Source organism: Saccostrea echinata, unplaced genomic scaffold (assembly GCF_033153115.1).
Source record: "Saccostrea echinata isolate AGI-Se365-2 ecotype Australia unplaced genomic scaffold, CSIRO_AGI_Sech_v1 ptg000057l, whole genome shotgun sequence".
In the NCBI taxonomy this organism is placed as follows: domain Eukaryota; kingdom Metazoa; phylum Mollusca; class Bivalvia; order Ostreida; family Ostreidae; genus Saccostrea; species Saccostrea echinata.
Genome location: NW_026889806.1, coordinates 4,768,752 through 4,912,930, shown reverse-complemented (window position 1 = coordinate 4,912,930; position 144,179 = coordinate 4,768,752). Strand labels below are relative to the sequence as shown.

Here is a 144,179-nt window from a genome sequence, read left to right as displayed (position 1 = left end):
GGTGATATATCAATAGCAGTCTTTGTACCCGTCACTGTAGAGATCATCACAAAGAACAATTATCCCTAATGGTGATATATCACCAGTAGTCATTGTATCCGTCACTGTAGAGATCATCACAAAGAACAATTATCCCTAATGGTGATATATCACCAGTAGTCATTGTACCCGCCACTGTAGAGTTCATCACAAAGAACAATTATCCCTAATGGTGATATATCACCAGCAGTCATTGTACCCGTCACTGTAGAGATCATCACAAAGAACAATTATCCCTAATGGCAGTCATTGTACCCGCCACTGTAGAGTTCATCACAAAGAACAATTATCCCTAATGGTGATATATCACCAGCAGTCATTGTATCCGTCACTGTAGAGATCATCACAAAGAACAATTATCCCTAATGGCAGTCATTGTACCCGCGACTGTAGAGTTCATCACAAAAAACAATTATCCCTAGTGGTGAAATATCACCAGCAGTCATTGTACCCGTCACTGTAGAGATCATCACTGAAAGTAATCGTCACCAATGACATAATATACCATCGGTCATCACATTATACACTTTACATCAAACCTGAATCTAGAATCGGAAAGAATTTGTTATTATTTACTTTATGTGTAAAGTTTGAAAGACAAAATCTTAGAAAGAGAAATTCATACAAGCAGTAAACTATTTTCAAAAAATCAAAAATTCTTTGCATTGTCTATGAAACACCAATTTCGTTATTTCATGAGTTTTACATAAACACTATGTTGTACGCTATGACATAATAGAGCAGTGAAAGAGAACGTTAATGTACCATCATAATACACGGAATAGGTCTCATACAACGCTAGGAACTGGAGAATGTACATACTTTAAGATCTAAAAGGGTTTATCACTGCCTTAACAGTAGTAAATATTACAGGACTTTGCATTGATGAAATACATGTACTGTATGATGAGTGTCACTCACTCTTACAACATTCTTACTTTTTCACTCCCTGTTAAACATACCGCTGATGTGCAGTATAAATAGTCACATCCAAGGAGTGTTTTTCTTCAATAATTATGGTAAAAATGGGGCCTCCTTTTGACCTTTATTTTGAAATTGCAGTTTTTTAATCAACAGGTTTATCTGATGTAAATATAAGGCCTTCATTGAATAATGTAGGTATGTGTGAGAACATATTAAGTTTTTTCCCATTCTTTACCAATTCCCATTCAATTCTCCTTGTCGCCTTTTTGAGTTCCTAAAACAAATAAGATATGTACGTAATTCTTGTGGTCTGTAAAAGTTTAGCTGGCAGCTGAAGAAATATTCCTACCAGTGAAAGTCGGCGCACTCTTAACGATGCAGCGACACAAAAGAGGCGGATTATATTTAAAAATTTCAACAATTGAGAGCAGTTCGATCAATTTGTAAACAGTACAAATGACAAAGAACCCATTGAATTTGTTTGCATTCGGTTCAATCATCAGAATTTTTATGAGCCCCCATTAGGGGGGATTAAAGGCTTCTATAGCTTCCGTGTCTCGTGACTATCATAGAATGTGAAAACCATGATAAATAAAGGTGTGAAATAAACTAGAAGACAAAAGACATATGTAGAGGTTTTGTTTACACGTGTTTATACATTCAGAATTGTAGCTAGCATCCGATGCACGGGTTGTCAAGAAAACCCAAAGGGTACTATCCTGTTAACGGGGTTTAAAGGCTATAAATCTTTTAAATTGATTGGATTTGAAATGAAAAAAGGAATTTATTACTGCTGACAAGTCCCCATTTATAATTCAGTATGAACAATGTTATTACGATGTATCATCTCCTTACAGATCTCTTCCGATAAGAATTCAACACTGATGATCGTCTGAAGAGAGACGCTAATGTCAGTGCCAATCACTAACAGTGGACTTTTACTTTGTACTAGTTAATTAGTGACGCTTGCCATGCTTGGTGAGGAATCTGGGGAACCGTGCGAGTTGGTAACAGGATGGCTAGAGGGATTCAACCTCTCACACGATTCTCTGTACGAACTGAAAGTTCAACTGGAGAAACGACAGCTTAATGATATATCAACTGCCATGTCAACGGAAGCCAAGTTAGTTATCAACCAGCTCAAGGAAGAAAGCAGATACCACACGGAGGAAGAACGACCAGTGGGGGAAGGGGTGGAGGATACAAAACAACAAAAGTCAAAGCATCGAAAATCAAGTCGAAAAACTACCAAGAGCGGGAAAACGAAAAAGTTTGCCGAAACCTTCACCAGAAATTTGTCCTTCCGCCTTGACGGTGATATCACCGGGCCTTCTAGATCTGAAGAGGACCTCTTAAAGAGATCCCTCACCGGGGACCACATTGAGGTCACCATGGAGACGGTAGAAATCGTGGATTCGCATGCTCCGCCCAAAGAGGATGATACGGATGAGATCGCAATAGAAGAAATGGCGAAGCTGAACTCCATAGACAAATGTGTCGTGTGGATGGAAGTCAATGAAAGTGAAGAAAAAGTGACGTCAAAAGAACAAGATATCACGTGACAGTGACTTTTGTTTTGCTCATATGAACATAGAGCAAACTTACCATTGACATCGAAAAATGGCAAATTTTAACTTAATGAATTTTGTTTGATATAAATATATATTTTATGCATTATTGATTAAGAACACTTTACACTGTTGATAAGTTCATTGCACAGTGGACTTTTGTTATATTTTCACCTATGAATAAAAAAATTACACGTATTATACTTCGGATTTTAATTTACAGATTTTGAAGATTTACATAGGGACTGGTACTACTTTCTGCTTTTTAAACGCAAACTCCAGAAGTTATAATGCTAGGTCATTAACTTACTTATTGAAATTCCTATTGTGCCTATTATTAGCAGACCCGTTTTTGTGTTCTTATGAAGTAGAATTTGTTCAAAAACTTCTAAGTAAAAAAGAAATTCTTAATTGCCATGGCCTTCAATTCGACATTTAGATATATCGATAACGTTTTATCAATCAACAATATTTTCATTCCTTCTCCCTTTAAGCTCGAAATAAAAGACACCACAGAGTCTGACACATCTGTTTCATATTTGGATATATTACTACAGAAAGACATTGATGGCCAACTAACAACTAACTTTATGATAAACGTGATGATTTCACTTTTCTATCGTCAACTTCCCTTATATCATTATCACCTGCATATGGGGTTGATGTCCCAGCTGATTCGATACGCAAGGGTACGTTCTTCGTACGAACAATTTCTAAATCGAGGAAGACGACTGACAAATAAGTTGATGATTCAAGGGTGTCTACAATCTCGTTTAAAGTCAAAATTTTGCAAAATCTATTGTCGATACAATGGCCTCGTTTGTAAAAACATTCTGTCGTTAGGTCGTATGTTGACTGACGTTTTTCATACAAATTGTTAGGCCATTATTGCGACCCCGCTTGAATAGTGTGTGTGTGTGTGTGTGTGAGGGTGTGTGTGTGTGTGTGGAAGGGGGTGGGTGGGTTATTGAGTGATGGAGATGACCTTCTGTCCTTAACACTTAGGGGTAACCATCCCATATCTGCAATTCCTCCTACTCCACTGAAATGAAATATAATGATACTTTCATCCAGATCTTTATTACATACTACCATTGTGCACCTCTTATTTTACGTTTCGATCGGAGAGATGTTTAGGGTTTCCCGTAGCAAAACCACAGGCACCTGAAGCGTGGATCCCCCCCCCCCCAAACTAACTAATAAAATATAAGGAGTCTTTATTTTCTCGGAAATATGTGATTTCTATTTGTATGTCATTCTGTGCAATTGGATTGTACTTTTGTTGAGGTTTAAAAATTACATGTACGGTATAATAAAAATTTATTAAACCGTATATGGCCCATTTTTATTTCTATGAATTTTTTGAAAACTATATAGTCATATTATGACAAAATAGATAATGGAAAGACGTTTACTTGTTGCGTTACTCCACATTTTCTCAATCAGAATATTAATAGTGACCAGAGTAAAAAATTTTGCATACATACATTTTAGGACATCGTGTACTTTTCACTGATAATTGCACTGTCTTTTGAAATTCAAGATATAAATTTCTTTTTATAATATTAGATATTTATTTTTACATTTAAACACTGTTCTGTTTATATAATTTGGTACGTGATCAAATCTACCATAAGATCTTGGGATTTGATCACATCCCGATAAATGTTTTATAATGATACCTTATGTCTTAACTAACTTAATTCATTAATTATCAATTTAAAATAATTAATTAAAAATGTAAAGTATTCAGGATCCACTTCGACAAGTTCAAATAAAACTTTTCTAAGAATAGATATTTTAAAACGGATCCAGTACTTTACTAGGAATTTACCATATCTAGGCCGTGTCCCATATTTATGAAAATGTTTGGAGGGTGTCGATTTACGTATTTATGGTTTGATTAAGCAGTAATTTATAAAAGCAAAATCATTTTGAAATCTTATTTAACATTCATCTAAAATGACCACTGAGTGAAATTTACTTGCCACTTGTTCGTTTGGGAAGCTTTAAAGACTAATTTTGAAAAATTACATGTAGTTTCAGAATAGGTGAAGGAATTCAGTTTTTCCAGTTCGTTTCAACATATGGTACCTGCCATATTTCTGCAGGAAATACAAAGTCGAAGTATTAGTGAACAGACATCGCTGTTGAATTCTTACATTTGAGAAAATACATGCAAATAATGATTTTATTTCCACTTGGGCTGATATATTGTTAAGAACGCTTCGATCTATTTCAAAATTTGTCATTTACTTTAGATTATCGTTATTCCATTTTATATCAAACGGAAGGTCACTAACTTTCATAAAATTGCCATGGAATTGGTATCTTCAGTAAGCAGTGTTGAGGCTATTGGGCGTTTTCGTCATTATTTATGAGTGTTGCAAATGATTTTAAAATATAGAACAAAATTAGTCCTTTGGCATCAATTTTATCTATATAAAAGCATTTTACAAAGTTATATACACATGTATTCATATACGAAATGTACAAATAAAAAATCATGATCTGTATATAAAATGTTTTGTCATACATACTTTTACACACACACACAATAGCAAATATATCTTGATTTGTGAAAAAATAAATATTGTATATATTTATAATCTTAATAAGTTAGCACCTGACTTAGATTTTTAAGCCCTCCTTGAATCAGGTTTATACTGAAAATCTCTCACCACCGTCTCTAGAAGTCAAACTCTTTAAACATGGCCGACTCCTCCTTCTCTTTCTTTTTCCAGCAGCACCTGTCTTTGTGATGGGTGTGATGACCCCAGCGCCAAAATCGGCGGTTCCTCTCAAAAGATGCCTTCTCGTCTGACCAGAACTCTGTGGCGGGTTTACCCATTTCCTGGAATTTTTCCCAGCGGTTCTGCATTTCTTGCACGTACCCTTTACCGAAAATCAGTGTCGTCTGCTCCACTGCGGCGTTCATGTCGGGAGAAAAGGACTCCTTCCCGCGCTCGGTTTTAACGTCAAACTTCCTAGTAAAGTCTTGGTTTATTTTGTTCACTTCCTCATATCGAGACTCCCAGATTTCTTTCGGAGAGGAACCCTTTTCGATCATTTTTTCCCATTCATCCGTGAACACTGTTTTATTTTTCCAATTTTTCCTGTGTCCGAACAAGGAATTGTTTGTTGTTTGAGAACCAAATGAAGAAAATCCCCACATGGTTTATTATCTGCACTGGAACACAGTTGAAAATATAAAAAGTACAAAATGGCTTTCTTCACTCACTATGATAAACTTAACTGAATGCTTTTCTTGTTACAGCTTTTAGCTAATCTGGTCTAGAGAGACTATCGATTCCTTTTTATAAAGGCCGATATATACGAACATATCTGTCCGTTATTGCGTCAGCTTTCTGATGTAAGATTGCCTAGTATTTTATCAATGTTTACATTGTGTATTATCTCGTTTTGCAGGATTATAAAGAGCAAATGTTTGCAAATTCAGACAAAACTCTTCAGATTCTCAATCTAACACGTCCCGAATGAAAACAGGAATTAATCGAATCATAATAACCTACTTAGAGATAAGCACAATCACGAATAAAGCGAGTTAACTCTTATTTTCCCTAAGATCAAAATAATTTGATATACTTTGAAATTAAAAATAATAAATAATAATAATAAATTAATAAACATTTTCCATCCTGAAAAGCCATACATCGGTCAGCAAGTGTTTTGGGCCAAGGAATTCTTAAAGTTTTATTTATGAATGGAAAACATTGTTGTATCGTGGGGAATTTAATTGGTCAAATCTCCCTTCAACCATGTGTATCCAGTTATAGGCGTGATATGTATGTATGTATGTATATATATATATATATATATATATATATATATATATATATATATATATATATATATATATATAATCGTTGAGTATTGTGAACTGATTAGTATGTGTACCTTCTATCCCTTGCAGTTACCTTTCTAATTATATTACTCAACAAACATTGTACATGGCCGTAAGAGCGGGGGGGGGGGGGGGGCACGGGGGGGGCAATAATTTTGCAGATATATAGTTTACTATAAAAAACATAGCTATTATATGCTTGTGCCTCCCTCAATAAAAACGTCTGATGACCTTTTTTTTTTTTGCTTGTCAATGAATTTTTGGTAGTTTGATAGTGCCCCCTCAACTGAAAATGTATAGCTGTGCCCCCCCCCCCCCCAAACTGAAATTGCTTCATACGGGCCTGTTGTAAATTAAGCGATACTTCAGACTTAGTTTTGATTATGGTTTACAATGCAGAATGGACTTGCGTGACAACTGATTGATATTTCAGGCATGTTTCGTAGCTTACTTATTTTTTTTTTTTACCTTTTAAAATTGAAATAAAATATAAACAGTATACACATATAAACATAATATTACTACATGTGACATAATACTAGTCTAGTTTATTTGAGTAGAACTTACAATGACGAAATGGAAATGTGTAGAGAAATTTGACGGTATTTTTAATATTTATAATAATGTATATTAATTAAAATAAAAATAAAAATGATGACATGTACCGCTCCATTTTTCCTGAGTACATAAGTATGTGTAAAAACATTGCATAACATCAAATATATGTAAAATCATATAATGAAAAGATAAAAAAAAAGTTATACATCAGATATAACATGCATAAAATATTTTCACAATATCAATTCTTGTTTTAAATTTTGTAAAATGGTAGTCAACAAGTTGTCTAATAAAAATGAGAAAACAGAATTGTTTCATTCCAAAAGTTAATTCCATTTTATTAAAAAGAAGGAAAAAAAAATCACTTTATTAACAGAAAAACAAGAAAGAAATCAATTTACATCAATATAGGAAGGATATCCATGATTAACACAAAACCAAAACTCCATTTTTAAATATTTCTTATCAGTTAAATACAGTGTATTGATAAAGAAGAAAGAAAAGACCACAGAATGCAAGATCAGATATGTTCATGATCATTAAGTAAATAGACTGATCAAATATAATTATAAAATATCACTTAAAACTGAATAATATTGCGTATGCACATTATCAAGTTCTAACATAGCTGTACATTCACTAAATGATGCCTACATTAGAACTAATCTTTGAGTATTTCCTCGTCGAACTCGCTAGATTTTGAGATTCCGTCTTTCTCTTTTTTATGTCCCTCGGTTTTTGAGGATTTCTTTCCCCAGCGCCAGAACCAGTGTTTTCTCTCGAACTTTGACCTCTCCTCCTCCCAGAAGTCCGTGGGACTGCGTCCCACTTCCTGTGATTTCTCCCACCTACCCTGCATCTCTTGAACATAACTTTTTCCAAAAATCAGCAGCAACTGCTCAATGGCTGTTGCTAAGCTGGCTGACATTGAATCTTTAGATCCACCCTCACACTTCCACTCAAACTTCTGAAGAAAGTCCGAGTTAATTCTGTTGACTACCTCATAACGAGTTTCCCATACCTCCCTCGGAGAGATTCCCTGCTGGATCAGTTTGTCCCATTCGTTGGTAAAATAGAGTCCTTTCTTTCCACCACAACAGGATTTACTCTCAGCCAAGGATTTGCTCTTCTTGTCATTACAGAATGCAGAAAATCTCCACATGTTAAATTTATCAGTCTTGAATGCTTAGAACTTTAAAGGTTGTTTAATATACTGAAATCAGTATCCGTGCAGAAATGGGACCAAAATGCATTTATATAGATATTTAAAAAATTCGAAACAGACGTGTCCATCCGGTTAATGATGAAACGTTCTTCTTCCCTTACGAAGTCTATTGATGGAATACAAACTAACTCATGACTGCGATATGGGAAATCCTTTAAGTCGGTCAACCATCAGCACAAATATGTATTGAGAAATACTTTTAGGTATTCATTTGAAGCGAGATAACTCTATTGACCTACTTTACAAGTAACTAGGGAACTTTAAAACATTTGATCATTGTTATTTATAGCCGTTGGATTTTACGATAAATATTTCATCATTTTTCACTGACTACACAGTGAAAAGTAAATATACTCATTATCAGACAGAAATTAATCATGGAAACCGAGCATGACATGACCTGGGAATGTCCCGGTGAGGAGGGTCGGGAAGATACCCCTGAGGATAGGTGTGAGGCCTGTGGCGGCGAGGAACCTCCCTCCCAATTTTTACGATTTGTTTGTTCCTACGTATCCCGCAAGGAAAACATTCACGCAGGAAAGTTAGTCTCAACTTTAAACAAATGTGGCCAAAAATTACCGACCCCGAAAGTTTGGGAATACGCCAGGAAAAGTGCCGAGACGAACTGGGAACGGATCCTTTCACAAACTTCTTTGGCGGATCAACTCGACAGAGGCTTCAACCGCATGTGGGATCGAAAAAGTGAATATGATACCCTAATACTGGCTTCTACCATGTTTCTTTATGCTCAACATTTACACAGCAGCTTGCCTTATGAGGAGCCGTATGTTCCCCGCCAGAGGAAATCCAGTGCCACCTCTTGGGGATTATTAGCCGGACTTCGGCGTCGGATGAGAGGTGGTGCCCCGTATCTTCATTACCTACAGAGCACACGGCGCGGCCTTGTATTGGCTGTGTAGTACAGGACTTCTGTTTTATGAGTAGTACGTGACATATATTAATGGAGACAGTATGGTGGCTTCCCCCTTATTTCGTTTGTTAATTCACGGGCTGTAAACTTGTTTGAGTTTGTTGTTGTTTTATACATTAACTTTTAATTGTTACGGATACATGTGCCATAAAAATAAATGTGTGCATTGAAAATGCTGCATGACTCCTTATTCCTTGACATTTCACATCATAACTTCTTATAACTTAAAAAGACCCCTTGTGAATTTTAGGTAAAAACCAAAGGTCAAGGTCACAAATTCAAAAACTACATAAAAGGTGTTTCGTATGATAAGTTTAATTCTCTTTGAGCTTTTGAAATAGGTTATGACTTTTTAAAAATTGTTGAGGCAAATATAGCAAGAAAACGATGAATTTAGGTTGAGGGTATATTTTGCGATTGAAAGTTAAGTGTTTGCGTTTAATGTTAACGAGGTTCGCTCCTGAGCTTTTGAGCAGATTCTTATCTTAACCTATATTTCAAAAATTCTGCATAATGTTTTAATTCTTACAATAAATTTGGATTCTACAATGCCAATTTAACTATATTCAGTTAAAACTCCATGATTAAATTCCATACCAAAGGCATTAAGTGAGGAACTATATTTTGTGGCGGAAGGTTTTTTAGAAGAAAATGATCATTTTTTCTCTTTCGAAGAATTAAAAGTATGTTAAGTTTGGATTCCTATTTTTACATGTAGTCTGCACACATAGTTCTTTTGTGCAGTGAACTGTTTTATACTGGTCCTAAATTATCTATTTAAAAAACTGTCATGAATTCTATCATCATATTTGATAAATATAGCAAATATATTGTGGAAATGAAGAAAAAAATAGCCCTAATTTAAGCTTAAAATTAGCACTATTTTAGTAATATCTAAAAATTAACATCACAGACCCCCACTTTTAATTTTCTTTTCTGAATATATACGATACTTTTAATCATTCTTCTTTAATTCAGTAAAATGTCATTACTTTCAAATGATTTTTTTTGCTTGTTAAATTTTAATACCAGAAAAATGAAAATGTTTGAGTGCAAAAAGGTCAAATAATTGAACATGCGGAGTAATTCAAAAATTTCTTCGTTGTTACAAATTTTAATGTGTCTATTTAAGATGAAATAAGACTGTGTTTGTTCACCATAATTTATTTGAACAAAAAATATTGAAGGAAAAACTTTAAAAATTGATTTATGTGTAAGACGTATTTACAGTGCAAAAAGGTCAAACTAAATGCTCTGTAGCGCCAAAAGAAGCGCATTGACCCCCATTTTTTGTTTTGATTTTTAATAAAGCTATGTGTATAAATTCTAAAAATATACTTGATAAAAAATTCTCATTACTTTTGATGGCAGGATCCAACCTCCTTAAAATACTTTCCAATTATCAAAAGAATTTTGATGCAAAAAAATATTTTTTGAAAGAATGTGTTTATCCCTACATTTTCAAGACATAAATTTCCCTTTTACTATTTATATTGTCAATTTTAATATGTATCCCTCTTTTGGAGGTTAACATGTCAAGGTCAGAAATTCATACATAGTATAAAAAGGTTTCCAGATTCATTTAAACATTTTACGAGTATATGACGAAAAAATGACCCCAGTTGAATTGAGATGAAAGTGTCAAAGGTCAAGGCCCAAACTTCTGTATTGTTGCAAATTGTTCCTGACAAGTATGTCAAAATTCTGTCCTGAAGCGGGGAACATTAATTCCTTTAATAACCTTGTAATAATTAATTTAAATGTCTTTTGAAATGTCCGACATGAATAAGAAGTTATTACGGAAGATACTGTGGACGATGGGGCTCGTGGACTGCTTAAGATTTACAGGTTTTTAAGGACGTAATTTCACAATTAAAAATATAAGCTGCAGCTATACTATTCGGGTTGTAAAATTCGTGGGTAACGGGTCAAAACTAGGAAAATTGACCCAAAGAAACATTAATGTGTACGTCCAAGTGCTATCTACGTACATCATGACATTTACATATACCCTAGATAGAACGCTCTTTCGATAAGAAAATGATATTCTCCTTAACGATTGAAATCCTTGTGTTGGCATTAAAAAACAAAAAAAAAAAAAAAACCCAAAAAAACAAAACCAAACAAACAAACAAAAAAAAAAAAAAACAAAAAAAAAACAAAAAAAACAAACAAACAAACAAAACAGAAAACAAAACAACAAACAAACAAAAACAACAACAACACCAAAAACAGGGGTAGATAATTTTATACTGTGATCTATTTATAGAATTCAGGATGTCAACTTTGCGGAAAATTTTGAAGAGAGGTATTTTTGAAAAAATATGTTGATTTTTTTTCTCTGCTTGGAATACACATTTTGGGGAGGAGATACATACATGTAAAAGCTCAGAAAGGTTTGATATGATTAATTGGGGTGTATTTGTAATAACAGTGGGACGGACAACTTCGGAATGGACATTTTTCCGAACTTGCGCACCCTTTTCCTTTAAAGCTATTATCTTAGGATTTTTTTTAAATGGTGGGGTTTTTATATTTAAATTGATTTATGAAATAAAAAATCCAACATTTTTAGCTAGTTTTTGAGATATTAAGTGGCAAAGATAAAAATCCCATGGGGAAACATGTACTTAAAATTACCCCATAAAAAAACCCACAAAAACCCCATGGGGTTTAAAATTTTCCCCATGGGGAAAATTTACCCATACAATTCAGTGTGGGGTTTTTTAACCCATGTGTTGCTTATATTGTAATGTGGGGTTTTTTTCCCCACATTTCTTCATCAAGGGGTTAAAAAACCCATATATCAATATTTATTTTCTCTAAGATAATTCCTAAAGACTGTCTTTTTTAAATGCATCATTTTCTTCTTTGTCTTTCTGTAATAGTTAGTAGTTATTGCAAATATATATTTTCATTTATTTGTGTATCTATTCCTTAATTTCATGGGAACGTGTTTAAAAAAGTTTCATATGAATCAGTCAAGAAATTAGTTAACTCTTTTTAATCATTTCTAGCTGTTGGCAAATTTTCATCCCCACTCCCCTTACATCCACCACTCATAAGTTTGAATCATGGTCATCCATTTCTAGTAAGCTAAATGTTTTATATCTAAACCTATACAGTTATATATCCTGAAATAAAATATAAAAATCCTTTGATCCACCACATATATTTAAAATTTTTAATGTCCACTCCCCTTGGATCCACCATTCATAAGTTTGGATCTTGTTCACACATGACTTTGAAGTCAATTAGACATAATTATTAAAGAAAAAGAAATTATCCCAAGATCCACCTACCAATATTTTGGATCCCAGTCACTCATTAAAAATATTCATATTGATTTAAAGTCTTGATATTTGAGGTTACATTTAAAATAAATAATCAATAAATATCTTCAAAATCTTGAATCCCATTCCCTTTGGATCCACCATCAATTTCTGGATCTTGATCATCTATTAAACTTGCCTCGGGTAAGACAGAAACCTAATATAAATTACATCCCTCCCCTAATATTCACCTCATAAAATACTGATCAGAGTCAATCATGCAACTGTACAATAAACAAAGTGTTTTACAGTTTAATTTAAAATGCTCACAACCTAATGTACTATATCAATATCAACAAATTGTACATACATGTGTCAAAAATAAACCAAATATTTTTTGTCATGTTCCATTCAGGTATATACAGTCCTAAATAAAGTTATATAGGTCCCCATTCAACTTGCCAGGATTTATAGCATGCCAATAACTTACATCAGTTACATGTAAACAAAAGTTGCTTGTCTGTAATGACAGCAGAATGGACAGGTCAACTGGTGATGTTAGTGGAGTAATTCACACATGCTAAATCAAATAGATTGATTTAAAACTTGCATGAATTAATCCTTGTTACAATAGACTTCTACGAAAGGGATAGCCGACAGCCGGACAGGTGATGTTTCTATTCTGTTCATAAAGCGCTCTTCTGACTTGGACCAAGTGTTGACTAAAACATGAACAACACAGAGAAATCTTAAATCGGAATCCAAAGTTGTTTTTTTTTTCTGGTACCTTTTTTTTTTATTTAGAATAATGACAATTATTTAGTACGTTTTTTACTTATAATATGATACTTGCGAAATCGTTCTCTGTGTTGTTTTTTTTTTTTTTTTTTTTTTTTTTTTTTTGCCTGATCAGCTAAATAAAACGCAATGAAAGCTACATGCTGAAATGTTATATAAGTGGAAAACCTGGGCGGTCTTGCATGGCTATATAATTATCTGATTATTGAGTAGCTGCGTGGGCTATTAAGATGATGTTTTGGGTGACTTTGCTTATAACACGGAATAAAGTGCTACGGAATATAGAACTGAATTAACATGTTCATAACACAGTTTTATCGTAGCTCTGATTTTACTTCTTAGTTTTATTTGCAATTAATAAGTTTCGAGAAAACAATTATATCGTTTATAGTTAGATCGAAATATTTCCGTCCCTCCTTTTCCCTCTTTTCCCCCCTAAAATAAAAGTGATATGTTAATTGTTAATTTGACATAAATGATACATCCAATTTTTTCTATTCAAACATCATTTCCTATCAATTAATTACCTTGATTTATTCATGTTTACACGCACGTACCGCATACATGGCTATTTAGCCCAAAGAAGTTACCCCCCCCCCCCCAACCTTTTTTGATTATCTTTCTAAAATAGATTTTTGCTTTCAGAATCTTTTATTATACGGGGTTGAATCCTCGAGAGCTCCTAATTACATGTAGAACAATTAGCAATTAGCAAGAATAACAATATAGAAGGGGTTCGGATATTTTCTAACCTTTTCTTATTATCGTATAGACTGTGACTATATATATAACAGAAAAACTGGACCCTTTATAGTTCCGGTCTATATTTGCTTATTTTTATTCTTTCAGCAAACCAAAGTACACAAACAAAAACTTAATCAGTGAATTCTTTTGTAATCATTGTTTTTACAACACATTTGTTCAAGACATCTATACCTTTCGAAGAAACCTGAAGACTATGAAAAATGACGTCCGAAAATTAATGTGAAAATAAAGAAAAAATAATTAATTCAGCATGGCAAACGCATTAGATCGCATAAAGCAACCCTTTCCCTATAGCATGTATAGTCCTTTCCTATATGAACACATCCGCTACACATCGATGAACTTACAATGTGTATATATCTGCTATCGATGTTCCCCTCTGTTTACACCCGCTAATCAGCCATTGTCACAGTTCACGAAAGCGTGACTGTGATCCGCCACCCCTTCCCAATCGGATCATTAATTTTATTTGTAACTTTGAGACAAGGAAATCGGACTTCCAAAAGACTTTGGATTTAATCATTTAATTGTTTGTAAATGATAGAAATATCAAATTTCTAAACACATCAAACATTAAACAAAATTGTACATATTATAAAAAAAATAATCTAGCTATGTTTAAAATTCTTATTCGAGAAACTTTGAATGAAAAATTAAACTATTAATTTAATCAGTATTTTATTATGTAAAGTCAGTTTACATAATTGGATTGGACATCAGGCATGACCTATATAAGTCCTCTCCAAGAAGGTCGGGGTTACAAATGTTAAGAATTGACAATGATTTACAATCATGATTAAATAATTCATAATAAGTTACATTAATTTCTTTTGTTAACTAGAAAAATTAAACTATATGGCTAAACTGATTCATTAATACATAAAGCCATTGATCTCTTTTTTTTATTATTTTTTTTTTTTTGGGGGGGGGGGGAGGGGGCATCTGCCTTTAATAAATGTTGTGTTAAGAGGAACTTACGAAGTTATATAAATTTGTTTCCAATCCATTTAATGTATTCAAAACAAATCTTTTGTGGTACGGGATATGCAAACTATATGACATGGTATGTACACGTATACTGGCATTTCGGTAGATTAATTTGTATTTTATTCTTGAAACCGTTAAATACTATTTCATCCCATGCAAATGCACGGAAATCATGTAATAGGGGGTACAATTAATCAGTGATTAAAAATACTGCATGCTATCGATCTTTCAATTCACACCTTTGATTGAAAATCGATTGCAAAATTCACCCGCAGGGCTGAATTCACACTTTATAGAATTACCGGCTAATAGCGGCATATCGAAACCAAGACATATATTCAAGAATTTATTCAAGAATTCGGCTTTACACCAATCGATACCTGTCATAACATTATATTGACAGGGTTGTCCCTAAGACCCGGGAGCCGGGGAATAATGTCCCGCGCGGTTAATCTGGCATTCCCACTCAAATCCCTGTTATATACATGTAGAGGAGGAACCCGAGACCCCCTTCAGTGTTCCCTGCTATTTTAATTCTTGGGGACAACCCTGATATTGGTAGTCCTGTATTCATGCAAGTGCATGGTAGCATTGCAAAAATAACGAATGCTGTGTAATAAGAGAGTACATGTGAACTCAAAATTTATGTTGTATAATTTCAGACTTTGAAAATCACGGTCATACTACATAAAAATAACCAACGATTAAACTTACACATAATTTATAATTAGTAATGATTATCCAAGCTTATCAGTGGTTGGATTAAATTTTCTGAGTTCGAAGCATATATATATTTGTCATCGAAATGCTCTTTTTTCTGTAATGTTAATATTTGATTTTAGAACCTTTACGAACTCCTTAATATCAGAGACATATTAACCCGATTAAAAAATTTCACGGCTAGCAGACATGCCAGAAGTGAAAAAGAAGACAAGCCCTGAAGGGGCTTGGCAGGGTGGCCATTGTCCTTTTGTTCATGTCAAAACTTCTACTTCTTTAAAGGTAGTAAATATTCTTCGGATCCGTACTAATGTTTCTTTTTAAAAGGGGCGCCTCCCAAAAATACTTACCCCCCCCCCAAATCTAAATCCTATTGAGGGAAGGGGGGCTGGGCCTTCCTCTTACTTCTTGGTACCTTGTTTTTCAAATCCTGAAAAATTGTCATTGTTTGGGCTTACACAGCAAGAAGTGTGTGTGGGGGGGGGGGGGGGGCTAACCAGCATCTGAATGAAAATTTACCAAACCGAAAGACTAAAATAGTGGGGGGGGGGGGTCAACATCTAATTATAGGTTTCTCTTAATCATTTCATTAACATGATTAAAGCTTTAGCCAGTAGAATTAAAATAATTGCATGATATTTGTGGTTTTCTTTAATCCAATGATCACTTGCATGTCTTCAAAGCGAGAGTTTTTTTTTTTTTTTTTTTTTTGTAAAATTATTTTTTCTTCATTATAAGATAATTGGCAGTGACGTAACGTTTTTAAAATAACATAGTTGTAGTATCGTATTGTTTTCACAGTAAATAAGATAATTGGCATGCAGTGACGTAACGTTTTTAAAATAACATATCTATAGTAGTATCGTATTGTTTTTACAGTAAATGGTAGGCCCCCTTTGAGCAGTTAGGACCAGGTGAACTACAAATGGTTCAGTTAATGATAATGATTACAAACTTGTATCAGTGTTTTCACTGTCAGTCTTGAGGTCATCGGGTCATTGTACTGCACAAAGGCTAAACGTCAAATGTTAAAAAAAAAAAGTTAGGTGTTAGTCGCATACAGGCTGTTAAGCTAATATGTCCGCTAAGTAACAACGACAATTGTTAATTACACACATTTGTAAATAATATACACATAGCATAATTTTTATTCTATTGTGATGGAATATTATTTTATTAATTTGTTAGGAATTGTTTTCAGATGTGACACGGTGTAATGCTTGTGCTGTTCATGGTGATAAAAAGGTTGAAGTGGTAAAGTTAACAAAAAATTGCATTGAGTAACAATATGGTGACTATGGTGTTGTATCAGGGACTTATATACTAGTATATAGGTCCCTGGTTGTATTATAGTAATACAACTAATTCCAATTGCATTTTAAACAAGCACTGCACCTTTGCCCCCGTTAATTTATCAAAATTATCAGTCTCACTCAAATTTGCTCATATTTATATAAATATAGTAGTAGATACTACTTTATATCTGTATGCTTTTTCATCCGATTAAAACATGTGGAAGTGTCTGTTTGAAAGAAAGAATGAGAGATTCAGTTCATGATTGCCCTTTTCAGTGTTTCGGCCGTAATGAATTGGACCGTGTATACATCTTCAGACTACCCTCTATTGTTATCGATTGGAACTGTATACCGTGGTATATACATAGTACAAACACACAGGATTACTGTATCTAGCGGTTGCAGGTGCCCGAACAGAGGCGGATCCAGTACATATTTCCTGTCATTCGAAATACGTTTACAAGGGGGTGAATCCGAAAAAAAATCTTATGATCATGCACTCTCAAAATGCCCTTAATCAATTAATTGCAATTATGTTACCCACTTATTCAGTAATTAGATACCTGACAGGCATACATAACTCTCATTCACTCGAATTAAAATATAGCCCTCCGTTTTCTCCGTTTTAATTTTTGTTATGGCACAACAATAAAAAAAAACGTATTGGGCGGGCTAATTTTAATTAGACTGTGGCATAACAATTAAAATGTTAAATAATTAAAAAAAAAAAAAACAACGTAAGGGCTAATTTTAATTAGTCTAAGACTGAAATCTCATTTTACAAAAAAAGAAAACAATTGTGTGAGGAGGGGAGTTGACTTTAAAAAAAAAAAAAAACTTATTCCAGCACGTTCAATATTACCTGAAAACAACGTCAAGAACGTAAAATTTATAATAATATGATGAAGTTTGCCTTCGCAGATCTAAAGAGGGGGGGGGGGTTAAGGAAATGTTGAAACCCAGTCTAATTAAACTGTTGGAAACTCCCTCCTTATAGAAAACACAGACCCCTTGTGAAATAGTAAGGAAAGTTGTTTGCTTGACAAAATAATTTCTCAGTTCGGTATTGTATCTGTGCCTGCGAATATTTCCTGGATCCGCGCATATATTCATGCCCGAAGGAAGCAATTTTAATTTGGAAAAGAGGGGGGAATCCAAACATTTTCAGGGCACTACCGACCAAAAATACCTTTTCGAGAAGCAAAATGAATAAATATATAATAAATAAATAATATATGTAATATTATTGTCATATAATGAGGGGCATATCCCTAAAGTAGCTTTGTTTTCTAGTATACAATAAATTCTATAGACCTGGTCAGTATTTTAGGAACTGTCATCAAATAGTATGAAGTCTACAGTAACATATATTCATAAATCGTTCATTCAAAATGTAATCTTACAATTGCATTAAATCAAACGCACCCGGGAATCGGACAATTAAAAGCACGTGCACCGACTACCAAGATCGGCGACTAAGCATGCAAAATTTAGACTGCTTAGTGTTTTCTCAGTGGATTAAATATGAAGCTGTAACTTGTGATTTATGTGATTTATGTGATTAAGAACTTTTTATTGGTTGGTATACTAGGGAACTAAGTCCTAACTTCGACGCCGTCATAGGCGACTGTTCAGTGATCAGCTGTTCCATTCCAAGATATATTTCGCGTGCGCATTCACCAGGTGTCCACGATGTAAGTATCAGTGAGTATATACACATAAACAAACTTTATCTGTTACATGTAGAACCGTACACGCGGTCCTCAGTCACAGATATACATACATGTACATGATCATTACATGTAGTACATTGTCACGCACAACCTATTAAATGTAAATATTTATAAAATACAAAATATCTACATGTATACTATAAAATTAGTTTATTCATGGACCAATTTAACATGCATGTTGCGTTAAACGAACGCAGGCGTGGGTTCCTCTACTTTTAAAGAAAGCCAAGGGCCCGTTTAAGAGAGAGAGAGAGAGAGGATGTACAAATCAGACATGATTTTAGACATATGGCCAATTGACTGCTCCAACTGACAGTACATGTAATGTAGGGGGCCTACCTATAAAAATATATTTCTAAAGGCAGTTATATAGTGCAGATTATTAAACATGATTAAATGGTCAATAATTAATATCATGGTGAAATTATACCAATACATGGGGCAAGACAATGTGATTTATGTGACATTCACTGTCATTTTCATTGGTAAGAGGCTTAGGGTTGTTGACGAAATAAAAGCAAATTTCATACTTATCAAATGATTTCATAGATATAAAAATGATTTCAAAGAAAAGTCCATTTATAACATGTATAAGGAAAGATTTGTGTGTCCTTTAGCTAACACATAATGTAGCACATGGATTAAGCCTTATAATTCTGTATCAAAAGTTAAGTTATTAAAAAAAAATATATTATTGACTGCTTAACTCAACAACTCTAATTAACCTGTTAGTAAAATAATTGATGAGTAAGAAGAAAAATAGGTGAAAGTAAATTGAAATAAGGAGAAGAAACAGGGTCTAGATGGCTAATTCAGTTGTCTTTGATATCTCGAACACCAATATCTTGAACACCAGGGATATGTCAGATCAAGTTGTCTGTCCCAACCATGTTCTTAATGTTTTTTACATTTAGTTATCTCAAATCTTTGGATACTTTTAGGTTTGATTTTAATTTGGTCCTATCAAGTTCGAGATAACATTTAGGTTTGACTGCAGGTATATCAAGTAACTCAACAGCTCACTCTGCTACATGCAAGACAATTTCCTTGATTGGATATTGCTATTATATACCTGGGTATCTACATTAACTAAGAACTGCATGTTGATCTAATTTTTTACCAAGATTTAATTGACAATTTTTAGTACAAATTAAATCCTATACCATTTCAATTAGAATTTTAGATTCAAAAAGTTGACAAATGGAGAAATATTGACATCTTGTACAAGTTGCAAGTTTCACCCCCCAATTTAGGCTCACTGAGAGTCTTAAATTTTGTAATGTATGTTATTAATATATGTTATTTTTGTAAACTGATGGGCTGTATTGCCCAAAGTTATATCCTGAATAAGCTTATATACATTCTACTGCAAAGTAAAGACTCTAAAAATAGATTGAAAGTTTATCCTAATTTTTAATATTCACATCTCAGTTTATAAATTAAGTATTACAATACAAAAATTTAGATTTCTGATGAATTACACAGTGCTTGTCAGTGAATTTTCATCTTGATTTTTGGGTAATTTTAAAAGGATTTGTTTGGGACTGGGTCCTAGCTGGCTTCTAATGGACCTACATGCATCAGATATATACACATGTATACATAGCAATAGATACATGCAATCTCTATAATACAATGAAATTAATGGTGTTTACTAGTTAGGTCAACTGTCATTAGGTATGTTGGGTTTCATGGGTTTTTTTTTATGTACATGTACAAAGATTGCTGTTGAGGTTTGGTCAGTTAAAAAAAATGTAATATACAAGGGATATTTTAAATTGATTAATACATACAATTTTTGGAATTAAAGATATGATTGTCATCTTCATTATCTCAAACCCTCAAAAGTTTCAGAAATCAAGCAACTGACATGCAGGTATACTTTTTAAGGAGGCTGGGGGGTCGACAAATTGACCATCAGATATATAACTTAATTTTTTTTAGATATGATATCTTAAGCTGTCAACTATCATTTGGCAAACAAAATTTCATACATTTTAGTTTTAAAATTTGATCATTTTTGTATATCTTTATATGGAGCTCTTATTCTAAAGGAGATCAATATAGTCTGAAAATGGCCACAACCACCCAGCCCTCTTAACTGCATTCAGTCAATATGCCTTAATTTCTTTGAAGTAGTATACTTATTATTTTGTGATATTTAGGGCCTTTCACGGAATGCGGGAAAACAATTAGAATCGCATTGTCCATTCATCAACACTTTGTTTTTACACGATAAGTCAAACAATTTTTAAATTTTGTACAGAAGTTAATTCTTTACAATGAAAGGAGAACCTATATCATACAATCAGATTATACTTGTGAACAGTCTGGGTAATTGGGAGTGATCCAGTCGTTGATAGCAGATTTAATATAATTAATTTTTTTTTTTAATAATATAAATTGTTTGAAAGTTAGCATTAATAAAATATTATCAGGTGGAGATGTAAATGGAAGGATTATTTGTAAGTTGTACATGTATGAACATCTCCACTGACAGAACCAGAAATTAATCTTTAGGTGCTGGTTCCAAGGAAACAACTGAATCAGTGCTGTTGGCTTAGATGTGATTTTTAAGTTAACCTAATTTTTTTTATACTGCTCTCAAATTTTATGTTATTGTCAGTGCATAACGAACAAGTGTAGATGCTGGAATTAATGAGAGTACATGATAATGAATTCTTTCATTTGCCTTTTTTAAATTTCTAATTTTATTTCCTTATAATATTTAAAATCAAAAGTACATTACATGTGTTTACAATTTAATAACAGGTATTAGGGATAAAAATCTTAAGTTGTGGATCCAAAGGAAGAGGAACTTTTTCTAATCACATACAATGTATGTATTGATTTAATTTGAAGAAAAAATATTCAAATATAGATCCAGAGAATTTTGTGGTGGATCCAAGGGTCTTATCTTTTTAGAGGGGGATCCAAGGGGAGTGGGAAATATATTATGAATTAAAAAGTTTGAGATATTAAAAGTATTTAATTTATATTTAAGAGGAAATGATTTTTGATATATATGTTAAACCTATGAATAATTGAGAACATCAGGCATGTCTAATGTTCATGACTCTTTATCGAAAGGGAGAGGAATGTAGCTTTATCTTATAATATGAAGTTTTGTTTTAAACATAATGTCAAAGTTACATAACTTTAAGCTCAATATAAGTGAGTTATATAGATCCAAAGAATTAAGTGATGGATCATAGGATCCAGGTTTTTGAATGAGGGATCCAAGGGGAGTGGGGAATAATTAATTTATCAATTTAAAAAAAAGAAAGAGATATTCATGAAAGAAAATTTGAAATATAGCTATGTAACTCTTCTGTATGGGAGATAAGAAAATTTATCCTTTATATGAATGAGTCATATATTATAAATAGGTTTGAATTATATATATAGATTCAAAGAATTTAGTGGTAGATCCAAGAGTCTATTCTTTTGACTGGGGGATCCAAGGGGAATGGGACATAATTTTTTAATTAATTTATAAACAGCATTTGCATATCCTTATATTTGAAAACAAAGATATTACATGTGCTTACAATTTGATAACAAATAATAGGGATCAATTAAATTTTAATTAAGTTGTGGATCCAAAGGAAGAAGAACTTTATCTAATCATATATGTATTGATTTAATTTGAAGAAAAAAATATTCAAACATAGATCCAGAGAATTTTGTGGTGGATCCAGGAATCTAATCTTTTGAGAGGGGGATCCAAGGGGAGTGGGGAATATTTTATGAATTAAAAAGTTTGAGATATTAAAAGTATATTTATTTTAAAGTAAATGATTTTAATATGTTAATCAGGTCTCAAGAATAAATGTTTTATGTTCAGGCTGTTGATTGAAAGTGAGAGGAACATACCTTTATCTGATAATATAAATTATTTTTTGATTTCAACAAAATGATATCAAGTACACGTACATAACTTAAGCTTAACATGAATGAGTTAAATAGCTCCATAGAATTAAGTGATGGATCCAAGGATCCAGTTTATTTGGGGATCCAAGGGGAAATATGAAGGAAAAAAAAGAAATATGAAATAAATATTGAAATATATATAGCAATGGTACTCTTCTGTATGGGAGATAAGAAAGTTTATTCTTTATATGAATAAGTCATATAGAAAATATATCTATGTAACATGAATCATACATAGATTCAAAGAATTTATTGGTGGATTCAATGGTCTCTTCTTATGAGTTGGGGATCCAAGGGAAGTGGGACATACCAAGATAATTTATGAATTAATTAATAAACAGAATTTGTTATCTCTAAGAACAAATGATTTTGCTATACTAACAAGGTTTCAAAAATATTGAAAAAAAATGAGGAGCAGACATGTCTGAAATTATTATATCTTGGAAATAAGTTTGAAAATAAGACAAGTCAATAATTAATGTCTCCATTCCAATTCTCATGAAATCAAAGATATATAATGAAGATTACATGGGTTTTTTTACCCTAAGTAACAAAAACGTGGGGGAAAAAAAACCCACATGTAATTTTTAGTCATATATGGGTTTAAAAACCCCACGAAAGATTATATGGGTTTATTTCCCCCATGGGGAAAATTTTAAACCCCATGGGGTTTTTGTGGGGTTTTTCATGGGGTAATTTTAAGTACATGTTTCCCCATGGGATTTTTATCTTTGCCACTTAATATCTCAAAAACTAGCTAAAAATGTTGGATTTTTTATTTCATAAATCAATTTAAATATAAAAACCCCACCATTTAAAAAAAATCCTAAGATAATAGCTTTAAAGGAAAAGGGTGCGCAAGTTCGGAAAAATGTCCATTCCGAAGTTGTCCGTCCCACTGTTTAATGCAAGTTCATTTGTATGCTTTATAAAGCCACTTATCTGCTCACCAGAATTTTTTTCCAAAGTTGTTTTAACATAAAAGCTTAATATGTTCTATGTCAGTTTGGAATATGTATGACATATCTTAATCGATGTACTGTAACTACATCTTGAGTATTTCCGAGTTTTGTCAGTGTATAGACTTGTTTTTCTGGAGTTATATTCTGATGAAAAGTGCATTAAAAAAAATCCAAAAAAACAACATTTGAGCCATTCCCGTAGTTTACCCAGTTTTTGTATCGAACAATAGCTGATAACTTTTAGCAAAGGGCTCGGGAAAAAAATTATACCTCATTTCTGTTTTGAGTAAGGTAAAAGAAGAGTAATTGCGATCCATTAATACATTAATTTCTGAAGTTTCCGGGAATATGAAAGGCATTGAGCACCAAAGTTCACAGACCGGAAGTGTTCACCAGGGAAACTGTGTTCCTTTTCCGCTTGTCGAGTGTGACGTGTAGGCAAAATGTAGGTGTAGTGGGAAGAGATCGATCGTGGAGTGTACACACCAGCCCATTGAATCAACTGATGAGAAAATCTATCGTGTTTTAATTAAGAATTACACAACATGCGCACACAATTTTAATTATCTAATTCCACGGGAAGCCCTTTACATATTGTTGCTTGTAATCTCCTTCGGTTAGAGTACAACTATATTTATATATTTTATCACTCATCTTCAGAATATGTTTTAAACTCGTTATAATTATTTTTAGAAATGAATGTTTATTTTTGGTGCTATCGAGATGGAGCACGTGATAATTCCTAAAAAAGTAAGAATTGTCATCTGTTCAGATGATTATATTCGATAGAGCATGATATCCTGGGCTTCATGTGGTAACCTGAGCATATATGTTAATATTTCCTTTTTTATCATGACAAAACAAAGTGCTTTATTTGCGTATGATTTTGTGTTTCTACGTGATTAAGGTTAGTGACAAGTAACCCAATCTGGAGTTTTCTTTCAAAATTGTCAACCAAATGGGTAAAACACAATTTCATAACCTTCTTCCTTTTAGATAGAAGAATCTTTTACTTTTTATTACGTTTATTATGTTTAAAGTAAAATGATTTCTATCATTTAGCAATATATTTCTTTAATAAATACATTTAACTTACTTCATTGACATGGTCATATATTTCGTATTATACATCAGAAACCTTTTTTCATGTACTGATGGAAGTAACTTTTTTTAATTGATAATACGTCGTCGATATATCTAAATGTAGAATTGAAGGCCACAGCAATTGTTTTCCTCTTCTCATGTAGAAGTTTTTGAATAAATTCTGCTTCATATGAATATAATGATAGGTCTGCTAATAAAGGGGCGCCATTGGTACCCATGGAAACTCCGACAGATTGTTGGAAGACTTGATCTCCAAAACCTGTCAATCAGAATCTCAAGCATCTTTTTAATATAAACTTAAGAGTACTCGTGTTTACAATCAGAATGTTTTTAACAAAATGATTTTGCAAATGACCAATGACGATCTCATGTGATGATGTGATCTGTGAGATGTGATCTCAAGGTAAAAAAATGAGTGTTAGGAAAATCTAAATGTACATTGTAAGTCTAAATCATATATATAGTCCAAACAATGTGTAAACATAACGCCAACACCCTTTTACAGAAATTCATTGGTGTATGAATAAAATTAAAAACAGGCCTCACAAGAGCGTGTTGGTCAAGTATAAGCTTTACTTATTCGATTGTGGGTTATTCCTAGTGTGTTGGTGATGAATATTCATGAAATTTTACAAGTTTATGTAATACATGTATTCTGTATCATTTTATGGATCCCTCTCTTCCCCCCACTCCCAATTAAGTGCTGCATAGGTACGTATATGTAGTGTCACCTGCTGCAGCATTGTTGCATGTTTGTTAGTGAAGTTCAAATTCAGTCTATTCACTCCAACCATTCATACATGTATTGGTATATGAGGTAAATGAGGGTTTCTGATATAATCTGGTAAATGGTGCGTTGAACCAATCTGAAAACCGACCCAGCAGAATGTACCCAAGTATCATGTTAATTAGTTTAAGAAAATTGACCCCGGTATCGTATAATTCTTATTGCACATTAAATTATTTTGCATAAAACAATAGTGTTTGATCAAACTGTTAGGCAGTATAGTGGATATTTTTAAGCAGGGCGCGGGTGTGTGACAAGGCCATTGCACTATTTTTGAGGAATTTTGACTTGTCAAACATCGTTGCTTGCTGAACTAAAACAGAAAGAAAGTACTTCTTTGTCTGAAGAAAAAAAGTACAGTTATTGCCTCAAGTACAGTCATTTCATATCTAATAATATATATTGAGTGATTTTCATTGACGTATTTATCATCATAAAGGTTATTAAGTGTTTGTTTCAAGGCTAAGTTCTGTCATAATTTACGATAACGGTGATAACATAGTTATCAAATGACGTCACATAAATTGTTTTACATTAATCTTTTCATAAAAACATAACAGAAAAAAAAGATAGAGCTTGTTTCCTAAATCCTCAGCGGAAGCACTTCAATGCCAGCGTAAAAAATTTAAACTGCTTACAAAATGAAGTCATAAGAACAATTTTACAAGGTTGACCAATGTCATCTGAATATCTATTTCTGCAAAATTAGTTTAATTTAAAAAAGATAAGAATTTTCTAATCATGTTCAGTGATGTCTAATTTATCAAATTTAACCCAATGTTCCATAAAATATTACTTAAATTTTTAGATGTACTAGTAAACGTTTGCTAGTTCGTTTTGTTTTGTTTTCCTTCCTTTGTTGTTGTTGTTAATTTTCATGGCGAAAACCTTAAATGAAGTCCTCAATTCCCTCCTTTGAAGAGAAACACAGAAGAGTCTCCTGAGATCTATAAGATGTGTAATCAAACCTCGGTCTTTCCTGTAATGGCTCTCAAGTGGACGATAAGCAGAAACTTTTTTGTGATCAGCTGCGGTCGTGATCACATGTAATGCTTAACGAGGTGGTAACAGCTGTATCAACGCTGAACTTCACTGATCGCTTGTCATTTCTAATCATTGATAAAGATCTTCATTATGAAAGTGCATATATGGCCATTTGATTTTTTTTATTTTGTAGAAAAACAGTACGCCTGAAGATAAATATGGTCGATACAATGACCTTGTTAGCAAATAAATATTGTTAAGGCGAATGTTGACTGACGTTTTTCATACAAATTATAAGGCCATTATTTTCACATTGAATTGTCTACGGATATTTTTCCGTTTGCCCGATCACGACAAGGAGCACACGGCGGATGTGACGGGTCGACAGGGGATGCTTACTCCTCCATTGCACCAGATCCCACCTCTGATGTTTTTAGAGGCCCGTCTTTGCTATGCTCCCAATTTGTATTGTTCCAATGGATTTCTGAGCTTGATTACTGTTCAATATCTTCATATTTCATGTACACTGTTTTACAGTCAAATATTCTGCTTAGCTTTTTTTCATTTATCAACTACCACAAAAACTATTTCTGAGCAAAAATGACATCACTCTGTAAACTGATATTTAAGGTGGCTCCCCATCACGAGGACGTAGAGGTGAGTGGTGACCAACATTTTTTTTTTAGGAAATAGGCATTCCTCCTGGCCAATGACGGATTTACAGGTTGGCACAGGGGGTCTACTATATCTTTTTTCCCGGAAACTCTGTTCAAGAGACACAGTGAGTCAAATTCATATATTTCTTTTATGATATCTGTATTATATAGAAAAAAATTAAATTGAGTATAGCGAAGGTTGAAAAATTCAGCTATATTGTAAAGCAGGCACGTAGTATCGTTTTTTAAAGGGAAACAGCCAGAAGAAATTGACAACTTACCTGAAAAAAAATTCCGAAAAAGGTAAATTGTCCAGACCAAAAACCTATTTCATGTGTGTGTGTGTGTGTGTGTTGGGGAGGGGGAGGGGGGGGGGGCTGTAGGTTCCTACTATTTTCACAATCAAATTTAATAAATATATAACCTCACAAGCTTATCTTTTAAGAAGATAGATGAGCTAGCGCTATGACCATCATAGAACACAGAAGTAGATATCTGAACCATGTATTCATTTTGCTGAATCGATTAATTATTAATAGGAGGACACAGTGGTGCACTGGGGTGGTGTTGGGGGGGGGGGGGGTTCTCAATTCAAAACAGTGAATCTAGAGTGGGCTTCACATCGGCAATGTCATACCTCATTAACTGTCACAGTGCTTTAAGCATTCTGTAGTTTTCCGTTATTTCAATTTTGAGGTGAAAATTTAAAATGAAAGATCAGTAGAACCAATGAGAACCTACTTCAAAATATTCCAGTGTGGTACTGTTTTGTACCAATCGCATCTTCTCGGGCCTTTCCGGCAAGTTCGGAAAACATATCCGAGGTTGTTTTTCCGAGCTTGCCAGAAAGATCCAGGAAGGTAGTTAAGAAAAGCTAGGTATTTATTATAAGTATTATTTAGAGAACGAGACGGGTTCTGTATCGTAGATACAAATTTTGAGGTGGACGAGTGTGACACGATCAATCAAAAAAAAAAAAAAAAAAAAAAGACACCGCCCACTTTATAGCTGTGCAGCATCCAAATTTCCGCCAGAGTTCGTTTGTTCTTTCGGTAGATGAGGCCTCGACGGGGAGTATACATCAGCAGCATATATATTTCCACGGACAACGTAAGATTTAGTCAGATTAGTTTTGACAACAGGGTAGACGTAACAGACTTGAAGTCAGTCTTAATTGATAAGGTGGACGATTTAATCTTGTTGTAGATGGAGATTGGTTCTAATTTATTTCAGGGGTCTTTAAATCTCAGTTTAACTAGATACACATACACGCGATACATACAGTTCTTCAATGGACTTTGATGTCACGGATTTTTATTAAGGTCTTCCGTTTCCAACGGAAGACCTTCTACTGATTGTAATGATTAAGATTATTAAGGTCTTCCGTTTCCAACGGAAGACCTTCTACTGATTGTAATGATTAAGATTATTCTTTTTTTTTTTTTTCCTAGACGCCAACTTTGAAGCTTCATATCTTCCTCATTTCTGAACGGATTTTGTTCAAATTTTCAGAGCTTTTAGACTTTACAAAACACTTTCAGAATACTGTAATACAATTCGGAAATTACCTTCTTTTCACGAGTTATTCCCCTTTGATTGAAATTTTTATGCCTCTGGTTTCCAGACAAAGGCTCGGAAACTGTAATAATTGGAGCACAATACCATTTGAAATTGAAAAGAAGAAGCATTGAAGTTGTGCACATCGGTTTTTCTTTCTTGATTTTTGCATTAAAAATGGCGCTAGAGAGGGGTCAAAAGTTAGAACGCGAAAAAGAGCAAAAATTTTGACATATTTTCCTTTATATCTTTAAAACTAAAAATAATTTGTTAAAATATGTATAATAAAAGTTGTGCATAATTCCAAGAGCTTTCATTTGATATCATTTAAAAGGGGCTGGCCCCTAAAATTAGGGATCTAGAGCCCTTGAAAGTTTTCGCTTTATAACTCAAAAACGGTAAATATTTCGATATGGATTTAGGAATTAAAGTTGCTCTTTAACACCTTATTGATCTCATAAAAATGTTGTTTTGTTCGAGTATTGCGTAATATGTCGTAATATGTAGGTAAAAAGCAGGTCCCGTAAACAGGTAAGCGTTTTCAATCGGCAAGTAAATCAGAACTCTTCATGTGTATAACTTAAACAAACTTGCTATAAATAATATACCCTACTGTATTTAATGTTGATTTTCTTCTAAATAAGGTTTTAAACGTGTTCTGTGGTTCACTCATAAATTATTTTTTACAACTTTCTTTTCTTTTTTAATTTAGTTTTAAAGGGAACAACGTCTTCAAATAAAGGAAGGAATTAAATGTATCTATATAACTATGTAAGTAATATTAAACTCTAAGCTTCGAATAATTAATGATCATTAACTGTACGCATTTTACGTTCTCCGTGTTCACCTAGATGTTTTTTGTTATGTAACACAATCCGCGATCCCACGTTGCCGAGGTCACCATCGACCAGCCACCTGCGGTCATAAACCATGTAAACAAAACAAATATCTGTGAAGACTGTGATCACGTTTTAAATCCATCGTGTAGAAACAACGACTAATGAAACATTGTGTTTTTCTTTTCTTTTTTTTTTTTTTTTGAATCTTTAACAGTTTAAGATAACTTAATCTTATCTTTGATTTAATCTTAAATTCAGACACTAGTGCATAAAATCATTTCGAATTTTAATCGCTTTTACCGGCCTGTTCACTGTCGACACAGCAATACGATTTTTTTTAAAGTAAAAACAAAACAAACAATTTATTTCTCTGTCCCGTGTAATTGCATCTTTGATTTAATCTTAATTTCAAACACTAGTGCATAAAATCATTTCGAATCTTAATCGCTTTTACCGGCCTGTTCACTGTCGACACAGCAATATGATTTAAAAAAACAAACAAACAAACAAACAATTTATTTCTCTGTCCCGTGTAATTGTATTCTATTTCAATTGTAATTGAAAAGGTGCTAAGGCAAATAATTGCAATTAGTGATGGAAGTATTAAGTATTAATACTTGTGTAAAGTATAATTTTTACTATCAGTCTCTTAATTGTTTCTTCATTTAATTTTTCATTAAATATTAAACTATATACATCAAATAATACTTTTAAACATACAATAATTCACGCCTTCTTACAGCACAGTTTACATTCTGCTCTGTCGCTTTGTAACCCAGTCTTCGTGCACACGTGGCCGCAGAGAGTCGGGGTCATATCGGTGTTAAAATACATTGTGTACTCATAGCGATTAATGGAAAATTGGGTTTAAAATCATTTCGAATCTTACATATTATTTTATTTTACTTTATCTCACGCTTATTTTTATCAATCCTTACCGCCCGTGCATTTATTCATTTCAAGTTTTACGCATTTTAATTGCCGACTTAACCATTAAGTTTGCAACAATTTATTTTTCTGTCTCGTGTTTTAAACTGCATGTACACATGCATGATAATTGTAAGTGGAGGTGACTTTTTCAATTCTCGGCATCCTCACAATGTCAAGGTATTGTGATTTCGGAACCTGAATGGACATTGTGAGGATGAATTCTCGGGAAAATCGAAAAGTTTTACGGATACATACATACATACATACATGCATGCAAGTACAGAACATGCTCTTTTTATAAGCACGATCATGAATTCGAATGTACAAGTGTACATGTATATGCAAGAGCGCCCCAAATGTACGCATATCGAGTGTTTAAAATACAGAGAAATACAAAATCCCCGGTCTCTGTTTTACATTATCTTTGCAACAAAATATTGGTTAATCTGAAATCAATTTTATTGATCTATAGCTTATTTTGAAGTAAATTATTGGTCCACTGAGTTGATAATGAGTTGTTTTTATAACGGGTACATTTATAGTATTCCGAATCACTTTTTACATTTTGACTGTAAACGATTTTATTAACAAGTTTATAAATGGTTGGTTGGTATTAAAGGAAAGCCAATTCAATGAAAAATCAAATCTACAGTACACGGCGAGTCTATCTACGATACAGCGGCCTTGACAGGTGTTATATTTACATCACCTTTTTAGTGTATTGCAGGTCACTTCCGGGTATTTCGAATCACCAGGTAAATGGCTAAAAACAGTCAGATAACAACATTATAATTAATGAATTAGTTGGTATTGTTTACCAAAAGAAAAAAATTATTTTCTTGTTGAATGTTGTTGTTTTTTATATTAAGTTATTAAAGCCCCCCCGCCCCCTCCCTTCTGTAGACACACTATAAACAGCGCTCTCAGAGGCGGATCGTGCAGAAAAGCAAATATCAACAGAATATTACTTTCTAAAATTACCTGATTGTAAATTGTTGTCCTGTAAATATAATCATGATAATTATGTAATTTTTTTTACCTATGTGATTTTTTTTAATGCAAATAATTAACATTGAACAGTCATAATTCTACGAGTAGGCTACCAAATAATGATATAATAATGATAAAAAATATTGTGAAAAGGAATTAAACCAACTCATGTTTAGATTTCATGATTATCAAGAATGACGTTTATCACTGCATACGTGTACTCGTACATATCACCATTGATCAACACTGATCAAGTGTATACCGGGACCCGGGATAGTCTTATTATAGCTCTTGCATTGTCAAATCATTACTTTCATACCCTTTGCATTTAAGAAAAACAATGTTATAAAAAAAATAATAATCTGACATATAACAAGTATACATGTAGCGTGTGCAATTTATTTGGCTAGGGGCATGTACACACGTGGTTCGCAACTGTAGGGGGCTACAAATGCGGCCATAACTAGTATATTTTTAAGGTGTTATTAAAAACAAATAATACTCACAAAGGCTTATAAAATTGCCGTTCTATCGATACCTTATATGCCATGTTTCATCCACCAACAACGCCACGACATCGATGAGAAATACCATGCAACGTTTCCACACGGGCATTTTCTTCGAAAAGGATAGGAAGTTAATGAATTAAAATAATTAATTCTTTTACTTAACGCATTATGTTTACCTCTTTATTTGTTGTATGCAATAAGTATAGACCTTACTAATAATGACTGTTTGGTTGTCACACCTGTGCATGTGTCGTGCGAGGTACAGCGGTAACTAAGGTAAATTACCGAGAGTCGCGATATGCGGGGTGATTCGGAATACCCTAAATAACTGTGGTCCATTGAATTTCTACTAGTAAATCAACCTGTCGAATATAACATGGGCCCACATAATACGACTAAATTCGTTTCATGAATGAACTGGTTCTTAACAAATATATGTACAGTATACAATATCTTTTCTTTAAATCTGTTTGTTTATTATTTTCAACCACAATCTGCAGTACATGTATAGTTACACGAAATGCATGCACAACGGCGCTACACCTGTCAATCAAAATCACTCGATATTGTGAACTCAGTCTGGTGCTACGGTAGCATTTCCGAAGTGATTCAAAATATTCTTTCGGCTAATTCTAATTTTTCGCGTTGAATAATAATATTTTGGAACAAAGTTGGAATTAAGGCTGGAGCTGCATGCTGTGACTTTATCACACCGGCAGTCTGAAGTCTTCTCTTCTTACATGTAAGTGAAGCATCTGTTGAGTAATGAATCAGAGAGCATAATATGCGGAACAAGTTTGATTGAGATTTTTACTTTTCCTTTAAGATAAAATGATTAATAACATAATTTATACATCTAATAGATACATATAAATGTACATGTATAGCTTTTTAAAAACAAGAATCTGTAATTGAAAATGTGAAAGTGAAGAGTTTAGGTAATAGTTCTTAACCAAAATTTAATGACAGTTCATTCCTTCCTAGTCTCTATATAACTTTTAATTACGGCCGTGCCCTCTCCCCTTCAATTGATGTCTTATACATGCTTTTAAATTCTGTTTATGTATCAAGAAATTTCCACAGGTACTTGTGGACAGGATCCCCCCCCCCCAAATTCAACCCCGATGTTTGTTGGACACTTTTTCCCCCACAAATTATATTTATTACACTTATTCATCATGTGTACCATAGGAAAAAATCGAGTACAAGTACCTGTGGAAATTTCTATTTGCCCCCCCCCCCCACCTCCCAAAAATAAACTGAAATTGCTTTCTACGGGATTGACAACAGGTACTTGTTGACAGACACCCCCCCCGCCCCCCGATATTCAACCCCGGGGCTTGGACATTTTTTTCCACAAATTATATTTATTGCACTTACTCATCATGTGTACCATATGAAAAAATCGTGAAAACCCCAAAATAATCGTTCCACACAAAAATGCCTCACTATGTATAGTTAAAACATTAAATTTTCATATTTCTTGATGAAATTAACATTAAAAAAAATCAACACAAAATTAATACCGAATTACATATCACTTGAATTTATCATAAAGCAGAAAATCTGTTCTGCGGGCTTCAAGGCCAGCTCAGGAACCTAAAGATATCCTCATTTTCCAAGTCCAGTACAGAACGTAAAATAAATGAAATAAATCACACGATCACTGGGATGAACTCAAAGAAAGAAGACTCTTGAGGAAAAGATATTTTGGTTCGAATTATAGACTGAAATAAACCGATATTCTCTTTTTGCCACTCTTTCCTGGTGCTCTGGGACTCTGAATGTAGGATCAGTATTTTTTTCACAGGTCCGTTGTACGGGGGGGGGGGGGGGCAGAACTTCTGAAAATAGTCTTTTGCTGTAGTTTTAATATGTAAATTTTGATTTAGTTGCTGCTTGCCCCCTCCCCACTCTTTGTTTCTCTACGGTCATACATAGGCGAATCCCAGCAAAAATGTAATGACCTCCCCCCCCTCCAACACACACTTTTTTTTAATGTGTATTGCGATAGGACTTAAAATTGGAAAACATTTTCTGTATATCTCTACATCGAAAAATATAAAACAAATATCTTTTTATATTTCCTTTTTAAAACAACATAGATAATTATGCATAGCTAATTAAATACTGAATTAAATATTTATCTTTGCAGACAATATGCTCTGGGTTATAGAACATGATGTGAAAGCGTATCATAATGCACCTTGTAATCCTTTGGATTTTCAGATTTAAGGCCAATGCGAAAACCCAAAGACGCCGACATTTTTTTATGCTACTGTAATCGAAGATCCGGGGGGCATACAGTTTTTGTCCTGTCCACCTGTCTATTTGTCTGTTAAATTGTGTTAGCCTCTTTGTCCGCAAAAACTTTAACTATGCCCATAAAATTAGATTGGTGGGAACTACTGCTTTCATATTTCTTATGTGTATTCCTAGTAACAAGGACTTCCTTCAGGTACCAACATATTTGACCTCTTGACCCTGAACTTGGAGTTTGAACATCTTTCGCAAAATTTTACCAAACTATTATAACCTTGGCCAAAACTTTTGAACAGTTGGTGCTAGGACTTTTATACTTCACATCTGTATCCCTTGTGTTAAGTCTCCTCCTTGGGTATAAATATGTTTGACCATTTGACCTTGACCTTGGAGTTTGACCAACTTTTAAACAACTTTAGCCTTGACAATAACTTTTGAATGACTAGTACTAGGGCTTTTATATTACATAGGTAATTTTCTTGTGACAAGGCCTGTCATTGTATACCTATAATTTTGACCATTTTACCTTGACCTTTGAGTATGTCCTACTTTTGAAAAACTTTAACCTTGGTTTTAACTTTTGAACAGTTGGTGCTAAGGCTTTTTTAATACCACATGTGTATTCCTTGTAACAATTAAGACCTTCCCTCAAGTACAAACAATTATGATCCCTTGACCTTGGAGTTTGACCTTTTAAAGAAATTAACCTTCGCCATAACTTTTAAACTGTTGCTGCTGTGGCTTTCATACTAGTATATATTTCACAGTATATTCTTTGTTCAAGACCTTTATTTGGGTAATAACATTTTTTTTTATCTTTTGATCTTGACCATGGAGTTTGACTTGCATTTGAGAAACTTTAACTTTTGCAATAAGATGCCATATGGGGGCATCAGTGTTTCAAAAATCACACGTTGTTCAGTATCCAAATCGGGCATAAAACATTTACAATGATCCTTTAAAGCAGTGAGTTGAACCTAATAAATTACGACTATAGAAATTATGATAATTTATTTCGATGTATGGTCTAAAAAAAAAGTTTATTATACCTCTGTGAAAACTGAAAACTAGCTTACAAGTGAAAAATCACTAGTAAAATAGAATTTGATTGGCCGAGAAAGTCACGTGTCCATCATGTTTGCTCTGCAACAAAACGTCGTGTTTAACGATTGTGACGTCACAATTAAACGAGTTAGGAATTAGATTGTTTATAGCGACGCTGCTAACTTCGTTCGCGCGGTAACAACAACTAAAAATTCACCCCAAAAAATCACCTTAATTAATGGAATTGCATACAGATAGTAGATTAAACGTTCTTTGTTAAAATGTTTGCACTTTTCAAAATCCGTTTATGGAAATACAGCTAACATACGTCATGAGACGTCACAGTCTAGACGTTTCAAATGTCTCGTGCTGTTTGAAGAGGCGGATCTTAAAATTAAGTGAACAATGCACTCGCCCCAACGGTCGCACCGTCAACATATTATTGTTGATTGATTGTGTCGATTTAAATGTGTAAAAATGTAATGGTGGTGTTTGAATGTTACTGGTGTGATCACACAAACTTGTCACCTAGGAATTTTTTATTAATGAAACGAGGCTATTGGTGTACCTGTAACTTACATATCTTTTATATCGTTCTCATCAAATGCATGTTTGCTTTATTCATTGGATCTCCTTTGTAATTCCTGCATTTTGGTTAATTCGGTATTATAAACAATTTATTGCATAATAGTGAGGGAGACATAAAGATTTCTTCGCAAATGAAAAATCATATTTCCCTCGGGCGTTGCCTTCGGGGAGTATGATTTTTCATGGGCGAAGAAATCTTCATGTTGCCCTCTGGGAATATGATTTTTTATGGGCGAAGAAATCTTCATGTCTCCCTCACTATCATGCAATAAATGCAAACTGTGAACTTGTCAAGTGCGAAACACACAAAAGGGTATCGCTGATATCATACAGAGTGTTATCATTGCCTTGATCAGGCCCATAGGAAGCAAATTCAGTTTTTTTTTTTTTGGGGGGGGGGGCACAGCCATACACTTTCAGTTGACAGTTACGGGAGCACTACTACCATAAATTTCCTGACAAGCAAAAAAAAAGGTCACCAACTACCAAAAATTCCTTGACAAGCAAAAAAATCAGACGTTTTTATTGAGGTGGCACAAGTATAGTATCTATGTCTACTATAGTAATCTATATATCGGCAAAATTATTGGGGGCACGCCCCCCCCCGTGCCCCCCCCCTCGGTTTACGGCCATGTTGATTAAATTTAGGGTCACTAAGGAAAGAATGTTTTGACTGGATGAATGGTCTGAAAGAACATGTGTTAACTTGTCGAGTCGGTAACACATAGATAGGGTTTGCTTATAACCAGAGTGTGTCATGGTTTGGTGCAAGGTCATTTGAACGAGTTCAAGGTCATCAACGGAGAAACAACATTCCTTAACTGTCTTTCTACTGGTGAGACATTGCAAGTTGATACCCCTTACAAGATTGCTTATAACCTTAGAATGTGGCATGACCTTGACTCAAAGTCACTTCTTCCTGTTCGCAGCTCCAACGGAAGACCTACTCGTTGCTTTGCAACGAGCTCTGCTCTAGTTCTTATTATTCTTTTTTTTTTTTTTCCTAGACGCCAACTTTGAAGCTTCATATCTTCCTCATTTCTGAACGGATTTTGTTCAAATTTTCAGAGCTTTTAGACTTTACAAAACACTTTCAGAATACTGTAATACAATTCGGAAATTACCTTCTGTTCACGAGTTATTCCCCTTTGATTGAAATTTTTATGCCTCTGGTTTCCAGACAAAGGCTCGGAAACTGTAATAATTGGAGCACAATACCATTTGAAATTGAAAAGAAGAAGCATTGAAGTTGTGCACATCGGTTTTTCTTTCTTGATTTTTGCATTAAAAATGGCGCTAGAGAGGGGTAAAAAGTTAGAACGCGAAAAAGAGCAAAAATTTTGACATATTTTCCTTTATATCTTTAAAACTAAAAATAATTTGCTAAAACATGTAGAATAAAAGTTGTGCATAATTCCAAGAGCTTTCATTTGATATCATTTAAAAGGGGCTGGCCCCTAAAATTAGGGATCTAGAGCCCTTGAAAGTTTTCGCTTTATAACTCAAAAACGGTAAATATTTCGATATGGATTTAGGAATTAAAGTTGCTCTTTAACACCTTGTTGATCTCATAAAAATGTTGTTTTGTTCGAGTATTGCGTAATATGTCGTAATATGTAGGTAAAAAGCAGGTCCCGTAAACAGGTAAGCGTTTTCAATCGGCAAGTAAATCAGAACTCTTCATGTGTATAACTTAAACAAACTTGCTATAAATAATATACCCTACTGTATTTAATGTTAATTTTCTTCTAAATAAGGTTTTAAACGTGTTCTGTGGTTCACTCATCAATCATTTTTTACAACTTTCTTTTCTTTTTTAATTTAGTTTTAAAGGGAACAACATCTTCAAATATAGGAAGGAATTAAATGTATCTATTTAAGTGTGTAAGTAATATTAATTTCTAAGCTTCGAATAATTAATGATCATTAACTGTACGCATTTTACGTTCTCCATGTTCACCTAGATGTTTTTTGTTATGTAACACAATCCGCGATCCCACGTTGCCGAGGTCACCATCGACCAGCCACCTGCGGTCATAAACCATGTAAACAAAACAAATATCTGTGAAGACTGTGATCACGTTTTAAATCCATCGTGTAGAAACAACGACTAATGAAACATTGTGTTTTTTTTTTTTTTTTTTTTTTTTTTTTTTTTTTGAATCTTTAACAGTTTAAGATAACTTAATCTCATCTTTGATTTAATCTTAAATTCAAACACTAGTGCATAAAATCATTTCGAATTTTAATCGCTTTTACCGGCCTGTTCACTGTCGACACAGCAATACGATTTTTTTTTAAAGTAAAAACAAAACAAACAATTTATTTCTCTGTCCCGTGTAATTGCATCTTTGATTTAATCTTAATTTCAAACACTAGTGCATAAAATCATTTCGAATCTTAATCGCTTTTACCGGCCTGTTCACTGTCGACACAGCAATACGATTTTTTAAAAAAAAAAAAAAACAAAACAAAACAAACAATTTATTTCTCTGTCCCGTGTAATTGTATTCTATTTTAATTGTAATTGAAAAGGTGCTAAGGCAAATAATTGCAATTAGTGATGGAAGTATTAAGTATTAATACTTGTGTAAAGTATAATTTTTACTATCAGTCTCTTAATTGTTTCTTCATTTAATTTTTCATTAAATATTAAACTATATACATCAAATAATACTTTTAAACATACAATAATTCACGCCTTCTTACAGCACAGTTTACATTCTGCTCTGTCGCTTTGTAACCCAGTCTTCGTGCACATGTGGCCGCAGAGAGTCGGGGTCATATCGGTGTTAAAATACATTGTGTACTCATAGCGATTAATGGAAAATTGGGTTTGAAATCATTTCGAATCTTACATATTATTTTATTTTACTCTATCTCACGCTTATTTTTATCAATCCTCACCGCCCGTGCATTTATTCATTTCAAGTTTTACGCATTTTAATTGCCGACTTAACCATTAAGTTTGCGACAATTTATTTTTCTGTCTCGTGTTTTAAACTGCATGTACACATGCATGATAATTGTAAGTGGAGGTGACTTTTTCAATTCTCGGCATCCTCACAATGTCAAGGTATTGTGATTTCGGAACCTGAATTGACATTGTGAGGATGAATTCTCGGGAAAATCGAAAAGTTTTACGGATACATATATACATACATACATACATACATGCACGCAAGTACAGAACATGCTCTTTTTATAAGCACGATCATGAATTCGAATGTACAGTCAAGTGTACATGTATATGCAAGAGCGCCCCAAATGTACGCATATCGAGTGTTTAAAATACAGAGAAATACAAAATCCCCGGTCTCTGTTTTACATTATCTTTGCAACAAAATGTTGGTTAATCTGAAATCAATTTTATTGATCTATAGCTTATTTTGAAGTAAATTATTGGTCCACTGAGTTGATAATGAGTTGTTTTTATAACGGGTACATTTAGAGTATTCCGAATCACTTTTTACATTTTGACTGTAAACGATTTTATTAACAAGTTTATAAATGGTTGGTTGGTATTAAAGGAAAGCCAATTCAATGAAAAATCAAATCTACAGTACACGGCGAGTCTATCTACGATACAGCGGCCTTGACAGGGGTTATATTTACATCACCTTTTTAGTGTATTGCAGGTAACTTCCGGGTATTTCGAATCACCAGGTAAATGGCTAAAAACAGTCAGATAACAACATTATAATTAATGAATTAGTTGGTATTGTTTACCAAAAGAAAAGAATTATTTTCTTGTTGAATGTTGTTGTTTTTTATATTAAGTTATTAAAGCCCCCCCCCCCCCTCCCTTCTGTAGACACACTATAAAACAGCGTTCTCAGAGGCGGATCATGCAGAAAAGCAAATACCAACAGAATATTACTTTCTGAAATTACCTGATTGTAAATTGTTGTCCTGTAAATATAATCATGATAATTATGTAATTTTTTTTTACCTATGTGATTTTTTTAATGCAAATAATTAACATTGAACAGTCATCATTCTACGAGTAGGCTACCTAATAATGATATAATGATGATAAAAAAAATTGTGAAAAGGAATTAAACCAACTCATGTTTAGATTTCATGATTATCAAGAATGACGTATATCACTGCATACGTGTACTCGTACATATCACCATTGATCAACACTGATCAAGTGTATATACCGGGACCCGGGAGAGTCTTATTATAGCTCTTGCATTGTCAAATCATTACTTTCATACCCTTTGCATTTAAGAAAAACAATGTTATAAAAAAAAATAATAATCTGACATATAACAAGTATACATGTAGCGTGTGCAATTTATTTGGCTAGGGGCATGTACACGCGTGGTTCGAAACTGTAGGGGGCTACAAATGCGGCCATAACTAGTATATTTTTGAGGTGTTATTAAAAACAAATAATACTCACAAAAGCTTATAAAATTGCCGTTCTATCGATACCTTATATGCCATGTTTCATCCACCAACAACGCCACGACATCGATGAGAAATACCATGCAACGTTTCCACACGGGCATTTTCTTCGAAAAGGATAGGAAGTTAATGAATTAAAATAATTAATTCTTTTACTTAACGCATTATGTTTACCTCTTTATTTGTTGTATGCAATAAGTATAGACCTTACTAATAATGACTGTTTGGTTGTTACACCTGTGCATGTGTCGTGCGAGGTACAGCGGTAACTAAGGTAAATTACCGAGAGTCGCGATATGCGGGGTGATTCGGAATACCCTAAATGACTGTGGTCCATTGAATTTCTACTAGTAAATCAACCTGTCAAATATAACATGGGCCCACATAATACGACTAAATTCGTTTCATGAATGAACTGGTTCTTAACAAATATATGTACAGTATACAATATCTTTTCTTTAAATCTGTTTGTTTATTATTTTCAACCACAATCTGCAGTACATGTATAGTTACACGAAATGCATGCACAACGGCGCTACACCTGTCAATCAAAATCACTCGATATTGTGAACTCAGTCTGGTGCTACGGTAGCATTTCCGAAGTGATTCAAAATATTCTTTCGGCTAATTCTAATTTTTCGCGTTGAATAATAATATTTTGGAACAAAGTTGGAATTAAGGCTGGAGCTGCATGCTGTGAATTCATCACACCTGCAGTCTGAAGTCTTCTCTTCTTACATGTATGTGAAGCATCTGTTGCGTAATGAATCAGAGAGCATAATATGCGGAACAAGTTTGATTGAGATTTTTACTTTTCCTTTAAGATAAAATGATTAATAACATAATTTATACATCTAATAGATACATATAAATGTACATGTATAGCTTTTTAAAAACAAGAATCTGTAATTGAAAATGTGAAAGTGAAGAGTTTAGGTAATAGTTCTTAACCAAAATTTAATGACAGTTCATTCCTTCCTAGTCTCTATATAACTTTTAATTACGGCCGTGCCCTCTCCCCTTCAATTGATGTCTTATACATGCTTTTAAATTCTGTTTATGTATGAAGAAATTTCCACAGGTACTTGTGGACAGGATCCTCCCCCCCCCCCCCCCCCAAATTCAACCCCGATGTTTGTTGGACATTTTTTTCCCCACAAATTATATTTATTACACTTATTCATCATGTGTACCATAGGAAAAAATCGAGTACAAGTACCTGTGGAAATTTCTATTTGCCCCCCCCCCCCCTCCCAAAAAAACTGAAATTGCTTTCTACGGGATTGACAACAGGTACTTGTTGACACCCCACCCCCACCCCCCACCCCCCCGATATTCAACCCCGGGGCTTGGACATTTTTTCCACAAATTATATTTATTGCACTTACTCATCATGTGTACCATATGAAAAAATCGTGAAAACCCCAAAATAATCGTTCCACACAAAAATGCCTCACTATGTATAGTTAAAACATTAAATTTTCATATTTCTTGATGAAATTAACATTAAAAAAATCAACACAAAATTAATACCGAATTACATATCACTTGAATTTATCATAAAGCAGAAAATCTGTTCTGCGGGCTTCAAGGCCAGCTCAGGAACCTAAAGATGTCCTCATTTTCCAAGTCCAGTACAGAACGTAAAATAAATGAAATAAATCACAAGATCACTGGGATGAACTCAAAGAAAGAAGACTCTTGAGGAAAAGATATTTTGGTTCGAATTTTAGACTGAAATAAACCGATATTCTCTTTTTGCCACTCTTTCCTGGTGCCCTGGGACTCTGAATGTAGGATCAGTATTTTTTTCACAGGTCCGTTGTACGGATTGTAAGGGGGGGGGGGCAGACCTTCTGAAAATAGTCTTTTGCTGTAGTTTTAATATGTAAATTTTGATTTAGTTGCTGCTTGCACCCTCCCCACTCTTTGTTTCTTTACGGTCATACATAGGCGAATCCCAGCAAAAATTGTAATGACCTCCCCCCCTCCCCCCTCCAACACACACAATTTTTTTTTAATGTGTATTGCGATAGGACTTAAAATTGGAAAACATTTTCTGTATATCTCTACATCGAAAAATATAAAACAAATATTTTTTTATATTTCCTTTTTAAAACAACATAGATAATTATGCATAGCTAATTAAATACTGAATTAAATATTTATCTTTGCAGACAATATGCTCTGGGTTATAGAACATGATGTGAAAGCGTATCGTAATGCACCTTGTAATCCTTTGGATTTTCAGATTTAAGGCCAATGCGAAAACCCAAAGACGCCGACATTTTTTTATGCTACTGTAATCGAAGATCCGGGGGGCATACAGTTTTTGTCCTGTCCACCTGTCTATTTGTCTGTTAGACTGTGTTAGCCTCTTTGTCCGCAAAAACTTTAAGTATGCCCATAAAATTTGATTGGTTGGAACTACTGCTTTCATATTTCTTATGTGTATTCCTAGTAACAAGGACTTCCTTCAGGTACCAACATATTTGACCTCTTGACCTTGAACTTGGAGTTTGATCCTCTTTCGCAAAATTTTACCAAACTATTATAACCTTGGCCAAAACTTTTGAACAGTTAGTGCTAGGACTTTTATACTTCACATCTGTATCCCTTGTGATAAGTCTCCTCCTTGGGTATAAATATGTTTGACCATTTGACCTTGACCTTGGAGTTTGACCAACTTTAAAACAACTTTAGCCTTGACAATAACTTTTGAATGACTAGTACTAGGGCTTTTATATTACATAGGTAATTTTCTTGTGACAAGGCCTGTCATTGTATACCTATAATTTTGACCATTTTACCTTGACCTTTGAGTATGTCCTACTTTTGAAAAACTTTAACCTTGGTTTTAACTTTTGAACAGTTGGTGCTAAGGCTTTTTTAATACCACATGTGTATTCCTTGTAACAATTAAGACCTTCCCTCAAGTACAAACAATTATGATCCCTTGACCTTGGAGTTTGACCTTTTAAAGAAATTAACCTTCGCCATAACTTTTAAACTGTTGCTGCTGTGGCTTTCATACTAGTATATATTTCACAGTATATTCTTTGTTCAAGACCTTTATTTGGGTAATAACATTTTTTTTTATCTTTTGATCTTGACCATGGAGTTTGACTTGCATTTGAGAAACTTTAACTTTTGCCATAAGATGCCATATGGGGGCATCAGTGTTTCAAAAATCACACGTTGTTCAGTATCCAAATCGGGCATAAAACATTTACAATGATCATTTAAAGCAGTGAGTTGAACCTAATAAATTACGACTATAGAAATTATGATAATTTATTTCGATGTATGGTCTAAAAAAAAAAGTTTATTATACCTCTGTGAAAACTGGCTTACAAGTGAAAAATCACTAGTAAAATAGAATTTGATTGGCCGAGAAAGTCACGTGTCCATCATGTTTGCTCTGCAACAAAACGTCGTGATTAACGATTGTGACTTCACAATTAAACGAGTTAGGAATTAGATTGTTTATAGCGACGCTGCTAACTTCGTTCGCGCGGTAACAACAACTAAAAATTCACCCCAAAAAATCACCTTAATTAATGGAATTGCATACAGATAGTAGATTAAACGTTCTTTGTTAAAATGTTAGCACTTTTCAAAATTCGTTTATGGAAATACAGCTAACATACGTCATGAGACGTCACAGTCTAGACGTTTCAAATGTCTCGTGCTGTTTGAAGAGGCGGATCTTAAAATTAAGTGAACAATGCACTCGCCCAAACGGTCGCACCGTCAACATATTATCGTTGATTGATTGTGTCGATTTAAATGTGTAAAAATGTAATGGTGGTGTTTGAATGTTACTGGTGTGATCACACAAACTTGTCACGTAGGAATTTTTTTTTTAATGAAACGAGGCTATTGGTGTACCTGTAACTTACATATCTTTCATATCGCTCTCATCAAATGCATGTTTGCTTTATTCATTGGATCTCCTTTGTAATTCCTGCATTTTGGTTAATTCGGTATTATAAACAATTTATTGCATAATAGTGAGGGAGACATAAAGATTTCTTCGCAAATGAAAAATCATATTTCCCTCGGGCGTTGCCTTCGGGGAGTATGATTTTTCATGGGCGAAGAAATCTTCATGTTGCCCTCTGGGAATATGATTTTTTATGGGCGAAGAAATCTTCACGACTCCCTCACTATCATGCAATAAATGCAAACTGTGAACTTGTCAAGTGCGAAACACACAAAAGGGTATCGCTGATATCATACAAAGTGTTATCATTGCCTTGATCAGGCCCATAGGAAGCAAATTCATTTTTTTTTGGGGGGGGGGGGGCACAGCCATACACTTTCAGTTGACAGTTACGGGAGCACTACTACCATAAATTTCCTGACAAGCAAAAAAAAAAAAGGTCACCAACTACCAAAAATTCCTTGACAAGCAAAAAAAATCAGACGTTTTTATTGAGGTGGCACAAGTATAGTATCTATGTCTACTATAGTAATCTATATATCGGAAAAATTATTGGGGGGGGGGCACGCCCCCCCCCCCTGTGCCCCCCCCCCCCTCGGTTTACGGCCATGTTGATTAAATTTAGGGTCACTAAGGAAAGAATGTTTTGACTGGATGAATGGTCTGAAAGAACATGTGTTAACTTGTCGAGTCGTTAACACATAGATAGGGTTTGCTTATAACCAGAGTGTGTCATGGTTTGATGCAAGGTCATTTGAACGAGTTCAAGGTCATCAACGGAGAAACAACATTCCTTAACTGTCTTTCTACTAGTGAGACATTGGAAGCTGATACCCCTTACAAGATTGCTTATAACCTTAGAATGTGGCATGACCTTGACTCAAAGTCACTTCTTCCTGTTCGCAGCCCCAACGGAAGACCTACTCGTTGCTTTGCAACGAGCTCTGCTCTAGTTTTCTTATTGAAATGCGACATTAAAAACGAAGTGAAAGAGATGTGCGGCAGTCGTCAGCGATAAGGATTTAAGATGAAATTAAAAAACCCTGAAAAATGGACTTGATTGAGTTTGCACGAGAAGAGTGGAAAATTGGGGGAGGGGGGGGGTGCGAATTTCACCTAATGTAATCTGCGTCCGTGAACCCATTGGCTTCACTATTTTGAAGGGGACACAAGAAGCAGGGAAAGCAAACAGGTTTTCAGGAATTTATCCAACATAGGATCTTTTCCATAATTGCGAATTTTCCTTTTCGTTTGGATCGAAATAACGTGTGGATTCTGTGTGGAATAATTTTTTAAAAGTGATTGAGAAATTTTGACATTTTACATTCCTAAGTAAATATTTCTCCAAAATTTATAATAGGAAAAAATCAGCATTTTCTATTTGTACGTGCTTTTGATATTGAATCAGATTTATTTTTAGACCGTGCTGTATTTTAGATACAGAACAGTTTGCTAAGGCCAAACAAAAAAATATGTGTGGTTCCGGTTACACTTCCCAAAAAATTAGGGTAGGTAGGTAGGGAATTTTTTTTTTTTTTTTTTTTAGCAAAATGATTTTCTTAATTTTTTTCTTTAAAAATAATACCTATCACTGCTTTGCAAATGGCATTTAGATGTGGTGTGATAATATACTAGTCAATATTGGTAGGGGACACCTACATGCTAGTTTGCTTTGGATTTAACACTATTAAACTATGTTTAGCAAGGAGGCCGTCATTGCTGAAACTAAAACTTAAACTGGAGTCATTGATGGAAATCGAGGAAAATTCCGGAAAAAATATGAAAATTGCCAAAAAAAAGTTTAGGGTCGGGGGTATAAAATAGGGAAGGTCGGGTAACCGGAACCACACATATTTTTTTATTTGGCCTAATACAAGACAATCTATAGGGCTAATACAGAACGGAAAGTAGCTCCGCCCACTGTAGTCTCGTTCTGTATTGCTAATACAGAACAGCAAACTTCAAAGAAAAACACCGCTATCGTGTCACAATTTCTAGATATAACTGATCTCTACAGTCTTGGCATTATAAGACGCAAGTTACTGTTATTTGTACATTTATGGACCTTACTGTTATTTGTACATTTATGGACAGGTTAGACAACAAAACATGAAACTTCAGATCATATGTATTTTCAGATGATAAAACGAAATTGACATGTTATAGTTTATCTATAGTAATATTCCCAAAATTTCCTACCGTGAAGCCGAGCATACGTATTCCAATAACAAAAAGCTAACATAGCACTAGCAAATACAAATACCATGATTACCTTTGCTCCTGATTTGAATTGTTTAAATAGACTTTTGAGCTAAATACCGTTCGTTATCTCCGTATTTAATGATTTAACTATTTAACTATATACCTCAAAAAGGGGGAGGGGACAACGTTTTGATGAACATATTCAACAGGAAGAAGCTATATTTGAGAAAAAAGTAAAGAAAAGTACCCCCCCCCCCCCGCCCCGCCAACTACGTACCTGAAATGCAAGCAAAACCAGTTTGTATAAACCCGCAATGTTGTTACCGTTTATGTCACCTGATTTCAATTTGATGAGTTAAAAAAATCGGAGCATGCAAAGGTAAAGCATATGTTCACATTATCTTTTTTTTCAAAATTTCGGTGAAAATTCTATGTCTACATTCCACTTCTTGGGACTTGAGGCAATGGCAACTTGTTTGTGTTTTCTGCGCACGCGTACAATCAATAGGGAAGCGCGAAGCAAAATTTTCGTTCTGTGCCAGAGAATATTAATTTTTTACGAAATAAAAGTAGATTTTTTAAGGTTCTGAAATCTGCACTTTTATAAAAACCTATAACTTTCAAAGATTGAACAAAATTTGCCCGAGCTATGCAAAAATTATAAAATTCTAATTCTTTTTTTTCTTTTTTTGTTGTTGATTTTTCCCATTTTTGCGTCACTGTCTCTTTAAAGGATCTATAGAACGTGGAGACAAATCCGTGTGAAAATATAATATTTGTTTGCATGCTTGACAGCTTACAGATGTATTGAGGAACTGTATGTGGTTCCAATTAATGTTCTGTTGCCTTTAAACACGACATTTTGGCGACTAACACAATTTTGTGATAGAGTACTTTGTGGATTCTATGATTCTGGTATATATATACTAGTCATGTTTTCTGAGTCACTGACCGTAAGAAATGAACAGATATAACAACTTTAAGTCCTGTCAACCAGAATTATTTTTAATTTGCCCCCAAAAGCGCAACATAATAAAGAAGGAACTTGTGATGTGTTCATTAGTAAGTTTGTAATGTCATGTTGTAAATTTTGAATTTAGCTTTGTCATGTTGTAAATTTTGAATTTGCCGTTGTCGTGTTTTAATTTTTTTTATTCACTGCCATCCGATAAATTCAAAACTTACAACATGACAGTAAACTTGCTGGGTCATTTCGAAATAAAAAAAATCAAATATCAGAAATAGTTTTTGTTCATTAAGGATCTAGTTTCTTTTAAAAAGTGCTGGTAGCAACTATGCTGATTTGAAACATGACACAAATGGGCATAAAGAGGATGGAATACTTTATCCTTTTTTGTGGGAACCTCTGTAATTTTAATTCAGAATCGTCACATTTCTTTACAATCCAACAAGAGGAGAAACCATATATCAGAATGCAGGAAGTCTCCATTAATCAGGTATTAATAAGCCAGTGGTTAACCTACGAAGGATACATTTTATTATACTTTACGACATGTCTATCGATTAGGCAGCTTTTATTAAAAAAACGGATGTGGAGCGTCGATGAGTTTAGCATGTTTATGAGAACCAGTTAGTTAGCGCTTCCGGTCAGAATTTAACAATTCTGTGAATGTCACATTTTAAAAAGATTAACGGGCCAGAAGTCAAATATAGAATATTCTGTCAATTTGATTGAGCAGTTTGAGTTTAAATGTTGATCTTTTTAGCAATATTAAAGCAATTCAAGTGATTCATCTTTTTTTCCAAAAAAAAATATACATAGAGTCCAATCAGAAAAATGTTATTTAATTAAACATGTAAATCAAATCAAAAAGTCTTGCTGGGAATAAAGCGTCGTCTACATGCAGATCTATTCTTATATACTATAGACGTACATTGTACATATTTTATTAATATGATTAATATATGGTATGTACATGAAACTTTGTCATAATGACCGGTCGGCAGGGGATGCTCACTCCTCCATGGCACCTGATCCCACCTCTGGTGTTTTTGGAGGTCTATGTTTGCTCTGCTCCCGATTCGTATTGTTTAATGGACTTTAAGCTTGAATACTGTTCGTTATATCTATATTTCATTAATAAAGTGCATTAAAGCGCACAATGGCAATCCATTTGTACTTCTACCCACAGCTCCCTTTCTAAGGAAGGAATTCTTCAAAATTATATATCAGTTTTAAATTTTTTTAACGGGCGCGGATCCAGGAATTTTTTAGGGGGTCCACTCCAGTCAAAAAATTCCAACTGAAAAATTTATTGACCAAAAAAAAAAAAAAAAAAAAAAAAAAAAAAAAAAAAAAAATGCCTTTTGACATCATATAGACATCTGTTTTTTTTTGTTTTTTTTTTTGTTTTTTGTTTTTTTTTTTGTTTTTTTTAAAATAAGAATGGAACTCGTAAATTTACTTATACCTTGTCACTGATCATTTACAGAATTATTTTGTCGAATAAATTCTGATTGTACGCACAAGTACTCTGAAGTTGATATTAAAAAAAGATCCCTGAGTTACTAATTGACAATATATATGTAGTTTTTGGAGATCAGGTCTTCCAACAATCTGTCGAAATACCCATGGGTACCAACAACACCCCGTTATTAGCAGACTTATTTTTATATTCATATGAAGCAGAATTTATTCAAAAACTTCTACATGAAAAGAAGAAAACACTTGCTGTGGCTTTCAACTCGGCATTTAGATATGTCGACGACGTATTATCAATCAACATAGTTAATTCCATTCATATGTCGACTCGATATATCCCAAAGAACTTGAAATAAAAGATACCACATAGTATGAAACATGCGTTTCATATTTGGATATTTTACTAGAAAAAGACGCTATATATATATATATATATATATATATATATATATATATATATATATATATATAACTGTGCGTGATGTTTATACGTTTATACACCATTATAGGTTACATGTAATACATGAGTTAGGGAAAGGTGCTTGTAAGTGGAAGAAATGAGAACTACGGTTATCATAATTCTTAGTTTTCATCAGTGAACTTTTTTATCTTTGACTGACTATTATTTATGTACCGGAGAAGTACAAAAAAAAAATTGTATCGGAGAAGCTACGTTTATTGATTTTAAAAAGATTGAAATCTTATCAGCGTGTAGCACAACACATGTCCAATGGAAACAGAGGAAAACTGAACGCCATGCTGTCTTCTCAAGTATCTCTCATCGATTACAGATTAATTTGCTCCATTGATAAAATCAATCTGGTCACAACATCTCATGTGTGTACACAAATCCTCTTAACTAATCAGTCTGATTCTTTACATTTTACCCGCTAATTCTCCTAGAATCGATACCTTGTCTTATTTATCGCTATTTCTTCGTTCTAGACGTCACACATATGGACCTTATGTCAAGAAATAGTTACTGGTTCCTCTAAGATTGCTCAATTTGTGTCTTCTTACCCCCCTTCTCAATAAGAGAGAGAGAGAGAGAGAGAGAGAGAGAGAGAGAGAGAGCAGTTACATGTACGACGACAAGAACAACAAAACAAAATGATTTGGGTTAAATAATTTTCATGTTAGACTCATCTTATTCGGTATGATATCGGTTTCATTCTGTCTAATAAGACAAGTACGTATATAAGTTTTAGTTGAATATTTAAAAATTATTGGATCCTAAATGTGATCCACTTAAAATCAGATTCCTCTTTTTTAGCTCACCTGAGCAAAACGCTCAAGTGGGTTTTCTGATCAAAGTATATTCGGGTTCCTTCTGTCCGTCGTTTGTCATTTTTTCCTATTTTCAACCTTTTCAACTTTTGGAAAATTTGAAATCACAAGATTTTACTAAAATCAATAGCATCAAAACGTACGATTTTTCAACACTTCATACAACCATTCCCCACGATAAATTGAAGTTCAGGCTTTTTGACATCATAGACAGCTGCTTTTCAATAGAAATGGAACTCGTAAATATACTTACCTTGTCATTGGTCATTTACAAAATTATTTTTTCCCAAAAGCACTCTGATTGTACACACAAGTACTCTGAAGTTGATATTAAAAAGATGCTTGAGTTTCTGATTGACAATATCTATGTAGGTTTTGGAGATCAGGTCTTCAAACAATCTATTGGAATTTCCATGGGAACCAATTACGCCCCCTTATTAGCAGACCTATTTTTGTATTCATATGAAGCAGAATTTATTCATAAACTTGTACATGAGAAGAAGAAAACACTTGTTGTGACCTTCAACTCGATATTTCGATATATCGACGATGTATTATCAATTTACAATAGTTACTTTCGTTCATAAGTCTACTCGATATATTCCAGTTAGCTTGAAATAAAAAATACCACAGATTCTGACACATCTGTTCCATATTTAAATATTTTACTAGAAAAAGACGTTCATGGTAACCTAACAACAAAGCTTTATGATAAACGTGATGACTTCAACTTTTCAATCGTCAACTTCCCTTACTTATGTAGCGATATACCCTTATCACTTGCATATTGGATTTATGTCTCTCAGTGACAATGACCTTGTCAGCACATACAACCTATCATTGAGTCAAATGCTGACTGACGTTTTTCATACTAATTGTTAGACCATTATTTTTACACTGAACTGTCTACGGATATCTCCGTTATTACCCGATCATGACAAGGAGCAAACGGCGGGTATGACCGGTCGGCAGGGGATGCTCACTCCTCCATGGCACCTGATTCCACCTCTAAATTTTGAGGTCCGTGTTTGCTCTGTTTCAAATTTGTATCGTTTCATTGGACTTTCGAGATTGAATACTGTTCGCTATCTTCATATTTCATTTCTACAGAACCATAGGACCAACATTCAACCAAATTTGCCAAACAGTATACTTGGTTGAAGGGGATTGAGGTTTGTACAAAGCCACGACCTCTTTAAAGGGGATATAAGTAAGAAATAGTAAACATTCTGTGATCATTTAAAGAACTACAATGTTCTGGCCTAGAAAAGACAAAACTTAAGTGAAAGCTTTCGGAAAGAGTGTAATACCAGCGGGAAATTTTAGCGGGATGTTAACTTTGGATTATTTTAGCGGTTTTGAAGTAGCCCGCTACAATTTTAATCGTGAATTTGCACCCTTGTACAAGTACTGAGTACAAGAAAAATAACACTGATCAGACTATTATTGAATACATTATTTCGTTTATCTAATATTGGTTTTTATCCAGTCTCTTGCGTAAATGGATATTCAAACAAATACTATAGATCCTGAGATTCATCTAAAAGTTGAACTTCTTCTCTTTTGCAACGCCATAATACTTTGTGTTCGCCAAAATTATTGGCATACTTTTGAGCAAGCAAAACGCAAAATTTTACACCCCGCTAAAAAACCCTATACGGTGGTCAAATTTGTTCTTATTATCCCCTGTAAGGTTAGGGTGGGGATACAGAAAGGTGCAAAATATCACAAAAAATCAAGAACACAGTACTGCAATTTAGTGATAAAAATATGCAAGTATCCTCAGGTATAGTGCATATTCAAGTTTGTTCAAATCACGGTACTTGGTGTTAGAGTGGGGCCACAACAAAGAATCATTAAAATTTAATATGGAAAATACATAGGAAAAATAAATTTAAAATGCATGTGTCTTCTGAAAAACAACGGAGTCATCATTTATAATATTAACATATCCTCAGATAATGTACATTCAATGTTTTTTAAAGCATTAACCCCATGCAGGGGTAGGATGGGGCCTAAATAAACGATCAATAATTGATTGTGAATATAAAAGAAATTAATTTTAGAAAGGTTATTGCAAGAGTAGAAGAACCATACTACATTGTTTCAATAATTAATATGCAAACATTCTCAAACTGTGTAGTTTCAAGTTTGTTTTTTCAAATGATAGACCTTTAATTGAGTTAGGATAAGGCTAAAATCGGGGATTAAACCTTTGGGTGTTTACAGGATATTTTTAAAAAGACCTCTCCAGAAAAGCAAGGCCTTGTTAGTCATATGGATATTGAAGCATCCCTAGGATATGTTATTTATTATCAATTAGATTTTTCCAATGACATGTGCTACTCTGTTAATTCCTCAAAGTTAAAATCTTTCATCAAGCAGAACTCATATAGTGTATACAGTTTTCACATTCATTAAGACAGAATTCATCTGTAGTGAAATTTAAATTATTTTCATTCTTTTCCTGTAAATCTCATAAAGCTTTATCAGTACACACTTGGATGCAATTTTCTATCGTCCTCAGAAAAAAAAAACCGGATTTCGCAGCTTTTTAACGATCTTATAAAACAGATATTGAGCGATGCAGAAGTAGTAGTGTCGAAGCCATATAATGGAAATAAGACATACCACAGGGCAGTCTAGATGGATATTTTTTTTTAAATTGGCGTCCTCTCTATCCAATTGCTAGGATTATTTAACTGAGATTTCCTTTGTATCGACATACAAGAGACGCCATTGAGAGCGCTCTACGGAGATGCTAAGAGATACAGGACTAGCGACCTTCCCAGAGGTCAGCCAGATGTCAAATAGGACAAAGGCTGTTTTCTCCCCCCAGAATAAGCTTTCCAATTGAAAGACACACACACATATATCGTCATTGTTTTATTTAATGATTTGAATTAATGTATTCTTTTTATTAAAAAATTCTAAGTTTGGATCCAATATGGGTCCTTGTTATTCGACAAGAAGGAGAAAAATTGATCTGAATTCGAAAAGTTTAAGGAATCCGTAGTTAGTTTATGGATTACGTCCATCCTAAAATTGTAAAAGAAATATGTAGGATTCTGGTTAATATGCACAATGGTCATTTTCATTTCGTTGAACAAAACGTTCACATCCTTTTTGAATGTTTAAAATTATATATATTCATTATTCTCTTTGTAAAATGTTGAGCATATGCGCATGCAAAGGATTTTTTTTTTGTTTTTAAATTTTGAACTAGAAATTGTAAGCATCTGAAAGCTCTTAAGGACATTGGCAAGGTTCCTGGTTATCGTATAGAATTTTTCAAGAACTCTTGAGTAGGCTTAAATGTACTAAACAGGCTATATTCTGGATCGTTTAACCTACCAATCCAACCTTCTTTTTTAGATTTTGTGAAATCAATGTTTTTACACTTCTCAATGCATTTCCTATGTAAAATGTTGATAAAAAGGACCTACATAATTTTTCACCATAATATTTTTCCAAAACCCACTTATTTCATACAGTTTTTGTATTATATACATTATTGTATCTTCATTTCCTATGACTTCTAGAAATTTTGGCTAAAAAATTATATATCGGAACAAAACATGGATATACCGGCACCGATCATTATTTCTGAGTTGCTTCCCTTAACAGCTAAAATTGATCAAGAGACTGGTTGATTGTTTTAATCATGTAGTTGACTTAATTGATTGAAACACATTGTAACAAAAATATTGGCATTGTTTTATTTTTATTTTTTATTCGTAGTTACTAAATGCTGCTTCCTTCACACGACCTAGCTAAGAACTGTTCTCAGTCGGCCTACCTTTCAGCATATGTCACATCTTTGCCCTTCCCAGCATACTGAGCACAACTATCGTAAATGACGACCTATTGGCTCTTTGTCCCTGAATAAAATGTACAACAAAGCCATTTCTACTTTTCTTTCTTGCTGTATAGATGATTTTACCCGTTGAAGGAAGTACACGTGCTTTTGTTTACCGCTGTAACATACGCTTTATTGGTTTCCACCGCTTAGAGAATTCTACACGGGAGATCACTCTCAATCACTATTTTATAAGTGAAAAAACCCATGTATTAAACCTTCTTTCTCCGGAAAACCTTGACTTGCCAATGTCCTTAACGCACTTCCTTTAGACGTTAATGAAAATGCCCAAGGATTTTTTCCCCATTATTTTCTTTCAAAAAAACATCAGATTTAATATTCTATCTCAGATAAAAAGTTATATTTCGTTTTCAACGTTTCCCAAAATGGTAAATTTAAGGCCGTGTTTTTTTTTAAATTTAAAATTCACTGATGAAAAAAAAAATACAGAATGAAATGTCAAATTTCCTTGCGACTCTTGTTTTTGTTTGTTTTTTTTTGGGGGGGGGTGGGTGGGTGGGGGGTTGTCCTTGGCATACTCTTGATCAAAAAGGAACTTTCATTTTTAGAGGGAACTTTCATTTTTAGACGGGGTCACGTAACCCCGTCTACTAGTTTACTGTCAGTCGAGGCTTCAAAACGGAAACCGTGCGTAGAACACATTAACTGAATCTACGCTAAATGAAAGAGTGCAGAAATTGTTTTGATCAAAATACAAACACGCTGGATCAAACTAAAATGAGTGAAATGAAGATTTTCTAACTCAAATTGAAGAAGCATTTTGATAATTATTAATGTGAAAAACATCATATTGAACCGCACTAGAAGACACACTTCTCGTCTGTGTAATATTTGAAAGTATACGCGTCATCGATTGTTTACTTCCGGAAATGTCTTTAATTCGGACCCTGTGAAATTCGGAAAATACAAAAAGGTTTCTTCACTAATGATTACTGATTAATCTATCACAGAGTAAATAAAAAAAAAACTGTGAAGATATTCTTTCACAGTTTTATTATTATTATTTTATCTTAATATCAAATGCATTAAAAATTTAATGTTGATATCAAAACCAACATGCATGCAGTGATGAAATTTGTAAAATCATGAAATTTATTACTTTGACCCTGCCTTTCAGTACTGTATCAGTACTTTGATTGTCATTTGGAATACTCTTGGTCAAGGAACTTTCATTCTTGTCATTTGATCCAATCTTTAATGATTTCCCCAGAGAATGGATAGTGATCAATTTAATATTCCTCCTTAAATCAGCCTTAGGGAGTGCTTTTTGTTGAAATCTCAAGGCACCATTCCAGCCCTTACTTCTTTAATCGTGTTTAGACTTCAGGTATAGCTCCAGTGCGTGTTTTTTTTTTTTTTTTGGTCTTTTTTTTTTAAAGACAAGACCCTTACTAATTAAAACAAAAATTGATTGAGAAAGATTTGGAACGCATTGATGAATGCGACTTTCACCCATAATGCCTCTATTATATGTCACCTCATCGAATTTGTGGATTTATGCCTATTAATAATTTTTACAAATTCTTAAATTTTGTAAGAAAATATTTCAGAAAAATAAAATATTGTACAATTATCATGCTTCATTCTTGGTGATTTCGAATCCTAAACAATTTTGGTATATTTACTTTGATGAAATATGATCACTTGTGGCCTTCTCTGATCTCGAACTTATGGTTATATGTTAAACTTAACCTTTGCTACGATTGCAATATGACATGTAAAGCCCAAGTAAAACCTGGTTATTCTTGCATTATTTTGTCCACGACCAGAGGTAATTAGGAATACAGTTACATTATACTTGGGAGAACACAATGGGCGAATTGTCGAGGAAAATCTAACTTTTTCTTCGTATAAACATTAAGCGGAAATGTCAATGGACGTTCAGTATAGATATGACTTTGAACCTCCTTTTTCTCTAGATGTTTGTGGGCCTATTTACATAAAAGCTAGTTTATGTATGTAGGAAAGTCTTTCTCCTTGGTTGCATACTTTCAGGGCATTAATGGTCTCATCTGTGACCTCATAACTTTCCGGTCAGATTCCGCTGTCATTCACTTATCTAGTATCATGGGTTAAAAAAAAATTAGAAGACAAAAACTAAATCTGAATTCTCATTTAAAGTCAATAAATCTTACAACCATAAGTAAGTAAAACACACAATGAGGAGCACCTGTCGTGCTGTATGGGTGACATTGTGTATATCCTTTGTTTTACAGATCACTGGTGAATTCCCTGATTCCATACAATATATATCTGATGCAAATGATACAGGGTGCTTAAGTACAAAGTGACAAAAAGACATCGATTCAGGCATTTAGAAGCATTGATTCTCCATTGTACTACAATGGTTTTCTGAATTATTTCGCTACTTGACGAAGCTTTCTGTATTTGATGGCATTGTATCGTTTTCAGGCATGATGATTTCGATTCTTTTATATTAAATGATCATTGATGAAATATTTGTAAGGCAGATTCAATGTGAATTTGTCAATTTATAAATAATATAAGCAGGGATCGTATAATTATCTGTTAAAGCAATTACGTTATCGTTATGTTCTGTGTGTGATGAATGGAAACATTGGTATCTCGGTTGATGATTCCCACAATTTTGACGAAATTATTTTTTTAAACATTGTAAGTTAAATGTGGTTTAGTAAATTTCTGATTAAAGATCAAATTATCTCAATTCTAAATATACCTTTTTGCTATTACTAGATTTTATGGAATATTTTTTATTCAAGTAAAAGTCACAATTAAGTGAAAGTCATAACAGTTCCCATAAAGCAGAAACATCAATGTTTTCTTATAATTTTTATTTATTTTATAAAAAAGAACAATAGAATCAGAAAGAGAACAAGGCGAGTTTCTATTTTTGTATTAATTTGCACTCATTATTTCTATTAATTTCCCATGGCCACGTCGATTCTTTCTCCAAAGCATTATTGTTCCAGAACACGGCAAATTATTCAAAAATAATTTTATAATACATTATTTTTCAATATCGTACGCAAAGACAAGTCCCGAAGAACGCAGGGGGGTGGGGTGGGGGCTTTTCCTGAGTATAATCTTTTGCTGTAGTTTTAATATGGATGCTGGTTGGCCCACCCACTTAATTTTCGTTGCTGTAAGGTCGAATACTGGCAAATTCTAGCATTTGATTAAAAAAAAATTATCAAAAAGATACTGTATGTGTACTTAAAAAAGCGGGCTTTATATTTTAGCGGCTTTTACGCAGACAACGATGCGCTAATTCATGAATACCGCTAAGAAATCATCTATAAATACAATATACGGCACGGACATGTATAGCGCTAATTCATGATTTCGCCAACAACTCCATACCCAGTGCTTGCGCTAAATTTTGAATACGCCAATTTATGTACACGTACAGCCTCTCCTCTCTTTCTCTCACCATCCCCCCCCCCCCAAACACACAAAATAGGATTAAAAAAAACTCATGCCAGTTTTTTTTTTCTTTGAAAAATTGTCCCCTTTTTAAAACAGTTGCTACGGGCCTGGACAAGATATATATCCGTGTACATGTAATGTTAGAAATGTGGAAGTGAGTATAGCTTGGAAAGTATTTACGTTTCCCTGGTGGAAAATGAAAAGACATTTCTCCGTCGAAAGTCGTTTAAAACAAGAACGGTTCCCCTTTAGATGTTTAGTTTCTAATTTCCGAGTTCGGTGCAACGTATGACTGACGTTTTCCTGTATTTTAAACTTGACGTTATTTATATTTTTTAATGACACGTGTTTTTCAACCTTGACTATATTGTCCAACAGTTAAATGCTGTTGAAAATTGGTGCATACATGTCAACTAGTATATTATAATTGTTGAAAACCCCCACTCCCTCCAAATTTCAGCTAGTATTTAAGGATTCTGATTCTGGTATCAGCTGTGATTTTAATGAAAATACCTTGCTTTCTCACTTCAATCAATGGATTTAGTGAGCGATTAACCACAATTGATAGGGTGTTGCTAAAACGCGCAATAGATGAAAGCTTCAAGACGCAAGCAGGAAAACCGCAAGTCATAGAAATATGAATCACCATCATAATAAACTAAAAATGTAGACTTATATACACTTTATCCATAGATACGCTAATTACACCAAGTTCAATCTCGGCATGTCTTTCCACCTGCGGAGGTTATGAATTTTATTCCGTTAACAAGGTTTGTAGGAGATGGAGCTGATTAAAATCTGTAGCTTGTGACGATGCTATCTTCTTCATCTTAAATAAAATCAATTTGAAGTCATAACTGATACATGTCTATACGATAAAGCTTTTGTCATCAAAGGAACTGACGATTGGGGACGTCCAGATAAACAGTCAAAGATACGAAATTACTTTGCAGAATTTCGTTAGCATGAATAAAAATATACCGTCCCATTGAGATCGTAAAACTATATTTAGCTGTTCTTTTGTTGTGTCACATGTCTTGATATTTAACGTCATTTATGTTGATCCTTATCTTCTTCAAATTTAGAATAAAGCTAAATTAAGTGATTCTAAAGAAGGATAAAGTGATCTAAAAATGCCGGTTTCTAAATCTGGCGTCTTGTCTGTTGTTTATTCAGATGATTCGATATGTCAACTGTAGACGTACTTGTAAACAACAGACATCACAGAACCTATCCCTTTGAAGATGCCTGTTATATCGATGTTTTGTGTAATTTGTTTTTCAAAGGACCATTTAGCTTTATAAGTACACTGATGTAATCCATTAAATTTTCAGTCCTGTGCTGTGCATGGGGAAAACCTGATTTTTAAAACAATGTGAACAAGCATTACTCTTACCCTGTTGACAGAGATAAGCCCCCACTGAAAATAATCTACAAAAAAATAATTGATTAAAATAAAAAGAAAGAAAATATAATAAGGAAAAATTCTAAAGAGCACCTAATCATCAAATTTGCACTGTACGTCATTTGTGATATAATCTGAGAATGAGCTTGCTGACTTCCTTCCGGGTCAGTTAAGGTCAGATCTAGCATCTGAAGCATCATACAAAAACATACAAATTGCTGTGTGCAGGTTTAGTTTGCATGTATCAAATGAGATAAGCTATATATTTATTTATGAACAAGAGTTACTCAAGCGTAAGGTCTTGTTTTATACAGATTATTCACCTGCATCATGCGTGCATATTTAGTTAGGATATCTGCTGTGATAAGATACAAATGCTGTTTTAACTGGCCAATCAACCGTAAAAATTATGTCAGACACAGAATTTGATCAAGCAACAAACTAAGCATCCATAGATAACTAACTTTTAAGATTTTAAGAAAAATCATATATTTATAAATGAATAAGCTTAACTGCTGACCCACAATGAGTCAATCGAATACAAATTGTGGGTCAAAGCAGCAACTGAAGCATACAGCATAACAGCTTTTATTATTTGAAACCACTTGCACTTATCTTGGAACAGACCTAAATGGTGATTTTCCTGAGTCAGTGGAGGAAAAGATGTGGGTCAAATGCAGCAGTCAATGGAGGATAAGATGTAGGTCAAATAGAGCAGTCAGTGGAGGATAAGATGTAGGTCAAATGCAGCAATCAGTGGAGGATAAGATGTAGGTCAAATACAGCAGTCAGTGGAGGATAAGATGTAGGTCAAATACAACAGTCATTGGAGGATAACATGTAGGTCAAATACAGCAATCAGTGGAGGATAAGATGTAGGTCAAATACAGCAATCAGTGGAGGATAAGATGTAGGTCAAATACAGCAGTCAATGGAGGATAAGATGTAGGTCAAATACAGCATCAAGAGAAGCATCATACTTGAGAATGCAAGATACTGCTTAAAGCTCGGATTGGTTACTCTTTAATTTAATTAAAATTAGATGTTCCGAATCCGCTACCGCTTCTCAAACATCTAACAACATCTAATTCGGGGTCACGTCAGAGCGACCTTTCGATTATGAATAAACATAAAAATTTTGGCCAATCAGATTCAAGCTTCTGTATACGATTAAAAAATTATTTCCACGACTACATCTTAACATTATTGATGCTCAGTAGACTGTCTTACTTTGAATTAAAGTAATTTTGGTATAAATTGAACGTATAGTCCGCCAATCTGGCATTCTTACCTGAATAACGCAAATGAAAATGCACAAACTATACGTCCATATATCCCGCACGTCACATGCATATATAGCACGGTCTTTACCATGCATATCTTGTTTACTACGAAACACCTCGGGCGTTTAGGTTTGGCAGTAAAAAAAAAGAAACGCATCCGAACTATAAGCCAAGATTTCGGAGACGGCGATTTCATTGGGTAATCGAAAGGTCGCTCTGACGTGACCCCGAATGGGATGTGGTTAGATGTTTGAGAAGCGGTAGCGGATTCGGAACATCTTCTTGAGAGTGTCCTAAACACCGACTATACCATATATATGCTTTCTTAATAGGGTTTACTGGAACAGAAAGAAAAGTTGAGATGTAACAAACAGTGCACGTATCACTCTAACTTATCGTATGGTTTGATATGTCAGTGGATAAAGATGGCTAGATATAACAATGGTTAGCAATGCTTTGCTATATCAATGGTTAGCAATGTTTTGATATATTAATTGTTAACAACTGTTTCATATATCATTGGTTGGCTTTGCTTTGATATATCAATGGTTAACAATGTTTTGATATATCAATGGTTAGCAATGCTTTGATATATTAATTGTTAACAACTGTTTGATATATCATCGGTTGGCTTTGCTTTGATATATCAATGGTTAGCAATGGTTTGATATATCAATATTTAATGATTTAGAATGGTTCAATATATCAATGGTTAGCAATGCATTGATTATAGAATCGTTCAATATTTCAATTTCAAAGCAATGCATTGATATATCAGCGGTTAACAATGCTTCGATAAATTAATAGTTAGCATGCTTTGATATATAAATTGTTAACATTGATTTGATATAGCAATGGTTAATAACGGTTCGTTATGTCAATGAATAGCGATAAATCAATGAGAAATAATAGTTTGATAAATAAATGATTTGCAATATTTTAATATATCAATGGCAAACAATGCCTTGATATATCAATGGTCAACAATGGTTTGATATATATATATATCAATGGTTAACAATGTTTTGATATACCAATGTTTAGCAATGATTTGGTATATCAATGGTACATGTATACAATGGTTCGATATATCAATGATTAGCAACGCTAATATCAAAGGTTAACAATGATTTTATATAATCATCAGTGATTATGTATGCTTGAGAAAACAATGAAAGTAATGATTTGATATATCAATGGTATGAGCAATGGTTTATCATTGATTTAATTCAAAAGATTATGATAATAAATGAGTATTAAGAATAAGAATCGTTTGGTTATAATGCACTGTATGAATATCATTAAAAAAAGAACAAAATTAATTGTAATACATCAGTTATAAGGTATAATTCATATAAATCAATGATGTGTTAGGAATCATGTGTATTTTACTCGACTTAAACTCCCGATTAATCGATTTAAGAACCTGCAAAATTTAATATATTGATATGCTTAGTTCAATCATATTCAAAAGATCTACTACATGCACATGTATAATAAACAAGTTTAATACATCAATACCCTATCTTCATTTAGGCAGAACCCCCCCCCCCTTTAAAAAAATTCATTGAATTCATTTTCTGCAAGTCATCCATAGGAATTCTTGCTGTAGAGATCTCCGGCGATTCCGGTCACGGCGCAGTACTTTAGCGTTAAGTACTATCTCTGACCGTTGTGATAATATGATTGCTTTTCATGATCAATTCTCGTAAGTTTTCTTCATTCTGTTCCGGTGCTAGTTTTATAATCGTTAAGTAACGGTCACATAAATCAAATCATCCTGTCTATATAATCAATGCATATAATATGTTAAGAGATGTAATACAAAGATTAATACCATAACTTTTCTGAAGTAAATCCCATAAAAGCTTGGTTTCGAGTTTTCTCTTTCGAAAATGTTCTTTTCCGGTACATGTTAATCACTGTGATTATGTTTGGAATGAAAATGATTAGCATCAGTAAATCAAAGCGACAAGGAAGGAGCGTGGATTCCGAACTTGGCCCTGGATCTGTGTCGTGTGACAGCTGTTATAATTCGCCTATTTTGTCATTCTTGTGTTTTCACCTAATCACTGCTTATTAGCGAGCTCCGTATTTATTACAGTGACATCGAGAAAAGCGTTCCGTCCACATTTCCAATACACCCGTAACTCGGCCATTATCAGTTGACGGGGGAAGATACGGGGGATGTTGATTGTAATAAAGAGAAGGTTGTAGTAGAGTTAGAGATTTCTCAGACAAAGGATTAGATTTATATCAAGGAGACTTGAAATACACGGATATAACGAGAAATATTGATTGTTTTATCACAGAAGTTTTTATAACGTGACATTCTGCAGGATACTGCTTGTTCTGGGCGTTTGAACGGAACTCGCCTGTATCATTATAATTACCAGGTAAATACGGGGTTTGGACCGAAATTCCAATAACGTTGCCATGGATTTTGATCAAGAGAGACGATGACTGCATCAGTCATATATATGTGTTGCTTGGTAACCATTATTAATTTTTATCTCACCTTTTGAACGCAGTCGTGAAACCTGTACGTACCCTTTAATACTAGAATCTAATGTCACGGCGAGTAGATAATTATGTCGTTTGATGAACTTTCATTTTACGGGACTGTTAATATCAGCAGGTAAGTAAGACAATTTGTTTTCTGTCATAATAAACTACTCATATTGATTTGCATAAATATTCGAAATATGTATTAAAGATGCTTATTGTTAAGAAATAATACTGTGATATAGTTCGCACATAATGTCACAGTAGAGATGGTACTGAGTTCTGCAAGTCTACAATCTTAGATCATTTCTTTTTATAGCTGTGTACAATACAGACATGTGCATATCTCTTGATCATTTCTCTTTTTTCGGGGGAGGGGGGGGGGACCAAGTTGCACTATGGGAAAACAGTCGTGTAATTAACGTATTTACAATTAAGAAACTTCATTAGACTGAGGAACATAATAATTGATTTAAGATTACCTACAATAAATGCCAACGAGATTTTGCAAAATAAGAAACTCAATAAGTCATTTGAATTAATATAATTTATTTTATGGATATAAACATGATTGTCCTCATGAACGTCAACTCAAAGTGTATAACATGTTGTTTACAAGCTTGAAGTTGGTAAATAAAAAGGGAAGTTATTCAATGACGAATTGAGATCAGGAATAAATCCCTCATTGATTGTCTATAGTTATGTTCAGAACCCAATCGATGTGACGTTTCCAATTTAATTTGATGTTCGTGTTACGCATTATGATAGTGTGTGCACAATATATAGGGCTACAGATTTAATATTATATATTAGACAACTATAAAAAGATAAATATTCATAAAAATGGAGATTTCAGTTTCTTCTCATGATGAACGTTGCAAATCACGTGGGACTTAAGCAATATAACAGGTTATGAAGATGAACTTTTTTCATCTTAAAATTAAAAGATAAAAAGTTGATTTAAACTTCCTAGAATTACATGTTTGTTGTCAGGGCAATTTAACTAAGTAATAGATCTAGATCAGTCAAAGTACACAAATATCATATTAACAATTATTGACAGGTACAGTATTTTTGTTTTCTAAGAAATATAAATCATTGCAACATTTGCACAACGTGCTGTTGCGATCCCCATGGCTATTTAGGAGTGTGGTTTTCCGAGAAGAGCAATGAATCATAACTTTATAAAAATGAAACTTGCAGGTTGTTCTTTTTTCCAATTTCCGCTGTTAGGTTTATAGGTTGTGTGGCTTGACATGATATGGCCGGCCTTAGTGTGTGCCCTCTCCGACAGACAATTAACTTCTCGTGCGTCATCGCCGGGACTTCTCTCGCCTGGAGGGGGCGCTACGGAGGCATTTGTTTCGTATCATCATTTTGCCGAATTATTGCGGATTATTATGAAGCGCCAAAGTGTTTATTGTTTTCTCTCCCTGGTACTTATGACAAACAAGGTCTATAAAGTAAAGTAACGTGTTTTAAGGTTTGTTTGCATCCTATGGTACACATCTTATCCATACAGCAGGTGTGTACTTTGAGGAACTGAACTTTTCCTCCTCTCCGCTGCACTCTGATACTTTCTGATTTAAGGGAGTGAAAGATACAAGTTCACTTTAAGTGTGTTCTTATGATGCAAAACAAGGGGGAAATACTTTAGGAAAGAGTCAACACTTTTTTGCTTCAGTTTTTAAAAACACTGCCAAAAAAATCCTATAAAATGTGATGAAGGAAAATAAAATAAGAGGAGAATCGAAGAGTTATACATGTATCACAATACATCCTCTGTCTTACTTCTGTGTGCTCTGGTAATAGAATTCCAAAAGTAAGGGAAATAAATTTAAGAAATGCATAACTACGACAGGTACAATCTCAGAAACTACAACATCGTCTGGTATACAGTGATCCTGAGTTGTATCTGTGAAGCTATTTCTCGGAGAGCTGCAGCGGCCTTCCTATAATCAGATAAATGACCAATTGCTTTTATTTACCCGCGCTTTCAAAAGATAGAGAGAAAATCATTTAAAATTACAATTTCTGTAACATTTACTATCTAAAAGTAATTTAGTCTGTGAGTATCGTATTAACTGTATCTATATTCAAAGTCATGTTCTGTAGTATCTGAGGATGGGCATTTAGAATAGTGATATACAAAATGAATATTCCTACATTCTGTGATTAATATTAACTCTCTATTGCTCTTAATGTTCAGCTACTGGTAGAAGCTCAGCAGTTGGTAATAAACCGTCATATTGCCCAATCACATAAGCCCCAGGTTACCTCTGCACTGCAAACACGCGCGATTGTTACAAGCATGATTTAAGACGGGGTAATGTCTTAGAAACCTCACTCACAGCTCATAATCTTGTGAGATCAGAAGGTCAATGGTAAGTGTTTTAAACTTACTTAAAATTTGATTTTATTAAGAAAACTTGCTCTCAATTCTTGAAAATAAGATACCTTGAATCTTTAAAAGTTTATAGGGATACATGAAATATTGAAACAGAATAATGAAAATTAAGAATGCTATTACTTAGAGACAGAAGTCAGTGTGATTGTGACGCACCAAAATGGAATAACAAAATAATTAACCCAAAAACGCCTTGTGGACCGTATATATCCGTAGTTAAAGACGCAAAGAACTGTGGTTTATTTTTTAAACCGAGAACGTAATTACAGTTTTTTTTTTGGCTTTTTGGACAATCGAACTAAAAATTAATTCCGTATCCAGAAGGATTTCGAGCGACACATGTGCAGCATTAGATGCACTTCTTAGCAGGTTGCTGATTTTTATTTGATAAAAGAGAATTTTTTACGATCATTTCTTTTTTTTCGGACTAAATATACGGCCACATTCAAAGAAAGCAGTTCAGTAGCGGGAAAAAACCCCTAGAAGGATTTGGTGTTTATATTGCAGTATGCTTGATGACATTCTATATGGGAAAATGACCGTGTGTGCAGCAACAAAAATAGAACTAAGGACATCAGATGCAGACAAAATGATCGACTTTTGATAACTGTATAAGAGTTTGGACTTAATAGATGCTTTAAGTCTTTTTGGATGATTGACCCTATTAGAGGATAGAAAAAAAAGTCTTGAAATAACTTCTTATTTATGGAAACAAAATCAATGACCGAGTCTTAGAAAAAAAAAAGAAGAAGATATTTTCCTTAAGTTTAATATTTATTTGATGATTAATGTGTGAAGTGATTAGAAAGTAAGGAGGAAATTGCTGTTGATTTGATTATCATGCGTTACAGATGTCTTTATTTATATGGTGGGCTTTTGTGATGTAATAGATGGTCCTTAGTAGACAAGAGACGGAGAGAGGGGTTAACAAATGTTTATATACACTCCTCTCTTGTTTGTGTTGATACATGCTCCAGTGTTTAATTACGAATTCTTTCCTTCTTATAATGCTTCTTTGGCGGGAAACTTCGTTTGCAGCTGACACCAGGGATACCTGTAAAACGTGGAAATTCACTCCAGTCTTAGCGAATTATTTCCACATTAGATAATCAATGTGTTTCAAATAGAGGTTTCAAATAAATTGGTCGTAATAACCAAAGTCTTTTGTATGATAAACTTGTTTAATATATTAGTCAACATCGTTTTATTTCATGCGATATACGATGTTAAAATTATTTTATGTACCATCCGGAAATCAAATCGAGCACGTGAATGTTCATTCTAGAACTCACTATTGCGCGTATATATCCAATCTCCTCTGAATTATCTTCTTTTTGCCGAGGGACAATCGATAAAACACCATTCAGTCTCAGTCCTGTGACGCATTATGAAGGTGAATGTTCTAATAAATTTACATCGTACTTGAAAGTTAAACCTCTTTTTTAATGATGCGATTAACGACGAAAGCGGTCTGCTTACGACACCCGCTTCCATGGATCTGTAAATATTGGGATTTCTCGATTGTAGTGTTTTATGTTTGGAAATAAACAATCAAGATGATTGTTTGTATCCATTACTAAAATATTTGAAAACATCAAATAAATATATGTCCGAGTACGAATTGATCAAGAGAGGAAAATCTTCCGTGATTTATGAAGTACGTTAATGAGTTTATGTATTAGAAGTCTTGTGGAGATTTCTACATTACGAAGTTAATCTAATTATTTGATGGTTATCCCTCGGCCTGATCTTATCGTAGTCTGAGTGATCCCTTATCTCCCCAGTACAGCCAGGGGTAAGCCTATTTGGGGTGGGGTGCTAGTCAGCAAAATTTCACCAGATAAAAACTCAGTACATCACAAACTCAACCTCGGAGGATAATCTGTGGAGATGCTTTTACATTATTCCACTAATCCTTTGGTTGGTCTGAACAGTATTGAGAACATGATGGTTATTTCTTTGATTCCTCCCTCCGCTGTATTGTATAATGTTTTGTGCGCAATGGCTACTTACCTATTGCTAATCTATTCAAAATACACTGGTATTTTCATATATGTTGTCTGTTTCACTAATCCCTCTCTGTACATGGAATTTGTTTGTATAATTTTACCTCAATGTGTTTCTGAACTTACGAATAAGCAGTATACATTGCAAAAAAAATTTAATTCAATACATATATACTAATTAAAGAGTCTTATTATTTGTCTAAATGTGGGCGACAAAAGTATCAAGAATTCCCTTGCTACCATGAAAAACTATATTTTTAGTATTAAAAAAATAAATTCAATATCTACGTAAACAATTCCAAATTTATTTTTTCAAACATAGGCTTGCTTTGAACATTTGAGTGCGTTGAGTTACGGCAACCACCAGTGCGTATAATATTGCCGCGTGAGAACAACATAGACATGCCTCTGACTGGAAATTACGTAACATGTTCTATTGGAGTACCATTCATGATCATTCATTGCCACTGCAGAAAATCAAATCACTTAAAATGATTAATCAACAACAACACGTGACTGCCGTGAAGGGAGTTTTTACTATAGCTTCCATGTAATGTAATGGGTTTAATTCAAATGATAAAGGATCGTCAAGCTGACCATATACTTTCAAATTAACATATTAACCGTATAACCGTAATTTTACTACGGACTCGTAGCATTTTTCGACAGTAGCTGCACCACAGAAGTAGTTCCTTATCACGTTATTTGCACGCAGTAGAATATGAACCTACAGGAAAAAAATTAAAACATAGGTGATCACATGATGTTAAACTCATAAGAGCTAGTATTCATTATTAATACAGAATTGTAATGTTTCATTTAAATTACCTGAGGAAAAAAAAAACACGAGTATTTGATTTCTTTTCATCAACAGCAATTTTCCACATTTAGTAATAAATGTAGTCTATTTGGTACTGGGGTCTGGTAATAGTCGAATTCAAGGACGAAAGAACTGAATTATTTATTATAGTGTGATGACATTTACAGTGTAATGTAAGAAAGTGACATAATTATATTACATTTCACTTAACATCTTTGTTTTCTGTAATTAAAAAAAATAACAATTAACTTTTAATAACTTTAATCATTTCTGTGCGGTGAAAATCCGTTAACTAATTCATGACTTGGCACGTTCTATACCACTTCTTCCGTTTTATTACGTATATTGCATTAACTTTTTTAGACACCAGGCACAGTTCACAGCTGGACGAGTAACGATTATCCTAGTGAACTCCTCTTACTTTAAAAACAATGTAGATCTGTCTCCATTTTTAACAGCAATTTTTTTTTCTAATTTAGGTTGTCAGCTACTAATTATGAAGACAGTAATGTGTAAAACAACATGTTTGAAATCTTGACTTGTAAGTTTAAAAACTGCTTCCTCATCCCAACAAATATATTTTTCATTTAAACAAAAAGCTCCTCTATGAAGAAAATTTCGCTTTTCTACCCCACATTTTTCACAGCGATTTTAATTCCAGTAAATCTTATAAAGTATTTTTTTTAAATCCCAATCTTTTGGAGACAAAATGTGACATTTCAGATGTTTGTTAAGTTTGGGATGTCATGTGATATTTCAGATGTTTGTTAAGTTTGAGATGTCATGTGAGATTTCAGACCTATGTGAGATGTAACGTGAGATTTCAGACCTTTGTGAGATGTAACGTGAGATTTCAGACCTATGTGAGATGTAACGTGAGATTTCAGACCCATGTGATATGTAACGTGAGATTTCAGACCTATGTGAGATGTAACGTGAGATTTCAGACCTTTGTGAGATGTAACGTGAGATTTCAGACCTATGTGAGATGTAACGTGAGATTCAGACCTTTGTGAGATGTCACGTGATATTTCAGACCTGTGTGAGATGTCACGTGAGATTTCAGTTTTCATCCATTCCTGTTGAAGATTACCTGTAGTTTTGAATTAAAGCTCTTTGTTGAAATTCTGTTCTTGTCGCAGACCTTAATTGAGATGCGAGAATTCTGTTCTTTGTGTATGGTGTAGAGATGTCACTTGACATCTCGGTTCTTTTTCTTGTATAAGTAATGTGATATATGAAAAAATAAGTTTTTATCACATTGAAGCCGTCAAATGAGATTTGAGATCTTTGTTACTCTGGAAATGTGAGATTCACATAGATTAATGTGAATTTTTATTTCTTTTGGTTAGATGTAATGCAAGATTTTTAGACCTTGTATTGTTGAAGATGTTATTATGCCATGTTGCTGATGTAATATGAGATTTTTGTATCCCTTTTGTTGGAGATTTAATGTTTCTGATTTCGTCATGTTGTGGATGCATTGTTTCAGTTTCTGTGATGTAAATATTAGGCGAGACTTCCTATCTGATGTGTTGATGTATAGTGAAATTTTAGTCCCACTAATGTTGAAGGTATCATTGAGATTCTGATGTGAGATTTGAGAGACCTACGTCTTGGAAACATTATATGATATTAATGATTTATTTAACGTTGAAAATATTTTGTGAGATTTTAAATCTTTAATGTTGCAGATTTTAGACCGTATTGAGGTTGCACATTTAATAAAGGTTTGTAATCTAGTGTTGCCTAAATGTTTTAGATCTTGTCAATTTGGAGATCCAGTGTGAGATTTCGGGGTTTTTTTGTGCAAGGCCATTCCAAGTTTTTTTTCTATGTTTAGCGTCCGCGTGCGCCTTGGTTTTTGACCCCCCCCCCCCATATCAGAAAAAAACAAACAAAATCAGGAGTCATGAAATTGATTATTCTGGTTGAAATCTTTGAATTCTGTCCATTTATCTACATATTTATCTACAATATGTCGTATTAGGTATATTTTAAGCAATTTATACTTTAATTTTGCAAAAAGAATAAATCTGTGTACAGGAAAACAATCTTAATGAAATTATATCCTTTGACAATGTAATTTGTATGACTTTAAAGTCTGTGTTTTTATTTTTTGACTTGTGTGTTTTTTTTCGAACAGGTAGGTAGGTTTTTGAAAGATGGGTGGACGCTAAACAGAGAAAAAACTTGGAATGGCCTATAAGATCTCAGCTCTTGTTCTCTTGAGGATTTCATGTTGTCATGTTGCAGATGTAATTTAAGGTTGATCACGTCATGTTCGAGTTGGATATGAGATTTCAGTGTTTAAGGTGCGAGTTTTGTTATTGTCATTTTGGAGGTATCATATGAGTTTTAAGATATACGTAATATCGCAATTGTTATGTGAAATTTTAGATCTTGTAATATTGCAGATGAGAATTGATATTGACAATCTCGTTATCCTTTATATACAGGTTGAAGACTTCAGTTTCTGTGTTCGAGATGTAAAGTAAAATTTTAGATGAATTGATGACATATTAGATTCAAGATAATTGTATTGTCATATTTCAAATCATATAATATGTTTGAAATGAGATTTTTAACTCACTGTCATTTTGGGGAGATAAAGTTAGACATCAGATTTCTACAATATTTGAGAAGTAAGATTTCAGGTTTTATCATGTAGGTTTAAACAGAATTTTGATATACTATTACGTTGAATGTGCAAGAGTTTTAGCTCACCTGGTCTGGTCACTCATTGTCCCGTTCTGATGAGAGTCCGTCTGTCTCTTCATGATTTCGCATTTTTTAACTTCTCATAAACCACGAAATAACCAACCTTGTCTTAAAGTTCTCTTAGACAAAGGAGATTGAAAATTGTAGAAATGAAGGGTTTCACCCCTTTCAAGAAGAAGATAATTAGAAAATAGCAACATTGATTGAGGTCTTTTACAAATCGTAATCGGAACCAGAGGGACAGAAATGATATTCTATTTAGCCTTTGTCATAAAGTGTAGATTCAAACATCATGGCACCATTGCTGTAATAAAAAATAAAAGAATATAAACAAGTATGATAAAAACAAAATCTTCTCCAAAGAAGGAAAACGTCCAATTAGAGTAAGAGCAGTTTTATGCAGTGTCAATTCAATTCTTTGAAAACATAGTCCCCGTATCAAAGAAGACATAGGACACAAAGGGGTTCCGAAATTTAAGATTAAGGAATATACTGTAGGATTACAAGTACCACTGAATATTCTGATAACTACCAGTAAAATGTTCCGATTTCCAGTAAAATAATTTTGCTGGATGTGATAGAAGAGTTAATTATTTATAAGCAAGTATAAATATTCTGGAGACAATTTTTGCCAGCAAAGACAACCACTGTTTGTTGACATTTATCAACTTATAAAGTATATCATTATATATATTGACTTTATAAGACTGTACATAAATGTATCTGGGAAAATTCCATAAGAGAACTATGAAGACATAATTGTCTTAAAATCAATATAAATTTATAAGGAGTTTGTACTTTCTATTATGGCTTCCACTCTGTGTAATGATAGGATAAAATACATACATGAACTATTAAATCTATAAAATGGGAATGTCTTTTTCATTTCTCTTTATAGATCCATGACGACATGCTAGAAGATGATATTACTACAGAAGCACGAGAAAGGCGATCCAACGCGACATTGATGTATGAGGTAATTGATGAGAACACTGTCAACCCAATCAAATACTCAACTGCTCAAATCACACCAAGTCAGGAAGAGGAGTACCGAACAGCGGAAGCTCTATTTTACAACTCTTACGATCCTACCCTAGGCTATAACACTGCGGCAATCCTCGGGGGTTTACTTCTGTTCATCCTTATGTATGTATTTTACAGGACAAAGATTCGGAAACCTTTGATTAAATTTGTAAAAGAAAAGATTAGATCTTGGAAAAATGACAGTTCTCTGACAGGCGACAAAGAAGAGAACGAGGAAGCACTCATTGCCGAAGCAGACGATAAACTCCAAAGTGTGGGAATTAAAAGTTTTTTAAGTGAAAGTGAAAATCGTGATTCTCTACATTCATACACACACAGGGATTACATGCTTGGTGATGTCACCCAGAATTCTGCAGACGATGCCTTTAAAGTTCCCCAGGTGACAATTACGGACGAGTCACAGGACGCTTTACCTATCGTGTTTATGGACACAGATGATTGCACTGCTGAGTGGGTACATAAACAACATGAGCTCCTTCAACCGGGAGGTATTATTGTTAAAGTCAAATCCGACACAATATGTCCTCCCACAACCGATCTGTTAGAGGAAGGTAAATGTCGGAAAGTCTGTTGTCCGAACCCGAACTGTATGTTTAATAGGCAAATATCAAACTGTGCTCACTCTCAAAATGCATTGAATCTTAATAGAAGTATTCCTATGTTTGATTCTGATGACTTGAATGTTCCTTACGAGAGACTTGCTAAAGCTAAAACTCGTCCCAAACGTCCTCTTTTGGTTAATACGAAACATCACAGTCTTTCATCAGAGCCAAGAAGTCCTGTAAAGAGAATACCGCCACTACGGGCAGCAAATCATCCAAGCGTGTCTTCCGAACCAAAAACTCCTGTCTCAAAAATCAACTCCAACAACTTCCCCATGCATATCACTCCTATCATCAAAATACAGAATACAGACAAAAGAGGTGGTCATTATGTAAAAGGCGAGCGGAGAGACTCTGACAGTAGCTCCTCTTCGGATGACCCTTTGATTTATCGTATAACTAGTGAGAAATGGACTCGTTCTCGTTCTCCTCTGCGGAAAAGCAAGACAGAGGATCCTGGGTATACTTGTTGTAACCACGCCCCCGTGATCCGCCCCACGAAGGTCAAGCAACTGAGTGTGGAGGAAGCGTGCCATTTGGGCCTTCTTATTCCACAAACCCAAAAGTGTGTTAGTAACTCACCCTCTTGCCAAAGCATCTCACAAATGGAGACACCATTATGACAAACACTTTCAAGTCAAATTTTTGTTATTCAGTGTTAATAAACCAACCCATAGGAATTTAAGCACATGTCTTTCATAATAAAACTATTGATTGATATTACATTTATCAAAATTTCTTGCACATATACTCTTAAAATAGATATTTATACAACAGGACCTACATGTTGCCCCATATATCATCATACGATTAGTGTCTTACAGAACAGGAAACTACTATAATTACTATGATCATTTTATGACACATATTCCTCTTCACAGATGAGATTCCATTTCTCTATCATTATATCTTTATCACGTTACATGTATTACATCGAAAAATACAACATATGAGTACTTTTACATGGCCAGCAAAACTATGCTCTTCTCTCAGTCACCGCTTCTGATTGTGTTATAAAAAGATGGCGACCTTGCTTTATTTTTCCAAAACTGACTTATCTTCTGTAGCTCACCAGATTGAAAAGACTAACATGGGTGATAGTAAACTCTGTTGTGACGTCACTCCTTTGTTCCTACAGTCTACACTCTTTTACCTGCAAGATGTTTTTCTGTAAGGTATTTATACAGTACTGATCAAAAAAGAGACTTATTAGCAAAAATCTCGACGTTATTGGCCTTGGAGTTTCTTGATGAAGTACAATGTAAATGTAATGCTGGCGATGCATTGCATTTTTACATCAAATTAAGTCATATGAATGGATAGACATAATAACTTGTGGTACTTTTCTTCCTTCTCTCCCTCTCACTTCTTACCCCCCTCCCCCTTACACTCTTTTGTGCCACCTCCTCCCCCTAAGATGACAGTGAAAGCTGTGTGTTGCAAAGGTCTTTGGTAGCATTGCTACCTTTATTATCGGAAACGTGACACTAATGATATAGTGAGGAGTGTGTAAGGTTGTTGACCAAGCCACGCCCTAACATTAATAAGTATCATCTCCAACATCAACATTACTATATATTTAAAAGAATATGTCATATCCTTTATTTGATTTTGTGACAGATAATGGTTATTAACAGATTATACCCAAAGTAACATTTGTCAATATTCAATATTGGAGTGGCAAATGATTCAATCAGAAAATGGCTTTCAGCATAGTTGCGAGAATTAGGTTAAGCGATAAGGTTTATGGGTCTAGAAAAGGCAATCATCATGCTTTTTTAAGAGTTGTGATTCATTTCAAATAAATGTTAAAATCACTAAACCATAATTCTACATTTCGCATAAAGGAAGGGAAAAAGGTGTAACTATGATCAGCTTATATTAAAAATGAAGTTTTTTTTTTCTTTCCTAGATTTAGTCCATGACAATCAGTCCCCTATTCAAATTATTTCTAACAATCAGTAAATTTATTTTGACAACTTAAAAATGTATCATCACACTGTTTATGCTAGTAACCTCGCGGAATTCAATTTGACAACATGAAAGTGTATCATCTTATATTTAACAAACAAGTTCAAACCTCGTGGAATTCTTCAAAAAGTAAACAGCTTTATAATTGTAGAGTATTGCATGTCCCTAATCTACTATAAGGAATCACATATCGACCGGCTTTTGTCTTCATACAGTCCGTGATAACTCATACATCTAATGAATAGACATCTCTGGAAGGAATAAAAATCCCTATATTTCAGCTCTTTGGTTGGATTTATCTGGTCCCAAGTCTACAATTCTAGCTTCGTGTACTACATTCCTCCCCTATAATTAGGTATGGAGACGACGACAATCTTCTGAGGATTCAGTAACTGTCACGAGATTTCTCCCACTGCTAACTTCAATACACCATACACAGAATACATTAATTGTTTGTACCTACTGATACCGATGGGGAACAGCATATCTGCTCAATTTTATGGATAAAATAGGCAAAAATTAAAAATTATGTAGACAGACATAATGATTTCTACTGCTCATTTTATCAATACATTTAACATCAGAAACAATAATGACTTATTTAGAAAAAAAGAAGAAGAAGAATTCCATTAAATAATGTCATTGTACAAAGCTAATACATGTACATGTGACATTAATGGTTCTTTGTAAAATCATTGCACGACCGTCTCATAGAATCATTAACGAACAGAAACAGCGATACCACACAAACAAGAACAAGTAAGATGGCTGTAAGATCAATCTAGGGTAAATCTTCAGATAGGTCTGGTACAATCCAATGTAGACAATTAAAAAAATCCAATAGAAAGATGTTAACCTTGAGTTGGTTTCAATTTTATCCCTTTCAGTCTGGACATTTTTATTGTAGAGTTATTGTCAGTTTATAGTTCAAATAATTATACTGTCGCGAGACGCCAAGTATGGAAAACCGATTTAATTTTCAAACACCCACGTCTTATATTGATAATTCAATTGTTAAAATCGTATATCAGAACTCATAAATTTAAAGACATCACTATTTTGGACAGTTGCTGCGGGACTTATGGTACATGCACGTCGTTTTCATGAAATGATAAAAAAGATGCTTTATAACTGAAATGAATTTCATTTGATTTCAAAGGAACTATCCAGTGAAGTGGATCTGATGAATAGTCTCTATTACTCACATTTTAGACTCCATTATTATATAATGAAAGGAGCATTAATGGCTGAGCACTGAATTATATCGCTATTACACCGAGTTTATGTCTGAAACGAAACCCGAGAAGATGGCTCCCCAGGGGATCAAGTCTGGCGATTCCAGAATACGGGATTAAATGTCAAAGGTTTAATTTTAATCAACGACTTAGATTAATTTATTGAAAAAAAAAACAATTTGTTTTTTAAAAAATCAATATCATGATATCTTTTTCTGCTGAATCTTACTTAAGTTAGTTGTATAAGAACCTTTTCTTTTAGATGTAACTGAAGTAAGATTCAGCAGAAAAGAATCCTATACATCTAACTGATGTAAGATTCAGAAAAGATTCCTATACATCTAACTGAAGTAAGATTCAGAAAAGATTCCTATACATCTAACTGAAGTAAGACTGCCGTTTGGTTAGAACACTAGAGGAATTATAATGATTGATTTGAATGACAGCAAATCTTGCTTCTTGAATCAAGAATATTCAGAATCATAGGGATATCATAATTACTAAGAAAGACGTTATATTAAGGAATATATATATAATGTATCTTGTATTAAAAGGTATTTTAATACTCAGTCATTGCGATGCAAAAATAATTAGAATATCTTTTTAAGTTAATTCAAAGGTTTTTGTATGAAAATCCTTTTGAAAATTTAGTCGCTGTATCTAATGAACTTGAAATTAATTGCCATCAAACCTAAGGGGGTATCTGCGCGAGTTAATGTCTAATAAATCCCTGTAATATCATATCCCGTAAATCGATTTCTTCTTGTGACTTAAGCTTTGGCTCTAATGACAATCCTTTTTTTAACAGAACTGTATTCCATGTAGGAATACCGATGCAGTATCTACATCATGTGGAAGTCTTTACCGTTATGTCCTCTGGATCCAAAATTGGAATAAACTTATTTGCAAAATGTACCATGGTGGTCTTTGTTTTTGACCCTATTTCACTACATCGTTTTGACACGGGCTTCAATTAATTGGCGATTTTATACCCGTTTCTATCAAGGAAATGAATTTTTTTTTTAAAAAATCTATATTTAATATTTCACAGAACAAATAACAGAACAAAGTATATAGATATACATCAACATTTGGCAAATTGTTATAATCGTGAATGACATCTCCAGAAAAAAAAACCCATACAAAGCCATCATCATATACACTGAACCACGCCCTTACTGAGCAGGTGCCCGTCCTTGAACAAGTACAGTGGAGGCCAAACAAGGAACTCGACAAACTGACCGGAGTGTGTGAACTGTTTATACCGCGAGTTGTCACAGCTCTCGCCAGGCTTGACAGACCACGTGACCGCGAGAGGCGGGTCCTGGACATTCATGAGCCAGCACAGCTCCACGGCCCTGGAGATGAAGCTTGAACAGGACGACTGTTGGGAATCACTGAGAACGGTCCGTCCATCAGGTGTGTCATTAAACAACTGAAATGGAATCAAATCAGTTATGGCGCTAGTCTACTCTTCTTAATGAGTATTGTTTCCCGCCTAAATTTGAATAATGAATATCGTTACAGAGATATTGTACTTTATGTGTTACTGAAATATATACATTTATATTGATTTAATATTCATAAATTTTTGTGCTTGATGAATTTGCAGATTTCCTCTGAAATCTGTAAATTGATTAAACATTTATACTGCAGAATTATAAGGCCTAAGAAAAAAAATGATTGTTTATTGTATCCCGATCAACCCTAATTTCATGCGCCGACCCAAATATATTTTATCTTTGTAGACTCCGGAAATTGTATATGTCTGTTCGTTTTCCTTGAAAGGTCATAAGATCACTTTTAGTAGCCATCAAGATATTAAGAGCTCTCTGGTGGGTAAAAATTATGGCCAGAAAAATAAAGCTTTAAACTGTCTTTTAAAAGAATGTATTTCAAAGTTATGCCTTTACATTAAAAAAGAATAATTAAGAAAAAAATCTTATGCCTTTACATTAAAAAAAATAATAATAACTGAGAAAAAAAATCAAAGTTACGCATTAAAAAAAATCAATAAATGAATATACATGTATAAATAAAATAAATAAAAACAAAATCCTACTGACCCTATTTTTTTTATTCGCATGTAATAGTAAACAAAGATATTTTTCTCTTAGGCCTGACTTATTGTTCAACTATTGTCCAGAAAGGTGGATTTTTAACTGATACACAAGAGTAAGATACTCACCTAAAGATATAATGTGTGATTTATTTAAGTAAATGTTTATCCCGCTAGTGTTCATACCTTTAGAACAGCTTTGGTTGCATGGACAGCACAGGCCTTTCTTAGATCTTTAACCGCTTTTATTTCATCTTTCGAGAGTTTTTTAATACTAGACAATACAAGCTAAAAGAAAAAAAAGTGTTAAACATCATCTTTATAGGTAATTGTATTCCCAATCACGATTTTTCTGCTAAATACCATATAAATATACATATGTATATTAGTGTTTGCTCTGATTGGCTAAAATCCGAATTGAATGTAAAATAACTATCTATTGGCTGGTATAGATTATAAAATATCAAAGTCAATAAAAAGAATCTTTACTTTTTATAATCGGATCAGACAAGAAATAATTTCAAAAGAATGGCGAGGGGTACTTAATGAATTGTCCTCAATTCATATTGCCATGTTTTTTTCCCCTGTGGTATTCCATTAGATTGATTATATGAATGCAGTAACTTTGGTATCCCTAGGTTACAGTATTCCCCTCGCCTTTTGAGCATTATTTTGATTCTCTTGGGTAGCCATATTGTCAACAGGAGCCATACAATAAAAAGGAAATTTTTAACCTTTGAGATAAAATGCCACAAACCGTTTCTCTGGTTCTGCCGGTCGTGTGGAGCATCAAGAGAACTTTGTGAAGCTCGGATAACTGACCACTGGCGGCAACTTTACCAAAGTTGTAACAGTCCTAAAGAAAATGTATTTACTGATACATAGAATGTACCTATTCAATTACTTAGTTATAAAATTGATTACTGAATACCGATAACTGCAAATGCTTAGTTTGACAATATACAAAGGTTATGTTGATTGTTACTAAATATTAAAGTTTGTGCACTTGAAATAACTGCATGATCTCTATGTAATTTTATTTGAAAACCTAATCATGTCACCTTTTTATTGTAAACATTTTTATAATTGATACCTTAATCCTATGTAGATTTGTATTATTGATAATTTTTACGTGTAATTTTTAGGAATCAGAAATATTTTCCCAGAAACCTTAAGAATCCTCAGCAGACAGTCTATGGCTTCTTTCTCGCTCATATGATATTGACCCGTCAGCGCCTCGAATGCGTCCGTCCATTCATTGTCGTAAAGTTCTGAGAATTTCTCGGCAATCTTCGTGGGTCTGTTAATATCGCTTAGGTCGGCTATAGAGGGATTTCCGTCCGTAAGCTGAGCGCTGGCCACGGAACTCAGTCTACACAACATAAGAACATTAATTTGTCATCATTAGCCGTAATTGCATAAAAAGTACATTCTTGCCTAACTAAAGCTTTGGACAGAATGCAAAACAAACACATCCCAGACAAACAATCACAATATTTATCCGACAAGACAGAGGTGAACCGCAGTACTTCATTAAGCTAATGAGCGTTCTATATGCAGTCAGATAATGCTGACCTAAGAAACGATACATCCTCTGGAATGCAATGAATGTATCCATACATATTTATTTTACACAAACTTTATAGAGAAAGAGACGTAAATCATTTGGCAAGTACCTGGTCACTAAATTCTGGTTGTCTTTGGAGAGTTTATCAGTTTCCTCTGCAGACTCTCGGAGTTTCTTTTGAAGGTCATCCACTCGCGCTTCATATGTGTCCTTGACCTTTGTGAATTCTTCCTCTAATTCTACTAGCTGGTCTTTGAGTTTGTGTAAACTTGTCCTTTCTTTTTCTGCATTTTCTTCCGCTTTCTCTTTCTCAGAAACTGCCTTATTGAGTTCCGTTTTCAAACTTATAAAAAAATAATTAAAGGCAAAATAAAACAACCCAGTCCACACTGTAAATCAATACTGGGTATATTTAAACAGCATTGCCGTTTTTGTCAATAAGTTTATTTCATTTATTGAAAAAAAAACCTTTATTGTAAGCAGTTGACCTATTTAACTTTTTTTCATTTCATTTTTGAGAAAATTATGTGAATCGTCTGAGATGGAACACGGACCTCTCGCACTCTATGAGAGTTTGCGCCAGCTTCTCGTCTCTGTCCTTGACCTGTTGAGCAAGATGTGTTCTTTCTACTTTCAGTTTGCTCTCTGCGTTAATCACAGTACCATCTTTTTCTTGCAATGTCCTTTAAATTAAAATTGCAAAGACTTCATAAAAATACAAAAAGGGACAAAATTATTTTAAGAAAAGAGTAAAACTTCATAAAAATATGAATAGGGACAAAATTTATCAAGAAAGAAAAGAAAAAAAAATCTCGAATTGGTTTTAAACAAAATAGGAATAATGGTATTTATACGCACGCATATAAGGTAGAATTTTCTCCCTTAAGTTTATTAAACTGTCTGAGAATCTGGTCCATTTCCTCCTTGGTGGAGGGTCGTGAGGGCGTGGCCTTGACTGAAGTAGATTGTTTGGGGTTACTAGATCGAGAGGAAGTTCTGTCAGACTTGTCTCCCCCTGTGGTGTCAGAGTTGTCGTCGCTGACATATTCCCATAAGTTGTGTATATCTTCTCTGAGTCTGTCCAAGTCCGATCTCGTCCTCTGAATTATCCTAAAAACCAATAATGCATAACAAGAGAAATAACTCAGCTAGATTATACATTTCTAATGTTTACACGATTATCAACAAATTACTGCTGATCATATAGGCAATCTTGCAACTTGAGTCTGCCTGACGTAAGTACTAAGAGGTTATTTTATTAGATATACTACTACGATATTGTGATCAGACATTGAGATATGGACAGCAATGAGATTAATTTGTCTTAATGCCATCTGAACCAGGCAATCACCCAGAAGACGTTGATACGGGCTGATTAATAATATTTAGATTGAATGGATCCATATACCGTTACGTCATCGAGAACTATCATTCAAAGACCTTGTTAGAACAATTTGGAACTAACCAAATACTGGAAACTGATTCTGCATAGTAATCAATATCACACAGAGTTAAAACTAACAGGGATCGGATTTTTTAAAATACACATTTTCATATAAACCATATTGAAATAGTGCAAATTTAAATTCATTTACTTGGAACATCTCTCATCTCGTCCTTCAAGTCCTTGACTAGCTACCATTTTAAACATATCTAAACACTCATAACTAATTTATACCATATTTAGACACTTACAGACCAGGTCTTCCAACAATCTGTTGGAATTCCCATGGGTACCAATTGCGCCCCGTTGTTAGCAGACCTATTTTTGTAAACATATGAAGCAGAATTTATTCAAAATCTTATACATGAGAAGAAGGAATCTCTTGCTGTGGCCTTCAACTCGACAGTTAGATATATCTACGGCGTGTTATCAATTAACAATAGTTATTTCCATTTATATACACGATATACCGTATACCAGTGAGTTTGAAATAAAAGATACCACAGAGTCTGACACATCTGATTCATATTTGGATATTTTACTAGAAAAAGACGTTAATGATAATTAAACAACCAAGCTTTATGATAAACGTGATGACTTCAACTATCGTCAACTTCCCTTACTTATGCAGCAATATACCTTTATCACCTGCATATGGGGTGTATATCTCTCAGTTGATTAGATACGCAAGACCATGCTCTACGTATGAACAATTTCTAAAACGAGGTAAGTTATTGACAAACAAGTTGATGAAACAAGAATATCAACAGTCTCGTTTAAAGTCATCATTTCGTAAGTTCTAGGGTCGATACAATGACCTTGTCAGCAAATACAATCTATCATTAAATATGCTGACTGATGTTTTTCATAGTAATTGTTAGGCCATTATTACACATTGATTTGTCGACGGATTTTTCCGTTATTCACAGATCATGACAAAGAGCATACGGCGGATGTGACCGGTCGGCAGGGGATGCTAACTCCTCCATGGCACCTGATCCCACCTCTGTTTTTGGAGGTCCGTGTTTGCTCTGCTCCCGATTTGTATTTTTTAATGGGCTTTGAGCTTGAATACTGCTTGTTATCTCCATATTTCATCGTAACTATCTCACTGTCTTATCTTTTTTATACCAGGCTCCAAGACCATAAACTGAGAACAGACTTAAGTCAAAATTTAGATTCTGAATATCCTCAAATTAATTTAACAAACATGCTTAAAAAATTACAGGTTTGTATAATATTAAATTTAAGCATATGGTGAAAATTTTGTTTCATTTTCAAAATTATTTAAAAAATTATACAAATTTGAAATGTTGACTTAGTCTATTCTCAGTTTATGGTCTTGAGACCTGCAGGTCTAGACAGTCGCATTGTGCTGTCACAGTTCTTATTTTTTATTTATTTTTGTTTGCTTTTTTGTGTAATTATACGGAGTGAAATATGTGTATTATTCAGATATCAGAAAGAGTTATCCTTCTTTGTAAATTTTTGAATTATCTTCCTTGAGTGGAAATCTTTTGTGTCAGGAGTTATCTCCCTCATTTTCTCGTGCAAGTTTTCATTCAGTCTGCCATTAGAGTTCCATCCATGAGGATGTACATGTAACATTCTACCTTCTTACGATTTGTGGCCTATTACCATGTAAGTTTTTATAGGAAACTTTTGTAACTTCATACCTATTATTTGTAAAGTTTTTTGCTGATTATTTATAGAGTTTTTGTGTATTGAAAACTTATTCAGACCGGTATTTTTTGTAAAGTTTAAAGTCACTGAAGTCACGAGAATTAGTTATTGTTATTCAATTTATCTAATATGCTTTATAGTAATTTGTTATTATGATAAGGTTTATAAGTGAGCTATTTCTATGGAACACCGTTATTGTCTTTTTGGTATATCAGTATTATAGTATTTGATTTTGTTTATTTCAGTTATTTACCTCATTCGCTCACTCGCTCATTCGCTTACTCGCTCGTGTAGACTCACTCGCTCACTTAGGCTCACTCACATAGGCTCACTTTGTCTCACTCACCTAGGCTCATTCGCTCATTCACTGATTGGAATATGAATTCGCTTGTTAATAAATATGGAACCAGTTACCATGTGTTCTTCAATGATCAAGTATGAGGTGTGAGGTTTAGCTAGCTGTTCCAGACAGCATACGCATGAATAGGTATTGATATACAACTTCGAATGTACACAGTTGTGACGTCCTTGCAATTTTGTAGACTTGAATTTCTCCTTATGTATGCAGACCGCCATGTTTCTCTCTCCCCCTTGTACACACACAGTGGTAATCATTTCTCTTAAGGTAGTCGTGACTATCTTTACTCTGTACAAGCATATGTAGTTATTCACACTTTTTCTACACAATCGCCACAATCTCACAATACAGTGTCTACTATCCCTCCCCATACCTAGAGAGTCTAACTTACCCCTCTTTGATGTCCACCTCCTTCACTTTTCCCTCCGCCCCTAGTTTACAGACCCGTACCACGTGAGAGATATTGGATGTATCCACCTCCCTCAGAGAAACGTCCAGTACTTTACATATCCCCTCCAAGTCTTGTTTGGTCTTAGCTAACAAGTCTGATATTTTCCTCAGGGAGTTTATTTCACTAAAATGTAATGTTTTTCAGAAATATTTCACTAGAATAGAAACTTCTACTGGAAAATAAAACCAATTCTCTTACTATTACGGGAACGTAAATATCCTCTAATTTAATCTTTTTTTCTTTAATTGATATGTACCATCTGCTCTAAATGATATCATGCCAACATCTATTCTGAGTGTATCTAGTTTTCTATAGAAATACACTTTTCCAAACAAACAAATTGCTTCATAATTAGTAATTAGAGTTATCAAACTAACTTGACCATTTGTTTATTCTGGGTCTGAATCTGTACAAATCCTATTTGTACAACATCAAGTTTTTTAAGCAGCTTGCTACATGACTCAGACACGCCCTCATGACTTTGACTGACTATTGACAGCTGTCGAGTGGGAGTGGGCGTGTCTCCATGTATATTGTCTTCAGTGTAAGTGGGCGTAACACCTGTGTCCAGATTCATGATGCGACTTTCCAGAGCCGCTAAATCGTTCTCTACTTCCTGGAGGGTTTTATCTTTTCCCTTTGTTGCACTACAATTTGTAAAATAAAGTGTGTTGCTACCAAAACTCTATCAGCAAAATTGGAGAAAAGAAACAAACCTTAACAAAATATATCAAAAGTATACAAGAAGAAAAACTTTCATAAAATAATTATTAAGATTATTTATGAAGAAGAAATAAGAAAAAGCAAAAACTTAATAAAAAAAATAAATATACTAGTTTTACCTAAGAGATTCGTTAATGTACAGTCTTATGTGTTTTAACATTTCTATAGATCTAAGATTGGAGCTGCTTCGTAAAGATAATGTGCTTTCACTATGGTGTGTGTTTGATGGAAGTTCTTTGAAGGAAGCTTCGATCTCACTAACCAACTGATTCAGCAGAGTACTGGACTCACGAAGTCTGCTGATCTGTTGGTCTTGTTCGTGTAAAGTCCTGGGAACAGACAGAAACGGTGGAAATTCAACTAAAGAAAGATCCCTTTACCATAAAGAAAAGGTTAGTCTATGCAATGTGCTTAAACAGTAAAAGCTTAAAAAAACATCAATAAAAGAATGCAATATCTATGCTATTCACAGTATTCTTGAATGAATGATAAGTTGTTGGAGACGAACACCACTTGTTTTTTTAGCAGTATGAAGTATGTCAAGATTCAAAAAGTAAGAATTATTTAAAAAAATTCTATAATTCTCATTTTCTTCAAAGTTTACAGAGAAAAGAAAATAGATATTATGGTAAAAGCCATACTTGTATAAAATGTAAATAAAAAAATCAAAAAGATGTTTTACTTGTTTAAAGTTGAAGTAACCAACACCACACACAACTTTAATTACAGGAAATGAACGACTTCTCACCTGTCTTTTTCTTCCATTTTCTGCAGTCGGCTGAGGACTTTTGTTCTAGTTTCCTCTAACAGGGCTTGTAAGGCTACCACTGAATTCGAGCCAGGTCGGGGAGTGCTCGTATTCTTTGAATTGTTCCGAGGAGAAGGGGAGATATCATGACAAAATCTATTTATCTCCTTCTCCAGTTCTAAATAATTACTCTTCCAGACGGCGGAATCTTCTTCAATTCCTCTAAAATTATTTATAGAGTTGGATCTGCATTTGATGCAATTGTATTGTGCAATTCAATAGGAATCCAATATAAAAAAATCTTTACATCTCTACTCAGAAAATCGTTCACTCAGGTCTGAGAAGTAAATTTCATTATTTACTACAAGTATTTTGATTAGAAAAATATTAAACGTCAACACCCAGCAAACGTCAAAATGTTACATATCATATGATGATTCAATGACAATGGCATAGTTGAGTTCAAAAAAATAATATTGCATAACTTTATATTCTGACTGATTTTGATAATTGTTCCACAAATTAGGTATTCAAGTTTGATCTGTCCATATGATTATTTCTTGTGACATAAAGCTTTATAATATCTTAATTAATAGCAAGGTGGCATTTCTAAAACGTCTTTTCTAGACCAGAACCTTTTCTGAGTCACACAGTCAAATTTTTATTCTTATAAAAAAGAAGTGCTTACTTGTTTCTGTCTTGCTGACTATGTAAGTCCTTTGCCACGATGTCCAAAGTCGACATCAGTTCTCCTATATCGTACACGTCAGACTCCGTCCTGTACCGTGGTCTTTTGGAGGTCTTTCCACCGGAACTTAAACTTCCTACCCTTTGGATTTCTTTCTTTAGTTTATTTAGGTCCTTCCGAAGAGTATTTTCTGTGTCCTCTTTTTCTTGTATTGCACTTCAAGCAGTTAATCAGAAACAATAAGTAATAATTAACTATAAAATACCTCTCTGCAATATTCCCCACTATAAATTAAGGATAAGGTTTTTTGATATCATAAATAACTGCTTCTTTAATGAAAATGGAACTCGGAAATTTTCATATCTTGTGATTGGTCATCTACAAAGTTTCTTTCTTGAAAATCATTCTGATTTTACACACAAGTACTATGCAGGTGATTATAGAAAAAAAAACAGATGCTGGGAACCTCATTAACAATATCTATGTGATATTGGAGAAATTGTGATGGCCAATGATTGCGCCTCGTTATTAGCAGACCTATTTTTGTATTCCTATGAAGCAGAATTTATTCAGAAACTTCTATATGAGAAGAAGAAAACTCTTACTGTAATTTTCAACTCGACACTAAGATATATCGGCGTCATTTCATCAATTAACAATAGTTATTTAACTTATTTTCATTCATATGTTGACTCGATATATATCACAGTGAACTTGAAATAAAAGACACCACAGAGTCTGCCACATCTGTTTCATATTTGGATATTTTACTGACTATAGGCATAATGGCCAACTAACAACCAAAATCTATAACAAACAAGACGACCACTTTTCAGCGTCAACTTTCTTTATAAATGTAGTAATATTCCCCTTCTCCTGCATATTGTGTGTACATCTCCCAACCTATTATTCTGTCATTATATATATTGACCTTGTTTGCAAATACAACCTATCAATGGATTGTATTTTGAACGATATGTTTTTATATCAATTGTTAGGCCATCCTTTTAATAATACATTTGACAACGGAATATTAAGTCTATCTGAGCAATGCATAGGGCTCACGGCGGATGTGATCGAACGACAGGGGATGCTTACTCCTCCTAGGCATATGATCCCACCTCTGAAATTGCCCGGTATCCGGTTTTTTGCACAGGTCCCATTTTTTTTTCTTTGAAATTTTTTTTAGGTCGATCACGTTCGTTATCATTTCCTTTTTCATTTCAATATATTTCATATTTCTTCTAGAATTTTTAATTTTCATAATATCTTTTACCTTTCGTATTTCTTTTTCAGATGGTTTTCAAGCTCTTTCATTCTTGATTCGAAGTCTTTTTTCTCCTCTTGGTACCTGATAAATAGTAAAGTATAATGATACTCTCTCAAAACAATTATGGTATTTGAGGACTACATATATAATTATTCAGCGTGATATATAAATAGACCTTGCCAAAGTGGAGACTATGTTTAAAGTCCTACTGCGTAAGGAACAACAGAAATACACATATAAGGGTATAATAGTATTTTTTCCAATAAATGTCTCATGCAGTGCACATATTATTTATACAGTGTCTTTAGACTAATGTGGCAAAATTGTCGGTTAAAAATCGCCATTAATTCAATCGGTGCTAAACTAAATGGCTTATGTTTTGGTGACTAATAACTATTATAAAATATCTTTTTTAAAAAAAAAAGCATGTCTTATGAATCAATGTTCTCATACAACTATTTCATAATGAATTTTAATCGGATATAAAGCATTGAAAAAGAAGTCATTCATCTGAGTAAATTTCTTTGAAGAAGATTCGTCATTATTATTATAAAATTGGACGTTGGTTCTGTTTTTAACATTTTCTTTCTTAAGAAAAAGATCCAAGGCAAATATCAGGTAATTAGAATAGTCCCAAAAAAAATCTTAAGAAAAATATTTTATAAATAGATATACTCCAATTAAATTTCAATAAATGATATCTTTTAACTTTGTTCCTACTCACGAAGTGTATTTTTTAAGAGCAAGAATTTGGCATATTTGTTAGGAGCTACCACTAAGTTCTTCTATTTTACCTTGTAGTAATCAGATAATCAGTTTTACACAGTATTTAGACATGATATTATTAGAATAACTACGATTGAAAAGAAAACAAATTGAAAAAAGAGAAACATCACTGGTCTCAATAAATGAGAATCTTAAATACTGAGTAAATAATATCATGGTCACTATCACTATAACAATAGTTATTTCCATTCTTATGTCGACACGATATGTTCCGGTGAGCTTGAAATAAAAGATACCACAGAGTCTGACACATCTGTTTCATATTTGGATATTTTACTAGAGAAAGACGTTAATGGTAATCTAACAACAAAGCTTTATGATAAACGTGATGACTTTAACTTTTCAATCGTCAACTTCCCTTATTTATGTAGCAATATACACTTATCACCTGCATACGGGGTTTATATCTCTCAGTTTATTAGATACGCAAGAGCATGCTCTACGTATGACCAATTTCTGAAACGAGGCAAGTTATTGACAAACAAGTCAATGAAACGAGAATATCAACAGTCTCGTTTAAAGTCATCATTTCGTAAGTTCTATGATCGATACAATGACCTTGTCAGCAAATACAATTTATCATTAAGTCAAATGCTGACTGACGTTTTTCATACTTATTTATTATTATTTATTTATTGCTTAAGACATACATCTTATCGCATTTCAATATATAATACAAAATATTACAAAATGGCATTGTATAGCGGTCCTTATTGATTACAAAAACATTATACAATATAACAATCATGATTTCATGGAGAATTACCATATGAGAGAATGCTTTCTCTCAATTTAAAAGCAAAATGAATATATTTCCCTAAGTTACAAAGATCATGGACATTGCGTGTACCTAATAATTGTACAAATTTAAAAACAGACGGTTTTTGCCAGTAATACAATTGATATATTTTTTACGGAGCTTTTCAAAATATGGACAAATTAAAACAAAATGGTATTCATCCTCTATTTCACTTTTACACATTCTGCACATTCTACTCTCCCTAGGTATTTTATTATGTCGTCCTGACTCAATTTCAAGGTTATGAGATGAAAGCCTAATTCGACCAATTTGCTTTTTGTACATAGAAGGTATGGGCTTACAAAGATAATACTGTAAAGAAAAATTGTCTATTATATGTTTGTAAATGTTACATTTTGATGAATAATTGATTTCTTCCATAAGGTTTTGAACACATATGTCATTCAATCTTTGTTTTATAATTGGGAAAAAAATTCTATAACAAGCTCTATCTTGTTCACACCACATATATCCTAACCCAATTTCATACAATTTTTCTTTAATACAAAAGGCCCAATTTTTCTTACTGTTTTTCATTCTGTCACAGTTATCATATAGTTCATCATAGCAGTTTTTTATTATACAATTTTCACTAGATAAAACCTTGAACCAGAATTTGAACATTCTATACAGTCGAGTAATTTTCATAGGTAGCCTACCAGTTTCCAAATACACTGAAGCAGAGTTTGTGTTTTTCCTTACGCCTAAAACAGATTTTATAAATTCCAACTGTACTTTTTCTACATCACTAGCATTATGACTACCCCAAACCTCACAACCATAGTTTAAAATACTTGTTACATAGGTGTCAAAAAGTGACAAAAGGGTTTCTGTATTAATACACATACTTTTTACTTTTGAATTTAATGCAAACATGGCCTTCCTTCCTTGGTATGCTAGTTGCTTTTGTGTACTGTTGTAATTACCATTGAAATTTAGTAACACACCCAGATAAACAAACTTATCGACAACTTCAATTGGGTGCCCATTAATATTCAATATAATTGTTGGGCCATTATTTACATACTGAATTGTCGTGTTTTTTTTAGTTATTACCCGATCATGACAAGGAGCACACGGCGGGTGTTACCGGTCGGCAGGGGATGCTCACTCCTTCATGGCACCTGATCCCACCTCTGATGTTTTAGAGGTCTGTGTTTGCTCTGCTCCAAAATTTGTATTGTTTAATGGACTTTTGAGCTTGAACACTGTTCATTATCTCCATATATTTCATTCTAAAACACGTATTACCATACAAAACACTAGAGCATGCAGGGAAATAAAGACTGCATGAATATTCATTATCAGACGGAGACCTCATACAATTACATGCAACACCAGAAGAAACTTGAACAACCACGTCCTTTTTGGATGAAACCTGTTTTAAAATCTAATCAATACTTATTTTTTTTAAAATAAACAGTGTTCTGCGAATTCTCAAACTTTGTTTTAATTTTATATGCAGCTAGAGTTGTTGACTGCATTTAACTTTACTCCTTTTTTTCTCGAGGGGTCTAAGGTTTTATTATTTTATGAGGATTGCTATGTCTTTGGTAAGAAACAAAACACGGTTTTGTGACAGGATTTTAAACGCAATCATACCAACTGTGTCACTTAATCACTTTATTTACAGGAAAAACTTCAGCATTATTGTGCAGAAACTTATTCCAGAAGCGGTATTACCTAAATCTGGATGCTAAAAGAATTTTTTAGCAAATTTTAATTTCAAAAACATCATTCTAAAGTCAGCCAAATCAGAACATATGGCTTGTCCACACTTTATACAACCATTCCATATTAAAAAAAAAAATTTATATAAATGAAACCTGAAAACATACATTAATTTCTAGTGATTTATCATCTAGGAAATTATTTCGTTAAAACTAACTCGTCCCACTAGTATTCAAAAGCAGATATTAAGAAGGTCCTGAAAGAGCCATAGCTGCCTCTCCGACGACACGGCCGACTCAAGAATTTAAAAGGAAATCACCTGTTTCTATTTATAGATATACCTTTTCAAGTCAAGATCAAGATCAAACTATGCAATATGGTTTGAGGACGAGTATTATATTTCTATAGTTGCAAGTATGTCAAATGACATTCATTTAATTGGTTCAATACTCTAATTCTGAGACAAAAGATTTAGAAAATCAATAAAAATAGAGCAAGTAGCTATGAATTTACAAACTTTAAAGCTATATATGGCGTATCTGAGCTAAAACTAAAATAAATAAAAATACGAGATTGAGTGAAGATAAACGTGATATATTTTTTTTTTTTACGTTCAAATAAAAATTTTCACCGATTTTGAACTTGAATGTTTCCATAGTTAAATTGATTTTAAACTGTGTCTGTTAATTAAATGCGGAGTCGTTAAATAAATCGGATATTGTATTAAATTTCTAATACCTGTGAAACGTGATTGATTTTAATTGTGTAAGTTACAGGAAAGTCCTATCTTTATATAAAGTAATAAAACAAATAGAAAGATCTTTTTAATTTTAGTTAAATACGCCATATATGACTTTAACTTTAATAAAAAAAAGTTTAGGACTGTCTTTTCCCGAGATACTTTCAAAGTGTAATGTGTATATTATTGTGATAGGGTGATTTATTTCATATATTAATTATTATATTTCAGGATTACATTAATTCAGTTAAATTGTCATATTTATTTCTTTACAGCATTTCATTTATTGAATAAATCCACATGGAATTATTTACATCAATCTGTGTTTATTTAGTTATTTATAGATGTATGACATCACAGTGGTCATTTAAACCCCTGTCCCTTTTCTATATATATCTTGTGTAGTGTCCAGGCCAACTTGGATTTCATTGGTTGGTTAGTTTCCCTCTCTTTTGGTTTTTACTTAGTTAATTACTTTTTGTTGGAGATCTTGGTCTGAGTAGACATATTGGCTTTTGATATGATGATTTATTTATGACAATGACCAAGACAGGACAGAATGTAAGTTTACTTTTACTGATTTCATTATTTCTATATAATTGTTTATCTGGTAAATTCCCAAATAATAATATTCTAATATAAAGTATGAAAGTTCAGTTTGTGTGATTATTTTATGACTTTGTAAATATTCAGAGTAATAAGTATATTTTATATCTGTGACAATAAGTGTGTAATATAGTAAAGTTATATTTATATTATTCATACACAGATCACTGAATAGAGTACAGCTGTGTTCAGCTATATATATATATATATATTGGAGTTATGGCTCTATATCACATATAGGTATGATGTATATATATTTTGAATATTGTCTATATAATTATATTATTCTGGAAGAGTTCAGTATAATTTGATCTCATTGTTTTATCTATATATTCCAGAGTGTTCATACTTTGTACATATTATTGATTAAGAAAGATAACTCTTAATGTTTTATCTATGAGCACAATTAAAGGGAAATAACTCTTCATTTGACCGTGCTATCTGGCAAGTGATCTACATGTATGCTTTGTTATAAAATATTTATGATTGTTTATATTTATTTCAGAGCTGTGATAATACTGATAATACACTTATCCACAACAACAACATGGTGTTTGTATTTATTATTCCTTAAACGAACCCCATTTCAATGGCATCCACGGCGGGATTGGCTGACTGCCTATTGCGAGACTGACCGTGAGGATCTCACGCCGAGGAGGATCTAGGATCCACCGACGTGGTGTATAGTGTGTACAGATAGAGACTGTGATTATTGCGTAATCCATTCAACGCTGGACTTTCAGTGAAAGTGACATAATTGAACTTTTTGTGACAATATATTCATTGTGATACTTAGAAGCTTGCCAGCACGGTAAGGTAAAAATTTTTTTATTGTTGTGCTCAAAACACGTGTATTTTGGACTGACCAGTCAGACAGGCATACTAGTGTTATACAGTAAATAGCCTGCTATATCCTTCCTGTATATAATATAAATGTAAATATTATTTATTTTTGAGCAAAAGACAATTGTAGTGTACAAGAAATTAATTCTATTAATCTAAGATACCTGTTTCCACCCTACATTAATCTCTTTTTCTCTTGATCAGCTGACCTTGACATTAGTGACCTACATTTAGACTTTCAGGTACAGGTTGTTTACAGGTGATTTGAGGTAGTGTCTAGTGAGTTAAGTACAGTTCCACGTAACAATCAGGCAGCCTATATATAAAAGGTGATACATGGGGGTTCTCAGAAATTAATGATTTTTCACTCACAGTTTTTTCTTGGTCTATCAGCCGTGTATGTGGAAGGAAAAATATTTTGGGTCATTGTTACTATGGAAACCTGCACAAAGAAATTTCCCTAGCAACCGCCCAATTTTTCTTTGTAGATTGACGAAATTTCACTCATTTTGAAGGCTTTATACGAAACGTAAATATAGTGATTTTTTCTCTTATTTAGTGTAATAAGAAAGATACATTTTTAAAGTGTTCTGTCAACATAATAAAAAGAAATTACATTCTCTAATATATTTGCTATAGACACAGGTAAAGATACATGTTTCCCATTTTTTGCTGATTCAGCATTTTGCTTGATTTTAGCAAAAATCAAGTCGATATTATTCATTTCACCATCTTATTACAACTGTTTCATCTATTTAGTGTAAAACCACTGGAAAGCCTCTCTTAGAATTTGAAATAAAAAGTTTTGCAAATTTGAAAATTCCTATCTGTTGCTAAGCAACAGAAATGGATGGTTTGATTAATTATAAAAGGAGAAAATGAAAAGCATCGTAAGAAAAATCTAATAAATTGTAATCATTGAGTACCAAAAACAAATTTTAAAATAGTAAAATATACAGTATTCTTCCTTGTATAGTAAAGACTATTTTACAATAAGCTATCTCCATAGCAACAGCAAATTTTCCTTAGCAACGAAGCATTGAAAATTATTTATAGGGCATATTCATCTAATTTTTTAAAATATTATCTGATTCTTATTGTTGAATTGCTATTGCCCAGAATCGACATTGTCAAACTGATTTTTCAAAGGTATTTTTGAGTTAATTCATCCATAGCAACAGAACTTGTCTACATAGCAACAAATGTATTTTATAAAGAATCAGTATGTAGCAATTCCTCAGCAAAAATCTTTGTCTTTAAAGGATGTTTACTAGGCAAAAACATTCTACTAATGGGAATGAATATCACTTACTTGACTTATGACTGTGGTATTTTTTTCACTTTAAAATAGTAAATCAATAACCTATTTTTCATGCTAGTGGCTTATTGAGACTCTAGAGTCTTAAAATTACTTGCAAAGTCCTGAAAATTTTGCATCATGACCAATATTTGCAACGAAAACTGGATAGTCTAACTTCTGATAAGTTTAAAAAAAACAGTAATCTCGTAATAAAAAAAAAGATTTTTGATAAGGTCTACTTGTGACAATGCAGACCTGGTGAGGTATTGGTTGACCGAGGCCGAAGGCTGAGGTTAATCAGTTCCTGACAAAGTCCGTATAATAACAAGTAGACCTAATTCAAAAGTCAATAACTGTATTTTAAATTATCAGGATTTTTTTTTTTTTGATTTTTTTTTTTTTTTACATTTTTCACAATCCACCTATTTTCTTCATCAAATATATATTAACGCCCTTAATATACTTAGTATTTTGTTTTGCAGCAAGATATCATAATTATTTTTCAACAGTTTAAACTGTTTAACAAAGGTGGAAAATAGTATATTAAAACTATAAATATTCAAACCATTTACTTATAAGGAGTTTAGACGGTTCGGTACTGGAGTCTGTGCGCAATTTGACTGGCAGATAAAAATGTAAGCAAAGCTATCAAGATTGGCTAGGACAGAAAACCTAAATAAACAAACTCTTTGTAGCGAGACTTCTGTCTCCTGAATTACAAGATAGAAAAAAAACTTATTTTGATGAGATTACTACATATGTAATAAGTTATAATGAGATACTAACTCATGAACAAGATAGCTAATTTATTATTTAAAAAAATGACTAACTCGTTGAAACGTTTTAACAAGATAACAAACTCGTTGTAACGAGACTACTAACTCCTGGAGAATGAGATTAAAAAATTATTATAATATATGATACCAACTCGTTATAAAAGCAAGATAGGAAATTCATTTTATTGGGGTAACTAATTCATTATTTAAGGAATGACTTTAATAGCTACTCCAGTTATACTGTACGGTATAACCTGCATTGGGACAGTTTCCGCTTTATAAACCGTGAAGCAGTTAATAAAAAAGCGTAAATTGTTCCAACCCAGGTTATACCAGTGTAACTTGGGCAGCTTTTAATTAAATTCATTTCTTATAATTTAATTTTCCAGTTAAGGCAATTTTCCTTAAGAAATGCCTTCAAATTAAGCATACTATTTTAAAAGTACCTCAAGCCAAATAATACGTTTTTGGCGTAAGTCATTGTGACGTAGGCAACATATGTTATACGGTATAAACTACATCTTTTATTCTATCAAATGACGTGCTACAACCAGAATTAAATTATTACGAGAAAACTAACTCTCGATTTTTATTACTTACTAGTCTAGTTATGACAGGATATTTACATGTAATAACTAAAAAATATTTTTGATATGACGAGCTTAATGAAAAAATAAAAGAAATACACTGAAAAATAGTGATAGACTTGTTTCATGAAATAAACAATTAAATTTTGTGCTTTAACTGTAATCTAAGCTTGTTTTATATCTCCAAGTTGGTTCAATACGCAAGAGATGCTCTAGGTACGAATACTTTCTAAAAGGAGGCAAGCTACTGACAAACAAGTTGATGAAATAAGAATATCAACAGTCTTGTTTATAGTCATAATTTGGCAAGTTCTATGGTCGATACAATGACTTTTTCAGCAAATGCAATCTATCTTTGAATTGTATGCTTACTGAACCCATTCATAGTATTTTTTTATTGATTATATCCTTAATATTCCTTTGTATAAATATGATCTCCTGTTATGGCGCCTCTATTCTCCTGGGTGGCAATGATTTGAAAAAAATTAAATTAACATTAACTGAGGATGCCTTTATATTTTTATGACCAATTATGACTTTATTGGTCTTGTGAAGAATTTAAGATTTCCCCTTTGTCTTCATATTTAAAACTTTGATCGCCCATTGTGCCCCGCCCTACCTCATGATTTGAACAAGATTTTTTTTTTTAATGAAGCCATTAATTTTTCACAAAATCATCATAATATCCCTTTGGAAGAAGGTGCGTCCCTTCATCTGAACAAACTTGAATTCCCTTTACTCAAGGATACTTTGTGGCTAGTTTGGTTGAAATTGGCCCATTGGTCCTTGAGAGGTAGATGAAAATGTGAAAAGTTTACAATTACGACGACGACAGACGTCGGACTCTTTTTTGATCAGAAAAGATCACTTGAGCCTTCGCTCAGGTTAGCTAAAAATCCTTAGCATGACAAACTTCAAATTGGTTCCCCCTAGAAAAAGGATGATCGTTGTTGATTCTGAGTTCACAACGTCAAAGTCAAGGGTAAAAGAAAAATAACCCAGACAAGAATTGTTTTTTCCTTTCCAGCCAGTGATCTTGAGCTTGGAGGAATGATCTTTATTCAATATGAGGACACACCCTCGAATCATTAGCAAGCTCTGTTTCAAGTAAAGCTACAAGTGAATCACCATTACAAAGTTGGAGTTCAGACAAGCATTTAATATGTTTTCTTCAGTGACCTTGAACTTGCCAAAACCTATATGGGTCAAGGTCATGAATTACCCACGGTCAAAAGCATTCTCTGTACAACGTATAAGCCTATTAATTCTCATTTACAAAGTTAAAGGACAAACCAGAATTTTATACTTTCTGTAAGTGAACTTGAACTTGCGCGCAAAAATGGGTTTGGATTAAGGTCGGCTTTACTCTTAGGTCAAAAGCAATTTTTGTACCAAGCTTCCAGTAATTCTCCATTGTATAGTTTTTCTGCCAGTGAATACGTACTTGCCGGAATGACCTAGGGTCAAGGTCAACAAACAGTCTTGGATCATCCGCAAATTTCATTCCATGTATGAGCTTCCAGAGATTCGCCGTTTCAAAATCACTTATTACCCAGATAATTATAAAATTTTTCACCAAATGACCTTGAACTAATCAAAATGGCTTTGGGTCAAGGTCTTAACACACTTAGGTCAACAAAGCTATTACTGTACTAAGTGTGAGCATCCAATGATTCCCCGTTACAAAATTTTGGACTGGGCAACAACTTTTATACATTTTTTTTTTTTTTTGCCAGTGACCTTGAACATGCTGGCATGACCTTGTGTCAAGGGCATGGCACCTCCTTGGGTCATCAGCAATCTCTGTACAAAGTATGAGCTTCCAGTGTTTTTCAAGTTATAGCGAGAAAATTGCATGGACGGAAGGACATACAGTAAAGGGATTTCTGTATAACACACACCCCAACCCCCCAACTCCCCAACTTTGTTTATGTGGGATATTTGAATATTTGTTACAATTTCAATAGCATAGGAAGATTCAACAAAAAAGTAGAATAGCCAGTCAGACTGCACAAATTCAGTTTTACTGCAAAAATGTAATATAAATATTTTTAAAAACTTTCATGAATACATGTTTGTGCTAAATATTACTTTCCTTGCCTTGTTGCTAGGGAAAATTTTCTGCTGCCATGGGAGATGGAAATTTTTTTAACTGCATTTAGTTTACACAGAAGAATATTGTATATTTTATTATTTTAAAATTTGTGTTCGGTACTCAATGATTACAATATAAACATTTATTTTTATTGACCTTTTGAATTCGGCCTACTCGTGCCCATGCGGACTTTGTCAGGAACTGATTAACCTCAGCCTTCGGCCTCGGTCAATTAATACCTCACCAGTTCTGCATTGTCACAAGTAGACCTCATCAAAAGTCATTTTTTTTATTACAAGATTACTTTTTTTTAAACTTGTCAGAAGTTAGACTATCCAATTTTCGATTCAAATATTGGTCATGATGCAAAATTTTCAGGAATTTGCAAGAAATTTTAAGACTCTCAAGTCTCAATTGACCACTGGCATGAAAAGTAGGTCATTGATTTACTATTTCAAAGTGAAAAAAAATACCACAGTCATGAGTCAAATAAATGATTTTTCATTCCCATAAGTAGAATGTTTTTGCCTAGTAAACATCCTTTAAGGATACAAATTTTGTTGAGGAATTGCTACATACTTATTCTTTATAAAATACATTTGTTGCTATGTAGACAAGTTCTGTTGCTATGGATGAATTAACTTAAAAATACTTTTTAAAAAACAGTTTGACAATGTCGATTCTGGGCAATAGCAATCCAACAATAAGAATCAGATAATCTTTTAAAACTTAGATTACTATGTGCTAAAAATAACTTTCAATGCTTCGTTGCTAAGGAAAATTTGCTGTTGCTATGGAGATAGCTTTTTGTAAAATAAACTTTAGTATACAAGGAAGAATATTGAATATTTTATTAGTTTAAATTTGTATTTGTTACTCAAATGATTACAATTTATACGATTTTTCTTCCAATGTTTTACAATTATCCCTTTTTAATTAATCAAACCATCCATTACTGTTGCTTAGCAACAGATAGGAATTTTCAAATTTGCAAAACTTTTTATTTCAAATTCCTAGAGAAGATTTCCTGTGGTTTTACGTGAAATAGATTAAACAGTTGTATTAAGATGGTGAAATGAATAATATCGACTTGATTTTTGCTAAAATCAAGCAAAATGCTGAATCAGCAAAAAATGGGAAACATGTATCTTTACCTGTGTCTATAGCAAATATATTAGAGAATGTAATTTCTTTTTATTATGTTGACAGAACACTTTAAAAATGTATCTTTCTTATTACACAAGATAAAAGAAAAAATCACTTTATTTACGTTTCGTATAAAGCCTTCAAAATGAGTGAAATTTCGTCAATCTACAAAGAAAAATTGGGCGGTTGCTAGGGAAATTTCTTTGTGCAGGTTTCCATAGTAACAATGACCCAAAATATTTTTCCTTCCACATACACGGCTTATAGACCAAGAAAAAACTGTGAGTGAAAATTCATTAATTTCTGAATACCCTTTGTATCACCTCCTGCCTGATTGTTACGTGGACCTGTACTTAATTGTTTTGATCAGATTTGTCGATCTAGTCAGTATTTAGTTGCTTTATCACCCCTATATCACCCCTGTAGTAAATATGTGAAATCTTTCATTTAATACTCAGATTGCTGTACTTTTAAGTACATATTCCTAAGGTCACATTACTTTGAGTAATCAGTGTTGGTGGTTTTCACCATTGTCCGTCATTTATTGTTTACCCATTGAATTCCTTTTCATTTTTTTTTTGCATTGTTGTTCCGTTTACTTTGATTTCGCGTTATTTTGTTTACATCGGGTATTTGACCCCTGGTCGAGAGTTCGTCACGCTTGAGCGCACACGATGTACTGAAGAACAGAGTTATCTTCCTTGTGTAAGTTTGTAGTTAGAGTTATCCTTCATTACTTAAAACCACTGTAGTTATTTAGAATACAGTATTAGATTAAGGTTATATTTATTTAGGATTTAGTTGGTACATTCTTTGAACTTTGATATATATTTATCGAACTTATTAAGATTTTTAATTTACTTATTTTCATTTCAGCTTATTTAGAAATTTAATATTAAATTTTGCTTTTCAGGAGTATAATACTTTTGCATTTCAGTGAATTTTAATGTTACATAGAATTAAAATTTAATTAAGTAGATATTTAGAATTTAAGTTTAATTAGTTTTATTAATTAGTAAGATTTAATTATTCAACTTCATTTCGGACTCTTCGGATTGGATTACACATTGGATTCTTCAACTTCAGAGGATGTAGTTTACATAATTTAGATTTATTAAGATAATTAAGGTAGATTTAGTTACTAGGTACTTAGTATTTAGTAAATTAGAGAAGTTTATTCAGAAATCGATCAACAACAAATCATCATGTCAGTAGAAATTTCACAGGAGGAACTTGATCAAATTGCATCAGTGTTTAAAGAATTAAATGTAAAACCCAAAGCAGATTCAGCACAGGATTTCAAACAATGGATGACTCAATATGTTGCACAAATGAATGAGGAGGAATTTGTCAATGTAAAGACATAACCACACACGGATACTGGAAATTCATCAGCATCAGGAAGCACCATCAGTTCCCACATCCCAAAGATCTCTTGCTTTTCTGGAGATGGCAGCAAGAATGACACCACATATGATCTTTGGCGATATGAAGTTGACTGCTTGATCAAGGAGAAGTACAAGGAGGAAACAATTGCTCAGTCAATTAGGAGATCATTGCGAGGAGATGCAGGAAAGGTTGCCATGAGACTTGGTCCTGGAGCCACTGTCACCCAGATACTGGACAAGATGGAGAGTGTATTCGGCACTATAGAACGAGGAGAAAACATCATGGAGCAATTTTACAGTGCGCGACAAGAAAAAGAAGAGGATAGCATGAGTTGGAGTTGTCGTTTAGAGGAGATTTATAGGAAAGCTGTTATCAAAGGAGTTGCAACGAAGGAGGATGCAAATGAGAAATTAAGATCAAAATTTTGGAATGGATTACATCAGTGGATTAAGGATATTACTGGATACAAATTTGATGCACTGTCCAATTTTGATGAACTTAGGAAGGAAATCAGACTTGTAGAAAAGGAACATGAAACGAAGAAGGCACAGTCAAATATGTCTGTAGCATCAAGTGAAGCTGAGAAAGGAGATGAGATTAAGGAACTTAAAGGAATGATTCAACAGCTTACTACCAAAGTCAGTGCTATGGAAGAAGGAAATAAGAGATCAGGACAACAGCGCACAAACAGGAATTACAAAGATTTTGGTGAACCATATGACAGAGTTCAGCCACAGTCCAGAAGAGGAAACTATGGATCTGGAAATTCATACAGTGGACGTCCTCAATACAGGAATTACAATGGTCCAAGATATAATCAGGGATACGGATATGATTATGGATATAGCGACAATCAGGACTCTGCTTTACAAGAGACAGAGGATGGAGAACCTATATGTTATAGGTGCAGACAACCTGGACATATAGCACGTCGATGTCATGTGCGTTTGGACCACAGCAGAAGACATTTAAACACCAGGAGACCTTCGTTGCGGGGCAGACGATAGGTCAATACAGAAGAAGCCCTAATAGGAGAACCAGTGAATTAGTAGGGAGTACTTCAGAAGTTGAAGCAAGTTTAGAAGGAAACTTAGTCAGAGCATTGATAGACACTGGATCTACTGTGTCAACAGTTAGCTATGATTTTTATATGAAACATCTTAGTCACTTGGAACTTCATCCAATAAAAGAACTTTTAAAAGTGGAATGTGCTGATGGTCAACAATTGCCATATCACGGATACATCGAGGCTTCTATCATCAGTAATGGATTACCACAATCATCAGAAGAACAACAGTTTCCATTACTTGTTGTATCAACAAGCAATTACAACAGTACAGTACCACTACTTATAGGAACAAATATACTACAACATATGCTAGATGATGTCAAAGACAAATATGGAGACAGATATCTACAGGATGCTGCATTATTCACACCATGGTATCTAGCTTTTCGAGGAATGACAATACGAGAAAAAGAACTTGCTCGCAACAACAACAGACTTGGAATTGTAAAATCAGCTGAAAATCACTGCATTATTATACCACCTAATTCAACGGTTTCTATATCGGGATATGTCGACAAAGCTATACCATATCAGTCTACAACAGCTGTTCTACAAGCCACATCCTGCTCTGTAATTCCATCAGACCTGGATATTGTACCATCACTTACAGACTATACCTATCCAGCCAATCATGTGATAAGAGTGGACATTGATAACATCACTACAAGGACAGTACAAGTTCCACCTAAATCTATACTTTGCGAGCTACAACCTGTGAAAGTAGAACCAAATCAAACAGATATTCCTTGTTCTAACCTCCAGCAAACCAAAGATGTCCTGAATTTAGTAAAGATTGAAGAAGATGGGCTTACACCTTCAGAAAAACAAGGAGCAGAACATTTATTAAGAAAGTATGAAGATGTCTTCTCCAAATCAGACACAGACATAGGACACACCAACATCGTAAAACACAGAATTGAGCTACATGATGATACTCCATTTAAACAAAGACCAAGGCATATACCACCTGCCATGTTTGAGGAAGTCAAAGATCATTTGAGGAAGCTTTTAGAGGGAGGAATTATAAGGAAGTCTAAGTCACCCTGGTCGAGTAATGTTGTCCTTTGTCGGAAGAAAAACAACGAACTGCGCATGTGTGTAGATTACCGACAGTTAAACCTTAGGACAAAGAAAGATTCATATGCATTACCACGAATAGAAGAAATTTTGGATGCGTTAGCAGGAAATAGATTCTTTACTTTCTTGGATATGAAAAGTGGTTACCATCAAGTCGAGTTACATGAAAGTCATAAGGAAAGAACTGCGTTTACTGTAGGACCCTTAGGCTTTTACGAATATCATCGCATGCCATTTGGTCTAGTCAACGCACCTGCTACATACCAAAGGCTAATGGAGGAATGTTTTGAAGGACTCCACCTTGATATATGCTTCATCTATTTGGATGACTTGATAATATTCTCAAAAACATATGAACAGCATTTAGAGCGGTTGGAAAAGATCTTTCAACGACTAAGGGAAGTAAATCACCCTATCACATTATAACTTCCTGAAATTATGTATATTATAAAATGTAATAAAGAAAAACGTAGAAAAGATATACAAAGAAAAAAAAATTTTAAAAAGCATAAATAGAAAAATGTGGGGCTCGAACTCGCAATCACCATATCAAAAAAAAAAAAACTTCCGGTCAGCCATTAGGGGAAGATGTAGGCTGTCCGAGCTCAGAGAGAATTAGTGGGCACGTATTGAAGATACCTGTGTGTGTGTAGTTTTTTGGCAAGTATTTCATCGTTTAATATGCAGTAGACTTTGTAACAGTGATTTTGAAGTGTTAGCAGTTAAAAAACAAATTTAATAGTGATTATTGTCCGGTCCGGTCCAGTGAGCTCTATTCACAAGTTACAAACAAATGTCGAATCCTAACTCTGCCAAAGACACAAAACGTAAAAGGTCTTCGGAGTTAAGTTTTACGGAGCACTCATCATCTCGAAGACGTATTACGTCTTCCTCATCCTTGCCAGATATTTCCAATCTGTCAGCTGAGATGGCCACTAATTCTGATCTCAGCCAACCACAAAACCCATCATCCTCACCTTTGACCCCATCATCTAAAGTCTTAAGTTCAGCTTCTCCTGACCCAGAAAATTCTGGTTCTTCTGTATCTATAGTTGATTCCAATGGAGAGATACAAACATCTACCATAAATGAACTTATTGTCAAGGCTATTAATAGCCAGGCATTCATTGGGGCATTTGCTCCTCTGATTGCATCTGCTATCACTCCTCACATTCAACTAATAGTCCAAAGTTGTCTTCAACCTATACTAAGTTCTATAAAAGAACAACAAAAGGACATTGAGGACCAAAATGAAGAAATTAAATTCCTAAAACAGAGCAACACTGATTTAAAACAAAGGATAGAGGACTTAGAATATGGGTTAGACAACCTGGAACAGTATGGTCGCAGACCATCACTGCGCTTCCATAATGTACCTCTTCCAGACCCAGATGAGGATGTGGCAACAGATACAGACTCCACTGTTATCAAAATCTGCGAAGGTATGGGTGTTACCATCACTCCTGATGACATAGACAGATCTCACCCCATTGGTCGTCCAAAACAAAATAAAATTCAGATCATTTGTAGATTTAAAAATTGGAAGGTCAAAAACAAAGTTTACAGCGCTAAAAAACAATTGAAAAACAATGCCAATAAAATTTTTGTGACAGAAGATTTGACCAAGTATAGACAATCCATTGTATCTAAAATTATACAAGCAAAAAACGCAAAAATCATCCACAGTTTCTGGACTTATGATGGGAGAATCTTCCTTAAGTTTGAACAATATGGAGACCGATTTGAAGTCACCTCACTGGAGGAACTTGGAAATCTGATTAACGGGTAAATTGTACGGTAGACTAAAATTCACATTGCAGTTGTACAGCACTGATCATGACTGTCTAATATTCCTCAAAGCATAAAACAAGTTTTATTATATATTTATATGCCCTATATATGTTCATGTATTATTACGTAAATACAGCACTATTCACCCACTTGCTCTCCTTAAATTATGTCAACAGGTTATTTCATGGTGATCAGTCGTCCCTTTGTACATATGCCAATTATGACTGATTCACAAGTGTTACCATTCTGGTATATACTTTATTTTTTGTCTTTTTCTTCACATTTTTTATTTTTGTTGTTTGCTTTTTTTTTTCATTTCCATGTGTTCACAGTTTTGTATGTCTATTCCAACCAACTTATGATTTTGCTCTCACAAAATATTACTTGCGGCGCAGCAACTTGTTTTTTAAGAAAATCAAATTCCTCTATTTAACCAATGATAGGTAATACTATCGAGCAATATCGAGCCGCTATTGGTAAATATTACTGCAATAGATGTACAACCAAAACAGTATTTTTCCCTCTCTTAAATGTCAAAAATCTATATCTGTATCTAACAAATCTTAGCAAAAAAAGCTTTAAACAACTACAAATATGCAGTATTTTTCAACAAAACATTTTACATCTACAATTTTGGTTTCAAATTCTTTTTTTCTTACATCTTTTGTCAGGAGACATTGAAATAAATCCAGGTCCTAAAAACGATCAAATACACACACTGGACGTCTTTCATTTAAATATAAGAAGTATACGTCACAAGATTGAAAATATAACAACATTAATCACGGATTTCGATATTTTATGTTTCACTGAAACACATTTGGACTCAAATGTATGTAACAACGATATCGTGATTGAAGGTTATGATACAATTTTTCGTAGAGATAGGAACTCTAATGGGGGAGGCATTATTATCTATGTTTCTTCATGTCTCCGTGCAATTCGTCGTAGTGACCTTGAACCCATATCAATTGAATGTGTTTGGATAGAAATAAGTGAACCTACCTGTAACCTTTTTCTTTGCTGCGTATATCGTCCACCCAACAGCGAAAAATCCTTCTGGGACAAATTTTTGTGGTCAATTGAAAAAGTATCGGATATTTCCAGCAAATTTATAATTGTAGGAGATTTAAATGTTGATTTTCTGGACAATTCTCGGATACTTCCTATTAAAGATATCATGCTGAATCATAACCTGACAAACACAATCCACGAAGCAACACGAATTACCAACACTTCGAACACACTTATTGACCCAGTTTTGATCAGCCCAGACCTTGTAGCACTCCACTCAGGCGTGATAGACACAGACAATACACTAACCGATCACAAAGCGACATACGTCTTCTTAAAATCAAGTATCATTAAAAGTCAATCTTATGTAAGGAAAATATGGGATTATAAAAATGCTAATATGGAAAAACTTAATACTTTAATCGAAACTACTGACTGGAAAAATCTTATCTGTAATGCTGAATCAATTGACGAAGCTACCGAAAAGTTTACAACCAAATATATAGATCTCGTAAGGGAATGTGTACCTGAAAAATCAGTTATTATAAGACCTAAAGACAAACCTTGGTTTGACTCATTATTAAGGAAAACCCATCGAGAAAAAAATAGATTAAGACGAAAAGCACAAAAAAGTAATAAACAGCTCGATTGGGATAATTTTAAGCGTATCAGAAACAAGTTTAACAACATGAAAAAACATGCTATTGAAAATTATCAAAATACTCTCGAGTTACAACTCGTTGATTCCAGTAAAAACAATCCTAAACTTTATTGGAAACTTCTTAAAGATACTTTTAAAACTAAATCAACTACAGATATTCCTCCTTTACAATACACATCTGCATCTGGTGATGTCAATTTTGCTTTTTCTGATGTAGATAAGATAACAGTACTTAACAATTATTTTGCTTCAGTTACCCGTGTTGATGATGATAAGTCTGATTTACCTAAAGAAATTACTAAGTGTGATAGTGTTTTTGACAATATTTCTATTTGTGAACAAGAAGTGTTTGATATTTTATCTATATTACCTGTTAACAAAGCCATTGGAGAAGACTGTATTAGTCATAAAATGTTAAAATCAACAAAACTTACTGTTGTCAAACCTCTATGTTTACTGTTTAATCGCTCATTGAAAGACTGTGTTTTTCCTCAAAAATGGAAATTAGCTAATGTTATTCCTCTCTTTAAAAAAGACGATCCAGCTGTTTTTTCAAACTATAGACCTATTTCATTGTTAAGTTGTGTTGGTAAAGTCATGGAACGTATTGTATTTAAACACTTGTATAACTACTTTCATTGTAATAATATTTTTTACAAATACCAGGCTGGTTTCTTGCCTGGTCATTCTACGGTTTATCAATTGTTAGAAACATACGATAATATTGTTAGAAATATTGATGATGGTATATCCAGTTGTATGATTTTTTGTGACTTATCTAAGGCCTTTGACCGTGTCTGGCACAAAGGGCTCTTGTTTAAGCTAAACATGTATGGCATAGAGAGTAATATGTACTTTTGGTTAAAAAGTTATTTAGAAAATAGAACACAAAGAGTTATTTACAAAAATTTGGTATCCCCTTCGGCTTCCTTATATGCCGGCGTTCCACAAGGATCTGTATTAGGTCCATTATTATTTTTAATTTATGTAAATGATGTATCTGACAAGATGTCAAGCTTTTGTAGATTATTCGCTGATGATAACAGTTTGCAGTACGCATCTAAATGTGTTAAATCTATAGAAAGTAATCTGAATAATGATCTTTTATCTCTTGAAGAGTGGTCAAACAAATGGTTACTAAAATTTAATCCATCCAAAACTAAGGTTGTATTTTTTAGCACAAGAAAAAACATAGAACCTCCCAAACTCCTATTCCAAGATAGCCAATTAGAATATGTTCAAACTCATAAACATTTAGGGGTAACTTTTTCATATAACTTAAGTTGGTCAACTCACATTGAAATCTTACTGTCTAATGCATACAAAAAAATTGGTCTATTAAAAAAACTTAAATTTAAAATAAATCGAAAGACTCTTTCACTCATGTATACTTCATTTATCCGCCCTCAGCTCGAATACGCTTCAGTTGTATGGGGTGGTTGTCTAGCTATCGACTCTGAAAAATTAGAGAAATTGCAACTACACGCAGCACGGATTGTTACTGGCTTGACCTTAATTGCATCTAGAGACTCTTTGTACTTTGAAACAGGCTGGGAACCGCTCATTGATAGACGCAAGATTCAGAGATTGAATACCATGTATAAAATTCATAATAATTTAGTTCCTGATTATCTACGTGAAATTATACCTGAAATGCGATGTAATGCTTCCGCGTATACAACAAGAAACTCTCAAAATTATAATATACCCGTCTGTAGACTGCAAACATACAAATCATCATTTGTACCAACTGTAGTAAACGAGTGGAATTCTTTATCGCTAGACACCAGACTCTCGAGCTCCTTATCTGCTTTTAAAAGTAAAATCACACAAAAAATAACAATAGCCCCGCCTTATTTCAGTTTTGGAAAAAGACGCTACAATATACTACACACTAGACTCCGACACAATTGTGTGCTAAACATTGATCTTTATAGGTGTAACATAATATCTAGTCCATTATGCTCTTGTGGTAAGGTAGAAGACACACATCATTATTTTTTCTCATGTCCTAATTACACTGAGGCCAGGAAAGATTTCTTCGATAAGTTTTTGAGATTTAATAAAGTTCATATTGTTGACACTCATACTTTACTCTGGGGGGATACCTCACTCAGTATTGCTGAAAATGAATATCTCTTTTCTATTGTTCAATCTTATATTCAGCATTCAGGCAGATTTAATTGATTTTTCTAAAAATGTGTATAGATAATAATTTAGCAGTATATGTTTCTATGTTGTGAGTTAATTTACTTTGTACATGCTGTTGGACACGTCTGATTGAATTTTTGTGATATAACATGTAGGGAGAGGGCGAATTAAGTTTTTAGAACTTGTGCCCAATCCCATTGTATATATTTATTGCAATAAAATATGTTCAAATCACAATCACCATATTTACATTCCAGCAATCATACCACTGCGCCAACGAAGTCAATGACATCGAGTGGATAAATTTAAAGGCAGATAGCTAAATCTTACGATTATATGAGAAGAAAATTTGAATATATATTTTCATCATTTTCAATATGAAGACCACCTTTAACCAAAATTATCTTAATGTAATGAAGTGCAGTCATATCCAAATAAAATTATTCAAAAGTTGTTTTTCTGGTTAAGGGTGGTCTTTGGCAACAGTTTGTCATCTTTAGGTGGATACCTCAATATTTACTATACACTCCATACGAACTGGATAAATTTTATATTTATCATATGAAGGAACTATCAATATTGAAATATCATTATTGTGTGGTTTGGTTTTACGTATGTATAAACTAATATTGTATGATAAAATTTTGGTTAAACAATCAATTTAAGAAATCACTAGTAGAGTAGGCGATAATGCCTATCAAATGCGCTATGGCTCTTTGTTGAAAATATCATGCAGTCTTTCGGGACCAGGTCTTCTAACAATCTGTTGGTATTACCATGATTACTATTAGGTGCCATGTTTTTATATTCTTATGAAGTAGAATTTATTATTAAAAAACTCCAAAAACTTGTACATAAAAAGAAGTCTCTTGCTGTGGCCTTTAATTCGACATTCAGACAGATCAACGACATTTTATCAACTAACAATATTCATATTATATAATTCATATATTGAATAGATATATTCCTCTGAATTCAAGATATAATACACCACATAGTCTGACACATCTGTTTCATATCTGAATGTTTTATTAGAGAAAGTCATGATGGCAAATTTACAACTAAACTGTATGAAAAACGTGATGACTTCCACCTTTTTCAACTTCTCTTATTAATGTAGCAATATATATGTACTGTTATCCACTGCATGTGGTGTTTATATCTGAATTTATACTGAATTTGTTCTGTATGCGATGAAATTCTAGATCGAGGTAAGCTATTGACAAATAATATGATGCTATAAAGGCATTTAAAATCTCGTTTAAACTCAACATTTCGCAGTTTTTATGGTTGTTACAATGGCCTTGTTTGCAAATACTTGTCAAATGTTAATTTATATTAATTACTCATTTTCATTGAAATCAAAATCTAATTCAATGATTTGAATAAAAAAATGAAATTTAAATCTAAGCTTTTTCTACCCAACTGTTTCCTGACTGTTTTAACCTTATCTTGTTCTTAGTTGAAAGGAAATGCACAGAGAAGTATATTAATAGTTAATCGTCTATATTTGGCTTCTTTACTGATTGTTTTGCTTACCTCTCTTCTATCATGCCTACATGTCTACCTTTAGCTTTATTGGTGATGGAATGGATCCCACGTAACCTAAGATTAAACAAAAATGGATCGATTATGACCAACCTCAAGCTTTATTTTTCGTGTTCTTTATACATCTTTATAATGTATGGACTTTACTGTGAAAAAGATATGTTTACCCTAATTTTTTCATTTTGTTTCTCGTTATTGAACAGTAACAAATGTCAGGATACGTACAATAATCGTTATACAATACATTCTTCTAAATTAGTAACTGGTCATCATGAATAACTCAGCCAGAAGAAGCCGAAAATTTGGTTATTGGTAAATGATTCCTGCATTACTTATTTCTGCAGTTGTAGAAGCATTATCTCTTTATCACTCAATTTCCACAGATTTCATATAAATAGCTTCCAAACATATAATGGTACTATATATGTATTAAAAATTTACTTAATGAGCATCAATAACTATGAAAAGAGATATACACTGTATTATTAATAACTTCTTATCAAATAGATAAGGTTCAGAAAATCGAGGAAAAAAAAGAGATTCGGGCAATATCGCGGGAAGTATGGGCACAAAAATTAGTTCTAAAAAAAATGAGGGGAACTAAATATTTTTAAAGCTTTTTTTTTTTATTTTCATGCATATATAATCGCTTTTTTAACTAACCTCTCTAGTTCCTTTGATTGGTCAGCAGCCTGGATTTTATATTTCTGAATCTGAGCTTGTAAACTGAAAATAATAACATATATTAAAATGTGAAAAGGATTTAATGTCTATCTGTACTGAAGGAACGAACCTTGGTCGTGTTTTCTTATGCCAGTCTTGTTACATAATGTTTATAAAATTATTATTGATTTTAAAGTTATTATATTACTTTTAAATTTTCACAGCAAAGCTTTAGAATTCTATTAAATCCCTATCTAAAGACATTTTATTGTCAGCCTTCGGAAAAAACGGTTCGTTTTGAATTATGTAGGTTCATTGAAATTTCACCTCCCGTACAAGTTTTATAATTCATCAGTGTATTTAGATAAGATACACGAAATGTATGTACCATTGCCTCGTATCTAATGTCTAATGCTTCCTCAATCTCATCAATCTGCTAATAACGCACTATTTTGATGTAATTAATCATTTAATCGTTTAGTAAAAGGTATGATTTTGATTTCATGAACAAGATATGAAATTATGTGAAAAAAATACATTGTAATTCGTTATGTTTTATTTGTTACATTTGGATGTGAACAAGGTAGAAACATTTTTAAATCTGTAAAATGAAGGATATCTACGATATTCATTGTAATAAAAATCCTCTGAAACGTTATTTGTTATATACATGTATACTAAACACTTGATTTTAATTAGCTATCCCTTTAATTTGCAATTCATTTTTTATTGGTATGTTGGAAGGACTGTTTTTGATGTCGATTCTGGTTTTTCCTATATCTCATCTGAGTATTTCTTCGTTCTTTTTTCTCTTTTTCCGATATAATTATTTTTCCTAGATATTATCTAAGACCATGGTAAATGATATCTTTGGTTTACGATCCTCAATTTTTCTAAAAGGTACCCTTAAGTTAAAAGAAAGTAATTAAAAAAAACACACTGAACAATTAGAAAATTGTGGAGCAATTAATGAGAAGATATTTGTTATTTTGTTATTATTTCATTTCAAATATTTAATCAAATAAAAAAAACTTAACAATATTTAATTTCTCGAACAGTAAAGGCGTAAAGGCCAACCACTTCAAAATATGACAAATGAAGTAGACTGAACATAGAATTAATATTAATTCTTCCATGCACTGATTTGTATGAGGATGGGCAGTATATGGATGTGCATTTTTATTAAATTTGAAGGGCATGACGTTAGAAATGTTTTATTAAAAAAGAATCCCCAAATGAAAACCGCTCATTCTTATTGTGTATGTTTAGTGGACTGATTGTTTATGCTCCTGCCGATATTTTGTTTTTGTCATTTCTTATTGAATAGATCGTACCTGTATATTTCGTCATTCTGTTTTTCTCTTCTCCTTTTTGTAATATTTATTCTTTTAGATTTACCTGAGTGTTTCTTCGTTCTTTTTTTTTCTCTTCTCCTTTTTGTAATATTTATTCTTTTAGACTTACCTAAGTGTTTCTTCGTTCTGTTTTTTCTCTTCTCCTTTTTGTAATATTTATTCTTTTAGACTTACCTAAGTGTTTCTTCATTCTGTTTTTTCTCTTCTCCTTTTTGTAATATTTATTCTTTTAGATTTACCTAAGTGTTTCTTCGTTCTGTTTTTTCTCTTCTCCTTTTTGTAATATTTATTCTTTTAGATTTACCTAAGTGTTTCTTCGTTCTGTTTTTTCTCTTCTCCTTTTTGTAATATTTATTCTTTTAGACTTACCTAAGTGTTTCTTCGTTCTGTTTTTTCTCTTCTCCTTTTTGTAATATTATTCTTTTAGATTTACCTAAGTGTTTCTTCGTTCTGTTTTTCCCTCCTCCTCTGAAGTTCATCTTCAAATGTTTGCAGTTTCTGTAGCAGTTCTTTGACGTCATAATCATCACGCCTGTGACGTCTATGAGGGCTGGGTGACCGACGAGAATGACGGACTCTGGTGGATGTTTTCGTATCGCTTTCTTTCGAGAGTTTGTTGATTTCCAAATGATTAAACAACCGAGAGATTGTCTTATTTAATGATGACATTTCCTCAGGTCCAGGGTTCTTAGTTTGTGATCCTTTTCTGAAAGGTTGGAAAATTTTATTCATACTGATTTTGTCGCCCGCGTGGCGCAGTGGTTAGAGCGTCTGCTCTAGAGTCGCGAAGTAAGGAGTTGATCCTTACATCGCGGGTTCGAATCCCACTGTGGGACGTGGAGACCGGTCCTTCGGAGGAGACCGTATAAACCGAGGTTCCGTGTCGAAGTATGTGCTGGCACGAAAAAGATCCCTCACTGCTCAATGGCCGTAAGTGCCGAGTATAGGACAAAATTTGCAGCTCTCCACCGGCAAGTGGTGGCGTCTCCATATGAGTGAAAAATTCTCGAGAGGGACGTTAAACAACATACAAACAAACAAACATACTGATTTTAAAATTGCGCGCTTTTATTTTCTAGTAAACTGGCTCGCTCCGAAAAAAAAGAATATACAAATAATGTTTGAATATAACGAACTGTGATCATTCTCAAAAGTCCATTTAAACAATACAAATTATGAGTAGGGCCAACAAACAGACTTGAATTGCTAGTCTCAGACTCTGAAAGGGTTTCTTGATTTTAAGGTAGTACTCACATCTCCACAGGTGGTCTTCTGGTCCTTATCGTCGGGGGAGCATCTGGCTCTATATGGGGTCTTTGGTATCCTGGGCCACTAGCACGGAGTTTTTGGCGGGCGTGACTGTTTGAAAGTGTTACCGTGACGGCCCGAGGGTTAGCTTGCTTTGAGTTCCCTGGCTGTAGGGAACCTTTTGGGGTAGGCTTAACTCTGGAGGGAGATTCAGGCGCACCTAAAATCTTTTAATTTAGTGTTCTTTAAAAATACAGTTACAATCATATATTTAGTACACTAAGCACACTTTAAAAGTGTTTCCAATGAGACAGAAGGTGCTATCGTTTCTTCTGTTTATACACATCTCGCATAGTAACGTGGATATTTATTCTTGCAAAAAATATATCTTTGCTTTCAATGTATAATTAAATTCGATTTATAATAGATCTAATGGATATTGTTCAAGCTATCTCCTGTATATGACCTTCCACTATTATCATGTCTATATTGATTGTGATGGCCATGAATTTTTATCCTTTTTCTTGACATTTATCCGTGTATTCAATGCTAAAATAAAGCCTACAGCTTAAGAGGCATTAAATGTTTCATGGATTTTTAGATATTTTACGCATTTTATTAATTTACAGATTGACTATCAATTGAGGATTAAGTGTTTTTTTCATGAGAGATGATTTTTGTTTAATTTGCGATTAACTTCGTGGTAGAAGCTGAGTCCTAGGATTAGTTTTCTCGATGTGACAAGATATGTAATTTTACCGAGAAACTCTGAAAATCTCCCATGTTCCACACAGTGGGCAGTTTCCATTGTTTTAATTTTGAGATTGTTTTGTCGATCTCGTTCTATTAATTAGGAGCATTGTGATGAACAATGAACATGACTTGTAGAAAACGTGTAAATTTTGGATTTAAAACAGAAAAGAAAATGTTACGAATCAAGCTGGATGCATGGGCTAGAAGAATGGAACAAAGAGAGTGCGTGCACTGCACGTGCAAGGATTCTGAGGTAAGACAGTTACAAAAATTAATTCATACTGTGGCTGACGTCCAGAAAAGCCAACCCTTTGCTTTTTTGGTTCTCTTGATAGGTGCAACAATTGAATGGACTTTTTTTTTACTTTACCAATACACTTTGTGAGTAGCCTGGTATTATGTAGAGGGTCAATAATCAATCACTACTGACTGTAGTGGAGTCAGTAAAAATATCGACGATCCCATCAAATATTCATTACAATCATCATAAATATTCCAATGGATTTAGACAATCAATGTCGATATATTCAGCGTAGAACATCATAACCATCAGGTGTCCAATACACAAAAATACATACAGTTTACCAAAGTACTGTCAAATACTCATCTATGGTAAAAAGTCAATATCCCAAAGGGTATCAAACAGCCGACCATTACCCCCATCGGAGGTAAACAGTCAACACCCAAAAGAACATCATATACAAAGGCACTATCCGATATTATCGGGGATAAAAAAAGTCAATCTTCAGAAAAATAAATCATATTCCCACTGGCGTCTAGAAAAAATATTTCGATCGGATTGTTGCCTACATTAACATAGATAAATAAATAAGTTCTATTTTGATAAATAATGTTATAGATTCTGAACCCTCCCCAGTTATTACCAATTCATTAATTTGATTGAACTGAACAGAATTGCCATTTGTTTAATATTTACCCTCGTTTTAATCTAGCCAATATTTATAACATTTTATCAGGTATTGATTCATGCAAAAAAAATTATCATGAAATTTACAAGCTATAGGTTGAGTGTTGTTTAGGTTTTTTATCACGAAAATTGAAACATTCGACCAGATAACATGTTTGGTTTCGGAGAAAATGGTAATAAGTTATATCTTTAGGTAGAGTACTTTGTACTTTTAACTCGAGAAGGTGACAACTTGTGTCTTATTCTCTTGACAAATCTCAACAGCGTGTTCATGTAGCGGTTCTACAAACACGGTTAAAACACGACAACAGCTGAAATGCCCAGATAAAAAAAAATCTATAGATCTGAATTATCATAGTTGGGTATCTAGAAAAATGGATCCAATTGAACAGATTTTGTCTTAATATTAAAACCATGGGCGCTGAATTAAAATGGACCATTCTAGTTATTTTGTGCACGATCTGTTTTATTGTATTTACGTTGAGCATTAACGTCAATTTTGATGAAATAATATTTCTTTACTTAATTACTGAAACAATCTTAATTGGATAAAAACAATTGGCACTGAAACTTAATGTAAACTATAATATATATACAGGTTAATAAAAGAGGAGGATGGGGCAGATTTTTTTTATGAAATTCAGGTGTTTTTATTATTTTAATTTTTTTGCTTACATCCCATTAAGAAGTTTTACTCATATTAAGACGCCACCAGTGAGTTTTCTCAGTGAGTTTTAAAGGTGATTCATCAGACTGGTCTTTATGCCAATACATATGTACTTGAATTTCTTCAAATCGAGAAAAAAATGTTGAAGTTTTGTAGCTTTTGAGGCATCTTTTTATTGTATGTTAATTTGTATTTTTCTTTGGCAGATCTATCGTTTTCTTTTGTTTGACTGACCAGTCAGAACTTATCTTTAAATTCACTGCTATTGAAATCGGAAGTGAAGCAGTGTAACGAAATTCTTAAAACACTTGGAGGTTTCAAAACATTTGCTTCTTGGAAGAAACTGTATTGGAGCGAAAAGAAAAAAAATGTAGATATTGTAAGTAAAGTGAATCCGAACGGCTTATCCAAAACCCAAATTTGCCTTTAAAAGAGCGTCCTACCCACTCCCTTATCTCTTCATACATATTATAGTTAACATATGAACTATGTTCGTGTTAAAAAGTTATATAAAAGAAACTTGGTGTTGAATACGAAATAAATACATGTCTAAGTTTTGGACGAAGGAGGTTGTAAATACAGAAATAAACGAGCGTTAATATTTCTATTTCTGAGACCAGCAGGAGTTTATTATTCGTAAAATATGGCTCGAATACGTGATGAATAGAAATAAATCAAAGCTTGTACATGTATTCTGCCTTCAGAGCTGTTCATCTTTCTTGAAACACTCTTAGACAACTGGTCCACAAAAAGACCAATTTTGTCTAACCGAATTTTAATTAAATAGCTCCTTCTATATTACTTTTAAATCGAACTGTTTAAAAAAGCATTACAGGGTTTTTATGGAAGTGTTATACTTTAAATGCTTTTAAAATCACAAGAGTACGCAGCACGACTAGGGTTTCCAGCAAAGACATACCAACTAAAATGATAAGTTTCTTCGATTGATTTTAAGAATTTTTTTCCTTTGAACTTTTTTTTGCATTTAGATTCTTTGAGTTTTCATACGTGAATGGCTTTTATGAAATTGTAACCCATTTACAGAATATACATGGTCATTGGATTATTTAATGAAATGTACACTCTGAACAAAGTTTAAAGACTCATTTTGAACATTTGGCATTTTACATGTAAAATGTTAATAATATGGATTTTTGGAAAATATTGCATACAGTCGAGATTTTTAATGACTACTATTAATATAAAAAGCAATATAACTACAAACCTCATTAATATCGGCCTTGGCAGCTTCAAACCCAACCTTCACATTCTTATACGCTCCCTCGCCTTTAAGGCTTATCTCCAGTTTCTTTAAAGAGGAACCTAGATCGGCTGTCTGTCCAGCTTTTACCTACAAAACAAACATTTGATACAATCCTCTCCAGTATCTCTTTATGATTTTGTTTCTATTTGTGTCATGGGGCATGAGCTACACTATTCTAATAGTTCATATCCTCCATACTCTGGGTGGATACTTAACCTAACTCTCTCTTTATGACACTATTACCATCTGTACTACTTTGTATGAGCTACACTTTTCTTGTTGTTCATATCTTCCACACCCTGGGTGGATAATTTTAACCCTACCTTGCTGACAGCCGCTTTGAATCCTGAAAAGGCGTCGGAAGTGACCTTGGAGTTTAGACATTTTTTGTCTGTGAGAAGTTTTTCTAGTCTTTCCTGAACGTCTGAGAGTCTCTGTGTGTTCACCGTCATCTGACTATGGCCTTTAACGGTAAGAAGCGCATCATTACATGTATGTATTTAGGTTAAAGTCCACACAATTCATAAAGACAAACGTATTTTACAAACGATCAGCAAAATACATGAGAAGAAACAATATTTTGCTGATTTACAATCAGTAACTCACTATATATCAACAAAGTCTTAGCAGTGATTTTATCAGCACAAAAATAAGTATCATGTAATACAGAAAATATGCTCAATATCTATAGATGTCTTTCTAAAACGGAAAAAAGATTTTTCAACCACTCAAACACAAAGACAGAATAAAAAATATAGGTAAAATCCTATACCATTACCATATTCTTCAGAAGTCATTCTGTTTAACATAGCATTGTATTGGAAATTTTCTGAATTTTGACGACACAAATGGCCATTGGCATCATGGACGTTTGCAATGTACATATGATAATGGAATTGGAGAAATGTCGGAAAATTTAATACTCCATCTGATCATACAGATATTGGTGATAGTGGAATATTTGATTCAGAGACAATCGACTCAATAAAACCAGACAGAATGATAGTGAAAGAGAATGACTTCAAACAAGTATAGTCATTACAAAGAATACTTACTTCGTAGATTTCTATGATTTACTGGATTCCAAGTATTCGGTCATTTATTTTATCTAGGTACACACGTGTTTTCCTCTTTATGGCACTCACGGGTACAGTAATTTGTCCAAAACGGTTTGTGGAGATTGGCTGAATCGATTTAAAATTGAAACATTTGTGGCCTCATTTGTAATAAACTGGCTTCTGACGACTTAGGTAAATAGTAGCTGTAGTAAAACAAACACTTAATAGTCTCCGTACACGATCAACGTCACAATCGGCTAATGTGCTCCAAAGTTAATACATCTCTCGTGTCAGCCAATGAATAAATTCCTCAACTGGGTCATAAAAGCCATGAAAACGAACTAGAAATATTTCTCTTTATACGGTTAGATCGCTAGATGTACAGCAGGTGCCTTAAACATTCAAAAAACAGCCTTGAGATGTCACAGTCATTGCAGTACAGAAAAATACGGCTTAATCCTGATCTACCTGTTGGTCTGTGTACAACACACCGTGTATTATGTGATGAAAAGGAAATTATATACCACAAATAATTGTATGCTGTTGGTTATTGGAATTTAAATTCACTTCAATTAAAAATCATGATCGTTTGAATGGCTAATACAAACCCGTCAAAGATCAGAAATAATCTGGAATCGTCCCGTCCTAAAAGCGGGAGGATTGTTAATGTAGAAGGTCCCGCCCTCTCTTTATTGATAGCACGGGTACTAGTGTTTCTTCAAGACTCGAAATATTAAGATATAATTTGACGCTATCATGCAGTCCTTTGACAGATACTACACTGTCTTTGAAGGACCCACACTGATTATATACACTTTATCTACACAAATCTCTAATGCAAACACTGAACCGCGATAGAGTACAGTCCGCAATAAAAGAAATATTCTGCGTGAGCACTTTCTTTTGATAGCAGGTCCAAGTACAAGCATTCCTAATTCCCCTTCCGCGTTTGCTCAAACGGCCAAACCCCCTTTATATAACAGAAAGAAGTCTTACTTTAATTGATGGGTCGACATTAAACGTCCTCCCGGACAGGTATGGACCTCAATTCACACCTTAGGCAGGTGTGATTCCACTACCTGTGGGTTTCTGATTATGGACAATTACAGCTGATAGCGTGTATGAGGCAGTCAATAAAGGTTATCTAATGGAACATAAATATTTTATAGAACTCTCCTGAAGCAGGGATACAAAGTTCACAATATGTAGCGATCGAAGAAGAAAATATCGTGAGCGATCACTTTTTGAATGCGCAATTTACCTTTTCTTGAGAATTCTTTAATATGAAATATAATGCTCTCTTAAAAAGGTTTCAATATGTTGTTATTATGTTCATTAAGTTTATTCCCACATGTATTTGATATCTTTAAATGGAAACTGATTTTACGAACGTTTACTTTTATTCTTCATAAATGATTTCTTTGTTAAAGAGCACATTTTAAAGGTCCCCTCATAAAGTCTATTCCGTTTCTGATGAATTTTAATCTTTTTGTACGATCGCTTACTTACTTGTTTATTTTTCGAATTTAAAGGCTATATTTTTAAATGGAAAGACATACAATCCATTTAAAGTTAATATAATAGACCAAATCGATAACGCTTCCCAATCTAATATCCTACCTATTGAAAAGTGAAATTTTATACACTGTAATTTTTTATTATTTATTGAGACAGAAGGAAAAATAAAACCAGTAAAAATTATAAAAGAAAACCCACTTCTGACATCTTTTTTCCCAATTTTTGAGAAAAATAAGATAAACAATCATGACTTGTGAAATTTAATTGGGAAAAAATAGAATGGATTCAGTTCAGTAGAGGATAGAGAATTGCTTCATTGCAAAAATACATACATTAATGTATGTAGAATACCAGCCAGCTAAGGATTTACAATCAGTTTAAAACCCCTTTTTCAGTTGTAATATATAAAATGAATAAAAATCAAAAGATATCAAATTAACTTACTAAATGTTTGAGGATGAAAAGGGATTCTACTTTTTTTTGCTTTCATACTTGTAATGTTTTAGAAATAACTAAACTACTAACTAACTAAACTACATAGCTGTAATTTTGATAGATATAAAGAGAAGCGTATTTTAAAAGTAAAATATGCTTGGATGTTTTACTGACCATAACCTGTAGTAGAAAAATAAAAACCGCACTATAAGGCAAACGGGATGACGTTTTACTTTTTCATCATCAATTCCCCTATTTATATAGTAATACTCTGCTATCATCTGTATATAGGGTTTATGTCTTCCAACTAATTTGGTACTGAAAAGTATCAATTTTCAAACCAAAGCATAAATAAATTTTGTTTCAAAGTTTTCAGCCATCTCGTTTAAAACCATCATTTCACAAATTCTATGTCATTATAATAACCATGTTTGCAAATAAAACCTATCATTGTGTCGTACTTTTCCCAGCAATTGTTAGGCCATTGTTTTATACCAGTTTGAATTCGGTTTACCAGATCAATAAAGAATACTCACGAAAGGTGTCACTGGTCATCAGAGAATGCCTACTCTTCCCAGGCACCTGATCCCACTTCTAACGTTCCCAGGAATCTGTGGGGTTTTCCCTTTTCACGATTTGTATTCTCTACTGTATACTGTATTACTCTTCCCAGGCACCTGATCTCACTTCTAACGTTCCCAGGAATCTGTGGGGTTTCCCTTTTCACGATTTGTATTCTCTACTGTATACTGAATTACTCTTCCCAGGCACCTGATCTCACTTCTAACGTTCCCAGGGATCTGTAGAGTTTTCCCTTTTCACGATTCGTATTCTCTACTGTATACTGTATTACTCTTCCCAGGCACCTGATCCCACTTCTAAGGTTCCCAGGGATCTGTGGAGTTTTCCCTTTTCACGATTCGTATTCTCTACTGTATACTGTATTACTCTTCCCATGCACCTGATCTCACTTCTAACGTTCCCAGGAATCTGTGGGGTGGGGTTTTCCCTTTTCACGATTTGTATTCTCTACTGTATACTGTATTACTCTTCCCAGGCACCTGATCTCACTTCTAACGTTCCAAGGGATCTGTGGAGTTTTCCCTTTTCATGATTTGTATTCTCTACTGTATACTGTATTACTCTTCCCAGGCACCTGATCTCACTTCTAACGTTCCCAGGGATCTGTGGGCTTTTCCCTTTTCATGATTTGTATTCTCTACTGTATACTGTATTACTCTTCCCAGGCACCTGATCTCACTTCTAACGTTCCCAGGAATCTGTGGGGTTTCCCTTTTCACGATTCTTTACTGGATTCATGAACTTCCATTACTTGTTATCTTAACCTCTTACAATACATATACATGTAGCTAGAAACAGGAAATTCAGGCTGAACATATCAATTCTCGGAGAGAGACTTAAAAAGTACTAATAATGACTGAATGATATATGGAAGTTCTATACATTAATTACAGACAGGAACATGTAAAGAAAACAAAAGACTGAATTTTCCCTTTCACATACTAACAAGAAAGTGGGGGAAATAGCAACGTTAATAAGAAAATTCCTTGTTATGTTTCGTAGAATTTATTTATAACACAATTATGCAAAATTAATGATATTCAACCATGAACTTTGTAATGATAACTAATTTTTAAATGCAAATTCATGCATATTATTTGCATCATTTTTTCTTTTGAAGATTTCATTGAATTGATTCGATTTTTACTTAAGGGGACCGTCTGGGGTTTTCATTGCGCAATATTTTGCGCAGCATAGTAAAATAAAGCGTATTTACTCTTTTAAAGCAACTATTTTTACATAATTTATAAAAATTAACAATTTTAGGAAATTTCAGGATAAAAAATCTAATTACGTTTTTAAATAACTGATTTTTTGAAGGATTTTTCAAATGATGGGTAGATAGACGTCGTAATAGTGTGTTTTTGACGTTATGAATAACCGAAGTTCTTTAAGCGGGGTCATTAATTCTGTCATAAAATAAAAAGTATAAAATAGATGCTCTAGAAATTTTAAGCATAGGAAATTGAGAATCTCACAATCATCTTAATTATTTTTTATGTAAATCTGTGGTATCTGCCATGTTTTGTTGTACTCCATAAAAACAGGAAAATATCATGAATTTGACATTTTGAGACGCCCCCTCTGGAAACCAGACGGTAGAATTTTGTGTTTCTTCAATAAAAATGTACAATATAGTATTACCCCTCAAATAATATAATTTGAACAAAAAGTCTATGGTAGTATTTGTATAATTTGCTTTTTTCCTATATAATCCTATAGTAAATGTACCTGTATTTTGAGATGGTCCCTACACAATAACCAGACAGTAGATTTTCACTAAACTTGGCATGTATACTAAAGTCAATCTAAGGTACATGTGGTATAAAAATAAAGAGTTTCTCTATAGTAGTTTTCACACAATAAAACCCCAGTCGACTCCCTTAAGGTATGTCACCCGTGACATAGGTTATATAAAGGATTTTTTTAGGAGTGTATTTTAGATAACTACTCATATTTCATGACTGAAAATCTTTAAGAAAATTGGGGGTCAGTGTGCATCTTACTGAGCAACAGTACAATTAATTTGACCTTTTTGCACTTGAATTGTAACATTAAGGTAAATCACTTTAACCTTTATCATATTTTACCAAATACAATCATGGCAATAATTATCTTATTTTATAGAAAATAGATTTAATAATTTTTTTGAGAAAGTCCTGAAAATTAATGCACGTAAATTGTAATGTTTAGGTTAATCATTTGAACCCTTATCATATTTTACCAAATGTAATCATGGCAATTAATATTATCTTATTTTATAGAAAATAGATTATATAATATTTATTATTGAGAAATTCCTGCACATCAATGCTCGTAAATTGTAACGTTTAGGTTAATCACTTTAACCTTTATCAAATTTTACCAAATGTAACCATGGTAATAAATATTATCTTATTTTATGCAAAATAAATTGAATAATATTTATTATTGAGAATGACCTGAAAATTAATGGGCGTTAATTATTGTGTGACCTTTCTGCACTTAACAAAAATCATATTTGTAGTATTAATAATCTTAGTATGCAATAAAATATTTTCTTGTACCAAGCTTTTAGTGACTTAAGTGTATCGTTTAATTCAAAATAATGAAAGAAATGTTTGGGCCAGTGACGTAAATTTTGACTTATTGGTCAAAATATGTGATTTTCAGGCGAAAAACAATGTTAAGTTTATATTGACTTCTTAAATATAACTTTATTATTTATTTTGGCCAAGTCTGTTGATTGAATGTGTAAAACATATTTTAAAGATATTAACTGAAACCTATATTTAATATTTCTAGCATGTTATACGGAAAAAAATTCTCCGAGAAATATAAAGGGCTAATGTTCCAAGAAATCAAATCATTCAAATGTGTAGATGTGAAGAATTGTCTTGTAAATATCCTTTGACCACAACAAGTACTCCCCCATAAATCTTTGCATTTTGTGAGCAGTATTTAAATTGAATATTGTATAATTTGCATTGTGTTAATAAATTTTGAAGTAAGAGGTTCTGACCTCATTTTTCTCAAAAGCTGACGAGTTACCTTTAACTTGAACATTAAGATGTTTTAGAAGTTTTAATCTATCATTGGGTCGTATTTTGGCTGACTTGTTTCATATCAATTGTAAGGGTTTTGTATTTATACTGAATTTGATTACGGAATGTTCCGTCTACCTGATCAATACATAGGACTCACGGCGGGTGTGACCGGTCAATGGTGAATGCTTACTCCTCTTGGGTGCCTGGTTCCACCCCTGGAGTTTCCGAGGGTCCGTGTTTATGCCCTATTTAAAGAATTGTATTGTTTGTAGTTTTTATAAGATTGATCGCTGTTCGTTGTCGAGACCTTTTTCATTTATAGACTTATTGCGCCGACATAGAACGGTAACATGTGTTCTCATTCACTTCTTTCTAAAAGAACAACTTGCTCTATTAAATATTGTATTACAGTATTAATTTTTGCTGCATATTCTATTTAAAATTGTGTAATTTGAATAATAGTGAATGCTGTCCAAGTCTGAAAATACACAACATTTAATAGATTCTCCATAAACAGTTTGATATCAGAAAAAATTGAACCATCCATCAAGGTATGTAAGTGTTTTAATAGCTGAAGTCAGAAAAACATCCACAAATTCAGTTACTGGTCTAATTTTTTTCTTCTTTTTTTCTCTCTCTCAAAAAAATTGAACAAAAAAACAGTAACATGCCTCGACTTTTTATAAATTTAGCAAAGCCAAATGCCTAACGAATACGTTTTCATTTCTTAAAAAAACTGTTCATGTCAAACATGGAAAACCCTAGTTTGCATAGGAAATTTAGGATTTTTATTTAAATCAGCTTAATGGAAAACACTGCTCAGCGAGTGAAAAATATGTAAGTATTGTATTTTCCTTTCGACATTTAAACCTGTAATTGCCTTAACCCTGGATATAAAAATTTACAACATGATAAAGTTCTCTCTTTTAGTCAATCAACATCCTCTGAGATATCGGGACATTGCAGCGATAAGAGTTATCTCTCTTTGAATAATCGATATGGCACAGAATAATTTACAACGCTATAACATTTTCTGATGCAAGCACTTTGAAGATAATAAAATAGGGAAACCAATGTACTGAATAACAACATGTTCAAGATTTTTTTATGGAAGAGACCCAATCAAAACCATGTATTGAAAACAGAAGAATTAAATTACCACCTCACGACAACACTTTCAAATTTAGACTTGGCATTTATAAATTGATATTAGAAGTATCTAATGAGTAGGCAATGAGTTTATTTATTGGTCATTTAGATAAAAAAATATTTCAAAAACATACGATTTGGAAAATATATAAAACTTTGGATGGGTTTTAGTGACATGAATTTATAAAATTAATTAAAAGTTAATCTCAGTTTTGCATTTAATACTAATTTTTCAAGATAAACTCACCTTAAATGCCTATGGTGTTTATGTTTGGAAATGTAGGATTGTATTGGTGCTATTACTTTTCTTCAGTAAAACAGATTGAAATAAGCTCAACCTCACTGTTGTTTTACTTGGTTTAGGTCCCATAATTCCCTTGTAATTCTAGTTTCGTCGCACTTGTTTTTTTGAAAAAAAAGAAAAAAAACAGCACATACTACGCCGTGAGAACTATTATCAACTTTTACTAATAGCAAAGATTTTGTTGATGTGACACAAAACTAATGACTTTTCATGAGACAGGATAGAAGTGAGACGGACCTTTTTTTCAATTTTATGTTACTGGAAAAAAGGTTAAGAAAAGCCTGATCCTGAATCACTACCCAAATGACATATATACAGTGATTTGCTTTGAAATCCCCATCATATCATATAGATACTTTGATGGTTACAGAGAAATAGCTTTAAAATTTTATTCAATCAAATACTTAAGTTGTTCATAAGAAAAGAAAATGCTACCTTCTAGCTAATTGTTGATCTATATAGAAACATTATCGATCATCTTCTCTCATCAGACAACAAGATATCATCGATCTTGGACATTCCCCAAAATAAAACCATTTTGTTTAGTTTCGAATTGATGATGATCAACCTGACTTAATAGTGATTTTGTAAGCTATTATTATGGAGAATTTCAATAATGAATGATATTCTGTCACTGAGACGAAAATCTTTCATTTTTGAAACTCATTTGAAATAACAGATGACTTCAAACCACGGAAATCTGACTGTGTTTCACTCAAAGACAGCAAGAATTGGTGAAAGTGATTACTTATAAAAATGGAGATTGATTCTACTGCTCAAACTGACGCTGATAATGTCACGATATGTACCAAGTTATCAAAGGAAAATATAGCTATTTGTCCAACTTAATCATCGAAGGTAGGTCCAGTTAAATGTCCAACTGAATAACCGAAGGTAGGTCCAGTTAAATGTCCAATTAAATAACCGAAGGTAGGTCCAGTTATGTGTCCAACTCAATAATTATCATAAGTAAATGAAATTATATGTCAGGCTCAGTTATCAGAGATATGTAAAGTTGTATGTCCAAGTCAGTCATCAAAGGAAGATCTAGTTGGAAGTTATTTGTTAATCTGTAAACTAGGTTATGAAAGGTTAGTATGGTAAAAATCTTGATTTATGTTATCAAGGGTAAATATAGCTATATGTCAGATTTCCAGCTTAGCTATTAAAGGTATATTTAGTTCATACGTCCAACTTAGTTATCAAAGATAGGCATAGTTATACGTTTAACTCATTTTTCAAAGGTAGATATAGTTGTATGTCAAGCGAGGTTATAAAAAGTAGGCATAATCATATGTCAAACTCAGTTATCAAAGATACGTACAATGTAGTATCAAAGGTAAATAGAATAGTACAACTCAGTTATTATAAGTAGATACAGTGATATGTCTAACTCAGTTATCAACATAAGTATAATTATATGTCTAAAACAGTTCTGGAAGGTAGATTTAGTTTGATATATTTCCAACCCAGTTACCAAAAGTAATTGATAATTCATATGTTAACCGCTAAGATAATGAATGTAGGTGGATAAAAAGGACTAAGTTTTTTGAAAGAAAATGATTTAAAAGGAAATTGAATTTATTTGAATATAGCTAGTTTTCTGGTATCATTCTAAAGCAATACCTCTATTATCTTAAAGAACGATATTCAGTTGGAAAAAGTCATAAAGAATAGAACTTTGTCAGTATTTCATCACAATTGGAAGAACAAATTATATTTTAAAAATGAGACAGGTAATTAAAAAAACAAGCTGATGATACAAAGTATCTTCAATCTCGTTTGATTTCAACATTTGATAAATTATGACCTTTTTTGCAAATACAATCTGCCGTTAGGTCGAATGTTGACTGACATCTTTCTTACAAATTTTTAAGCCATTGTTTTCATACTGAATTGACTACGGATTTCTCGATTTACCCAATCCTGACAAAGAGCACACGGCGGGTGTAACTGGTCGACAAGGATGCTTATTTATTCCTCAATTTACCTGATTCTATCTCCTATGCTTTTATAGGTTCGTATTTTCTCTACTCACTATTTGCGTTGTTTTAAGGGACTTTTTTCCTTGACAATTGTTCATTATCTCCATATTTCATCACGAGTACTTCGGATTCAATAATCACACGTTATAGGACTGTTTTAATGTTTTTTACCGGTAGTATTGTTTCATTTGGTAAATTGACATAGAAACTTGCGATGTACTTATGCATATCATACAAATGGCAACTATATATTTCATTTAGTTAATTGTGTAATAAAATTTCACTACTGAAAACCAAAACACACCCTTTTTCTTACAATTTCTTTCATGCACAATAGCATAATTTCAATATCACATTAATTTTAACTTAAGTTAGAAATAAAACCTTCGCGAAATAAGACATGAATGTATTGCAGGTTCTTTTTAATTTGAATATCTTTTGTCAGCCATTTTAGATACCAAATCCATCTACTTATTCTTAACTGCAAATATAACTAGTTTTAATTTCTTTCTTAAACGTCCCTTTACCATTTCTTCACTTAAGGACCCACTATATTCTTAAGGACCCTCTATACACTTAAGAAAAAAGGTTTTTTGGACATTGAAAAAAAATATAGTATGTAAAGTGTAGATGTTAAGCTTATCTATTACATTTTCAACATAGTGTACCTTGCATTTATCCTCAGGAAAATGTTCAAATACAATGACGTACTGATGAACAGAAATCATTGTTGTTTACTTAAGTGGGCAAAACATCTGCAAATAAAGTGTTCAATTTATCTATCTTGGCCTATTGAAATGTTATGAATGCTTGATTTGATCACAAATTAAGAAATACTCTGTACATTTCATTTTTTTTTTATTTTAGATCAAAGGGCAGATTATTCTATCTTTATAGAAAAAAAACCATAGATTCAGAACTCTTTAATACAGTGTACAGAGGACTCTTAATGTAAAAATGTTCCACAAGACAGTAGTGTTTTTAAAATTGTTATGAAAAAAAATTAGGCTTTTTTTGGTTCTACTCTACACGTAACAGTTGATCCGATACACAAGATAAGTCTATTAAAGTAGGTTCAGATAACGAACAATGATCGATCTAAAAAATACCTTGAATACAAATCTGTAAACAGTACATAAAACACAGACCTCTGGAAAGTCCAGAGATGGGATAAGGTGACAAAAATTTACAAATATGTTGATGATACAAGGATATCAACATTCTCGTTCAAAATCAACATTTCATAAATTCTATGGTCGATACAATGACATTACTTGCAAATACAATATGTCATCAGATCGCATGTTGACTTCTTTCATACAAAGTGTTAAACCATTATTTTCACACTGAATTGTCTACGGATTTTTCCGTTTACCCGATCTTGACAAGGGGACACACGGCAGGCGTGACTGGTTGACAGGATGCTTACTCCTTCATGGTACCTGATCCAACCTCTGTTTTAGAGGTCCGTGTTAGCTCTGCTCACAATTTGTTTTGTTTAAGCTGACTTTGAGCTTGATCACCGTTTGTTTTCTTCACACTTCCTGAAAATTATAAGTTTAAAATAGTAGAATTGAAGGTAATCAGAGGAAATTCAGGTTAAAATCATTTAATATGACATACTAGATTTGTAGACATCATTTTCTTTTTAATAAAATTTATAACACAAACATCTGAAAAATTTTATGAAAAGTTAGTTTATTTTTGATTAACTAGATGCAGGCTATTAAAGTGTAGTTAAACAAGAAACACACTTACTGGTTTTATGGAAAACGCACTCTTTTAAATACTGACAACTATTGACTATGGCTTTCAAATCTTGGAAGTTCCTATTGTATTGCTAAAAATAATAAGGTAAGTGTACATTAACAGTAAGTGTTTTAACGAGAGGGTGATTAAACAAACATAGTCTACGTAATGATGACGGCCTTTTAAGTTCAAACTGCGATATCCATCAGGATGATAAAGCGAAATAGACCATAATGAAAGTCTTAAATCATTTGTTACAAAAAATGTATTGCAGCAGACTGAAATTCTGCACAATGGTTTAAAGAATCTCACTGCATTTTAAAAAAACATTGCAAATAAATATTATGCTGTATCAGCACATACGTGTGATTGATAAACTTCTTTTGCCAAAAGAGAAAAAAAAACAGAACTAAAAAATTTACAGAATATGAATTTTCATATTGATTTCAATAAATTTTTAAAACATATGTACGTTTTCTTGCATATAATCAAGGAAAGACATTGATTAAATCTTATATACATAAATTCCTTTGATCTGTCCTAGCAACAGTAACTTTGAAACATGCACCGTTTGACATTTGGTTATTATTAATAGCTACAAGTCTGTGTTTCCTATTTGGTTATTATCAATAGCTACAAGTCTGTGTTTCCTACGTCTGTCCAGGTTTTTCTTTAGAATTGAACTGATTTCCCCCTCGTCAGGGAAGGACATTGTCTGATCATCTGTGAAGAACAGCTGTCAAAATTATCTGTACACAGATCATCGTGACCTTTAAAAAAATAAGTTCATTTTATTTACAAAGTAAAGTCGGAGAATTCAGAAAAACATTTTACGTCAAACCCATTATTCATTTCAACAATACAAGATACTTTTACATAAATCGATACGAGTAAAAATGGAATAAAAACAAGATTGTCATGTTTGCGAATTAACAAAATCATTTAAAAGGATTTAATTAATGAATTCGAAATTTAAAGAGATATTCTTAAATGTAATTTAAAGATTTTAAAAATCAACTTCTTTCTAAAGTTTATCAATTATATCTGTGAACAATTTTGATCAGCTGATTACTTGCCCAGGTGAAGATTAAATCAACACTGATCTTAAACAAAAGAAGTTTGGGTGTGATCTGACGTGGTATTCATTATCCTTTCTTATATAGTACGACGGATAAAACAATAAAGTCAGATCACGGAACATTTACTGAGAATAGTCTTACCATTTAATTATCAATTAGCGGAGATTTCCCTTTTCAGCATGACAAACAAGATTATTTATGACCTATATTTCATAATTGTTCATAGTAAACCTGTTAACTTCATATTTTTGTAATTTTATTAATCATGTCGAGTGCTACAACGAGGTCCTCCACTGCCAAGGTAATCAAGATTAATTTTTAAAAAAAATAATTTTTAATCACTGATGATTTATTAAAAAAAGTGAATTTCTATACTTTCTGAAAGTATATAAATGCCAATCATGTAACTAGATTGAAAATTAAGGACCCACGTAGTTCGTTTTTTTTCTGGTCTTAAAGATTAGTCTAAATAATATCTGTAATATGATAAATTTTCATTATGAATATAAAAATGTAAATAAAGATGATGAAAGTCAATAATATATATAAAAACGTTATACTGAAAACTTACGGATTTTTTATGTAATCAATATTCAATAATTATATAATGATCATATCAGATGGAAAAATGCATCTACATGTACGAAATTTTCAAATACGAGGGTTGATCCAAAAGTTCGTGGAATTTCTTTCTAAAATTTTATCTTGATGTGATTAAAGCAATCAATAGACATATTTATAAAATAGGGCCATTATGCAACAATACTGGAAAATTTCACCAAGTTCCAATTACACTTAAGGTCAGAGGAGCCTTCTTAACATAGACAGTTGTAAAATCCGGGGGAGACTCGTAGCAGCAAAAAGATACATTAAATGTGTTCACTCTCTGTGGGAATAAAATAATACAATACTAAATTGTTTAATGGTATTGCCCATTATCACAAATGAGCAATTGTTATACATTTCATATAACTTAATGTCTTTAGCAATATTCAGCTTTTCCAAAACTAAATTTCAAAGGTTTTATTTAGGGTGTGTAGGTTTTTAAGGTGTGTCACTCCTGACATGGGTTACATCAAGGATTTTTTGAGAAGTAGATAACAGCCCATATAGCATGACTCAAAATCGCAAAGAAAATTGGGGGTCAGTGTTCATTTTACTGAGCAAAAATTGCACTTAAATTGTGGATTAATCACTTTAATAGGCAACAAAACATTTTCTTGTATCAAGCTTTGTACGACTTTAGAGCTGATTGGTTGGAAATATCTTGTAGATTATAATAATGAAAGAAAAAGTTGGAGCGAGTGATATAAATTTTGAGATATTGGTCAAAATAAGTGATTTTTAGCGGGAAAAAAACTGTGTAAATTCTGTCTTCATTTCTTTAATACATCTTCATTTTTCTTAGAAAAGTCTGTTGAGTGGATGTTTAAACTTTGCTCTTAAAATATTGACTGAAGCCTATATTCAATAATCCCAGCATAAAATAACGAAAAGAATTCTCTGATTCAAAATATGTAGGGCTAAAGTTCCAAAATATTTAAATTTAACAAATGTGTAGTTTTGAAGAATTTTCTTTTTCTGAATATTCTTCCACCACAAGAAATAACCCCCAAAAATCTTGTTTCTTTGGGATTCTGTGAGCAATTTCTAAATTTAATATCGTATAATTTGTTAAATAATTAAAATATGTTATAAAAATTGAATTGTTATAAATAGTAATGAAGTAAGAGGTTCTGACCAAACTTTTTTAAAAAGCTGACGAATGTCATACCTTAAGTTATATGTAAACATGTGGCTTTTCCACTTACCTATTAATCGCGTTATGAAAACGCTTTAAATTATACGCGCGAAGAAAAAGGGACTTTGTTCTTCCATAGAATGATACGTCGTTAATTACAGAGCTGAGATAAAAAAAAGATATTCAGATAGTCTAATCAAAATAGAAAATAAAAACTGTGAAAGCAAAAATAATTAAACGTTTGGAGACTATTTTATATCAGGTTGAATTCGATATATTTTGGAAAAAATGAGAAATTTTACTAATCAAATTCAAAATTAATGCTTCTGAGAGCTCATAAGGTGAAATTCATGACAACGTCCTGAAAATGCATTCCATTGTGTTTTTGAGTATCCAAATTATATACACAGCAATTTGACAGAAATCTAAAAATACTAATTACATACCCCAAGAACAAAAATTCCTTGTCAGGAGTCTAAAAATAAGAACATTACATACCCCAAGATCCTAAATGTCCTTATCACAAATCTAAAATAATGTTTACATACCCCAATACTTCAGTTTACTCCTGTTCAGAAATTATTTTCATTATTTATTTGATAAACCTTTTTCATAATTTATAGTTTGTTTTTAAAAAATTTAAATTTAATTATTTATTTATTTAGAAAAAGAGATATTAAATAGCTAAAGTTCCGAAATACAAAAAGGAAATTATTTTTTGAAAAAATCTATTTTGTAACTTTATCTGTTTTACTAATATACAGATGTACCCTCAATCCTTTTTTTTCATTTTTTTTTTAAATTTGTTTCATATAAAACTAATTTATGTTTGACTTTGTTCTAAATTGAAAAACCTTGCGTACTTTGCATTGCTGGCATGCGATATATCATACTGAAAGTCATCTGATCAGTTTCATTTGTCCTGAATGACTAGTTTCAATAAGGACGTTTAAACTGAAGATTTGTCTTACCAAATATTGGGATTATCTGTATAGTTATATTCAAATTTTTCAATTATATATATAAGAGTAGAAGAGATGAAGTTTTTTTTTTCAGTTATGGTATGGGTTTGTTATAAACTGTGTGACCGAATTGTTTACATTTTGTGCTATCTATCTATCCTTGGCTTTTGTTTACATTTGGTGCTATCTTTCTAATCCTTGGCTTCTGTTTCCGTCCATTTTGTCAACTATGTATCTGCAAAAAATACAAAATAATTCAAGCTTAAAATGGGACAGGAAGATTAAATCGAATACATCTATATTTAAATACGCTTCAGATTAACACAATTGGTGTTGATAACACAAAACCTTGTATTAATTAGGATAATGTAGGCAGAAAACAATGTGTTTAAAAGTCTGTATACGGAGATAGATGTCGTTAGTGGGTACACTCGATGGAATCAGTATTCATATTAGCTCCTCTGTCCTTCTGAAGGTTATTTTATACATTTCCAACATGGCTGCCTCGCGAGAGAATGTGGATGAGAGGGTTCTGAGACTATGGGTATGTCTGCGTGCTTCATATCTCTAATTTATCAATCTTTGTTTCTTTAGTGATATTTTTATTATTTTTTATGGTCATTAAATGTGTTTTCATCTCCCTTATGCAATTATGAAATACTTAGTGAGACATTGTTTACATGTCTTTAAGAAATAACTTTATTTCTGATTTCCTCTCATGCGAAAGTCTGCAAATACAACCTATCGTTAGGTCTTATTTTGTCTGATGTGTTTCAAACCAATGTACATGTAAGATCACTGTTTTATACCATTTTGACTAGGATAACTCGGTCTATCTGATCAATACATAGGGTTCATTTCGGTCGACAGGGGATGCTTACTCCTCCTAGGCACCTGAACCCTCCTCTGGTATTTCCAGGAGTCCATGTTTTTGCCCTGTTCACGATTCGTATACTTTACTGGATTTATGAAATCGGTCATTTATTGATATATTCATCTTTTTACTACTGGCCTAAAAATTACTGATAGTGCTACTTTATACTGATAATTTCCGATATTTACTGGTATTATACTGTTGGTACTGAGAATCTTAATATTTTTCTTATATTTTTACTGTTGTTACTGATAATTGCTGTTGGTTCTGATAATTACTGATATTTACTGTCGTTTTTACTGTGGATTCTGATAATTACTAATATTTGCTGAGAGTTACTGTTGATACTAAGAATTGCTGATAATTACTGAGATTATTTTGATGTAAAAAGAGACTGGGGGATAGACTCAATAATTAAAAGAAATTTATTTAATTGAATTCATTTATCTTATAAGTTTTTTTAATTCGTATTTTTTTTTAGAATTTGTTACTTAAGTGGCATCAAGGAAAGTACATATTTTTTCATAAAAAATATTTTTAAGTAATTGTTTTACTTTTCTTTCTTTACTGCATGAACACATTTAACTTTCAGTTTCTCTACCATGTTCATTATCACATTTTGGCACCAATTTTCAACTCACGAGATATATGGACAATTAAATACTACAAATTACGATATTACTCGAATTTCTCGATCATCCTGTTGCATCCAGTTGCAGTCAAATTAAAAAAAAATAAGATATTCTAGACATTCATATTCATTTTATTCGTTATTTTTTTTTTTACTGACATGCCTTTGTTTTTGCAATTTCTCAGACGCTATTGTCATTTTGAACGAAAAGTAGTTTTAATTTCTTTTGACATATATCAAGATCTATTTTTTTTTTTAAAAAATACGACTTTAAAATAATCAGGAAGTATTCAAAATGTTTAAAATCAAACTCTATCTTAACATTGTTTAATCTTGTCCTCGCCCTGTCCAATAATATGCATAAAATATTATGCTACATTTAGTGGGTGCTCGTTTTAAGTAAAAGAGCATTGAAATTTTGCAGTGTAGCTTACAAAGAAAAGCATACGTATTTAATATAAATGGAACAGTCTGATTTCATATTTAACGTTTCTAAAGAAAGGGCTATTACATACCCCGTACATTCCATCACATTAAAGAAATATTATACATGATACCTAGTCCAATTTCGGTACTTTTTTGTATTCTTCTATTTTTCAAAGACGTTTCTCCATACAAAATACAATCATAAAAAAGCAAAAGTACAATAAGTAATCATAAAACAAAAGTACAATTAGTAATCATAAAACAAAAGTATACAAAAAAGGGGTAAAGGTACGATATTTCTGTGCACTTCTTTCCGAAATAAACAATCTGCACACAATTAATTAGTGAAAGTTCAGATGAAGTTGACACCAGTGTGTGATCTGTAGGGTTATTTATGGTCTTTATTAGACATGTATTGTCTGTACACTACCAACAGGAAGCCGGGTAACCCAGCTCCCCTGTCACACTATACCCTCCATTGTCTCTGGTCTCCTACGGTCGCTATAATTTGGCAGCAAAGCCTAATAGTCTATTGTTTTGTTTTCTCTTTCTGGTTTTGTTCTATTGAATCCATTGTATTGGTAACCCGATAGCCTGTGTTGTATGTCAATTTACTTGAGTAGGTATTGAACTAGAAAACAACTTTTCACCTCGTTACTGTTCAGTTCTAACATTGCATGTTCAGTGGATTAATGTTAAAAATGAGTAAAATACATGTGAGTATGGCAGTTTTTTGAAATGGTCTCATGCTGTAAACTTTATTTTTTTTATGAGACTTATAAATTCGTAATATGTTCTTTGCACAAGGAATATTGCAAGTTATTATTCCACAATCTTAGGAGAATTTAAGGTAACTTTATTACTTTCTTTCTTTGTCAGATGGCGAACTACAAATCTAAGGTCTCCTCCCTGCAGCAACATCTTGGAGATCTTCTGACACAAAAGAAGTCCCTACATTCCAGAGTTGTGGCGGAAGAATTTGAAAAATTTAAATTAACTGCAAGTAGGGTATGTTTATCTTGTTATTTATTGGAAATGCTATGAATTGCTACTTAACGAGTTTAAGATTGCATAGGCCATTATTATTAACTACCTTTTTTTCGTTTTGATGAATAAATACAGCCCCTGGACTTTAAAATGAAAATTCAATCATCCTACGCTGTGAATAGAACTCAAGTTTTCTGTATTTTTTGTATCCAAACAAAAATTTAAAGAATTTGTATCTTTCTAATCGCTTTTTCCACAAGTGTTGGAATACAAAACTTAAAAAGTTCCCTTTACAAGTGGACATGGCAATTATATTCTTCATCTTAAAACCTTCATTCATATGTAGACGCCACCTCTTGCCGGTGGAGAGCTGCAAATTTTGACCTATACTCGGCACTCATGGCCATTGAGCAGTGAGGGATCTTTTTCGTGCCAGCACCTACTGCGACACGGGACCTCCGTTTATAAGGTCTCATCCAAAGGACCGGTCTCCACGTCCCTTTAGTGGGATTCGAACCCGCTAAGTAAGGATAACCTCCTCACTTTGCGACTCTAGAGCAGACGCACTGCGCCACGCTGGAGACCAAACTTTTTTGATTGATTGATTGTATGTTGTTTAACGTCCCATTCGAGAATTTCACTCATATAGAGATGTCACCATGCTCCGGTGAAGGGCTTCAAATTTTGACCTTTACTCGGCACTCACGAGGCCATTAAGCAGTGAGGGATCTTTATCTTGCCAACGCCTGCCGTGACACGGGGCATTGGGTTTTAAGATCTCATCTGAAGAACCCGCAACTTTCACTTCAAAGTGCTGAGCGCATGGCGAAGGAACAGTTGCTACCCATTTTTATCGACTCGGTTGCTACCCATTTTTTATCGATTCGGCGGCCGAGATTCGAACTCACGATCTCCCGATCACGGAGCGAGCGCTCTACCAACTGAGCTTCTGTGAACGGTACTCAAACTTTTTTGATGATTGTGACTAGAAGCAATATTTTGAATTGCACTTCTGATATCAGGCAACAGATTCAAAGGTTTATTCTAATTTAGTTTTTACGTTTATCTGATATAAGTTCTAACACTTTTATCTTAGGTTATGAGTGGTGACGCCACGCCAGCTGACGTCAGACAAACTCTGATTGGTCTAGAGAAAGCCTTGAAAAAAGAAGGACTATTCAAAAATGTCAAGTCGGGATTTACACATCTTAAGAAAGAGTTTTTATCCGTAAGTAGGTCTCCATATATTTACAATAGTAAAATAGAATACTGAAATGATTCGAATAAAAAGAAAAAAAAAGGCATTCGTCTTAGTATGATTTTTTTTTTCCAATTTTTGCCTTAATAAAAAGGCAATCATAATAAGATTGCTTGGTGTTTATCTCTCATAACCAACAGAACATGGACACAATCCTTACATATAAATGAGTACCCTTTATATACTTAGAGCTCCACAAATAAGACCATCAGCAAGCCGCCATCAGATTCAACGGTGGAGAGACCTAAAAGATCCACAACCTCTGTGATCGGAGAAACAAAGAGGGAAGCAGAAAAAAGGTAGGACTTGCCAAGTTTCAGTTAATGTAGATATGAGAGAGAGAGAGAGAGAGAGAGAGAGAACAAGAAAAAGAGAGACTGTAGCATACGAATTTGATTAAACAGAGGTAGACAAGATAGTTTCAAACAAGATTAGAAAACTAGCAACCGGTATTCTGTCAAATTGTTTCTTCATATTTGTTTATTTAAATCAAACTTATAGAAAATACTTTAAGAAGAAATACAATGTATACAGAACAGGAAGATTTCTTGAACTTGTGTTCTCTCCTGACTTATTATTTTTTGATATTTTCAATGAAAAAATATATTCCTCGTGAGGAATTTAATATATACGTAAATTATACAAATGTATATAATGATTTAAGATTAAGAAGAAAGGATCGCTTCAATATACATGTATTTATATGTTCACTTTATAATTATAAAAAAGGAATCGGGTCTTGTTATAACACAGTTTTAAGATATATAAATGGGCCAGTAAGTTATTCGATATGTACTTTTGCTGTCAAAGTCTCGTGAAATGACATATGCATCACAGTGAAGTATTAGTTACAAACATGAGATCGGCTTTCACTACTATCTAGTCAATGATATCACTTTCTTTAACACAAACAAAAGTAAGACAATGTTCAAACGACAATTTAATATTGGCGTAAAATGTTTGATCGAAACACAGGTTCAGTGACTTGACTTCTGCGCGATACACGAGAAATGACAATTACTTTTTCAAGGATAAATGTACAACATGCACAATAATAAGTCAATTTATTCCATCAATCAAACAGCACAAAATTGTAATAGCCTGATTATTTCCCAATTTTAATTATTAGTTTTTTTCCCATTAGATTTTAACAGGTTTTGATTACGTTTCTTTTTTGTACATACTTGTGTAGTTGTCATTGATTTTACCTTTTGTTGTTCCTATTTCAATGATTCGCAGTGTAATGAATTGTTTTAAACTTTCTTTTAAAGTCCCAAGCCGTGAGTCTCAGCTTAATTACTAGAGGGTGGATTTTGTTGTTAATCCAGAGACAAAAACTAATTGTGTTTATTTCTTTTGCATCACTTGTTGTTGAATGTTTGTAAAGCTGTCTTACTTGATAACCCACAAAATGAACTGCATAAATGTTTGTTTTCAGTATGCTTTTTAAAAACCAATACGAGTTATCTTAATTTGTTTTAAAGAATGAGTAATACTACCAAGCTATTGACATTAATATTTTGGTAATGTTTGAATTTGAGCTAAAAAGAATGTTTCGTGTAAACTGTTTATTTTGCATAGCTCTTTAATTTAATATTTTTAACCATTTCAGGATAGAAAATCATAGTCTTAACATGTAGCAATCAGCAAATACAATTTATCATTGAGTCAAATGCTGACTGACGTTTTTCATACTAATTGTTAGGCCATTATTTACACACTGAATTGTCGACGGATTTTTCCGGTATTTCCCGATCATGACAAGGAGCACACGGCGGGTGTGACAGGTCGGCTGGGGATGCTCACTCCTCCATGACACCTGGTCCCACCTCTGATGTTTGGAGGTCCGTGTTTGCTCTGCTCCTATTTTGTATTGTTTAGTAGACTTTTGAGCTTGAATAATGTTCGTTATCTATATATATTTCATGTACTAAACACTGTATTTAATTATAAATCTGCAACATTTTGGATATCGTTTCTTCAGTATTATTCTTGATTCATTAGTTAAAGTTCAGAAGGTCACCTTCTTAAATTGCTGTTGTGAATATTTATTTTTTCTACTCATCAGAAGAATTCAGGCGGTAGGCGTGGGTAATGATGAGGTGAAGAACTTGAATAAAGCCGTTGGGCGACTGTTTGACCACCTCAGAATACAGAAATTGTCTGAAATAGCACGTGAAAGTACCGGCATCACGCATGGACGCTCGCCGACGACGCTGGCAAAAAGAGCAGACGACTCCGATGATTTTAAGGAGATAATTAAAAAGGTCCGAGGTCTGGAGAATGAATTATTGAGACAAAAGGCCTCACAAACTTCAGAATTAAAGAGGTTAGTAAATAAGGAGTTTCAAACGTAGAAGATTAGAAATACAGGATCATATATATAAAGATCTGGGGCCCGTTTTACAAGAGAACTTATTACTTAGACCAAAAAACTTTAATTGATTGTAAAATCTTACTAACTTTGTGTTTCTTAAAAATGTTTGCATAGAAATATCTTTCTGAATTCTTTTAAAAAAGATTAAAACTATTTTCAAAGTAATGTAAAAAGGAAAGTTATTTGCATAATAACATTTTGATCTTAGTCGTAAGTTCTTTTGTAAAACGGGGCCCATATTTACATAAAATGCTGTAAGAAGATTTGTACGAATCATCCGATTCAAGAAAGACACGGTATAGAAAGGAAATGCTGATAGTGTCACAAAATCATGATAGATAGATGTAAAAGGGAAATTCTGAGACAGATTCTGTCCCAAACATTAGAATCAAGCAGGTACGCAATGCATATCTCAACATTAGGGAATTTGTTAATCAAAGATTATAATGACAAACAATTTATTAAAAGGATGTGAACTCTTTTGTCTGTTGATTTGTTGTTCATATATTTTTTATATGGTACAGACTGAGCGAAGAAAACAAGGGATTGAGAAATACAATAACAGAATTACGGAGGGAACAAGAAAGGTAAACTAATTCTTATACTGAGTACTTAGTACTAGTTCTGAGTTTGTAAGTCTTTGATTTGCAAACTATTGCTTTATATTCTTGTCTGTCAGGTTAAAAGGACTGCAGCCCATTACAAAGGCAGCAAAAGACAGACAAGTAGAGAAACTGGAGGAGCAGTATAATAAACAGAAGCGAGGAATGGAGGGAAAGATTGTAGAATTGGAATCAGAACTGCAGGAAAATCTCAATATGTTAGTCATCTTCTCACATAATCTTAAGTATACTTCAGCAAGACAACCACAGAAAAGCGCACTAAAGATATATAAATCATGTAGAATTATTTCTTATTTTCAACAAAAAGCTACGAACAAACAAAATGTAAAATGGAAAAGAAACGCTATACTTATTTTTGGCAATACATGAAAATGGTTGAGAAATTGAAACTAAGAACTCGAGACTTAGAGTTGTGAATCTAAGGTTGTGAGCGCATTGTTTCTCAAAATGATTATTTAAATATGAATATTAGAAAATACATGTAACATCTCCTAAGCGTATGAGTTAATATGGATAGTTGTCTTCTGATAGAATCAAGGATATTGGAAGTGAATTATTTTAAATGAAATATCAAAGTCATATGATTTTTATCAACATGTAAAAGTGGATAATGAATTTTCTGCTAATAAAATCAACATAATAAAATGCATGTTGCGCATTTTTTAATCTGCAGAACATTGCGAGAGAAAGCTGAACTTGAGCAGATGATAGTTGATGGCGTTTCCAAACTGAAGACCTCGATTACGTCACTACACAGAAGAATTTGTGGAGAAAAGCCCGAGCGCACTACAACCACTCTTACGCTAGATGGCGTGACCGACGAGAAGAAGAGCATCGACATCCTCCTCCACAAAATCACTCAGATTGAGGAAAGCGCCAAACTGCTCGAGGAAAAGAACAGCAGACTAGGAATGTGAGTACTAAAGATTCACTACATTTTACTTGGTATCATTTTCATGAATTTTGGGGCCTATCCCTCACCTACAAAGTTACTTTCCAACGAATATTAATATGCAGCAAAATTTCTTTCATTACATAAAGTTTTCATATCGCCATGAAACTGTTAATATTCAACAATCTACAAAAAATTTATTCCTACGAATTTAAATTTAATATGTAAACTTCTCAATGATACAGAATGAGACAATCTTCAGTAATTTACATGAATGAATTTATGCACTTACGTACTAGAATACTAGAATCAATTTTTTGTGTGTGATTTAACATGGTTGCCAGATTTTATTTAGAAATTCTTAAACAGAGAACTTAGTTGTATATCGCTTTAATTCGCAGAGACCATATAATAAACCTTTTTCAAAACAAAAAATGAACACCTATTGACACTCAGAGAGGTCCAACAGTCATGTACACTGTAATTGACAAGTCAATCATTTTTTTCATATTTAAATTGACATGCGAAACCAGGTGGACAAACGTATTGTAAGAATCTAATTAAAAATATCTTACAAATTATGGGTTGCTTAAATATCATAAAATATATGTATTCAAATATTGATATTTCTTGATGATAATATAAGATAATTTAATATATACCTATATTGCAATCATTGATTTTCTCCACAATCTGAAGAAGATTCATGTTGTTGAAGAAAAAACTAAACGTTTCCAATTCCAAATCTCAGATCAAACAAAAGAATTTATAGTCACCTTTCCTGTATTGAAAACTTAGATTGTGTATACTTTAAAATTGTAGCATTCTAATTGAGAAAGATGACGAAATTGATAAGCTGAGAAACTCCTTGCTAGAAATCTCGGAAGAGGTTAGCAAAATGCATGGATCCATCACAACTCTAGACAAGAGTTCCAAAGCTTCAAAGGATGAGAAAACAACTTCTTGTGAAATGGACACCCATGAGACAAAGGCTGTGATAACCAAACTACAACATGTCAATACAAGCATACAACAATTCAAGAGGTTAGTTGTTTAAATACCTAGAGCTTTAAAAGGTGATGATGGAAATACACGAAAATACTGGTAAATCAACTCGATGTTTAAACTTATAGGAATCATCATGTCTTTATTATACACATGATACAAAATTTCACCTATGTAATGTGTTTCTAATCTTAAATTATACCCGAAAAGTAACTTTGCAAATGGGAAGCCTTATAAACGAATGTTTGACACAAAAGTTACTTTCAATAGCAAAATTACGTCAGACCCCCAAACCAAGGTTATTTGGCAAATGTGATTGCATTTAAAAACAAAACATTTTCGGAAGCTAAAGAGTAGATAGGTGTGACAAATCTAGTAATCCTATTTTATTTCTGTATATATTTCTACATATTAAATAAATTATCTTTTTAGGATCCTGCAAGAAAAAGAAAAAAGCACAGTTAATCCTAAAAACAACGATGACTTGATCCCACTTAAACAACAAATAAATAAACTGTACGAAGACTTCGTCAAAGATAATCCAACTGTGATCGATACATCGGAAAAACCGTCACGTGATGATTCTCCGAAGACACATCGTGAGAGATCGAACGAAATTAATCAACTCTTACAAAAACTTAGTCGGGTTGAGAAAGCTTATAACGCTCTCAAACAACAGAACGAGCCTCCTGACATGTGATCAAATGTCACGAATATCCTCCTATATTACTACTATGTAGTGAAAGGGGGATTCGATTTTATATTCTATCAACTGTTTTCTTCTGATCAACCACCTGTATTGTCAAGCACAAATCTTAACATTTTATAAAGAGCAGTTATTCACATTATTACATTTCAGCCCAACGTGGACGGGGCTTAAAGTCCAATAAACAACTAAGGTTGGCCAACTTGGATTTTTATTGTGCTATATTTTACGCAGTAGTATGAAGTACAGCGTATTAACACTTTTAAGAAATCATTTACAAAAATCATTTGTTAAAGTTTACAACATTAACATATAACCGATAAAAAAACTATGAAAAAGAAATTGATTTTAAAAAATGATTTTTTGCATTTGGAGGTCGTCATTGTGTGATCACGAAGTTATGAAAAATTGAAGGTCAATCTTTAGGAAGAGGTCATGAAAAACCATAATTATATGCTTTTAAGTTTTTAATAAAACAGAAATATACAAACCTCTTAGCTATTTTTTCTGTACAAATCCATAGATTCTTTCATTTTTGTAAGACGACAGAATCCTGCATTTCTTACATATTTATATAATATATTTATATTATGCATATTTAGTATTTTTCATCATACATGTATATTCAATGAGCACACAAAGTCTCATTTATTATTTTATTATTATTTGATTATAAAGTACAAAAATGGCAAGTTACTATGTATCCAAAAGTAAATATACCTGTTTTTGAGACGATTCTTAAAAATTCCCAGAAGGTGGCTTTTTTAGACTTTGTTTACCACTGAGCCATTGTTGGTTACACATGGTATAAAAATTATATAAGATAATGAAAAGTTTCAGCACCATAAAATCCCAAGTCGGTTTCATTAAGTTAAAAAGAAAGCATTGTTTAAGTTCAATGTCTTAATTAACTTTAAAGTTTTGTATTGTCCTTCATTTCATGGTAATGACTTTCGTTTATGTATTTATGTATACATTTTCTTTTTTCAATCTGTCCATTTTTGTCGAATTCCTTGTAAAATGCCAACTCTGTTGTTACTTTTATTCAATAACAATAGATATCAAGGAAAACATAATGTAAAGACAAATCGTATCATTCAGTGGTTTTGCCTAGTTGAAGTATGGTTCTTTGATAATTTTGATTTTTTTTTGTTATGCTTATTCTCTTAGACAACAGTTGGATAGCTGGCTTTTTCTTGACAATGATAATTTAATCTGAAACTTTGTAGATAGCTCTCAACTAAGTCTCTAGTTATCTTCTTATGATAATGATAACTAGGAACGATCACGTTTATTTTTTTAAAATGTAACATTTTTAAAATAAAAAGGTGAAACCTACAGTTGGTGAATTTTGATTTATTAGAAGTAAATAATTCAGAAGCGAGAAAAAGGGTCCTCGGAAAGAATGGCTGACAACTCACAAAATGGTACATTCTTTGAAATCACTTCTTTGTCGACATTCTTAATCACACACTTTCCTTTTGCTGACAGCTTAACTATTCTAGGAATCGATCGTAATTTTACTTAATCTAATTGTCCATAAAACAGCTAGAAAAGCGTAGATTAATGCATTTATTAGTCGGTTTTTTCTAATGAAAAGTATTAAAACATTAAATTATAGTTTAAGAATATAGAAATCTGACACTACATAACATTTCAAACACAGTATCAGATGGAAGCTGGTCACTTTCATTATTCATAGTTAAGCAATATCTCCTAATACTCCAACCAGTTTTTATCACCAAATCGATTTATTAAAGACGAGTCCATTGCGGTAAGTCGGCTTTTAGGCGAGATTTTACAGAATTAATTCTGTGTTTCCACCATATCTCACATTCCAAAACTTTAGTAATTCAATCTATATCCACTCCGTCCAAGACAGCAAAAAACGTAAGTAATTTAGTCGCCTTTTAGCAGATTTGTTTATTTCCATTGTATCTCGATATTTAATACATTCCCAGCACTTATACATAAAGAAATGTATAATAAAATCTTGCTAGGGTTATTGGAATTCACCTTGCTTCCTTTTTTGTAAACTCCTATGCAAGCAAATATTCTAAATGCAAATGATGTTATGTACTATGTATATTATAGACATAGAATGCATGGTGAAAGATAATTTTTATATTTAATTTGACTTCGGATTATTCCGTCTACCTGATCAATACCTAGGGCTTACGGCGGGTATGACAGGTCAACAGGGGATACTTACTCACCCTTGCACCTAATCCCACATCTGGAATTTCCGGGGTCATCATTTATGCCCTTTTCACAGATTTGTATTGTTTGAAGATTTTTGTTAGATCGATCACTGTTTGTTATTATATTTTCATATAGTCAGTGTGGCCAACTGAGAAACCCTTAAACCTTAGTTTGTATCTTGAATAGTCAAACGTTCACCACAAATATCCATTTAAGTACCTATATTGCAAGAGCGTTAATTTGTTGTACATTAATAGTTTATGAAGTTTATATACATGTAAAATATCAAAGAAAATATCTTTGTTAAGAAATATGCATGCACTATAAAGATAACAGTCACATGCTGAAGTTCATTTTAAACAATACAGATTAAGAAACATGACTTTGGAAACAGAGGTGAGATCAGGTGCCATGGAGGAGTGAGCATCCCCCGTCGACCGGTGTCGCATAATATTTGGTCCGCCTCGTTTAAAGGTCCGGGGGGACCTAATACGATAACATATAAGGTCCGGCCTGCCTCTATAATAAAAGGTCCGCCTTCGGTTTAATATGCAGATTTTTCTCCTTTATTGATTCGAAATTAATTTGCTTTATTAATCTTTTTAAATTATTTAAGGTATAGTTGTTATAAAAGTGCCCTTCTCAGCAAAATGGAGTTCCAGGGACGTACATGTATGTACATTGTATATATACTAAAAGGATCAAGTCTTGCGATATCTCGCTAGTTGCTGGATTTCTTTAGCCTATTTTAATAAATTATATTTCTAATACTATGATATATCTCAGTACAAAACCTCAAATTATCTATCAAAAAATTATTCAAAATTTGATGTTAGCACTGAATAATTTAATTTTGTTTGTATACTAGCCTCTGATTGGTTAATATCTAAAAAGGAACACAAATTATTTCTGTATAACCTGGTTTGGTATGGGGACACACCCCCCTGACAACCAGCTGAATCGTCTGTATCCATGCAATCCTCTCATTTCCAGTCCTCGGGATTCATGGAAAATTCCAGATTTAATAAATGTACCTTTAATTTCAAACAATAATTCGATCTTACCACATGTAACCAAACAACATGGCTGCTATGCCTATGTATCAGTTTTTACCTCCCCTCGATTCCCATCACTTCCGTTACTTCCGTTACTATGGTTGTATTATTGAGCGGCAAATTTGAACTGATAAAAAGTAACGAAATTTTACACCTATAGTTATTTAATGATTTTAAAATTAAATTATAAGGAATAACTCTAATTCTTGGCCAAATTATTCGAGTATAACCT

General features: G+C 33.2%; 6 protein-coding genes and 1 long non-coding RNA gene across 7 annotated transcripts; 5 read left to right on the top strand and 2 right to left on the bottom strand.

The window, feature by feature from the left end:
* Positions 1-1,906: 1,906 nt before the first annotated feature.
* LOC133174287 (uncharacterized) lies at positions 1,907-2,651 on the top strand. The gene has a single exon (XM_061309374.1). The coding sequence runs from the start codon at positions 1,935-1,937 to the stop codon at positions 2,523-2,525; it is 591 nt and encodes a 196-aa protein (XP_061165358.1). The 5' UTR covers positions 1,907-1,934; the 3' UTR covers positions 2,526-2,651.
* Positions 2,652-5,045: 2,394 nt separating this feature from the next.
* On the bottom strand, positions 5,046-5,766 carry LOC133174191 (uncharacterized). The gene has a single exon (XM_061309258.1). The coding sequence runs from the start codon at positions 5,704-5,706 to the stop codon at positions 5,221-5,223; it is 486 nt and encodes a 161-aa protein (XP_061165242.1). The 5' UTR covers positions 5,707-5,766; the 3' UTR covers positions 5,046-5,220.
* A 56,443-nt stretch (positions 5,767-62,209) lies between these two features.
* LOC133174119 (uncharacterized) lies at positions 62,210-72,923 on the top strand. Its single transcript, XM_061309159.1, has 2 exons — positions 62,210-62,733; positions 71,453-72,923. Exon 2 carries the CDS (start codon positions 71,465-71,467, stop codon positions 72,821-72,823), a length of 1,359 nt encoding a protein of 452 aa, XP_061165143.1. The 5' UTR covers positions 62,210-62,733; positions 71,453-71,464; the 3' UTR covers positions 72,824-72,923.
* A 3,562-nt stretch (positions 72,924-76,485) lies between these two features.
* LOC133174154 (myosin-9-like) lies at positions 76,486-116,465 on the bottom strand. The gene is made up of 20 exons (XM_061309211.1): positions 116,379-116,465; positions 115,647-115,786; positions 115,285-115,410; positions 111,718-111,938; positions 110,897-111,169; positions 109,109-109,171; positions 108,437-108,502; positions 86,404-86,478; positions 85,128-85,343; positions 84,440-84,661; positions 83,811-84,020; positions 83,346-83,615; positions 82,909-83,091; positions 79,891-80,142; positions 79,587-79,715; positions 79,142-79,375; positions 78,636-78,837; positions 78,223-78,321; positions 77,652-77,753; positions 76,486-76,841 (listed from the first exon to the last, which is right to left on the bottom strand). The coding sequence occupies exons 2-20, from the start codon at positions 115,773-115,775 to the stop codon at positions 76,560-76,562; spliced, it is 3,354 nt and encodes a 1,117-aa protein (XP_061165195.1). The 5' UTR covers positions 115,776-115,786; positions 116,379-116,465; the 3' UTR covers positions 76,486-76,559.
* LOC133174293 (uncharacterized) lies at positions 81,882-82,570 on the top strand. Its single transcript, XR_009719108.1, has 2 exons — positions 81,882-82,117; positions 82,405-82,570. It is a non-coding gene; the product is annotated as an uncharacterized LOC133174293 (long non-coding RNA).
* Positions 102,074-103,069, top strand: LOC133174018 (uncharacterized). The gene has a single exon (XM_061309059.1). It carries the CDS (start codon positions 102,074-102,076, stop codon positions 103,067-103,069), a length of 996 nt encoding a protein of 331 aa, XP_061165043.1.
* A 14,876-nt stretch (positions 116,466-131,341) lies between the features above and the next one.
* Positions 131,342-140,735, top strand: LOC133174158 (uncharacterized). The gene is made up of 10 exons (XM_061309217.1): positions 131,342-131,455; positions 133,722-133,850; positions 134,926-135,057; positions 135,277-135,386; positions 137,156-137,416; positions 137,989-138,051; positions 138,144-138,284; positions 138,761-139,000; positions 139,802-140,023; positions 140,417-140,735. Exons 1-10 carry the CDS (start codon positions 131,408-131,410, stop codon positions 140,682-140,684), a joined length of 1,614 nt encoding a protein of 537 aa, XP_061165201.1. The 5' UTR covers positions 131,342-131,407; the 3' UTR covers positions 140,685-140,735.
* The last annotated feature ends 3,444 nt before the right edge of the window (positions 140,736-144,179 follow it).

Bases quoted from the DNA above. Each gene is read 5' to 3' on its own strand.
- LOC133174191 (XM_061309258.1), bottom strand. From the start codon at position 5,706: ATGTGGGGATTTTCTTCATTTGGTTCTCAAACAACAAACAATTCCTTG.
- LOC133174119 (XM_061309159.1), top strand. From the start codon at position 71,465: ATGCTAGAAGATGATATTACTACAGAAGCACGAGAAAGGCGATCCAAC.
- LOC133174018 (XM_061309059.1), top strand. From the start codon at position 102,074: ATGTCGAATCCTAACTCTGCCAAAGACACAAAACGTAAAAGGTCTTCG.
- LOC133174287 (XM_061309374.1), top strand. From the start codon at position 1,935: ATGCTTGGTGAGGAATCTGGGGAACCGTGCGAGTTGGTAACAGGATGG.
- LOC133174154 (XM_061309211.1), bottom strand. From the start codon at position 115,775: ATGACGGTGAACACACAGAGACTCTCAGACGTTCAGGAAAGACTAGAA. The intron at 115,411-115,646 runs GTAGGGTTAAAA...TTTGTTTTGTAG, and splicing joins TCAAAGCGGCTGTCAGCAAG to GTAAAAGCTGGACAGACAGC. The intron at 79,376-79,586 runs GTCCGTGTTCCA...TTTTTTTATAAG, and splicing joins ACTCTCATAGAGTGCGAGAG to TTTGAAAACGGAACTCAATA.
- LOC133174158 (XM_061309217.1), top strand. From the start codon at position 131,408: ATGGCTGCCTCGCGAGAGAATGTGGATGAGAGGGTTCTGAGACTATGG. The intron at 135,387-137,155 runs GTAGGACTTGCC...TCTACTCATCAG, and splicing joins AAGAGGGAAGCAGAAAAAAG to AAGAATTCAGGCGGTAGGCG. The intron at 137,417-137,988 runs GTTAGTAAATAA...TATATGGTACAG, and splicing joins CAAACTTCAGAATTAAAGAG to ACTGAGCGAAGAAAACAAGG.